The sequence below is a fragment of the Tursiops truncatus genome, chromosome 2 (genome assembly GCF_011762595.2).
Source record: "Tursiops truncatus isolate mTurTru1 chromosome 2, mTurTru1.mat.Y, whole genome shotgun sequence".
Classification (NCBI taxonomy): domain Eukaryota; kingdom Metazoa; phylum Chordata; class Mammalia; order Artiodactyla; family Delphinidae; genus Tursiops; species Tursiops truncatus.
Window position 1 is genome coordinate 56,228,540 of NC_047035.1, and position 144,179 is coordinate 56,372,718.

Sequence of the window (144,179 nt, forward strand, 5' to 3'; positions counted from 1 at the left end):
ACCTATCTTTCATAAACTCTTCCAGAAAATAAAAGAGGAACACTTTGTAACTGATTTTATGAGGCCAATATTACCCTGATACCAATACCAGGTAAAGTCATGTTAAGATAACTAAGGACTAATACCCATCATGATAGAAGATGCAAAATCCTTAACAAGCCAAATTTAGCAACATATAAAAATGATTATATACCACAACCAATTGGGATTCATCCCAGGAAATCGAGGCTGGTTTAATATCCCAGTATATATGCATACTATTACCAGGTATATCTAGTATGACCTATCATATTATGTTTTGTTACGTTATGTTCTAATATATTAATAAAAAAAACTAGACCTGGACTTTAATCTCTGGGAATTTATATTTTATTAGAAAGAGAAAGACAAATGAAGAAAAGATCTTTTCAGATAGTGATAAGAACTTAGAAGTTAATATAACTGTTCTAGGGTTTGAAGGGAGAGAAGGTCTTAGATATTATGATCAGAGAAATCCTCTCTGATAATAGTTTTTCATTATCTCACACAATTCCTAGTATACATTATGTAGGCCATACATCTTTGCTAAATATTAGAATTCACAAATAACTTAAAATATTTTATACTCAAGTAATTTATAAGGAGATAAGTAGATACCCAATTAATGTAAATGAGACTATGAAATTTGAAAAGCAGTATTTCAATTAACAATAACTAATATAAACAACTTAATAGATTAAGAGTTCATCTCAAGACAGACAATGTTCTGAGTAAATTATAGGCATTATCCCTCTCATTCATTTCTCACAAACCTCTATTATCCTTTCCAGCAGATGCAGAAGCAGGACTTAGAGAAAGCACTTGACTAAGGTCCTACTCTCCAGAAGGGGTGTATGTGGGTGTGTAACCCAATTCCATCTCACTTTAACATCTGTACACTTTTCAATAAGTATTCTGTATTCTGATTAAAAACATGAATAAGGGGCTTCCCTGGTGGCACAGTGGTTGAGAGTCCGCCTGCCGATGCAGGGGACACGGGTTCGTGCCCCGGTCTGGGAAGATCCCACACGCTGCGGAGCAGCTAGGCCTGTGAGCCATGGCCACTGAGCCTGCGTGTCCAGAGCCTGTGCTCCGCAACGGGAGAGGCCACAGCAGTGAGAGCCCCGCGTACCAAAAAAAAAAAAACAAACAAAAACACATGAATAATAGAGCAAAAGAGAATAACATTTCTAAGGTGAAGGACAATACATACTGGATGATGCAACAAAAGCATGCCAAAATAACACAGTAAATTTAAAAACTTAAAGCTGTAATTTAGTAACTGTTTCTGGTATAGTTTAGTAAACAAACAAATGAAAAAAACAATTAATTTCAAAATATCAGAGTACGATTTGATTTCCAACACTGTTTATAAACTGTATAGCCTTCTTATCTTTTTGTCTCTGTAAATACAGCATGATAACTAATATTATAGAAAAAGCTTTAAGGCCCAAGTGTGAAATATATAATTTTTTATACTTTTTAAATGAATTGACAGGTGAACTTGATGGCACAAATGTCACTTGTGCTTAAGAATCAGAACCTATTACCATTCTCAAAGTGGATTTTACTGTATGCTGGACTTAATATTTTTTCACTTTGTGATTTCACAGAAAATAGCCTTGTGTCTTAAATATATATCTATATCTCTATATTTCTCTATATAGCCAAATCCCTATCTATCCATCTGTCTATCTATCTATCTACCTACCTACCTACCTATATATCTATATACAATTCTCAGAGTTGAAGAACAGTCATGAAGTATAAAATGTAAACAGATGATGCAGAGGAAAAGACAGAATTGTATGACAGAGCCTAATCGTGAAATCTAATTCTAAATTCAAAGTCTGATGACTTTATTAATTGGACTACAGTTTCCTCCAGTGCAAAATAAATACATACAAAACTAAATCTCTAAGTCATTACAGTAGAAAGTTTATTCAGTTATTTTTGAAAACTCCAATTATTTAAATAGTTTAATTTTAAAGATTCTACTGAAAATGTGGCTCTCTGCATTTTTGTGTGCTTACATGTCTGCATTTAATACGAAGTTTTTATTCTTGATATTCTAGATATTGTGGATTGTCTTTCTCAATTTCCATTTCTCCTTTCCTTCTTAGAGAAGTTGGAAAGCTACAACTTTATTTCTCATATTCTCTTGCAGCTTTGGGTCTGGATATAAGAAAAATCCACAAATTAGTAACATGTGCATAAGGTTTGGAAGATAAAAATGAAGGAGAGGCCAATATCCTGAATATGTTTGTCTTTTCTGGTGGCAAACAGGGTTGTATACATTTGAAGATTTCCATAGCCACCATTCAGGTCTCTTCATCCAGCTTCCAGTGTGTTAAGAGACAACTGTGGTATCCCTAAGTGGCAGCTTCTTGATACTGGGTTTTTCATTCCTTGAACTTCAATTTCAGGGGTGTATGCTTGATGTCATGGCTCGAGTTCTCAGTGGTAGTAAGAGAATTCTGTGGTAACTGGAAGTTATTTCTTATTGGTATCCAAGAACCTGCTCCTTCAGTGCTTATGATTTGTGACAGAACCTGTTTAAAACCACCTGTGTAGAATGGTTTCTGTTTCCTGTACTTGACTTGGCTGATACCATAAGTGGATGCAAAAACAGATGCTCAAGGATGAGAATCTGGTTTTTGTTTTGTTCTGTTTTGTTTTACCTGGCCTGCTTGTATATGAGTTGACCTGGCAGTTACAATTGGAGAATGACAGTTGTACAGTCCATGAAAAGCAGTGGCAGAAAAAGTGCTAAGGAAGACATGGCTTCAATAGAGTCACTTGAATAGAGTTATTGCTACAATAGAGTATTATGGTGAAGATGAGGAATGCAAGCACTGGAGGTGGGCGAGCTGCCTCTGACACTAGAAAGCTTTAAGAAAGACAATCGCACGCTCTTGGTTTTCAATTCACAATTTAAGGTAGATTTTTTTCTGTATTTAGCAGTGTCAGGGTAATAAAAACACAAATCAGATGCACAGTTTTATCCAGTTATGGAATTTATAAATTTGTTGGTCTCTTATGTAAAGGCTGGAACATTGATTGGGAAAGAATGGAGTTGGAGAATTGGAATGGGGTCATTTATGTGAATTTATCTGGCTATGAATTGTGTCTATCCCTAATCCCTGAGTCTCTCCTGGCTCATGGCTGTGCATGTTTTGGTGGAGATCTTTTAGTCATTCATCTGAGCTCATTGCTTTGGAATGGAATACCAATTATTCTCACTGCACCACTCCTACTAACTCATAGCCTCTAGCCAAATAAGGTGGTTCTGAAAGTATTTTGTCCCAGGGGATAAATAAAAGTAGGATCAAGATAAATATACTAGATGCCAAATATTACATTATTTCACCATTTATACTGGCAAAAACCTGATAAATTTAGGTGGAGCTGCATTCTAAGTGTGCCAGAAAGGAAAGGAAATAATACATTAGATTAGGGTAACTTAATCAATATTGCTATACTTACATAAGATTCTAACTGTAATGTGCCGTTGTGAGCAGCCAGGAGTAGCAGTTCAAGCAGTTTGTTTAGTTGTTTGACTAAATCCAGTCTTACAGGTAGCTCACACTAAATGAATATGAGACACCAGACATTTATTGGCATAATTTACAGGTGTAACTGGTCACTGGCTCCAAAACAATGTTAACTTCTGTAGATCTGTAATACCACTGGGTTCTACCAGAGGTAAGGCCTATAGTCAGGTGATAGAGCTTTGGACTGAGTCATTTTCAGAGTGGATTCTGTTGTTAGGAGAAGCTAAGGATTTGCCCTGAAACCTGCCCCTCCATATCAAAAGAGAATAACAGAGGCAGTGCTGGGTTCCTGGGGGAACTGCAGAGATTCAGGGTGATTATTCTTAGCACAATTCCACTTAACATGTCTGTTTGGCCTTTGCAGATGAAACATGGCAGGAATGGGAGATAACCACATAAAATCTGATGATGACTCCAATTGTTCCAGGTGTAGTCTCTTTATAGGAGCAATTAACTTTGCCCCGGCACCTATCAAACTACCAAAAGATTTTGCTTTCTACCAATAAGTAGAAAACAGCAGCAATTGGCTGTCAACTTGCAATGATAGCACTAAAACTCTATTATCTCTTTTCTCTTTATAATTCTCTCTCATAATTTAGTTTGAGGAATCTAGGTTAACCCAACATATCAAAAGACATTATGTTGGTCCACCACATTAATGTCTACATATTGACAGGATAGACATAGTTGATATCCTCTAACACTTGGCAAGAAAACTGCTTGTTAAAGGGAGATAAAACCTATCAAATTTCAGTTTTCCAGCAGTTATGATTGTTGGTGTTTCCTGGCCTGAATCAAATCAGAATTCTCCTTTAAAGTAAAAGGCAAGGATGATGTCCATTGTACTCCCTAGGACTAAGAAAGTGGTACATGGCTCATTGTCCTCTTTTGACTTGAGAGGTATATGACAAATTGAATGTGCTGTATTTTGCAAATTAAATTTTAAGGGTACAAGGTTTTGAATTTGGGGTCCAGCCCTTATGAAGGCTCTAAGAGCTGGCCTAAGTTATAGTGAATGCATCTTTGCCCCATATGTCCTGGCAGAACTAAGAACACTCAGAATTTCTATAGCATATGAGGAGGTGCATTCAGTCTACTGCAAGTTCTCAGAGAGAATTAGAGAGTGGACTCTTAGGGTTTGAATTAGACAGTGGACTCTTAGGATTTGGAGAAAATCCCCTTTGGGCTCTAGGGAAAATTAAACACCACTGGCCTACAAGTGAGCATGCACAAATGAATGGGCTTTATCTAATCCACCAAGTCATAAATGTGTGAGCAGTATTCCTGTACCATCAGGTGAAAATGTCATATAGGAGAATTGCCTCAAGTCTGTCTCAAAAGTACAAGTAAGTTGCCCAAGCTAGTGGATCATGCTCCCAGAGCACCTACTCCTGGTACACTGCCACTCACCCTCAACTCACCACCATGGTCTCATAGGGAGTTTGCTATGATATGTTAACTGTGGAAGGCGACATTTTAGTCTGCTTTACAGTTGGTTCTGCATGATAAGTTGTCACCAGCTGGAGGTGGAGCACTACAGAATTAAAATTTTGTTTATGAAAATAACTGAACTTAGAATAAGAGGAGAAACACTGGGCTGATTAGCACAGGTTTTACTGCTTTTACTCTCTATCCCAGCCACCATTAGCATTTTAGAATGTTAGAGTGACCTTCTGAAGAATGCAGAGTCCAAGTACCAACTGTGGCATTTTTATACGTCTTGTAATCCACTCATAAACCATTTTTATTCCTGTCCATAAGACATTGGACATCAAAAGTTTAAGAGTTTTCTTGGATGTTTGTTTTTTATAGCTTTCTTGTGGTATAATTTTTTTTAATTGGGGTATAGTTGTTTTACAATGTTATGTTAGTTTCTACTGTACAGCGAAGTGGAATTCTCTGTGCTATACAGCAGGTTTTCATTAGTTATCTATTTTATACATATCAGTGTATATATGTCAATTCCAATCTCCCAATTCATCTCACACCCCCTTTTCACCCCTTGGTGGCCATACATTTGTTCTCTACATCTATGTCTCTATTTCTGCCTTGCAAACGACAAATTCTTAGAAAGGTATAACCTTCCAAGACTGAACCAGGAAGAAATAGAAAATATGAACAGACCAATCACAAGTAATGAACTTGAAACTGTGATTAAACATCTTCCAATAAACAAAAGTCCAGGACCAGATGGCTTCACAAGTGAATTCTATCAAACATTTAGAGAAGAGCTAACACCCATCCTTCTCAAACTCTTCCAAAACATTGTAGAGGGAGGAACACTCCCAAACTCATTCTATGAGGCCACCATCACCCTGATACCCAAATGAGACAAACATACTACAAAAAAAGAATATTATAGACCAATATCACTGATGAATATAGATGCAAAAATCCTCAACAAAATACTAGCAAACAGAATCCAACAACACATTAAAAGGATCATATACCATGATCAAGTGGGATTTATCCCAGGGATGCAAGGATTCTTCAATATATGCAAATCAATCAATGTGATACACCATATTAACAAATTGAAGAAGAAAAACCATATGATCTTCTCAATAGATGCAGAAAAAGCTTTTGACAAAATTCAACACCCATTTATGATAAAAACTCTCCAGAAAGTGAGCATAGAGGGAACCTACCTCAACATAATAAAGGCCATATACGACAAACCCACAGCCAACATCATTCTCAATGGTTAAAAACTGAAAGCATTTCCTCTAAGATCAGGAACAAGACAAGGATGTCCACTCTTGCCACTACTACTGTGGTATAACTGATGTACAAAGAATCGCACACATTTAATGTGTACAATTTGATGAATCTGGACATATGCAAATACCCATGATACCATCACCATAATCAAAGTAATGGTCATATCCAGCACTGTCCAAAGTTTCCTTATGTCTCTTTTGTGGGTGTGTGGTAAGGACTCTTAACATGAGATCTACCTTCTTAACAAATTTTGAAATGCTTAATAGCATATTGTTAACTAAAGTCACAGCCGATCTCTAGAATTTATTCATTTAGCATAATTGAAACTTTATACCTGTTGAACAACTACACCTCATTTCTCCCACCACTCAGCCCATGGCGACCACTACTGTATTCTCGTCTTCTGTAAGTTTGACTATTTTAGATATCTCATGTAAATAGAATCATGCTGTATTTGTCCTTCTGTGTCAGCTTATTTTATTTAGCATGGTGTCCTCCAAGTTAATCCACGTTGTGTCAAATGGCACAACAATATTTTATTGTATGTATTTAACACATTTCCTTTGTTCATCTCTCGATAAACACGAGTTGTTTTCATATCTTGGCTACTGTGGATAATACTGCAATGAATGCAGGAGTGCAGTTATCGCTTCAAAATCCTGATTTCAATTATTTTGGATATACACCCAGAAGTGGAATTGCTGTATCAGAGCATGTATATGGAAAGATACTTAACATAATTAATCATCAGGGAAATGCAAATAACACTACAATGAGATATCTCCTCATACCTGTTACGATGGTTATCGAAAAACAAAAGATCACAAGTGTTGAGGATGTAGAGAAACTGGAACCCTTGAACACTGTTGGCGGTAATGTAAAATGGAATTGTGTCTCCCCAAAATTCATTATGTTGAAGCCCCAATCCCCAAGTGATGGTATTCGGAAAGGGAGCTTTGGGAGATAATTAGACTTAGAAGAGGTCAAGAGGCTGGGGCCCTCACGATGGAGTTCATGCACTTATAATAAAAGACACCAGAGCCTACTTGCTCTCTTACTCTTTAATCTGAGTACACAGCAAGATGACAACCATCTCTAAGCCAGGAAGGAAGCTCTCATCCGATCATGTTGGCACCCCTGATCTCAAATTTCCAGCCTCTGGAACTGTGAGAAAATACATTTCTCTTTTTTAAGCTAAATATCTATGATATTGTGTTATGGCAGCCCAAGACAACACTACCCATTCTCTCTCTCTCTCTCTTTCTATATGTGTGTATATATATATAGACAAACACACATATATGGTCTTCATATGTATATGTATATGGTCTTCATATGTATATGGTCTTTTCATCTCTTATTTTTATATGTGTTGGTGTGCTGGTGGTAGTGAATATGAACATTTATTTCCTGGATTAAAGGATATCAAGGTTGTACTAGATTTTGACAGTTACAGAAAACAAATGAGCACCACGAACATTCTGCTGAAATTCACTGGCCTCCTTCAGTGAGAGTCTGTTTTTGCAGCAGCAAAGCATTCTTCATTCTGATTTTCTGATCCTTTTCCCATAGCTATGTGGTTGGAACACACAATTATATCAGTTGCCTCAGAAATAGTACATGTCTTAACGGGTCCATTTTCTGTTGCTTAGAGGGACATTCCTGAATTCCAACCTAAAACTTGCTTCTTCTGCCCTTCAAAATATTTCATTTGCTCAGGGAATTGAAAAAAAAAGTTTCCTGCTTACAAATTTTGATTTTATGCTTTGAACCATGACTGAAAAACTAAATGTGCTAATTTTGAAGAATCTGACAGAAAAAAAATATATATAAAAGCAAAGAAATTGAAATCACTCAACATTCTACTATCAAGGGATAGCAAGAGATAAGCAATCACTATTAATAATATTTTGTTTAAGTGTCCTGATGATGTGTACTTATGATATTTTCAACAAATATTAGACTCTACTTTAAATGCTGATAAGTACCACAGTGCTTAAAAAAGACATTTTCTAAGTAATCTCTCTTTGCTTTTAGGCAAGGAAGCCTATGGAAAATATGTCAGTTAAAAATTTTTCTAACATCTTTATTGGAGTATAATTGCTTTACAATGTTGTGTTAGTTTCTACTGTATAATAAAGTGAATCAGCTATATATATGCATGTATCCCCATATCCCCTCCCTCTTGCATCTCCCTTCCACCCTCCCTATCCCACCCCTCTAGGTGGTCACAAAGCACCTAGCGGATCTCCCCATGGGATGCAGCTGCTTCCCACTAGCTATCTATTTTACATTTTGTAGTGTATATATGTCAACGCAACTCTCTCACTTCGTCCCAGCTTACCCTTCCCACTCTCTGTGTCCTCAAGTCCATTTTCTACATCTGTGTCTTTATCCCTGTCCTGCCCCTAGGTTCTTCAGAACCATTTTTTTCTTTTAGATTCCATATATATGTGTTGGCATACAGTATTTGTTTTTCTCTTTCTGACTTACTTCACTCTGTATGACAGACCCTAGGTCCATCTACTGCACTACAAATAACTCAGTTTCGTTTCTTTTTATGGCTGAGTAATATTCCATTGTATATATGTGCCACATCTTTTATTTTTTACATCTTTATTGGATTATATTTGCTTTACAATGGTGTGTTAGTTTCTGCTTTATAACAAAGTGAATCAGCGATACATATACATATATCCCCATATCTCCTCCCTCATGCGTCTCCCTCCTACCCTCCCTATTCTATCTCTCTAGGTGGTCACAAAGCACTGAGCTGATCTCCCTGTGCTATGCCGCTGCTTCCCACTAGCTATCTATTTTACATTTGGTAGTGTATATATGTCAATGCTACTCTCTCACTTCGTTCCAGCTTACCCTTCCCCATCCCCATGTCCTCAAGTCCATTCTGTACTTCTGTGTCTTTATTCCTGTCCTGTCCCTAGGTTCTTCAGAACCATTTTTATCCTTTCGATTCCATATATGTGTTAGCATATGGTATTTGTGTTTTTCTCTTTCTGACTTACTTCACTCTGTATGACAGACTCTAGGTCCATCTACCTCACTACATATAACTCAATTTTGTTTCTTTTTATGGTTGAGTAATATTCCATTGTATATATGTGCCACATCTTCTTTATTTATCCATCTGTCGATGGACACTTAGGTTGCTTCCATGTCCTGGCTATTATAAATAGAGCTGCAGTGAACATTGTGGTACATGGCTCTTTTTGATTTATGGTTTTCTCAGGGTGTATGACCAGTAGTAGGATTGCTGGGTCATATGGTAGTTCTATTTTTAGTTTTTTAAGGAACTTCCATACTGTTCTCCATAGTGGCTGTATCAATTTACATTCCCACCAGCAGTGCAGGAGGGTTCCCCTTTCTCCACACCCTCACCAGCATTTATAGTTTGTAGGTTTTTTTTTTTTTTTTTTTGCGGTACACGGGCCTCTCACTGTTGTGGCCTCTCCCGTTGCGGAGCACAGGCCCCGGACGCGCAGGCTCAGTGGCCATGGCTCATGGGCCCAGCTGCTCCGCGGCCTGTGGGATCTTCCCAGACCGGGGCACGAACCCATGTGCCCTGCATCGACAGGCGAACTCTAAACCACTGCGTCACCAGGGAAGCCCTGTTTGTAGGTTTTTTGATGATGGCCATTCTGACTGGTGTGAGGTAATACCTCATTGTAGTTTTGATTTGCATATCTCTAATGATTAGTGATGTTGAGCATCCTTTCATGTGTTTGTTGGCAATCTGTTTATCTTCTTTGGAGAAATGTGTATTTAGATCTTCTGTCCATTTTTTAATTGGGTTGTTTGTTTTTTTTGGTATTAAGCTGCATGAGCTGCTTGTATATTTTGGAGATTAATCCTTTGTCAGTTGCTTTGTTTGCACATATTTTCTCCCATTCTGAGGGTTGTCTTTTTGTCTTGTTTATGGTTTCCTTTGCTGGACAAAAGCTTTTAACTTTCATTAGGTCCCATTTGTTTATTTTTGTTTTTATTTCCATTTCTCTAGGAGGTGAGTCCAAAAGGATTTTGCTGTGATTTATGTCGTAGAGTGTTCTTCTTACATTTTCCTCTAAGCGTTTAATAGTGTCTGACCTTACATTTAGGTCTTTAATCCATCTTGAGTTTATTTTTGTGTACGGTGTTAGGGAGTGTTCTAATTTCATTCTTTTACATATAGCTGTCCAGTTTTCCCAGCACCACTTATTGAAGAGGCTCTCTTTTCTCCATTGTATATTCTTGCCTCCTTTATCAAAGATAAGGTGACCATATGTGGGTGGGGTTATCTCTGGGCTTTCTATTCCATTGATTCTTTCCTGTTCCATCGATCTATATTTCTGTTTTTGTGCCAGCACCATACTAACATGTGATTATAAAAGTTTAAAACATGAAGAATTACCTTGACTTTTTTTCTATTTTTCCTATTATTCTGTTCTTATTGATCAACACATTTACCATTTTCCCCTAGATTCCCTTTTGCTTCATTCATAAATACAGCTATCTTCCTGTTCTCTCCTGTCATTAAAAGACACTTTACGTCTTTATTTCCATATTTTTTCCTCTTTCCTGAGCTGATGTAGATTGTTTCTTTTATCACATGTTTCATTCTCTATGGAGCCATAAGAAACTGAGCCAGCTAAAAATCTTCAATATGCAATATTCTTAAAATGATACATTTTGTCTCCTAAATAATTCAGTGTCAGTATTAGAATTTCTTCAGAGCATTTATAAAATAATGATAGCAAAGCTCCTGACATTTCAATATTTTCATGTGTCAAAACTAAAGAAACTCTAGATAGTGAGTAACAAAAGCTAGGGATTCTGACCTTCCCCTTTATCCACAGACCTTTTACTCAGCATTAGTGCTGAAAATATGTAACAACATTGCTAAATTTATTAGATAACCAAGTGACCTTAAATTAATTTATTTTCAAAAATTTAAAACTGTAAAATAGCTACCACCTTACCCAGGCCTCAAATATTGGTAAATATTGATTTAGGGTATGACAGTGATGAGATAACCAGACATTAAACATATTTTATTTAAAAAAACAAAAACTGAATTTCTACTTAAAAAGATTCATTTGGACTTGACCAAAGAAATAATTATAATCAAAATGTATTAAACATTCCTATTATAAATATATTTTAGTACTTAAGAAATTCCTGTATGTCTTAATATTAAGCATCAACATTTTCAGATTAATTTAGTTATCTGCTTAGTTAATATCTTTTGTAACTCTGTAACAATTTATCATCAAAATCTTAGTTCCTCTTAAAATTTATTTTATTAGATATATAAAATTTGATCACTTTGTCAAAAAGTTTAGGAAACAAACTTACTTAGATGTTAAATATATCAATGGTATAACGTAAAAACTCAAGTAAGATTCATCAAATGATTTTATGAGATTATGCCCTTAGCATGATATATTTCTAAATAGCAATTATAACTGTATAATAAAATGAGAATGATCATGATACAATGTATAACTATTTTCTTTAATAAATCTATTTCTCATCAGGAGATTAACAATTTATGGAAAGGTCCCCAAAATGAATTAACTAATGTGCGACATCATAACACTTCCAGGATTAAATATTTTTTGTGCTGTTTAATACTTTTTGTGTTTTGAAACTGAAAGATAGTTCAACAAATGGCTAGAACAATAGTATTACAGATTCCTGATGACTTATAGATCCTCTTGCAGTATTGTTCTGAAAATGGCAACTGTCTCCTTGGATTTGGGCTCAATGTCGTCCTGTGCCTAGTTTGGCTTTACACTAGGATCTCTCCCAGTGTCTGCTTATTTATATTGACAGATTAATCTCCCTGGGATAATAAGAGTCTCGTTATCTGTAAATACATATGATTTTCCCATCTTGTGCTCATTCACATCAATACAGAATAATTCCAAAAGCTGTTTTATTCCCAAGGGTAGAGAAAACAACAAAAGGGCTACTTGCTTATATAAAAAGAGAATCAGTTTCACCTTAATATATATATTGACAGTGTAATTCCAGCAAGGGGGACTTTTTCAGACTGAAATATATTCCTTAGTAATGCAATTGTATTTTAATAACTAGTATAAATATTACCAGTTTTGAGCCCCTTAGATATTAGGGCTATTTGATGTGGTAAATATTTAAAATATTCTTCTTGTGCAGCTATACGCTTTTTATGTCCTAGAACTAAGTTATATAAAATATGTGAGGAAATTCTGAAGACAAGCCAGAGGCAGAGCTGATTATGAAGGAAGATGAAAAATAAATAAAATAAAAATTGGTCTCTCACTAAAACTTACACAAAGATAAAAAGGGGGGCGGGAGTGGAAGAGAAATGAAAAGAAAATAAAAGGGAAAAAAACGAAAAAGGAAACCTGACTGTTTCAGATCGAGGGAAGAAAAATCTCATTTTTTTTTCTGACAATATTTAAATCTGATTACATGCAAATAAAGCTATGCAAAATTAAAAAGCAACCAGAATGTTTATATTAAGCCAGTAACTAAAATATAAAATGTTGATCCTGAAATTTAAAGAAAATTGAAATAAGAACTGAGGATAAAATATTAGCAATTTTCTAAATCTAGAACTGAGGTTTGAGTCTTGTAATTCTTTTTTCATCTCTTTATTTCTGATGTTCATCATATTTTTTGGTTCCCATTTACAGTTATTTTCTACCTCATTTCAAACAAACATTTTATTCCTGCTTTATCCTTTAAAATTATAGCCTGTGATCATCCCTCATCTCCCACCACTACTGAATGTACTGACTTCCTTATTATGAGTTTCAAATGCATCTGATACACTTTACACATAAAGAAGGTAAACATTAAGTTTTATGGGTCATGATTCATTTAGATGTAAAAGTTTGAGCCATATTTTCAACTAAGATGTAAAGCTAACTCTGCAAAACTACTTTTGACTTGAGCAAGTGGCTTAAGTAGACTATAATCGTGTCATTGAAATTTGATTGATCCATTATAAAACACTTAATAACATTAACCACATCTTTAATATATGCCTTTCTCTATTTGTGTTAAAAAAATAAAGTGCCCTTTACAAACAAAACTCAATGTTTTTGAAGAGGATGGGTTAAACTGTTTGGTCCTAATGTAAGAGAATTAAAACAGAAATGTGTAAATCTGTGCAGGGACGCAAAAGTCACCTTAATTACCTTGTCATGACTGAAAGTAAAAATTAAATTATTTAAAGAGTTTGAGGCGCTATTGGAGCCCAAGTGACAGAGTTGATAATGATTTTGTTTGTACCAGGGCTGACAAACATTTTAGCCTGTGAAAAATTGCTATTATACACATAAGAAATTTATGTTCTTCCCTTTAATATTCCCCAACTTAAATATATATACATACATACTGTATATTTTGTATATAATATATATCTAGCTATATTTTTCTTTGCATTAGAAAAATAGCATTAAAATCATCTTACTGCTGTGTTAAATGATCTTTGCTATTTTTAAAAATTTGCTTAAAATTATTTGTTCAAGTTGCTTTGACATTTAATTGAATTTTCAAAATTGAAAACTTTAGTTGTGAAAGTATTACTGTTTAATACTTGTTTCTTTAAGAGCTATTAACTTTGTTCAACTTTTAGGACATACTAAAATTACTTAACGTATTTGAGGTTTAGTTTCCTTTGGTGTATAAAAAAACAAACAAACAAACAAGAAAACCTTACATCCATGGGCTATTGTTGGAATTATGTTTAAGAAAGGTAGGATTATTTTTACAATGGCTGGCACAAGGTCATTTGCCTACATCTATGAAACAAAAGCTGTGTCCTTATAATGTAAGAAATTAGCCTATAGATACACTTTTAAAAGTAAGCCAATATATGGTAAAAAAGGAGAACAATTGCATTATTTGCAATAACTAATACTGGAAACAACTTAATTATACTTTAATACGTGTTAAATTATAGTTCTATTCGTTATACATATAAATGATAGAATAACTTTCTAATTCCATGCCTTTAATTTATGGGTAAAGTACGGTTAATTTATGGTACAGTCATAAAACAGAATACCATGCATCATTAGTGAAGAAAAAAGCTCTATATATACTGATATAGGAATATCTCTATCACATAAGCAACAATAGTGAAGAGTAGAACCATGGCCACCATCATACGTAGTTTCCCAACTTGTAAACTACACAAATTCAGGGAACTCCAGGTAAGGTGAATTGCTCCCCATGGAGTTCTGATCTGTGTAAATAAAATGTTCTTTTTATTAACATACTGGATTACTTTTCTATTGCTACTGTCAGAAATTACAAAAAATTACCAAAAAAAATGTGGCTTAAAACAACAAATTTATTTCCTTATATTTCTGGAGGTTAGAATTTCAAATGGTTTCACTGGGCTACAATAAAGGTGTCAGCAGTGCTATATTATTCTTCCTAGACGTTCTAAGAGATAATCTTGTCTTTTCCAGCTTTTAAAAGCCACTTGTATTTTTTGGTTTGTGGCCTTACTTCTCAATATTCAAAGCCAGCAACAGTAGATCAAATCTTTATTATGCTGTCACTCTGGTTCTCCCTCTTCTGCCTTGCTCTTCCACTTGTAAGGACTCTGTGATTATACTGAGACCACCCAAATAATCAAGAAAATTTCACCATCTTAGAATTCATCCATTTCTATAGGTTGCCCATTTTATTAGCATATAATTGTTCGTAGTGATCTCCTATGATTCTTTATATTTCTGTGGTGTCAGTTGTGACATCTGTTATTTCTGCTGTTATCTATTTGGATCCTCTCTTCTTCTTGATAAGTATGGATAAAGATTTACCAATATTGCTTATATTTTCAAAGAACCACCTCTTTGTATTGATCGTTTTAAAATTGATTTTCTTATCAAGATTAAATCAGGAAGAAATACAAAATATAAACAAACCAATTACCAGTAATGAAATTAAATCAGTAATAAAAAAAACTCCCTACATAAAAAAGTCCAAGACCAGATGATTTCACAAATGAATTCTACCAAACATTTAAAGAAGGATTAGTGTCAATCCTTCTCAAAATAGTCCAAAAAATTAAAGAGAAGGAAATGCTTCTGAACTCATTCTACAAGGCCAGCATCACCCTGATACCAAACCAGACAAAGATACCAAAAATAAATAAATAAAGTAAAATTAAATTAAATTAAAAGAGAGAAAATTACAGACTAATATCACTGATGAAAATGCAAAAATCCTCAACAAAATATTAGCAAACTTAATTCAACAATACATTAAAAGGATCATACAGCATGATCATGTGGGATTTATCCCAGGGATGCAAGGATGGTTCAGCCCCACAAATTAGTCAATATGATACAGCACATTAAAAATTTGAAGAATAAAATTATGACTATTCCAATAGATGCAGAAAGAGCTTTTGACAAAATTCAACATCCATTATGATTAAAACTCTCCACAAAGTGGATATAGAGGGGAATATACTGCAACATAATAAAGGTCATATATGACAAACCTACAGCAAACATCACACTCAATGGTGAAATGCTAAAAGTATTTCCTCTAAGATCCGGAATGGGACAAGAATGCCCACTCTCAACAATTTTATTCATCATAGTATTGGGAGTTCTATCCACAGCAATGAGACAAAAAAAAGAGAAAAAGTATCCAAGTTACTTTTTCTAAGGAAAAAGTAAAATTGCCACTGTTTGCAGAAGACATGAATATATACATATATATATATATATATATATATATATATATATATACCTTAAAGACACCATCAAAAATTATTAAAATTGATCAATAAATTTAGTAAAGTTGCAGGATACAAAATTAATATTCAGAAATCTGTTACAGTTCTATACACTAATAATGAATTGTCAGAAAGAGAAATTAAGAAAACCCCATTAACAATTGCATCAAAATAAAAAAACCAAAATACCTAGGAATAGATCTAACTAAGGAGGTGAAAGACCTGTACTAAGAATGCTATAAGACACTGATGAAAGAAATTGAAGATCACACAAACAAATGGAAAGATATACCATACTAATGGATTGGAAGAATTAATATTGTTAAAATGACCATACTCCCCAGGCAATCTACAGATTCAGTGCAATTCCTATCAAAATACCAATCTCATTTTTCACAAAAATTGAACAAATAATTCTAAAATTTGTATGAAAACACAAAAGACCCCATATAAACAAACTGTAGAGAAAACAAACCTGGAGATATCACATGCCCCAATGTCAAACTATACTACGAAGTCACAGTAGTCAAAATAGTATGGTACTGGCATAAAAAACAAACACGTAGACCAATGGAACAGAATAGAGAGCCCAGAAATAAATTGACACTTATATGGTCAATAAATCTACAACAAAGGAGGCCAGAATATATAATAGGGAAAAGGTAGTTTCTTTAATAACTGGTGTTGGAAAAACTGGACAGCTGCAAGCAAAAGAATCAAACTGAACTGCTTTCTCACACCATATGCAAAAATAAACCCAAAATCGATTAAATACTTAAATGTAAGTCATAAAATCGTAAACTTCCTAGAAGAAAACATAAGCAGTATGCTCTTTGACCAATATATTTTTGGATATGTCTCCTCAGGAAAGGGAAACAAAAGAAAAAATAAACAAATGGAAACTACATCAAACTAAAAACCTTTTGTACAAGGAAGGAAACTATTAACAAAATGAAAACCCCACCTACTAATGGGAGAAGATACTTGCAAACTATATACCTGATGAGGGTTAATATTTAAAATATACGAAGAACACATATAATGCAACGTCAAAATAAAAACTGATTAAAAATGTGTAGAGACAGTAACTGAATAGATATTTTTTTTCCAAAGAAGACATACAGATGGCCAACAGGCACATGAAAATACATTAAACATTACTAATCATCAGGGAAATGCAAATTAAAACCATAAAGAAATGTCACATCACATTTGTCAGAATGGTTATTATCAAAAAGAAAAAAAATAACAACTGTTGATGAGTATGTGGACAAAAGGGAACCCTTGTACACTGTTGGTAAAATGTAAATTGGTGCAGCCACTATGGAAAACAGTATGAAGTTTTATCCAAAAATTAAAAATAAAATTGCCATAAGATCCAGCAATTTCACTTCTGGTATTTTTCCAAGGAAAACAATAACACTAATTCAAAAAGATACACATACTCCTATGTTCACTGCAGCATTATTTACAACGGGCAAGATATGGAAGCAACCTAAGTGCCCATGGACAGAGGAATGGATAAAGAAAGTGTTACACACACACACACACACACACACACACACACACACACACAGTAGAATATTACTCAGCCATAAAAAAGAATGAAATCTTGCCTTTTGCTACAACACTGATGGATCTCGTGGGTATTATTCTAAGTGAAATAAGTCAAACAGAGAAAGACAAATATCTTATGATTTCACTTATAGGTGGCACATCTGAAAAAACAAAGGAACAAACAAAACAAAAAAGCAAGGAGTAAGAGATACAAAGAAAAAACAGGTGATTGACAGAGGGGAGCTAGGATTAGTGAAATAGGTAAAGGAAATTAAGAGGTACAAACTACAAAGTAAATAAGTGAGGGGGATAAAATGAACAGTGTGGTGTATATAGTCAATAGTAATGTAATATTTTTGTTTGGTGACAGATGGTAACTAATTTCATTGTGATAATCATTTTGTAATGTATAGAAATATTGAATCACAATGTTGTGCACCAAAAACCTACTAACCGACTTAGTGTTACAAGTCAATTATACTTCACAAAACAAACATATTTATAGAAAAAGAGATTACATTTGTGGTTATCAGAGGTGGCGGTGAGGGGATGGGGAATTTGATGAAGGTGGTCAAAAGGAACACATTTCCAGTTATAAATAACTACTAGAGATGTAAGGTACAACATGATGAATATAATTAACACTGCTGTATGTTATATACGAAAATTATTGAGACAAATCCTGAGTTCTCATTACAAGGAAAAAATATTCTTTCATTTTCTTTTATTTTGTATTTATATGAGACAATGAATGTTCACTAAACATTGTGGTAATCATTTAATGATGTATGTAAGTCAAATCATTATGCTGTACACCTTAAACTTATACAGAATGGTATGTCAATTATATCTCAAAAAAACTGGAAAAAAATAATTTCATCATCTCAAGGTCAGCTGATTAGCATTCTTAATTGGATCTGCAACCTAATTGCTCTTTTTTCATGTTAAAGTAACATATTCACAGGTTCTGGAAATTAGGGCACGGTGTTTTGGGGGTCCATTATTTTGTCTACTACAGGTCTTGTTAGCACTGAATTATTAATAAGATAGTATTATTGGTGGATGCTTTAGTGGAAAGAATTCGTTTTTATAACTTTATCTTTCCATGGTGTTTGAACACTTTTATCACTTTACATGCATTTTTTATTAAAGCAGATTTAAAATGTAGTATTTCTTTGCTTTGACTGATTTCAAATGTTCAACTAGGTATAAGAAAATCTTTTTATTTATGTATATTAGCTCCCCACCTCCAAGTAGAAAATGAGTGATGAGACATAGTTGCTGATTGAGGTTTTCTTTTGGGCTTTCCCTGATTGAGTGAGCAATATATTTAGAAATCCAGCTAACATTGGCAAACCTAATGAGGTATTGGCATAGAAAATGGGACAACAATATCAACTATATGTTAGTATACGCCCATTCTAAGTGTCCTTGGAAAAATATGAAATGACGTTATAAAAACACATTAAAGTAGATGCTAAGTTCAGGATAGGAATATTTTTTTTAACAATATAGACGATGAGAAATGAATTGCAGGCAAACATGAATATTTTTATAAGAAAGCAAAGTTTGAATGAATTGTGCAGAATTTTTATCAGGAAATGATATATAAAAAGCTATTTGAAGCTCAATCAATTTACTTTGATAATAATTAATACTCCCTTTAACTTAAGGGACATACATTACACTACATAAACCAATTTAAAACTCTGGTTGATTTTTTTGTAATTTTGTGTGAATTCTTGTTACCTGAGTAATAAGCTATGTGCATGCTTGTTTTATAGTAATGTTGGCGGGAAATACAAACATCTATTAGGCTAAGTGAATTGGTATGAAGATTAAGTTAGCTATGAGTATGCCACAGTGCTGGATAAGAACTAGTCTGATACTTGTTTACATATTGATAGTCCACCTGTACTAAGATGCACCCTCTTCTTTTCTTGCCAGTTCTTTGAAATAGCACAGATGCTATATATTTAATGTTGTGTTCTAAACTTTCATGTAATATTATAACCCATTCAACTTTTCATACTTATATATTATCTGTTATATATATATAATATATAATGATTATATGTAATCTTTTCCCTGTATAAAAATATTTTATGAACTTTTAAATTGAAAAATAACATATATATGCAAAAGTGCACATAACATACTACAAATTATGAAGATATTCTCCTGACATTGTTTTCTTCTCACATTTAAATGTACATCTGGAATTGTCTTTGTATAAGATGTGAATTATGGGTCAAGATTCTTTTGTTTTTATAAACCTACAGATATTTAATTGGCCCAGGTCATTTTGTCTAAATCATTTTGTCATATATGTGTGTGTGTATATATATATATGTAAGTCAGTTTCTTGACTCTGTATTTTGTACCATTAGTCTTATTTGTTTATCCAAGTAATATCAGACTGTCTTACCATGGATGTACAATTAGTACTAATAGTACATAGTAAAAATCCACCGACTTCTTCAGTAACATCTCAGATGTCCTTGGACCTTTGTATTTCCATATAAAGTTTAGACTCAGTTTAAATGCACATACACACACAAAATATACTGGGACTTTGGGTGAAACTGAATCTATGCATTTACTTGGAGAATTTTCATAATAGTGAACCTTTCAATCCATTAGTATGGCATAACTCTCCTATTATTTAGGAGAGTATTATGACTCTCAAAATACTCTCAAAATGTATTATGACTTTTTAAAATGTAGCTTTCTTTGTGTATCTGGAATCACTTTTCTATTGCCTGAAATAATCCCTTTATAATTTTCTTTAGTAATGATCTGCTAGAGCTAAGTTCTTTTAGCTTTTTTTTTCTAATTTTTAAAATTTCAACTTCATTTGTAAAATGTATGTTTTGCTACATAAAGAAATATATGTTAGTTATTTTCTTTCTTTAGAAAAGTCATTCCAAATTTTCTGTCAACACTTGCTGCTTTTGAGAAGTCAATTTCAAACTCATTGCTGCTCCTTCAAAGGTAAACTTGTCTTTTCTTTTGGCTATTTTAAAGATTCTACCTTGTCTTTAGTTTGCAGTCATTTTCATATTTTGTATTTATATGTGGTTTCATTTGTTTCTGTCCTATTTCTGGAACTTCATTTAAACAGATATTGCTTTTTTTTTTTTTTTTAACTGTATTTCTTGAATTATTCTTGAATTCCTTTCAGTACTTGTCACCATATTCTTTCTGCATGTTTCACTTTGCACATTTTTTGAGCTGTATTCTAGTAACTGATTATCTCTTCAGCAATTTCTAACAAGCCATTAATGAGATTAAGTATAAGCACAGATACAATACTAATATGTATTCTACAAGTTCCACTTCTCTGTTATTTTTCCATTGTCATTTAATTTCTTGAACATATTTAAAATTATTTTAAGTTTTCTATATGGCAATATCTGCATCTGCATTTTTGTGGGTCTACATATATTCTGTCTTTTATTGTTTTTGGACAATTATTTTCTTTTTAATAACTAGTTATTTTTATACTTGCTTTATTTTTATAAAGTGACAGAATATCAAATTTTATTGAAAATAATGAAGGCTCTGGGTGATATTATGTTCCTCCAGAAACAATTCTGCTAGAGGCAAAACTGAGTGAAAGGAAGTCTTCTTTCCTTGTGAGGTCTGGTTCTTTCCTGTCCTCCCTTACTTCTAGGGTATAGCAGAAGAGTCCTGGCTATTTATCAGGTCCTTCCTTTTCGGAGTCCAGCATTGTTGACTTGTGTTCTCACCTAATAATCTTAAATTAGGCAAACCTAATCTAAATTTATCAGTCCTGCTTCTAAAATCAATCAAAGAAAAACTAAAAGGGTTTCAATACTTTACATGTAAAAAAACTATGTCTATATTGCTATTGATTCAATAGTGGAATTCATATTAATCTCTCATCTTCTACCCACATTACTCATTCAACTCATTGACATGGGTCTCGGTTTTCCGCCTTCCTTCGATCAAATCTAAAATGAGCCCCATTGCATTTTGGACATTTTATGATGATAAAATAAATAAATGAATAATATATTAGCTGGTCATTTTACTCCCCTAAACAGTCTTAGACCATTTACTAATAAGTGTAGTCTCATAAAATATTAAAAACTCTAAGTTATTTAGAATCCCTCTCCTCCAGTTTGAACTTGGTCCAGGCTACACACCTTTTTGTTGTTTTATTTTTCTGTTTTCTTGGACTAGCACTTTCACTGTTCAATAGCCTGCTCCTAGTTCCTTTAATGCTGAAGTGAGAAAAGAGAAACATATAAAATAGGAAGTGTCTTTCTCAACTAGCACAGGTATAAAGTGTATTTGGTTCTTTCATTCTTTGAAAATATCTAACAATGACTCTCTCTTTTGGTATGCTCAGTGAGTCTTTCATAATTTCCTCCTAATGCTGAGATTCTCTAAACTGTCTGACTCTTGCTGACCACTTATAAATCTTACATTTCCCATGGTTTCCCAAAGCTTATTGCCATAGTCTTTGTGAACTTCTAGTAACTTTCCAGTAGACTCCTGGTTAACTCTGTCTCTTGAATCAACTTTTGTCCCATTATCTACTCTTTAGTACATATTTCTGACCAACCGTCTATTCGTATGCAGTCTCCTAACATTCCAGGCTGTTCTGTTATTATAGGTTAATTTAGCTAGATGTTCTCTCCCTTTTAAATTTTTTTTCCTCAGGTGTAAGCCAGATTCCCGTTCATCGTGTTCCTCAAATTTTAGGAGGAAATTATTATACACCCCAGTGATCTCCTTCTAGGCTAGAAGTCATGGGGAATCAACTCTGCTCCTCTTCTATGTGGATTGGGTTTTTCAGGAAAATATCTTCAAAAAAAGCATGCATCCTCATATAATATTGGTTAAGTGATGGACCACAGGCCAAAACAAATTCTTGGACTTCTTCTTAGCATAGATAATGTAGACTCTCAGTTTGGAATGTGGTAACACTTAGAATTTATGTAAAAAAGGGGCAAAGTTCTCCATTTTAAAAAAGAGTTATGTGGGGCTTCCCTGGTGGCACAGTGGTTGAGAGTCCGCCTGCCGATGCAGGGGAAACGGGTTCGTGCCCCGGTCCGGGAAGATCCCACATGCTGCGGGGCGGCTAGGCCCGTGAGCCATGGCTGCTGAGCCTGCGCGTCCGGAGCCTGTGCTCCGCAACGGGAGAGGCCAGAGCAGTGAGAGGCCCGCGAACCGCAAAAAAAAAAAAAAAAAAGAGTTATGTGTATGTTGGACATTATCTTCCACCCACATGCCTTTTGTAATTTATTTATTTATACTGAAGTATAATTGATTACAATAGTATATTAGTTTCAGGTGTATAGCATAGTGATTCAGCATTTTTACCTTTTATACTCCATTAAAAGTTATTACAAGATAATGGCTATAATTACCTGTGCTATACAGTATATCATTGTTGTTTACCTATTCTATACATAGCAGTGTTATCCCTTAATCCCATATACCTAATTTGACCCTCTCTCCTTCCCTCTCCCCACTGGTAAACACCAGTTTGCTCTTTTATATCTGTGAGTCTGTTTCTGTTTTGCTATACACATTCATTTGTTATTAATTTTTAGATTCCATATATAAGTGATGTCACACAATATTGTCTTTCTTGTCTGACTTATTTCACTATGTATTATATTCTCTAGTTCCAGCCATGTTGCTGAAAATGGCAGAATTTCATTCTTTTTTATGGCTGAGAAATATTATTTTATATATTTTATAATGTATATATATATATATATATATATACATATACATACATACACCCACACAACGCATCTCTTTATCCATTCATCTATCGATGGACACTTGAGTTGCTTCTATACCTTGGCTATTGTAAATAGTGCTGCTATAAACATTGGGGTGGGTGTATCTTTTCTAAATAGTGTTTTCATTTTTTCCAGATATATACCTGGAAGTGAAAATTCTGGGTCATATGATAGTTCTATTTCTAGTTTTTTGAGGACCCTCCATACTGTTTTCCACAATGGCTGGACCAATTTACATTCCTACCAACAGTGTACGAGGGTTCTCTTTTATTCACATCCTCACCAACATTTGTTATTTTTGTTGTTTTTGATGATAGACAGCCATTCTGACAGATGTGAGGTGAAATCTCATTGTGGTTTTGATTTGCATTTCCCTGATGATGAGTGATTTTGAGCATCTTTTCCTGTGTCAGTTGGCCTTCCGTTTGTCCACTTTGGAAAAATGTCTACTCAGATCTTCTGGCCATTTCTAAATCAGGTTTTTTTGTTTTGGATGTTGAGTTGTCGAGTTTTATGAATTGTTTATATAATTTAGATATTATCTCCTTGTTGGTCATATCATTTGTAAATATTTTCTCCCATTCTATAGATTGCCTTTTCATTTTGTTGATGATTTCCTACATTGTGCAAAAACTTCTAACTTTAATTAGGTCCCATTTTCTTCTTTTTTCTATTTTGCCTTGGAGGACAGATCCCAAAATATATTGCTAGGATTTATGTCAAAGGCTGTTTTGTCTATATTCTCTTCTAGGTGTTCTATATTTCATGGCTTAAATTTAGTTCTCTAACCAATTTTGAGTTTATTTTTGTATATGGTGTGAGGAAATGTTCTAATCTCATTGTTTTACATATGGTTGTCCAGTTTTCCCAGCACCACTTATGGAAGACTGCCTTTTCTCCATTGTAAATGTATATTTTTTAAATTCTTCCATAGTTACATGTTTTATTAATCACATCTGAGAAAAGTCATTGATTTTCATTTTGTACAGCATTATCCTGTAAGGACAAGATACAGTGACAACATCCAAGCTTTTTGCATATCAGAGCTGAAACTGAAAGTATCTCTACAGTTGAATTTTCACTTCTTTTTTTTTTCTTTTACATCTATATTGGAGTATAATTGCTTTACAGTGGTGTACTAGTTTATGTTCATAACAAAGTGAATCAGTTATACATATACATATGTTCCCGTATCTCCTCCCTCTTGCGTCTCCCTCCCTCCCACCCTCCCTATCCCACCCCTCCAGGCGGTCACAAAGCACCGAGCTGATCTCCCTGTGCTATGCAGCTGCTTCCCACTAGCTATCTATTTTACGTTTGGTAGTGTATATATGTCCATGCCACTCTCTCACTTTGTCACAGCTTACCCTTCCCCCTCCCCATATCCTCAAGTCCATTCTCTAGTAGGTCTGTGTCTTTATTCCTGTTTTACCCCTAAGTTCTTCATGACATTTTATTTTTTCTTAAATTCCATATATATGTGTTAGCACATGGTATTTGTCTTTCTCTTTCTGACTTACTTCACTCTGTATGACAGACTCTAGGTTCATCCACCTCATGACAAATAGCTCAATTTTGTTTCTTTTTATGGCTGAGTAATATTCCATTGTATATATATGCAACATCTTCTTTATCCATTCATCCGATGATGGACACTTAGGTTGTTTCTATCTCCTGGCTTGTTTCTATCTCCTGGCTATTGTAAATAGAGCTGCAATGAACATTTTGATACATGACTTTTTGAATTATGGTTTTCTCAGGGTATATGCCCAGTAGTGGGATTGCTGGGTCTTATGATAGTTCTATTTGTAGTTTTTTAAGGAACCTCCATACTGTTCTCCATACTGGCTGTAACAATTCACATTCCCTCCAGCAGTGCCAGAGTGTTCCCTTTTCTCCACACCCTGTCCAGCATTTATCGTTTCTAGCTTTTTTTTTTTTTTTGAGGTATGTGGGCCTCTCACTGTTGTGGCCTCTCCTGTTGTGGAGCACAGGCTCCGGACGCACAGACTCAGCGGCCATGGCGCACAGACCCAGCCTATCCGTGGCATGTGGGATCTTCCTGGACCAGGGCACGAACCTGTGTCCCCTGCATCAGCAGGCGGACTCTCAACCACTGCGCCACCAGGGAAGCCCTGTTTCTAGCTTTTTTGATGATGGACATTCTGACTGGTGTGAGATGATATCTCATTGTAGTTTTGATTTGCATTTCTCTAATGATTAATGATGTTGAACATTCTTTCATGTGTTTGTTGGCAGTCTGTATATCTTCTTTGGAGAAATGTCTATTTAGATCTTCTGCCCATTTTTGGAATGGGTTGTTTGTTTTTCTGTTATTGAGCTACATGAGCTGCTTGCAAATTTTGGAAATTAATCCTTTGTCAGTTGCTTCATTTGCAAATATTTTCTCCCATTCTCAGGGTTGTCTTCTGGTCTTGTTTATGGTTTCCTTTGATGTGCAAAAGCTTTCAAGTTTCATTAGGTAACATTTGTTTATTTTTGTTTTTATTTCCATTTCTCTGGGAGGTGGGTCAAAAAGGATCTTGCTGTGATTTATGTCATAGGGTGTTCTGCCTATGTTTTCCTCTAAGAGTTTGACAGTGTCTGGCCTTACATTTAGGTCTTTAATCCATTTTGAGTTTATTTTTGTGTATGGTGTTAGGGAGTGATCTAATCTCATACTTTTACATGTACCTGTCCAGTTTTCCCAGCACCACTTATTGAAGAGGCTGTCCTTTCTGCACTGTACATTCCTGCCTCCTTTATCAAAGATAAGGTGACCATATGTGCGTGGGTTTATCTCTGGGCTTTCTATCCTGTTCCATCGATCTATATTTCTGTTTTTGTGCCAGTACCATAATGTCTTGACTACTGTAGCTTTGTAGTATAGTCTGAAGTCAGGGAGCCTGATTCCTCCAGCTCCGTTTTTTGTTCTCAAGATTGCTTTGGCTATTTGGGGTCTTTTGTGTTTCCATACAAATTGTGAAATTTTTTGTTCTAGTTCTGTGAAAAATGCCATTGGTGGCATTGGTGGCATTCTTTTCATATTTTAGTTTTTAATTCAGGTGGGATTTTATTTTGTGTATTATGTGAGGTGAGTACCTAATTCTTTTATTTTCAATATGTAAGCCTAGTGATTCTTACTTTTTTAAGCTTTTGCTTTTTGTATTGCTTTGGATAGCAGAGCTTTACATTCTGATTTACAATGTCATTTTAGAATAGAATACAATAAATATCCTTATCACCATGCATCTATTTCTGGGTTCTCTGTTTTGATAATAAATCTACTCTTACCACCGAGCAAATACGAAATGTTTTGTTTGCTATGCTTTTCCGTAAGTGTTGCTATGGCAATTTCTCCTCCTCCTTCCCCTCTTCCTTCTTCCTCTGCTTTTTCTCCTCCTTTTACTCCTTCTCCTTTTTCTAAACTAGAACTCTGTCCCTTGAATGTCCATCACTTATTTCACTCATTCCCTCCACCCCTCTCCCCTCTGGCAACTGCATATTTGTTTTCTGTATCTACGACTCCTTGCTGTTTAATGTTTGCTCATTTGCTTGGTTTTTAGATACTACCTCTAAGTGAAATCATACATTATTTGTCTTTCTCTGTCTCAGCCTAATACCCTCTGAGTTGATCCATGTTGTAACAAATGAAAAGATTTCATTCTTTTTTATGACTAATATTTCATTGTATATATGTGTATATACATATATATATATAAATATATATATGTATGTATGCCACATCTTTTTTATCCATTCATCTACTGATGAGCAGTTAGGTTGCTTCCATATCTTGGCTATTGTAAAAAATGCTGCAGTGAACACAGGACATATATATCTTTTCAAATTAGTATTTTTGTTTGCTTAGGAAAAATACCCAGAAGTAGAATTGCTGGATCATATGGTAATTCTACATTTAACTTTTTGAGGAACCTCCATACTGTTTTCCACAGTGGCTACACCAATATACATTTACACTAACATTGAACAAGGAAGATTCCTTTTTCTCCACACTCTTGTCATCACTTATTTGTTGTCTTTTTGACAACCATTCTGACAGGTGTGAGATGATATCTCATTGTGGTTTTGAGTTGCATTTTCCCGATGATCAGTTATGTTGAGCATCTTTTCATGTGTCTGTTGGCTATCTGTATGTCTTCTTTGGAAAGATGTCTGTTGAGCTGCCCTGTCCATCTTTTTTTTTTTTTTTTAATCTTGTTGTTTGCTTTATTGATGTTGAGTTGTAGGAGTTCTTTGTATATTTTAGATATTAAATCCTTATCAGACATATAATTTGTAAATATCTTCTACCTTCCAGTAGGCTGCATTTTTGTTTTGTTGATAGTTCCTTTGCTGTGTAAACCCTTTTTAGTTTGGTGTTGTCCCATTTGTTTATTTTTGCATTTCTCTTGCCTGAGGAGACATATCCAAAAAAGCATTGTTAAGATCAATGTTGAAGAGCATACTGTCTATGTTTTCTTCTAGGAGGTATGGTTTCAGATCTGAAATTTAAGTGTTTAATCTATTTTAATTTATTTTTGTATATGGCATAGAAATTAGTCCATTTTGCTTCTGTTGCATGTAGCTGTCCAATTTTCACAACACCATTTATTGAAGAGGCTGTCTTTTCCCCATTGTATACTCTTGCCTCCCATGTTGTAGATAAGTTGACCATAAAAGTGTGGGTTCATTTCTAGGCTTTCTGTTCTGTTTCATTGATCTACGTGCCTTCTTTTGTGATAGCACCATGCTGTTTTGATTATTGTAGCTTTGTAGCTTTGTAGTATAGTTTGAAATCATGGAGTGTGATACCTCCAGGTTTTTTCTTCTCTTTATTCTTCTTTGTAAAATACTGCCTTAGCTGATCTTGAATTTTTACTTTTTTTTTTTTTTTTTGTGGTACGCGGGCCTCTCACTGTTGTGGCCTCTCCCATTGTGGAGCACAGGCTCCGGACGCGCAGGCTCAGTGGCCATGGCTCATGGGCCCAGCTGCTCTGTGGCATGTGGGACCTTCCCAGACCGGGGCACAAACCCGTGTCCCCTGCATCGGCAGGCGGACTCTCAAAAACTGCGCCACCAGGGAAGCCCGAATTTTTACATTTTTATATGACACTTGAAATTTTCCAAATTACATTAAAAAATGTATGTTCTGATTATTATTATTTAAAAGTGCATATATGGAAAATTCACTCCTTTATGATATTAAGTTTTAATGTCAACTAACATGGTATGTTAGTTCCAATTATATAAATCTTCTTTTATGTAATGTATTTTTCCAAAATGATATTATGAAAGGTTTCTAAAATTTATCCCTAAGTGCTTTAGAATGTTTATCATTGAGTATTTTATTTTCTAATGGTGGGAAGTAACAGTAAGCAGTGTCCACCATATATTTTCTTCTTTTACCAGTGGGGAAAATATAAGTTACACAAAGTAAATGTAGTAATATATGGCTTAGAAGGGAGAAATGAGGTCAAGGCTAATGTCCTACCTTTTAGTTGTCATTATGATGGCTAGAAAAGTTATGGAGATATGAACCTTTTCTGCAGCAACTTTTAATTGCATATTTTCCATATTTATTGGTATCAAGAGGCAATTGGGGTCAGATGGTTCATATTCCATGTTCCATTCTCCACTTTTGTGAGTGTTTCTAGACCTCTTATGAAAATGTCAGGAAGACTCAATCAATCTGTTCATGGGTATCAAAAAGCAGTCACAGTAGCAGCAATAGCTGTAGCAGTAGTATGCTTTTTTCTCATTAGTTCCAGTACAGACTTCAGATGTGAGAGTATCAGTGAAAATTTAGAGGGAAATTCTTAGAGACCTGGCCTAGAAACCACTCCTCCAACCCATTAAACATTTCTGTAAGCATTGATTTTCCAAGTTGAATAAACTTAATTTTGTTAAAACACCCAGAGTATTTTCTTTTACACTAAATAATAATGAATTCAGCATTTGGTATTAGAAGTATTTTCATAATATTCCACTGTTGGGAATGAGTTAAATTGCCTAAATTGTTGAATTGGAAGGCAATGATTATCAGGTGGCCTAAGGAAGATGCGACCCTAGTAATCTCTGTCACACTATGATAATATAGTCACTTAATGAGTACCTAAATTCACCTGGAATGCAGTACCCATTCAAGGGAAGACTCCAGTAATGTTGATGGTTGCTCTGATTGACTATTATGAAGGGAAGGAGGAAATCAAGGTATGTTAGGGTAGACTAGTTAGTTCTATGTATTTATTATTATATAAAGGCATTAAAGAAATCTACCAATTGTTGAAAAGGACAAAATAGGTTTCAAAAGGCAGAGTAAAATGTTATTTTGTTTAGGTTGTGAACTCAATCAAGATGACTTTTTTCATATATTTTTCACTTGAGTTGAGACAGGAAAGGTGAAAAGAAATTAACTGAGTTTTTTTGAAATGAAGAGTACTATAGACATCAGGATTAAATTAAATATAATTAAAGTACATTATATAAAATCCTGGTAGGTGTTCAATAAATACTCATTAAATTTCCCCCTTCCTTTTTCTACACTAACTTACTTTATACACATTTATCCAGCATGAATTTACTTCTGAGATCCGAAAAAGAGTAGATATATGTATACGTATAAGTAAATCACTTAGCTGTACACCTGCAACTAATACAACATTGTAAATCAACTATATTCCAATATGAAATAAAAATGAAAAAAAATTAGAAGTACTTTTGAGAAATACAGGAAATATTCCCTACATTTTTTTCTATTTTTCTGAAAATTTGTGGTATTTTGGATATATTTAAAGATAAAGGGAGGAACAAAATTATTCCATGGTTTACAAAAATGAGGAAGGAGGATGATATGGTAACTTTGTCTTCAACTGTATAGATATAATCTATAAGATTCTGTTCAATGAAATTTGTCTGGAATATATGATGGTCTTATTGTCATCATTTTCTCAGAGGTTGGAGAAGCAAAATATAATTGAGTAATTGCCTAGATGCACTTTTTATCAAGAAGAATTTGCCTACTGAAATGATGATGAAAGCAAAAGCCTTATGAAAAGTTACATTATGTCAGAGTTTGCAATAACTATAGAAAAATTTTATATAAAAAGAAAATTAATTTTTCTATATTTCAGAAGAAATATAGGCATTATCTCATGGCTCTAAAGTTGATGACTTCAGAGAGATTCAGTGTCTTCAAATCAAAACTCAGCCTGTCAATTTGTCTAAGGCAATGAGTATGTTTCCCTTGTGTCAATCCCAGTTCTCAATATTTGTTTGAAATGAAAAAAATAATTTCATTAATTAGTATCCTAATTAGAGTGTGAAAAAACATATAAAGAGGTCAATGTAACTTCTGAAGTCTTTAAAAAACATTCACAGAATATAAAAGTAAAGACATGTCACTGATCATTGTTTCAAACATAACAAGCTATATGAATGCATTTAAAAAGTTTATAACCATGAACATGATACCCATTAAGACTTAAAACAATGAGATTAATCTTACAATGATAGCAAAAAGGGATTATGAAGTAAAGAACAAAGTTAGACAAAACTCAGTGCCAGTGATAATGTTCTTAACATTATAAATTACATGGAAAAATTATTGAATAAATCAAGGCAATAATAAAACATCACCAACTGAATTAACACAACATTTTCAAATAAAATTCACATTTTACTGAGATCAATATGGATTAGATTCCAAAACGGCCAAGGTAAACTGCTCATATTGCAGCTAAGATGTAATGAGAGTGAAAGGATGAGTTTTCATGGGCTTTTTTGAGATATCCAAGAACAAAAGAAAACACAACATGTTTTTACAAAATGAAAAATAGGACAATTTTGAATTTTTCTATGGAAATTTTAAGTCAATTATAGCCACAGAAAAACTAACCATGCAGATGCTGGTGGAAGGCAACAGAAAATTTCCATTTTTATTAGTTATATAATTTCAACTCCACCTGAGGTGTCAAATAATGAATTATGTCTCAGAATACAGAGAATATTTTCAGAAAAGCAAACCTTCAAAAAAGAGGAACTTGAAAGATGTGACCAACTCTGAAAAGGTCACCAAGAGAGAAACAACATGAATCTTACCAACAAAGAATATTCTAAGAAAAGAAGATTTTGTTTCCTTTTAAAGCAAATATTCTAAGAAGGATTTATACTTGGGCTATCAGAACTCAGATAGTGAAGTCAGCAATTATTTATCTACCTATGAGCAGAGGTCATTGCAAAAAAATAGAAGCAAAAATATCTTCAGACTTCTGAGGGATATATTTAACATATTTGGTTTACATCTATAAGGAACGATGTTGGAAATCTAACTGTGCAGGTAAAGAAGAAGTACCGTATAGCATTAAAAAAAAAAAAAAAGCCAATGGAGAATAAAGAAACTACTTAAATAATCTCAAGGCAAGTGCAAGGAATATTTGATTTCATATCAAGGATACATGTTGTGCTAAAAAAATAAGAATAATAATTCCTAAGCTATTTCAACATAAGTGCATGTGAACCCAGCATATTCTGTTTTCTTCCTTTTTATCATAAGCATTTAATCCCATAAAAATATATTCTAGATGGCTAGAATATCAAGGTCATATGGAAGTGTCAGGAAATGCAGAGGGCACAATACTGTATTTCAAAGCTCATTCTTCAAGTTTAACATTTTCTTTTAAGTTATATAAACTGCACCTAGTTTATAGTCTCAAATCAAAGTTGGAAATAACATTATTATTGAAATTAACTGAATTAAAAAAATTTATTCTATTGACATTAACTTAATTTTTAGTTTTCCACATCTTTATCAATTTGTTAAATGCTTAAATAATATTTTCTTTATATGCATGTGTTCAGAGAGCTGACTTCATAAAAACACATGGAAAATAAATAAGATTTTGAACTTAGTATTATGTTAATTTATAGTCAGGTAGATAGGTAACTGACATGTTGTAAATAAAATAGAATTTGATCATATTTTTAATGTTCAATGGTACTACTAATAATACAATATATAATACAGATTATATTCAAGGATCTGTATAGTCATATGAAATTTGTCCAATATATCAGACACATTATTTTATTTTATTTTACTTTTAACTTTTTATTGTATATTGGAGTATAGTCAATTATCAATGTTGTGATAGTTTCAGGTGCACAGCAAAGGGACTCAGCCATACATACACATGTATCCACTGACACTATTTTAAAACAAAATTTATAAACAGTGATGTGTACATTTTGGGGGTATTCTACCTTGGAAAGATAGTGAAACTTATTTGCTATGTATTTTGGCATTTTTAGTTAGTATTGATTGAATGTTTCCATAAGTATTTCAAAACTATATTTGAATGTGTAAATAGTATATTGAGTTACCCTAATTTTAGAAAATAATATAGCAAAAAAAGGAAAAGGAAGGTAACTCTTAAAATGACTTACTTTATTCAAGATTATAAATGTCTTATTCTGACACCACTTAAGTAATATATAACATGGATATTGCTATAAACTACAAAGTGAATAATATTTTGTTGTTCTGTAGTTAAAATGGAAGCCATCGTGTTCCTTCTAATGACAGTATTACATAAAATGTTAAGATGTAGCTCTGAAAAATATGTCAAAATGCATACAAGCTACCTTTTAAAGGAAAACTTGAAAATTTTACTTCTAATTTCAAATCTTAGTACAAAAACTTTGATGTCAATAAACTCCTTATAGGCAACATTTATTGAATATCCATATTAAAAACAAAACATGTGTCATTACAATTCTTTAAGTAGCATAAGTAGTGTCATTGCATATATTTGAATAAATTGCTTTTACCAGTTGATTTACATAAAGAGATCCATATTGTTACTTTCCATTTTTTACAATGTTATATTCTTGATAATTCACAATAGCTCTGTCTGACTTTCTCCAACCTAATTTTGACTAAAATACTAAGAAGATATCAAATAGGGAAACTTGCCACACCTCCAGAGTCTAGGAGTAATGCTATATTAGTTAGAATATGCATGTAATTTATATTCAGCTGTAACAGGTACATAGAATAAGAGAAATAAAATTTTAAAAAGATATTTCACACTCACATAGAAGTCCAGGGCAGATACGGCAGCTAGGCTGTGTCTTTCTTTGATCCACATTACTTCTAGCTTCCTCCTCCCACACTGAAGGTATTGCCTTTATCCTCCTGATACAAGATGCATCTCAGCCCATCACATCTAAACGTGTAAATAATCACATTAATTTTAAATGTCCTAAACCTAATTAAAAGGGAGAGACTATCAGGAAAGATAAAAAAGCAAAATCCAACTCTTTGATGTCTATCTGAAACCTCATTTTAATATAAAAGCACAAAGACGTTAACATTTAAAATATATGATCATCTCTATTGATGCAGGAAAAGCATTGTACAAATTCCAACAGCCATTCCCTACAAGCTTTACTAAACTAAGGATAGCAGACAAATTCCTCAATACGATGAAGGGCAACTTCAGAAAAGCTCACTAGATCCTGACTGGTATGGCTTCTATTAAAAGTCATGCTGAACATTTACTCTCAAAAGTCATAATATTTAACTATTGCAGCATAAATTTTTAGAATTAGGTGAATCATAGTATAAAATCAAATGATATCTGATGCTTCTTTAAATCACTTCAAATTCCTTGCCTTCTGAGAAAAAAAATCTCATATTTCTGGGTAAACATATTTGATTTTTTAAAATTCCTTTACATCTCAAATATTTTCACAAAAGGTATATGTTAGAGCATAAATGATTTTTTAAGTGTTACTTAAAACTAGGAGGTATGTTTTTCCCTTTGCTTAAATACAAAAAAAGAGAAGATGCATCTAAGTTTTCGCAACTACAGGTATGATCTTACATTGCAAAATGTACGATTTCTCTCAACTATAGTCAGCAGGAAACTATAAACCTGACATCTATTTGACTGCCTCTGTGTCATTTGCCTGAATTCTCCATAAGAATAGTTTAGTAATAAGAATCAAAGGAAGTATAAGAAAATAAGCCAGGGGCTCTAGAATTTGGTAGTAACATTTTCATGGTCCTGTTAAACTCAAAGTAATATGTTATATTTATTTAAGGATTATAGTCTTCCACACTGGGAAGATATTCCTAACTAAAGTTAACTGGACTAGTATATGAATAGATTGTATTTATTCTGTTACTTGGGTATATTTTTGGCTCTTTATACTCAATAAAATATAAGTATACAAATACAAAGTTGGAAATAAACAAAATGGCTGAATGCTGTATGGGAAATATTTAGGCTGGCCCACAGAATTAGCTTAAAGGTGCTTCAAATTAATGACGTTTTTAAGGAACTTTGAAAGTATAAAATGCTTTGCTTTAGGGTTTATTTGTGATTATCTAAATTTCATTTGGGGAAAGAAAACGTGTTGAAGCTTCTTATACCAGTCTGCATATGGCAGTTTTCCTGTACAGATGGTTTCCTTGGTAAGAGAAGAGCCGAGGTCATTTTAATGTTTAGCATTCTTATGGCAAGTGTATTTTGGCTCATTATGTGTCATGAATCAAAAATAATGTTTTGCTGGTCAAGATGATCCTGACAGAATTTTTTTTAAATAAACTGATCTCTCCAAGTGATATAAAATAGTTGTGCTAAACATACTTAGATTGTTGCTCTTCCTCTGATTCCTGAAAGCAAAAAAGTCAAGGAGAGAAACTATTCCTTTGACCCACATTTTCAGGAAAGAAGTTTGAACATTATGAAAAATGAGTAAACTTAGAAATACAGAGATAATGAAGTTTGAGCAAAATGGACAATTTTTGCAAATGTCTGTATCCAAATCTGCTCTATTAACTTGATATTCTGAGTCCTAACATTGTTACTACAGTTCTACTAGGATTGGAGAGATAAAGCCATGTGCACTCATAGTTCAGGAGAAAAGTTAAACCTAAGTAGCTTAAGCCTTCCATTCCAAGGGTGTACATGCTGAGAGTCTTCTTTCCTCAGGGCAGAATGAGGAGAATTGTTGTCCTGGGTCTTCCCAGGATCAGAACGCCCTTACTTCTTTCCCACATGTCTTCTGTTAAATGATGCTTAATCTATTTATCCACAGGAGGATTGAAAAAATCTGCCTAAAAAGTTAATGAAGTTAACACAAACAAATCATTCTGAATGCCTAAGGATTTCTATGCCTCAATATAATCTGATAACTGAGAATACATTCATGAGATTAAAGTTCATTTTAGGCTGTGCTTGAGAGTACATCTCTTAGATTTAACTGTATTCTTTAAATATTCTCTGAGCTGTGCTGCAGTCTCCTCCGGAAAAAAGTAACACCTTAAATGCCCCCAGAGGATTTAACAAAAACTATACTACAGCTCTTTAATGACAATTCTATGATAACTCAATCCTTAAAAAATATTTGTTGAGTTTCCACCGTAAGAAATATGCATCTTTGTTTCTGAGAATTCAGAGATAATCATGATATTTTGTTCTCATTTTATATATGCAGTTTCAATTTGCTCAATGTTACATATCTACCAATTGTGGAACTGAGAATTAAGTATAGGTGTATCTGATTTCAGAATGCCATGTGCCTTTATACTTTAACTTCCCAATATAATCCCCAAGTAGAAAAGCTTAAAGTCATGTGGGGTTTGGGAGAAACAGTGTAAGGGAGAAGACATTTATGCAAAACAGAACAAAATGAAACTAAAAGGTGAAAACACAATTAGACAAATTATACAAAAATTTATAAGTTCTCTGGTTTACTGGGAAGATTTAAAGTAAAAAAGGTGTTACTTTTTTCCAGAGGACACTATATCACAGCTCAGAGAATATTTAAAGAATACAGTTAAATCTGAGAGATGCACTCTCAAGCACAGCCTAAAATTGCACTTTAATCTCATGAATTTATTGTTATCAGATTAAATTGAGGCACAGAAATCCTTAGGTATTTAGAATGATTTATTTGTGTTAACTATAACAGAAATTCCTTGAAATCTCTTTATATATTTTTAAAATGTGATATGGCTGTGTCAAAGAATGCTTTCCTTCTTATAGTAGATAATGTTCCTGTTTTATAAGTAATGAACTCAGACAAGGATCAGGGGAAAACCTGCTGATTGTGGTCATATTTTTTATAATTGTGGTCATATTTTTTAAAATTGTGACGAATGGATAGGGATGCAGGTCAAATTACACCAGAGTGCTATTGTGAAAAATAAAATACAAATAAAATGATGTCTGTTAAAGTTATATAGAATTTGGACAGAATTATGCCAATTTCAGGATTTTAATACTTTTTAAACACATTTATACTTCTATACAAAGTCTGCTAATACAACAGGATTTATATGATCATATCTTGAAGAATTAGAAAGCTATAGCCTGGAAAAGCGGTTGATTTTGAAATAATGATAGAGAGAAAAATAGAATAAAAACTTCAGAAAAAGAGTCACAAATGAAAGGATACTTATTTTTGACAAATTTGGCACTGCATAACACTGGAGAATTTTATCCTTTTCAATAAAATGTGCTGGGTCTAGTAGGTGTCCAAATGGGCAAAGTATACCATTATCCTACCTCACCCCTTACATAACATTAAACTCTAGGTGGACTTCCAATCTAAATGTGTAAATAAAACAGAATTTTTCTTGACTTTGAGTTAAAGAATCATTTTTAAAATCAGTACCCCGCCAAAAAAGAGAACCCAGAAAGTGCCCTAATCATTAAGAAAACGTCTGTGAATTTAGGCTACATTAAAGCTAGAGAATTTTGTTAATTAAAGTAAAAAACGTCTTTAGCAGTGAAAAGGCAAAACATCTTTAGCAGTGTGAAAAGGCAACTCAGGACACTAGTATAAGTAACAATATAGTAGCAAGTTCTTATATCCAGAATATATTGATAATGAAAACTCTGCTAAGCTTCAGCAATATGTAACTCCCTAAGGAATCTTAGGCCTGCTGGCTCTTAAGCAACTCATACCAGACTTGTTTGAAACCAGATTTCCCAGCATCTGTGATGTGAAAATTGAACATGTCCAATCAGTCACAAAGAATTTACCGTTCACCTTGTGAGCTGAGGCTTGCATTTAGAATCTTGTCTCATTTCGAATGCATGTTCTTTTTGCTATAGCCCTTTCACACTTCTACTCGGAAAAGGTCCCTGAACTTGCATATGGTGGCACTGTGCAAGTTCTACCTTACCAGATAAAAATAAATTCCACTTAATTTTAGAATCTTACTGGGGCAACTTTTTTGCTTACCTATTAACAATATAAATTAATCCAAAATAAATACAAAAGAAGTCAACTCAAAATGAACAAAAGAAAGCACATGCAATTGGCTGGTAAAAACTGAAAATGTGGTTCACCTTCCATAATGATACAGGAAACACATATTAAAACAGTATAGGGATGCAAATTTTTACCTCTACCATCTTAGGTTTTTTTTCCTGAGCCTGATAATTAAATTGACAAAAGACAGGTCAACAGGAGAAAAAGCACAGAAATTTATTTAATGCAAGTTTTATGTGACACAGGAGCCTCTGTAAGGAATGAAGACCTAAAGAAGCGGCAAAACCAAATGCTTTTATACCAGGTTGAATAAAAAGAGGCAGTTGGGACTTCCCTGGTGGCGCAGTGGTTGAGAGTCCGCCTGCCGATGCAGGGGACACGGGTTCGTGCCCCGGTCCGGGAAGATCCCACATGCCGCAGAGCGGCTGGGCCCGTGAGCCATGGCCAGCCGCTGAGCCTGCGTGTCCGGAGCCTGTGCTCCGCAACGGGAGAGGCCACAGCAGTGAGAGGCCCGCGTACCGAAAAAAAAAAAGAAGAGGCAGTTGTAGAAAAGTAATCTATTTGAGGAGGCTGAAGGCAAGTAAAAATTATTTTATCAAGGTTTATTTATAAAGAATTCTCTACATCTTAACTTGCCAGTGGTGTTAAGAATGTTACTTTCCTTCTGGTATAGGGTGGATTGCCCTTCAGATAGAAATTTCATCTCCTAGTTTAAAAAAAAAAGGAAAGTCAGAGTGTTCTTCTTGCATCTGATGTTTTTCAAGTGCCTTTAACTCAAAATAGTCAATATGCCAGAGTGGCATATTTTGGGATAACATGTTCTGAACTCCTTCAACAACAATGTGAGGTAACTACACATCCACTGGCATAAATCTAATGAGAGAGAATAAACTTACTGATGTTTGAAAGGATGCACGAAAATAGTAATCCTTGTGTATTGCTGTGGGATGGGGAAGGTAAAACTGGTACTTTGCAAAACTGATGACATCTACTAGAGTTAAATACATGCATGCCCTACCAACAAACAACTCTCTTCTAGATATATAACCAGCAGAAACAAGTATATACTTGGACAAAGGAGAAGGAAAAGTGTATTCACCACAATATAATCTGCAGTACTTTACATTGAAAGTAATTCGACAAGAAAATGGACAAATATACTGTGGCACATTAATAAAAATGTAATACTGTACAGAAGTAAAAATGAATGATGAATGGATACACAAAACAATGTCGTGATAAAGAATATCACCAACAAAATGTTAAAAAAAATGACAAATCAGGACACAAAAATACGTACTGATTCCATTCATTTAAAGTTAAAGATAAAATAAAAACCATAAAATCTTTGGAGATAAAGGTGAGAATAGTGGTAAACTTTGGGGATGTGTAACAACTAGGAAGGTTGGGGGAGACTTCCGTTGTGATGGTAACGTTCGATTTCTTTTTTTCAGTAGTAACTGTGTAGTTGTCTTGACCCTGTAAGAATTCATCAGCATGTAAGCTTATGATGTGCACATGATTCTGTATGTAAACAATATTCAATTTAAAAATTCTTAAAAAAGCAAAAAAGAAGGAAAACTCTAGGAAACAGGCAGATAGATTTTTACATGCCCTTCCTTGAACTACTCCTTGTCTAGAATAATATACTGATAAAGAATACGCTAGTTCTGCTTGGAGGGTGACTTTAAAATGTAAATTCTGAAATCTTGTGGATGAAATGAACTTCTAAGCAGCTGTGCTGAAGACAAACGATTATCCAACTTTCAGAGGAAGCCTGACTGATAGGAATCTATAGATTCTCTTAATAGCAGTATTAATAGCTAACATGTTGAGTACCAGACATAGTTCTAATAGATTTACATATATTTTCTCATTTAAAATGAGAAATGATGCACCCATTGCTTACTGCCAGTGAGCTTTGGTAGAGCTTCCACATTTTTCAGATATTACAAAATGTCAAGGTGTTTGCAGTGGCAGGGTGAATTTCTCCTAGTCATTACAAACTGGAGAAAATTGCTTCTTGTAGCTGGAGGGATCTGGGAGTAGAGAAATTCCACCTCCTCTCCACTCTCAGCAATTCAGCAGAATTGTAATTGTTTGCCAAGGTTTTGGCCCCTGACTGTGGGCCATTCTTTTTTACTTCTGTACGATATTATTTTATTAATATGCCACAGAAATGCAGGACTCTCAGAGGGTTTCCATCTTCCTTTTTACCCAAAGAAACCAATGTTCTGCTATATGCAAGTACTGAGGGAATTGACCACCTTGAATATGAAAGAAAAGTTACAATTATTTTAAGGTAGATTCAGCAACTTAAAAACACCCTCTCTTATTTATATTAAAAATTTAGATGAGTCAAAAGGAAATCTGACAAGAGTGACAACTTTTCTGGCGATATCATGAGTGGAATAGAAAAACTTTCTGAACTATACAGTATCATAAAAACAATCTTCATAAATGAAAATGACAGCAGATCAACAAGAAAGAGTATGATCAACACTTAAGTCTAGAAGACCAAGTGGAATATTTTACAAGAAAATTGATGGTAAATATGAGTGACAGTGTAAGAGACTTGGAAGACAAAGGTGCCCTATGTTAAATAAATAAAATATTCTTCCACTTGTTAAAAGGGTAAGGGAGACTTTAAGCAGGACTATCGAGGCAGGTGTCAAGACTATCACATTAGAGGAGAGAGATCAAATGCAACTCTAAACACAGCAAGGAAAAGTGGGTATTTACTGTTAAAATAGAATGAGGGAGTCAGGGGATGGGAACTTACTAAGAAGAGACATCAAGGGTAGGGAGATTCTTGCCAAACCAACTTAACAGGTTTCTTGCTGAAGGCAGGCCAGGCTGATCAGATATCAAGGATGGGGAGATTCTCACTAACATGACTTAGAAGGATTCTTGCTACAACTTGGAATGTAAGCCTAGCAAGGAAGTGGGCTAAAGTGTAGACCTAGCTCAGAAGAAGGCTCAAGGGAGCTTCACTCAAATTGGGTCAAAGAGTCTTTGTCACCTATAATATGAAAAAATGTACCACTGCAGAATGAAGGGGGAAAAAAAAAACAGAAAAAGAAACCAAAATTAGTAAATGAAAATAAATAATAGAATTAAATATCACAAAATGAAGATAAACCTGTTTTTTCAAAGTGAATATTTTAATTAATCACCAGTAAGATTTTTTAAAATCTTATTTTAAAAATTTTAGCCCTTTTAGCCCATTAAAATGGTATTTTACTTTATAAGAATTATTTCAAGGTTTTATGTTGAGTATGTTTTGTTGTTACTATTATTTTAAAAGTTAATGTATGTATATAGATACCACTTTTTACACTAGATTTCCATGATAATACCCAGAAGCAAACTTGTTGATTATTCTTGGTTATCTTTCCAAAAAATATTTTTTTCCAGATTTATTGAGATATAATGACATATAACACTGGGTAAGTTTAAGGTGTACCACATGTTGATTTGATACATTTATATACTGCAAAATGACTACCACCATAGCCTTGGCTAACACCTCTGTCTTGTCACATAATTACCATTTCTTTTTTGTGGTGAAAACATTATTTAATCAATCTTAGCAACTTTCAAGTATATAATACAGTATTATTAACTATAATCACAACGCTGTACATTAGATCCCCAGAGCTTATGCATATTCTTAACTGGAAGTTTATACTCTTTGACCAACGTCTCACCATTCCCCAGCCTCTGGTAACTACTATTCTACTCTCTGTTTCTACAGGTTCAGCTTTTTAAAATTTCACATTTAAGTGGTATCATACAGTATTTGTCTTTCTCTGCCTTATTTCGCTTAGCATAATGCCCTCAATATCCACCCATGCTGCCACAAATGGTAGGATTTCCATCTTTCTCATGACTGAACATCTCTGTGTGTGTGCGGGTGTGTGTGTGTTAACATTTTATATGTTCATTCATTCATTGACAGACACTTAGGTTGTTTCCACATCTTGGCTATTGTGAATAATGGTGCAATATACATGGTAGTGCAGACATTCTTAATTTTTTGAGGAACCTCCATACTGGCTGTACCAATTTACATTACCTCCAACAATGCACAAGGGTTCCCTTTTCTCCACATCCTTGCCAACACTAGTTATCTCTTGTATTTTTTATAATAACCATTTTAAGAAGTGTGAGGTGCTATCTCACTATGGTTTTGATCTGCACTTCCCTGATAATTAATGATGTTGAGTATCTTTTCATGTACTTATTGATCATTTGCAAGTATTCTTTGGAAAAACATCTATTCGTTTCCTCTGCACATTTTTAATTGGATTTTTTTGTTTTTGTGTTAATGTTGTAAGAGTCATTTATATATTTTGGATATTAACTGGTAAGATTTTTTATATGAAACACTTGGAATTGGAGAAAATATTTGCAAACCATCTATCTGATAAGTAGTTAATACCCCAAATATATAAGAATCTCCTACAAGTCAGTATCAAGGAAAACAAGTAACCCAATTTAAAAATGGGCAACGTACTTGAATAGACATTTCTCCAAAGAATACATGGTTTTATGCTACTGAATTTTAATGGGCAATGTTCTTTCCTATTGGCAAACCACTATGATAAATTATACTCTTGTTCTTTGACCTACAGAATTTTGTGGATCACATATGGAAAAGAAGTTGACACTGTTGTAAGAAACCATGGGTATACATACCAGATTATCTAAGATTCAACAATTTTTCAGTGGTGTTTATTTCAAGGAAAACTGCTTATAAGCAATGATATTAAACATATTTTTAAAAAGTCTTTAAGGCTGGTATTGTCTAACTACTGAAAATGCAAGAGTCAGACTGCTAGAGGTTAAACTTTGATTAAGTCCTTTACTAGCTATGTGATTTAGGTTTTTGTTTGTTTATGTGTGGCTTAGTTTTTTCATCTAAAAAAAGAGATGATATAAAAGACATGATATTTGTATGTTTCTCTTTGTGTGAGTTAGGTAAAATGTTTATTGCCTCTAAAATATTCAATGTTTGCCACATAGCACTGCTGCAACAGTTCCCTACATTTGCCCCAGAGTTCCACACCAACTATGCACTCTGGTCTCCCACCTGCCACTTTCTTCAAAGCTGTGAAAATCTCCTCTGGTCAACACTGGTACACTCCAAAAGTGTGGGAGATTTGATAACTCCAGAAGGAACCATTAACATATAGAGCATATAGGGTGGTAGATAAATTCTCCAGGTTTCTTGCTCTCTCGTGTAACAATTCTAAGATGCATTCCACAGTTAACCAAATGGTCCACAGAAAGAATAAGCCTACCCTTTCCGTAGTTATTACCACATTAACAAACTTTTTTAAAAAATTTTATCCTTTCTCTGTTTCACTTTCACTCCCTCAAATCTGTTCCCAGGGGTTACCTTCCAAGAAAGCTAGCTGCTCCCACAACCTGGATTTAGATAAGTTTTACATTTCCTCCCATTCTGTGAAAATATGTTCACAATTGATTACACTGAGATCTGATGTTTTTTAAAGCTGTAAGTTAGGAAACAGCTGACAAACAAAACAAGTTAATACACATAGAATAATTAATTCTAAATACATGATGCAACTCAGAATCTAGCCTTTCATTTTATTTCAATATTTAATATTGATGAGGCCCAGAGAGGCCATGGGACTGGTCTAAATTATACACCTAGTTCAACTTTAAGGGGTCTGTTTCATTACAATTAGCAACCCAATTTGACAGTGAACTTCCGAAAAAGGAAGAGAGGGGAGAATCCATAGACATTAATTCAAAGCAACAAACACCCAGATACAATTCCATAAAGAGAACTAAGACTTGATATGTCATCATGGCTATCTATTTCTTTTTATATTCTGAGAAAACAATAACTCCTTAGCCACAAAATTCCATACTTCATAAAATTTTAAATTTCACTTTAAAAATTTTAGATTTGGAAACCATGAAAAATACTTCCTTTTCTAAATGCTACAGAATAGCTGTAGATACATAATGATCCTAATTATAATAACTAGAGTAAGTCAGAAGAGACTCACATATTTGCATTCTGTTGGCTAATATTTCCAGTAGACAAGACAAATTATCTGCTGATTCAGAATAGACGCAAAGTAATGCTTTTCAGAGGTTGCTTAATGGCAGAAACTATACACTTATAGTCTTATGATCTCTGAGATATATATTATTTGCCTTACGTATGAGGAAGCAGATGCTAGGGAAGGAGACATGCCATAGGTCCCAAGGTCAAAATTTACATCCCAAGTCTTTCTGATCTTAGGGAACGTGTTATTCTAAACATGAATTCTGCTATCTCCCAGAAAGAGTCATTTTTATGACATATAACTGATTAAGTTTGGGCTAGTGTTATTTTAACTATCTGCTTTATAATGAGCTATACTGGATACGAATCAAGACGTTTATCTATCTATCTACATACTTTATTTTTTAACAGTATTTTTTAGGTTCACAACAAAATTGAGTAGAAGGTAAGAGATTTCTGATATACTTCATGACCCGCGCATGTACAGAATTTCTCACTATCAGTGTCCCCCACTAGAGTGGTAGATTTGTTATAATTGATAAACCTACACTGATACATCATTATAATGTAAAGTCCACAGATAACATTGTGGTTCCACTTTGTTATTGTGCATTCTATGGGTTTGAAAAAAATTATAATGACATGTATCATACAGTATAGCTTCACTGCCCTTAAAATTTTCTCTGCTCTGACTATTCATCCCTCACTCTCTCTAACCCCTGGAAACCACTAATCTTATTTATTGTCTCCATAGTTTTGCCCTTTCCAGAATGTCATACATTGGAATAATGCAGTATGCAGCATTTTCAGGTTGGCTTTTTTTTCTCTTAGTAATATGCATTTAAGTTTTCTCCATATACTTTCTGGGCTTGATAACACATTTCTTTTTAGCACTGAATAATATCCCATTGCAAGGATGTACCACAGTTTACTTATCTATTTACCTACTGAAGGACATCTTAGTTGCCTCCAAGCTTATGTAATCATGAGTAAAGTTGTTATTAACATCATGAGCAGCTTATTTTGTGGACCTAAGCTTTCAACTCCTTTGGAAAGTACCAAGGAATACATTGCCGGATCATATGATAAGAGTATATATAGTTTTCTAAGAAGCTGCCAAACTGTCTTCTAAAGTGTCTGTACCATTTTACATTCCCTTAGTAATGAATCAGAGTTCCTGTTGCTACCCACCTCACAAGTATTGGGTGTTGTCAGTGTATCAGATTTTGGCCATTTTAATACACTCGTAGTGGCATTTCATTGTTGTTTTAATTTACATTACCCTAATCACACACGATGTGAAGCATCTTTTCACATACTTATTAGCCAAATATAAATCTTCTTTGGGAAGGTATATGTTAAAGCCTTTTGCCTATTTTTTAAAAATCAGGTTTTGTTGTTGCTGTTGAGTTTTAAGAATTCTTTGTACATTTGGGGTAACTGTCTTTTCTCAGATATGTCTTTTGCAAATATTTACTCCCAGCCTGTCGCTTGTCTTTTCCTTCTCTTTACAGTGAGTTTCTCTGAGCAGAAGTTTTTAATTTTAATAAAGCCCAGCTTTTTGATTCATTTTTCATAGATCATGCCTTTGATATTGTATCTAAAAGTTGTTACCAACCCCAAAATTACTTAGATTTTCTTCTATGTTATCCTCTAGAATTTTTACATTTTTGCAGTTTACATTTAGGTCCTTGATCCATTTTAGTTATTTCATTTTTCCAAGCTCTAGCTCTTTAATTTTTTCAAATTTTCTTTCACCAATACTTTTTTTAACTTTATTGGAGTAATTGCTTTACAATGCTGTGTTAATTTCTGCTATATAACAAAGTGAATCAGCTATACGTATACATATGTCCCTATATCTCCTCCCTCCCACCCTCCCTATCCCACTCCTCTAGGTGGACACAAAGCACCGAGCTGATCTTCCTGTGCTATGTGGCTGCTTCCCACTAACTATCTATTTTGTATTTGGTAGTGTATATATGTCCATGCCACTCTCTCACTTCGTCACAGTTTACCCTTCCCCCTCCCCATGTCCTCAAGTCCATTCTCTACATCTGTGTCTTTATTCCTGTCCTATCCCTAGGTTCTTCAGAATCATTTTTTTTTTTTTTAGATTCCATATATATGTGTTAGCATACAGTATTTGTTTTTCTCTTTCTGACTTACTTCACTCTGTATGATAGTCTCTAGGTTAGTTAATTTTTTGAAGGACGTAAAGTCTGTGTCTAGATTTATTTTCCCACATAGATGTCCAGTTGTTCCAGAATGATTTGTTTAAAAGGTTATGTTTTCTTCAGTGTATTCCCTTTGTACCTTTGTCAAATATCAGTTGATTATATCTATGTGAGTGTAATGCAGAGCTTTCTATTATGTTCCATTGTTCCATGCATCCATCTATCCTTTTGACAAAACACACTGTCTTGATTACTGTAGCTTTATTATAAGTCATGAAGTTGGATAATGTCCATCCTCTGACTTTGTTGTTTTCCTAATCTGTGTTGGCTATTTTGGGTCTTTTCCTTCTGAACATTAATTTTAAAATTTGAATCTGATCTGTAGATTTTTTTGATTGGTATGGCATTGAATCTATAGATCAAAGTGCAGAGAATTGACACATTACAATATTGAATCTTACCCCTGGAACATGAAATATCCCTCCATTTATTTAGTTGCTTGATTTGTTTTATCAGAGTTTTGTAGCTTTCTTCATATAGATCTTGTATATATTTTATTAGATTTTCACCCAATTATTTCATTTTTAGTTTGCTCATGTAAATGGTTTTGTGTTTTTAATTTCAAATTAGTATACTAATAATAGCTGTTTCAAATTCCTAGTCTGACAATACCAACGTTTCTGTCAGACTGACTGCGGTTTTAATACTTGCTCTGTCTCTTAAAACTGTGATTTTTTTTTTGTGCGTACCATTTTTGCCTTATAATTTTTTCTTGATAAATGGACATGAAATACCAGGAAAAAGGAACTACTATAAATATGCCTTGAATAACGTAGTGGTAAGTTGTTGGGAGAGACGAAGTGTTCTAAGTTTCTCCATTTATTTAAAAACTTTTTCTTCCTAGTTTTATGGAGATATAGTTGACATACAGCACTATTGTATAAGCTTAAGGTGTACAATATAATTATGTGACATATATAGATCACGAAATGATTATTACAATAAGTTTAGTGAACACCCATCATTTCAAAAGATACAAAATTAAAGAAATTAAAAAAATATTTTTCCCTGTGATGAGAACTCTTAGAATTTACTCTCTTAACAAATTTCATATATAACGTACAGTGGTATTAATTATATTAAGCATGTTGCACATTACATCCCTAGTACTTATTTATCTTATAACTGGAAGTTTGTACCTTTTGACCACCTTCATCTAATTCCCCCTGCCCCTGTCTCTGGTACCACAAATCTGATCTCTTTTTCTATGAGTTTCTTTGCGGCGTATTACTGGCCTACAACACTATGTTAGTTCCTGTTACACAACACACTGATTTGATATTTCTATACACTTCACAATGTTCACTGCGATAAGTCAAGTTACGATATGCACATTTATTTTTTACAGAATATAATGTTGGAAAACTTGACTGAAAGTAGCAAGTTTCTGTTTATTTGGTTTGTTTTACTTTATGCAGAGATATATAAAAATAGGACTTTGACTAGGTCAAATACATATTTCTGAATTTCTAAAAATGGAGATTTTTATCAGCAAAGTTTTCCTATTTAACTCATAATAATGTTACCTTGAACTTTGTATTCTTAACTCATAATCTACACTTTTTGTATCTATATTTAATTCATGATCATTTTATATGCACCTTGTTTCTAGGGATAGTTTTGTATTTCTGGCTGAGATTTTAAAATAAAGTGATTTTACACACTGCATACAATTCAGACAAAAACCAGGGAAATCTCAGATGTCACCATAGTTCTAATTTATTTTCATGTTTCTTTTTTGAGAATGCATTTCTCTGAGAATATCTTGATAATTTTTCACATCATGTTCGATTTCCTTTTTGAGCTTAAAGATAAACAATGATTTACTAGGAGTATGTGTTTCAGGCCTAAGAAGATGAATGTACTGAGACATGTTGACACAAAAGATGAATTCTCCTCTGCTAGCATTTCTGTCCACTCTCTAATCTTGCTTTATAATTAATTAGCTGTCAGATCTGCTAAACTTCCATGAAGAGATTACACAGATGTCATGGCAAATTGTTCCTGAAATTAAGAGCTGAACTGGGAATGTTCTTCTTCCTGATCTTACAATTCTCTTTATTGATTTTACTGTCATTTTCACCTGTTCAGCACAGAAAGAAATGGAAATGGTGTTTTATTTGTTTCTAAGAAGGAACTGTCATGTAATAATTGAAGAAATAGTTTAGTGTTTATCTCAAAAATTATATATATATGTGTATGTATATATCTTTGGGTAACTACTCAGCACTGAAGTGCTGAAGTTACAACATGAATGTAAGTCAATAAATTTTGCAGTTTAGATGATATTTAATATTTAAAATGGATTTGTAAAATAAAATCATTGCAAAGTCAATTGGAATAAAGTATTGAAACAATATTTGTCAGCTCCCTGTCACTCCATATTATTTAAATATATATTTACCTCATTTATTATTTGTTAACAATTTATTGATTTTATTTGTATAGAAAACAATTAAAACATTAACATTCCTTATGCAAGTTCCAAAGCACATTTTGGAGTTATCTGAGAAATAAAATGTTCTCATTGCACTGGCATATTTTAAAATAATAAGAAATCATTAAGTTTTTGATAAACCAACATTAAATGAAAAATATGTAATATATTTGAACATATATTGGTGTCTATAAATATCTGCCATATTTTTAATATCTCACTGTAATTACACATTCTTAATTTTCCCAATGAACACTAAATGTTTAGAATGTTCTGGTGGCATTAAAAGTTTCAAGTAAGTATCATTTTTTATAGCATATAATTCCATTGTGATAATTACACTACACAGGTGTGATAATGACACAATATTTAAGTATTCAATATCTACAGGGGCATTCCAATGTAAAGGGAGGTGTTAACGCCTTCTTACTTAAATAATTGTACATTTAAAAATTATTCCTTTAAAATATTTCCTGAAACTGAGTTGCTGGCATAAACCTTGGGTAATATAAAACCCTTCATTCAGGGAAATGCATAAAGTTACCTAAAGAAGCGTATAAGTGCAGCTACGTGTCCTCCAGCTCCCAATTGACGGGCGCCTCACCGATTCTGACCCGTGCCTGCCTCTCTTCCGGGGACGGAGCGTCCAGTTTCCGGTTCTCGCGAGCTTACGTTGCGGCTCGCGGTAGCGGATATGGGTAGCGTAGCGCTGATGCTGGGCCGGAAGCACCGAGTAGGGGCGAGTGTAGGCCGGCAAGTGAACGCGCGCGAGCGAGGCTTTGCTACCTTCCGCCCGCCAGGAGGATGTGTGCAGAAGGGGGCCCGCAGGGGCGCCCTGTCACCATACCGCCACAGAAGGCCAAGCAGGCTGTGCACGGCTGCCATTCCTCCTGAGAGCCCTGTGGCAAGTGGAGTCCCAGGGACAGTCACTGGCCAGGCGGACCTGTTGGAACGTCTGCAGTACGGCCACCCAGCACCGTACCCGGCTTGAGTTCACCCTCTTTATTGACAGTGTCTACTGCCATCTTTCACTGCTCTCCTTCCATACCAGTGTTTCCTTCAACCTACAGAATAAGCTCCTCAAAACCAGGTAGGAGGATACGTTTCTTAGCTTACTCGCCAGCACTAAGATATATTTTAAAATATTTATTTACTTAAACAAATGGCATAGTTTAAATCAGTTAGTTGAATGTAAATGTGAAGTCTGGGGCTTCCCTGGTGGCGCAGTGGTTGAGAGTCGGCTTGCCGATGCAGGGAACACGGATTCGTGCCCCGGTCCGGGAGGATCCCACATGCCGCGGAGCGGCTGGGCCCGTGAGCCATGGCTGCTGGGCCTGCGCGTCCGGAGCCTGTGCTCCGCGGCGGAAGAGGCCGCAACGGTAAGAGGCCCGCGTATCGCAAAAAAAAAAAAAAAAAGGTGAAGTCTGAAGTGTTATTCTGTTGGTGTATTCATGTCAGTGGTAGAGAGAACCTTTTAACTCTTGGCAGTTTGGGGCTTGTTGTTGTTTAAATAATTTCTAGGATAAGCGATAACTAAGAAAAATGGAGGGTGTTTAAAAATAAAATCTGTGGGAAGATACCAGAAAACCGTCAAAGCAGAGAGGATATGATGGGTCGAGATCCTGGAGTAAAGAGGAGTTCTTTGGACTAAGCACAACTTATGATGTGACTTTTCTCCTTGTGCCATTTGCCAACTTGAAAACAGGGCCTTATAAGTCTGAATAGGATTTTCAGTCATCATCTGGGGCTTGGAGAATAAAAGTTGGAGTTCAGGATCTGCTGGAAAAGGGCACAGCATAGAATTAATAGTAAACCATACAGTAGCATAACTCTCACAAATATTGAACTTAAGCTTTAAATCAATTCAATCATTGATGGAATAAGTTTATCTGACCCTGCATACCTGATGGTCAAAAGAAAATATCACTTCTATTGGAAAGCATATAACGTCATTCAGTCTTTAACAGGACACATGTTTAAACAAAATGTTCAGCAACAGATAAAAATAACCAGGTACACAAAAGACTAAAGTATAAAAAGATACAAGAGAAACAGACCCATATAAGACCAGATATTTGAGTTTATTTAGGTAGACTTTAAAACACATGTGTTTTATCTGTTCAAAAGAGCAATTAGAGAATTTCAGCTGAGAACTGGAAACTATAAAATAAATAGACATAAAAAAGAAAAAAATATGATAGTAGAAGAACTCACTAGAGAGATTTAATAATATATTAGACAAAGGTGAAAAGAGCCTTAATGAGCTGAATGAAAGATCACAAAAATATCCAAACTAGAACAGTGAGAAAACTTATAGAAAATTGCAAAAAGGGACTTGGAGGATAGTTTTAATACTGAGACCCTAGAAGAACAGGAGAAAATAAGTGGTCAGAAACAAGGTTTTAAGTGATTATGGCTGGAGAAATTTTTTAAAAAGATAGGATACTTAGCCACATATTCAAAAACATTGCTAACTCAAAGCAGAATAAATACAGAGAAAACCATGTGTAGACACATAATAGTAAAATAGCTATAATTTAAATTTTAAAATCTTAAAAGTAACTAGGGCAAAAAGAAAACCTTTTATGTATTGATATTTGTAGAAATATTAAATATTCATATTATTTGTATTAAAATTTTAGTACTCATATTGTGCCAAAATCATTTATACATATTCAGACACACATTGCTTCTGTGTGTCATACTGATTGCTATGAGATAACTGTCGAAGACGTTGCTAATGCCCCACCTCTATTCCCAGCAACCTGACAACTAGAAGCAACTGCATTTCTTTCACTGAGCTCTTTTTTTTTTTTTTTAACATCTTTATTGGGGTATAATTGCTTTACAATGGTGTGTTAGTTTCTGCTTTATAACAAAGTGAATCAGTTATACATATACATATGTTCCCATATCTCTTCCCTCTTGCGTCTCCCTCCCTCCCACCCTCCCTATCCCACCCCTCCAGGCTGTCACAAAGCACCGAGCCAATATCCCTGTGCCATGCGGCTGCTTCCCACTAGCTATCTATCTTACTACGTTTGTTAGTGTGTATATGTCCATGACTCTCTCTCGCCCCGTCATGCTCACCCTTCCCCCTCCCCATAACCTCAAGTCCGTTCTCTAGGAGGTCTGCGTCTTTATTCCTGCCTTACCCCTAGGTTCTTCATGACATTTTTTTTTCTTAAATTCCATATATATGTGTTAGCATACGGTATTTGTCTTTTTCTTTCTGACTTACTTCACTGTGTATGACAGACTCTAGGTCTATCCACCTCATTACAAATAGCTCAATTTCGTTTCTTTTTATGGCTGAGTAATATTCCATTGTATATATGTGCCACATCTTCTTTATCCATTCATCCGATGACGGGCACTTAGGTTGTTTCCATCTCCGGGCTATTGTAAATAGAGCTGCAATGAACATTTTGGTACATGACTCTTTTTGAATTTCGGTTTTCTCAGGGTATATGCCCAGTAGTGGGATTGCTGGGTCATATGGTAGTTCTATTTGTAGTTTTTTAAGGAACCTCCATACTGTTCTCCATAGTGGCTGAACCAATTCACATTCCCACCAGCAGTGCAAGAGTGTTCCCTTTTCTCCACACCCTCTCCAGCATTTATTGTTTCTAGATTTTTTGATGATGGCCATTCTGTCTGGTGTGAGATGATATCTCATTGTAGTTTTGATTTGCATTTCTCTAATGATTAATGATGTTGAGCATTCTTTCATGTGTTTGTTGGCAGTCTTTATATCTTCTTTGGAGAAATGTCTATTTAGGTCTTCTGCCCATTTTTGGATTGGGTTGTTTGTTTTTTTGTTATTGAGCTGCATGAGCTGCTTGTAAATTTTGGAGATTAATCCTTTGTCGGTTGCTTCATTTGCAAATATTTTCTCCCATTCTGAGGATTGTCTTTTGGTCTTGTTTGTGGTTTCCTTTGCTGTGCAAAAGCTTTGAAATTTCATTAGGTCCCATTTGTTTATTTTTGTTTTTATTTCCATTACTCTAGGAGGTGGGTCAGAAAGAATCTTGCTGTGATTTATGTCATAGAGTGTTCTGCCTATGTTTTCCTCTAAGAGTTTGATAGTTTCTGGCCTTATATTTAGGTCTTTAATCCATTTTGAGCTTATTTTTGTGTATGGTGTTAGGGAGTGATCTAATCTCATACTTTTACATGTACCTGTCCAGTTTTCCCAGCACCACTTATTGAAGAGGCTGTCCTTTCTCCACTGTACATTCCTGCCACCTTTATCAAAGATAAGGTGTCCATATGTGCATGGGTTTATCTCTGGGCTTTCTATCCTGTTCCATTGATCTATCTTTCTGTTTTTGTGCCAGTACCATACCGTCTTGATAACTGTAGCTTTGTAGTATAGTCTGAAGTCAGGGAGCCTGATTCATCCAGCTCCGTTTTTTGTTCTCAAGATTGCTTTGGCTATTCGGGGTCTTTTGTGTTTCCATACAAATTGCGAAATTTTTTGTTCTAGTTCTGTGAAAAATGCCAGTGGTAGTTTGATAGGGATTGCATTGAATCTATAGATTGCTTTGGGTAGTAGAGTCATTTTCACAATGTTGATTCTTCCAATCCAAGAACATGGTATATGTCTCCATCTATTTGTATCATCTTTAATTTCTTTCATCAGTGTCTTATAATTTTCTGCATACAGGTCTTTTGTCTCCTTAGGTAGGTTTATTCCTAGATATTTTATTCTTTTTGTTGCAATGGTAAATGGGAGTGTTTTCTTGATTTCACTTTCAGATTTTTCATCATTAGTATATAGGAATGCCAGAGATTTCTGTGCATTAATTTTGTATCCTGCCACTTTACCAAATTCATTGATTAGCTCTAGTAGTTTTCTGGTAGCATCTTTAGGATTCTCTATGTATAGGATCATGTCATCTGCAACAGTGACAGCTTTACTTCTTCTTTTCCGATTTGGATTCCTTTTATTTCCTTCTCTTCTCTGATTGCTGTGGCTAAAACTTCCAAAACTATGTTGAATAAGAGTGGTGAGAGTGGGCACCCTTGTCTTGTTCCTGATCTTAGTGGGAATGTTTTCAGTTTTTCACCATTGAGGATGATGTTTGCTGTGGGCTTGTCATATATGGCCTTTATTACGTTGAGGAAAGTTCCCTCTATGCCTACTTTCTGCAGGGTTTTTATCATAAATGGGTGTTGAATTTTGTCAAAAGCTTTCTCTGCATCTATTGAGATGATCATATGGTTTTTCTCCTTCAGTTTGTTAATTTGGTTTATCACATTGATAGATTTGCGTATATTGAAGAATCCTTGCATTCCTGGAATAAACCCCACTTGATCATGGTGTATGATCCTTTTAATGTGCTGTTGGATTCTGTTTGCTAGTATTTTGTTGAGGATTTTTGCATCTATGTTCATCAGTGATATTGGTCTGTAGTTTTCTTTCTTTGTGACATCCTTGCCTGGTTTTGGTATCAAGGTGATGGTGGCCTCGTAGAAGGAGTTTGGGAGTGTTCCTCCCTCGGCTATATTTTGGAAGAGTTTGAGAAGGATAGGTGTTAGCTCTTCTCTAAATGTTTGATAGAATTCGCCTGTGAAGCCATCTGGTCCTGGGCTTTTCTTTGTTGGAAGATTTTTAATCACAGTTTCAATTTCAGTGCTTGTGATTGGTCTGTTCATATTTTCTATTTCTTCCTGATTCAGTCTTGGCAGGTTGTGCATTTCTAAGAATTTGTCCATTTCTTCCAGATTGTCCATTTTATTGGCATAGAGTTGCTTGTAGTAATCTCTCATGATCTCTTTTATTTCTGCAGTGTCAGTTGTTATCTCTCCTTTTTCATTTCTAATTCTATTGATTTGAGCCTTCTCCCTTTTTTTCTTGATGAGTCTGGCTAGTGGTTTATCTATTTTGTTTATCTTCTCAAAGAACCAGCTTTTAGTTTTATTGATCTTTGCTATTGTTTCCTTCATTTCTTTTTCATTTATTTCTGATCTGATTTTTATGATTTCTTTCCTTCTGCTAACTTTGGGGTTTTTTTGTTCTTCTTTCTCTAATTGCTTGAGGTGCAAGGTTAGGTTGTTTATTCTAGATGTTTCCTGCTTCTTAAGGTGGGCTTGTATTGCTATAAACTTCCCCATTAGAACTGCTTTTGCTGCATCCCACAGGTTTTGGGTCGTTGTGTCTCCATTGTCATTTGTTTCTAGGTATTTTTTGATTTCCTCTTTGATTTCTTCAGTGATCACTTCATTATTAAGTAGTGTATTGTTTAGCCTCCATGTGTTTGTATTTTTTACAGATCTTTTCCTGTAATTGATATCTAGTCTCATGGCGTTGTGGTCAGAAAAGATACTTGATACAATTTCAATTTTCTTAAATTTACCAAGGCTTGATTTGTGACCCAAGATATGATCTATCCTGGAGAATGTTCCATGAGCACTTGAGAAAAATGTGTATTCTGTTGTTTTTGGATGGAGTGTCCTATAAATATCAATTAACTCCATCTTGTTTAATGTATCATTTAAAGCTTGTGTGTCCTTATTTATTTTCATTTTGGATGATCTGTCCATGGGTGAAAGTGGGGTGTTTAAGTCCCCTACTATGAATGTGTTACTGTCGATTTCCCCTTTTATGGCTGTTAGTATTTGCCTTATGTATTGAGGTGCTCCTATGTTGGGTGCATAAATATTTACAATTGTTATATCTTCTTCTTGGATCGATCCCTTGATCATTATGTAGTGTCCTTCTTTGTCTCTTTTAATAGTCCTTATTTTAAAGTCTATTTTGTCTGATATGAGAATTGCTACTCCAGCTTTCTTTTGGTTTCCATTTGCATGGAATATCTTTTTCCATCCCCTTACTTTCAGTCTGTATGTGTCTCTAGGTCTGAAGTGGGTCTCTTGTAGACAGCATATATAAGGGTCTTGTTTTTGTATCCATTCAGCTAATCTGTGTCTTTTGGTGGGAGCATTTAGTCCATTTACATTTAAGGTAATTATCGATATGTATGTTCCTATTCCCATTTTCTAAATTGTTTTGGGTTCGTTATTATAGGTCTTTTCCTTCTCTTGTGTTTCTTGCCTAGAGAAGATCCTTTAGCATTTGTTGTAAAGCTGGTTTGGTGGTACTGAACTCTCTCAGCTTTTGCTTGTCTGTAAAGGTTTCAATTTCTCCATCAAATCTGAATGAGATCCTTGCTGGGTAGAGTAGTCTTGGCTGCAGGTTTTTCTCCTTCATCACTTTCAGTATGTCCTGCCACTCCCTTCTAGCTTGTAGGGTTTCTGCTGAGAGATCAGCTGTTAACCTTATGGGGATTCCCTTATGTGTTATTTGTTGTTTTTCCCTTGCTGCTTTTAATATGCTTTCTTTGTATTTAATTTTTGACAGTTTGATTAATATGTGTCTTGGCATATTTCTCCTTGTATTTATCCTGTATGGGACTCTCTGTGCTTCCTGGACTTGATTAACTATTTCCTTTCCCATATTAGGGAAGTTTTCAACTATAATCTCTTCAAATATCTTTTCAGTCCCTTTCTTTTTCTCTTCTTCTTCTGGAACCCCTATAATTCGAATATTGGTGCGTTTAATGTTGTCCCAGAGATCTCTGAGACTGTCCTCAGTTCTTTTCATTCTTTTTTCTTTATTCTGGTCTGCAGTAGTTATTTCCACTATTTTATCTTCCAGGTCACTTATCCGTTCTTCTGCCTCAGTTATTCTGCTATTGATCCCATCTAGAGTATTTTTCATTTCATTTACTGTGTTGTTCATCGTTGCTTGTTTCATCTTTAGTTCTTCTAGGTCCTTGTTAACTGATTCTTGCATTTTGTCCATTCTATTGTCCATTCTATCACCAAGATTTCGGATCAACCTTACTATCATTATTCTGAATTCTTTTTCAGGTAGACTGCCTATTTCCTCTTCATTTGTTAGGTCTGGTGCATTTTTATCTTGTTCCTTTATCTGCTGTGTGTTTTTCTGTTTTCTCATTTTGCTTATCTTACTGTGTTTGGGGTCTCCTTTTTGCAGGCTGCAGGTTCGTAGTTCCTCCTGTTTTTGATGTCTGTCTCCAGTGGCTAAGGTTGGTTCAGTGGGTTGTGTAGGCTTCCTGGTGGAGGGCACTACTGCCTGTGTTCTGGTGGATGAGGCTGGATCTTGTCTCTCTAGTGGGTAGGTTCACGTCTGATGGTGTGTTTTGGGGTGTCTGTGGCCTTATTATGATTTTAGGCAGCCTCTCTGCTAATGGGTGGGGTTGTGTTCCTGTTTTGCTAGTTGTTTGGCACAGGTTGTCCAGCACTGTGGCTTGCTGGTCGTTGAGTGAAGCTGGGTGCTTGTGTTAAGATGGAGGTCTCTGGGAGATTTTCGCCGTTTGATATTATGTGGAGCTGGGAGGTCTCTTGTGGACCAGTGTCCTGAAGTTGGCTCTCCTACCTCAGAGGCAGAGCCCTGACTCCTGGCTGGAGCACCAAGAGCCTTTCATCCACACGGCTCAGAATGAAAGGGAGAAAAAGTAGAGGGAATTAGTAGAAGTATGAGGAAAGAAAGAAGGAAAGGAGGGAAGGAAGGAAGGAAGGAAGAAAGAAAGAAGGAAAGAAGGCAAGAAGGAACAAAAGGAGGGAGGAAGGGAGGGAGGAAGGAAGGAAGGAGGGAAAGAAGGAAAAACAGAAAGAAAGAAGATACAGTAAAAATAAAGTATAATAAAGTTATTGAATTAAAAACTTCTTATTTAGAAAAAAAAAAAGGGACGGATAGAACCTTAGGACAAATGTTGGAAGCAAAGCTGTACAGACAAAATCTTTCACAGAAGCGTACACATACACCCTCACTAAAAGAGGTAAAGGGGGAAAAATCATAAATCTTGCTGTCAGAGACCACCTCCTCAATTTGGGATGATTCGTTGTCTAAAGGAGGGAAGGAAGGAAGGAAAGAAAGAAAGAAAGAGAGAAAGGACGAAAGTAAAGTATAATAACGTTCTTAAAATTAAAACTGATTATTAAGAAAAAAATTTTAAGAAAAAACCATGGACGGATAGAACCCTAGGACAAATGGTGGAAGCAATACTATACAGATCTCACACAGAAGCATACACATACACCTTCACACAAAGAGGAATAGGGAAAAAAATCATAGATCTTGCTCCCAAAGTCCACCTCCTTAATTTGGGATGATTGGCTGTCTATTCATGTATTCCACAGATGCAGGGTACATCAAGTTGATTGTGGAGCTTTAATCCGCTGCTTCTGAGGCTGCTGGAGAGATTTCCCTTTCTCTTCTTTGTTCTCACAGCTCACAGGGGCTCAGCTTTGGATTTGGCCCTGCCTCTGCGTGTAGGTCGCTGGAGGGCGTCTGTTTTTTGCTCAGACAGGACGGGGTTAAAGGAGCCGCTGATTCGGGGGTTCTGGCGTACTGAGGCCGGCGGGGAGGGAGGGGCACGGAATGCGGGGCGGGCCTGCGGCGGCAAAGTCCTTCGTGACCCTGCACCAGCCACAGGCCCGCCGTGCGCTCTCCCGGGGAAGTCGTCCCCGGATCCCGGGAACCCGGCAGTGGCAGGCTGCTCAGGCTCCGCGGAAGAGGGGCGTGGAGAGCGACCTGCGCTCGCACACAGGCCCCTTGGTGGCGGCAGCAGCAGCCCCAACGTCTCCCGCCCGCCTCTGGGGTCCGCGCCTCCAGCCGCGGCTCGCGCCCGTCTCTGGGGTCCGCACCCTCAGCCGCGGCTCGCGCCCGTCTCTGGGGTCCGCGCCCTCAGCCGCGGCTCGCGCCCGTCTCTGGGGTCCGCGCCCTCAGCCGCGGCTCGCGCCCGTCTCTGGATTCCGCGCTTTCAGCCGCGGCTCGCGCCCGTCTCTGGGGTTTGCGCTTTTAGCCGCGGCTCGCGCCCGTCTCTGGAGTTCCTTTAAGTAGCGTTCTTAAACCCCTCTCCTCACGCACCAGGAAACAAAGAGGGAAGAAAAAGTCTCTTGCCTCTTCGGCAGGTGCAGACTTTTCCCCGGACTCCCTCCCGGCTAGCTGTGGTGCACTAACCCCTTCAGGCTATGTTCAAGCCGCCAACCCCAGTCCTCTCCCTGCGCTCCATCCGAAACCGAAACCCGAGCCTCAGAGCCTCAGCTCGCAGCCCCGCCCGCCCCGGCGTGGGAGCAGACAAGCCTCTCGGGCTGGTGAGTGCCGGTCGGCACCGATCCTCTGTGCGGGAATCTCCCCGCTTTGCCCTCCGCACCCGTTGCTGTGCACTCCTCCGCGGCTTCGAAGCTCCCCCCTCCGCCTCCCGCAGTCTCCGCCCGCGAAGGGGCTTCCTAGTGTGTGGAAACTTTTCCTCCTTCACAGCTCCCTCCCACTGGTGCAGGTGCCGTCCCTATCCTTTTGTCTCTGTTTATTCTTTTTTTCTTTTGCCCTACCCAGGTACGTGGGGAGTTTCTTGCCTTTTGGGAGGTCTGAGGTCTTCTGCCAGCGTTCAGTAGGTGTTCTGTAGGAGTTGTTCCACGTGTAGATGTATTTCTGGTGTATCTGTGGGGAGGAAGGTGATCTCCGCGTCTTACTCTTCCGCCATCTTCCTGCTCTCCCCCACTGAGCTCTTTAGATTGTATGTGCCTGGGATTTAATTTGTTTTAGGGACAGTCCACAATCGAGGACTGATCCAAAACACCAACTCCCTTGCCCCTTGGAGAAAGTTTTTAAAAAGATAGGTGAGTGCTCTAGTCTATAGTGACTCCTAGAGTTTTTCCTGCAGTTATAAGTTCAGACACCCAGAGTGGTACCTGACTTGATTCCACACCCTTTGTTGCCTGTGTCTCCTGACTTTCAGTATTCGCCTTTCCTTTATGTAAGTAATAAACTACTCACTCAAAACCAGGTGAGTGTGTACTTCTAGTATACTAAGTAAAGTAAGACAAGGATGATTTTTCTTTAATAATAAGGCAATCTGAAGGACATACCTGTAGCATTTTTGCTATTCTGATGTCAAATTACTAGTCTAGTGATAAATAAATGATGCCTTATTAAAAGTTTAACAGTGGTTGGACTTTCAGTTTGAACTGATTCTAATTTCAGTTCTAATTTATCACAGTGATAATGATACCTATAAATGTGATATCTTTACTTTTGGCTTATAGAGTAAAAACAGCTATGTAGAAGTTATTCTCATTAATAATTTAATAAACAATACATTATCACTATATATGTATATACTGAGATATATAGAGATATATACATACATACACATAGATACATGTATATATATATTTTAAAATGAACTAGTGCCATGCAACCAGTGTTTCTCTATTAGCGTTGTAATTATTCTCAATAATTTAAATTTATGCTTTACATTATTTTTTTAAACATTTTATTGGAGTATAATTGGTTTACAATGGTGTGTTAGTTTCTGCTTTATAACAAAGTGAATCAGCTATATGTGTACATATATCCCCATATCCCTCCCTCTTGAACCGCCCTCCCACCCTCCCTATCCCACACCTCTAAGAGGTCACAAAGCACCCAGCTGATCTCCCTGTGCTATGCGGCTGCTTCCCACTAGCTCTGCTTTACATTTTTAAACACGATTTTTTCAGTATGCTTTTAATGACTACACAATCCTCAAAGTAAAGCAATTGCTTTTTTCTACTACTTTTACCCAAATATTTTGTCAGCTATTTATGTACACATAAAGAAATATTGTCTCAGTAGTTGTTTAATACCTTATTACATTGGACAAAAAGTCTAGAGATATATGAAATTGATATGATTATAGACACCCTTTTCTCATTCCAAATGAGATATTAAATATTATACAGTATTTTATCATTTAATGGATTTTTATTAATGTGTATTTTTATAGAGTTTTAAAAATAAGTGATGAAATTAAGTCACTGAAATGCCTCTTTGGCATAATTGCTTTTAAAAATGGTATGAAACTACTATGAAATATTCATATTTCATAAAATGGTTATGTAAAGGAAATATGTTGTACAGGAGTGGTGTACAGAGTCTAGTAGTATAATACAGAATAAAAAGCAAATTTAGAGCTTTGTTCTGATAATCTAAACAATCAATTCTCCAGAAAATTTAGTGAGAAAATTGTATTTATAATGAAACAATATAAAGTGCGCTGACAATCTAATATAAGTTATAGTGCATCAACATATTTTCATTTTTATTAAACAGAAGAAATGAAACTCAGTTTGGGAATTTTGAGTTCTGTACCTAGGTTATATTTACTAAACAGAACTTTGTTTTTTCCCCTCAAGAAAATTTGATCCACAGTAAAGTCTTTTATAAGCAAAGGTTTGATTAAGGTACATAGATAGATTAATTCTTTCTGGGATAGAGAGAAAAAGACTGATCAACCTGTCTTTGCTTCAGTTTCAGTAACGTGCACCATTGAAATACCACTTCAGTTAATTTATAATAAAATCAAATAACAGGGGAAAAATGAAACCATAAAAGTGTCATCATTTGATTATTTGTTTCAAGTCATCAAACATTTAGCTCTGTGTGGAGTATTTTATTTTTTCTATACATTGTGAGCATGAAGTTTTTATTTTTTCTCCCCTTTTTTTCACAATCTTAAAATCCCTTAAAATCAATTGTTTATTTCATTCGTTTCTTTTAAGTAAATTAATTTTTAAAATTTGTATTGCTCCTACAACTTAAACTTAATTTAAAATTAAATTTATTGGGCTTCCCTGGTGACGCAGTGGTTGAGAGTCCGCCTGCCGATGCAGGGGACACGGGTTCGTGCCCCGGTCTGGGAAGATCCCACATGCCAGAGAGCGGCTGGGCCCGTGAGCCATGGCCGCTGAGCCTGCGCGTCCGGAGCCTGTGCTCGGCAACGGGAGAGGCCACAGCAGTGAGAGGCCCGCGTACCACAAAAAAAAAAAAAAAAAAAAATTCTTTCCTTAAAAATAAAACTATTATCTAGCACAAATAATCTATGAATCCACTGTTAGGTGACAATGATGTACTTAAAAGTTCTCAAAGGTAAACCAGTTAAAATTGCAGTTTCAAGATATGACTTCCAAAGTTACCAGCTAAATTTTATATCAGGAAAAGAAGGATATTTGTAGTGTGATAATTTTTAAAATAATTTTGAATCCTCTGCTAAAGATAACATTTAATTTTGTATAGTCTCTCTAATTATATATTTAAGGATAATAAATGAAGAATGATAAAATAATATATGATGAGTCATCAAGCATTCAAAATATGCTTTATCCAAAAAGTAATAAAAAATGACAAATATATTTCAGAGGTATATCTTTGTTAGTCTTTAGGAGTATGTTGGGTATCATATAAAAAAATATTAAATGTCTTTTATATGTATTAATGGCAGATGGAGGCTATAAATTCTAATAGAAAACTATTATCTTTTTAAATTATGGGAATATGACTTCTTTAAAGTGAAAATAACCAGAAAAATTGTCAACTGACCAATAAAATAAAAAACAAAGCAAAGTTTTGAATAATATTGTCAAAATATGCCTAAGATTCCAGCTAAAGTTTATTGAAATTCTAGATTTTTTAACAGCTTTATTGAGGTATAATTGACATATAAATATTGTATATATTTAAGGTGTACAGTTTAATATTTTGATACGTGTACATTGTGAAATGATCATATAATCAAGAAAATAATATATCTGTCACATTCATGCAGTTCTTCTTTTCTTTTTCTTCTTTATTTTGTGGTGAGAAGACTTAATTTAAGATCTACCCTTTAAGCAGATTTGAAGTATACAATATAGTGTTGTTAGCTATAGGTACCACAATATACATTAAATATTAAGAATTTATACATCTTGCATATCCGAAACTTTGTACACTTTGACTAACATCAGCCCATATCCACCTCTCCCCAGGCCCTGGAAACCACCATTCTGTTCTGTGATTCTATGAATTTGACTATTTTAGATTCCACATATAAGCAAGATCTTGCAATATTTGTCTTTCTGCATCAGACTTGTTACACTAAGTATAATGTTCTCCAAGTTCATTCACGTTGTTGCAAATGGCATCATTTCCTTCCTTTTTAGGCTAAATAATATCTCATATTATTACAATAAGTTTATATAATATGTAATAAAATATTATACAATATATAACAAATAATATAAACATAATATACATATATAAACATACATACATACATATATAAACATAATATAGCACATTTATATAATATGATAAATTTATTATATAAGTAATATTCCATATAGACCACATTTTCTTTATCCATTCATTCATTGATGGATATTTGGATTGTTTCCTTATCTTAGCTATTGTGAATAATGCTGCAGTGACCATAGGAGTGCAGATATCTCTTGAAGACCCTGATTTCAATTCCTTTGGATAAATACCCAGAAGTGAGATTGCTGGATCATATGGTACTTCTTTTTCAATTTTTTAGGAAACTCCATACTGTTTTTATAGTGATTAAACAGGTTACATCCTCACTGACAGTGCACGAGGTTTCCAATTTCTCCACATCCTTGTTAACACATATTTTAAAATTTTATCTTTTTAAATAATAGTCATCCTAACAGATATAAGGTGATATCTCATTGTGGTTTTGATTTTTGTTTCTCTGATGATTATTGATGTAGAGCATCTTTTCATGTACCTGTTGGCCATCTTATATCTTCTTTGGAAAAATGTCTGTTCATATCTTCTGCCCATTTTTAAATTTACTTTTTGCTATTGAGTTGTATATATATATTTTCGATATTGGCCCATTTTCAGATATTTGATTTGCATACATATTCTCCTGTCTTATAGGTTGCCTTTACAATTTGTTGATTGTTTCCTTTGCTGTGCAGAAGCTTTCTAGTTTGATGTAGTCCCACTTGACTATTTTTGTTTTTGTTGCCTGTGTGCTTGGTGTCATGACCATGAAATCATTGCCAAGGACAATCTCATGAAGTTTTTCCCCTAGGTTCTCTTCTAAGAGTTTTCAGGTTTTTTGGTGTTAAAGAATATTATTAAATACTGGACAGTCTGGGAAACTACTGAATGTTGAAATAATAAAACCAATGAATAACATTCTGTGTTTCTTATTACTTGATTTTTATTTCATTTAGTAGTAATTTCTCAGGAAACTTCATTATATTGTGTTTAGTTCAATAATCACTAAGGCTTCATGTCATTATAACAATCCCTCATCAATTAGAACATTAAAGTTGAAATAGCCTGAATTCTCCTCTGTACTTACAAGGATGGTAAAAACAGCAATAACACATCTTTCTGTTGTTAGAGTGGCAAAGCAACTCTTTTGGAGTGTTAAGAATGTTAGAACTTTTTCAAGGATCCTATGGACATCTCATCCCTCAGTTATTTTTCTTCTTGACTACCTTCTTGTTTGCCCAGATTGGTATTAGTTTCTGAGGCAGCTGATTATTTTTGATAAATGCTCTGAGGATAGGTTTTTGGTAAATGGTCTGAGGATAGGTCTTTTGCATCAGAGGTAACTCTCCTGAGGCAGATCAAATAATGATAAGCCCAGTGAATGGGGTCTTCCAGGGAACTTCAATACAAGTCAGGGAGTGAGTGACAGTACTCTGGAGATGGAGTTTTTGGGAAGCTGCAAACCATCATCCACCCTCCAGTGTGTGCTGAGCTTTTGGCGTATAGGCTACTATATACCTGAAAACAGGGAGGATAAGAGATAACTAAGCTCATTGTTTAACTGAAAATCAGCAGATTTTTGTAGTTATATCATCCTTGGATTGTTCCAATCCTTTGGTAAATTTCCAGAGTTTTGAATAGGTCAACTTGACAAATTTTCCCGGTGTTTTTGCTTTTGTGAAGGAGCAGATTTTCAGTTTTTACTCTCCCATTCCAAAAATGCTTCTCTGTGATTATATTAGGATATAGTTAAGCTGTTAAGGAGAGGTGAAACTAATGAATTCATTTTAATGTCTCACATCTTAAATTTGCAGTTGTTGTTTGGGCAGAAAGAAAAGTATTAAGGGTTAATTTACCCATTTATTTTTTCTTTTACATAAAACAAAGTATAGACATACATTTCTGAGATTCTGGTTAAATAGGTGTTGATGAATTTGAATAGCAAATGAGAAATCTCATCATGTTAGTATCATAATTGATTCAAGTTTATTTTGTGGGTGAAGAGAAGTTTTAAAAGTTACAGTGTTCTTTACTTATGGAATGAAAAAGAACCCAAGCATCTACTTATTTATTCATTTCAGCTGGAAATTCTGTGACAGTTTTATTAGATTCTAAAACTCCTGAAGGAAAACATAGATATATAATGAATACATAAATATTCAAACAATCCCTTGTAAACACATGAAATATTAGTGTAATTTAAATATCCAAAGCGCACACATTCTATATATAGTACAATAATAACAAAGAGATCATTACAATTAGATGCCATTTTTTCCTAAAAAAATACTACTAACATTTATCCATGTATGATGTATTTTAATTTTCTTGGTTATAACCTGGATTCAGTATGAACGTAAGTAGGGAGAATCTGGAAAATCAAATCATCAATAAATTAATAAGTACTTGAAAGAACATTAATAGTACTGACAGTCTAGATTATTATGAAATAAAAGTCTGTGAGAGCAGTTTATAATTTGGAAGCTATTTTTTTCCCTAGCACCAGAATCCTTCAATAATCAACTAGCCTACAGAAAGTTGATTTGGTTTGCCATGCCACATCAGATATGGATATGGCTTTATGTTCCCCTTACTCCCAAATGCCTTTTCCCTACCTGCATACACTTTTTAAGAAACTTCAGAGCTTTCCAAGTTACTGAATCTCATGGATAATTTTCTCCACGACAGTATAATCCAATCTTGAAAATACATTACAAATGCTATAAACATATACAAAGTACAATATGTGATATATGTTTAATTGTTTATTATCAGCCCTTTTTCACGATTCTGTTTAGCAATAGCTACATGCTTAAAAATCCACTAGTGTTCCTTTTCCAGTCGAGCATTCATTTTGAAACTAAAATTCATCAGCAGTCTAGGATTCTTTCTTTTCCTGAATGGAAAGGTCTTCAGCAAGTCAAGAGAAATATGTAACATAGTGTGAATTAACATTACTCTATGTTAAAATCTATATTATGTTTTAAAATATTTATTTTAAATGTTTAAAAATATTTTACATATTATTAGATTGATCATTAGTATAGCTTCAAATTTATATTTCTATTTGGTTTAACATATTTAAATCATATACACAGAAACATACAGACCTATACAGTTGAACTACTATTTTATATCCATATATATAAAAATTTTCCTTGCTATTCTTACATCATAGCAAGTATTTAGCATTTCCTTTTTATGTATTCTTTAAAAATTAGTATAAAGTAATATATTAAAAAAATCTTTGTGGCTTTTGAAACAATATATTTGGTTAGTGGGTTCCCCCATGTTTATACTAGCATTTAGGGCATGAACTGAATGGCTACTTGATCAAGACACAGAAGATTTAAAAGGTCACTGATGTATAATGGTGAGAATCACCTCATATAGCTTTTTATCTCAGAGATATTTTCTTCATGAAATAACTTGTAAATTGACAAAGCAAAAAAAAATTCAAGGCAAATATTTTCCTGCATTAAATATTGAAAAAAACAAAGCAATATAAGACAAACATTATAATGAAGAAGTGAAAATATATGATGTCTTTGTTTTAGGTCACATACTCTAGAAAATAAGTAGACTTACTTTCTACTTGGAGTATGTTTTCTGATTTACACATAAAACTTCAATCATATCACTCGATCATGAAATCATTTTACATACAGTATTTACATACATAATTTAAAGTAAAATATTGTGTTATGTGCTTGCAATACATAAATTTGTGTTCCACAATGCCTTGTCAAAACTTCAGAAATACAAAAAGCTCTGAAAATTATGTATTTTTTTCCATAGTTCATTTGGTAACTAAATCTAATCTCACTTGAGATTAGACCACTTATAATCTTTACTTACCCACTTAGGGTGCACATTCATAAACTTTGCTGCAGAAAAATTAGTTGGTTTATTTAGTGGTAGCTCTCTGAGTTCCTGATATATCCATGATTTATATATATCTGAATCACTGTGCTGTACACCTGAAACTAACACAACATTGTAAATGAACTGTACTTCAATAAATATATATATATACCAAAAAGCGGTATGCAGGAGTTCAGATTTCTTCATATCCTTGGCAGCAGTTGTTTTCTTTCGTCTTTTTAATAGACACTCTAACAAGTGTGACGTGATAGAGATAGCTCATTGAATCTTATAGTGCATCATAAGTATAATACGGACTCTTTATGCTATTGTGAGACACTGATGCTCCTGCTTGTATCAGCAGTTAATTTTTATTATTGATATAGCTTGTAGACATGATGATTTCTCAACTGCCTCCTCCACTGCCATTAAATCAGAGCACTTTAAAACCTATGGAAATTAGAAAGTACTTCTATAGGTATCTCAGAAAAGCAGCAGGTGTCTGTTGTGCTGAATGTCATTCAACATTTCTACAAGTGCCTAGAAGTTCTGAAATAACCTTTTCTTACTTTTTTTACGTCTTTAAGATTTGGCTTTTACTAACCTGGAAAATTCAAGATGTTGTTTATTTCATTATAAATAAGAATTTGAGCAAGATAATTTGAAATTATACAAATGAAACCCCATCACAGTTTTAAGTTACAGTAAAAGAATTTATAAGCTTATCCACTTGCCAAAATTCACTGTGGTATTGCTTAACTCTTTGAAGTATTCTTGGGTTTTCTCTATTGTTTTCCTCCTCAGAACTATGTAATTCTAATTAGGATTCTTTAAAAGGGGGGGGGGGAGTTATCTCCATTGCCTCATTTGCATTTTAGAGTGAGTAAAGGGGACATCCCATTAGAATTACAAGTATTTAAAACTTCATGAACAAATCCGAATACATTATCATCACTAGTAAATCATAAGGACAGCTTTAGGTTACCGAATGTTTTCAGATTGTTATACTTTAAGTTGTACTTTCAGTAACATCACTGGAGCCCAGCCTAATACTAACTCACCTTTACTTCAGGATTTTACTTTTTAAAAAAAATACTTTATTTTTTTAGAGGAGTTCTAGGTTTGAAACAAAATTGAGAGGGAGGTACAAACTTTATCCATATATCCCCCCTACTGTTTCCACTTTTTGGGGAATTATGACTAATGCTTCTATAAACATTCTAGAACAAATCTTCAGTTGTGAACATATATTTTCATTTCTTTTGGGTAAATATCTAAGATTAGAATTACTGGGTCAATGGTGGCTTCATGTTTAACTCCATAAGAAACTGCAAGACTGCATTTCAAACTTTTTATATTTTTTTATATTTATGCAAGCAATGAATGAAAACTGCACCATGTTCTACACCATTGCTTTATATTATTAGCTTTAAAATTTTAGCCATTTAGCAGTAGTATTTCAATGTGGTTTAATTTTTATTACTCTGATGATTAACAAGGTTGAGCAATTTTCGTTTGTACATCTTCTTTTGTGAAGTATCTAATTAACACCTTTGCCCATGTTTTATAAGGTTGTTTGTCTTGTTATTGTAACATATTTAAAAATACATTCTGAATGAAATTCTTTATCAGATATTAGTTTAGCAAGTATTGTTTTTTTCTTGTATTTTTATTTTCTGATGAGTATGTTTTAAACAGCTAACTTTTAAAATTTTGATGAAGTCTAGCTTAATGTATATATATATATACATATAACTTTCTGTTTATGTTATATAATTGGTATATACTATTTAAGAAACCTTTGACAAACTCAAGGTCACAAAGACTTCTCTCAGGTTTTCTTCTAAAAGTTTTATAAGTTTAATGTTCACATTTAGGTCTATGATTTATTTTGATTAAATTTTGATTATTTTTTTGAATTTTGTTGTTAGGCAAGGGTAGAACTTAAGTTTTCTTATAGATGTATATTCAATTTTTCAGCACCACTAGTTGACAATATTTTCTTTTTCTCTTTGCATTCCCATTATATCTTTCTTGGAAACCAAATGTTTGAGGACCTATTTCTTCACTCTCTCTTTTTTTTCTCCATTAATTTATGTCTGCTTTTATACCAATATTTCATTATTTGCTGGTTGCTTTTTAATGAGCTTTGAAATCAGGTAGTGTGAGTCATCCAACTTTGTTCTTTATTTTCATAGCTTTTTGATATTCTTGGTCTTCTGTGTTTTCACATAAATTTTTCAATTAGCTCGCCAATTTATAAAAAAACAATTTTTTTGGTCTAGATTTTTACTACGTTATATAATGCTGTTTTTTTCTCCTTTATAACTGCAGTTACATAGGGTCTGTATTCATCCTTCCATTAACATACTCTCCTGTCTCTATCTAAATACTCTCTCTATGATATTTTATTCTACAAAGCCTTTATTCATATGTCTGCAGTTTATATCTCCTGCCTGTACTATTTCTAAAAACTAGATTCATGTATCCAGTTGTCTAAGTCACATGTTATATGCCATATGTCAAAATTTCAACTTAGTTGTCTCATAGGAATCCTATCTTCAACATGTTCAAATTGAATACTATTTCTCTGTGCTTCAGTCTATTACATTTCTTGTCCATCTCATCAGAATTAATGGCACTTCTATCTGTCCATCCAGATGTTCCTGCCAAATAAATATCTTTCTTTTTCTTTTTTTTTTTTTTGCGGTATGCGGGCCTCTCAGTGTTGTGGCCTCTCCCGTTGCGGAGCACAGGCTCCGGACGCGCAGGCTGAGCGGCCATGGCTCACAGGCCCAGCCGCTCCGCGGCATGTGGGATCTTCCCGGACCTGGGCACGAACCCGTGTCCCCTGCATCGGCAGGCGGACTCTCAACCACGGCGCCACCAGGGAAGCCCTAAGTATCTTTCTTGATTCTCTCCTTTGACTGATGCTGCTTATTGTCTTGTTCAGCACTTATTCTGAATTCATTCCTGGTCAGCAGAGGCTAAAAAGCTGTTACAGCTATGTCTCTAGATATGTTTTGTCAGGCTTTGAAACCACTTGTTTAGACAATGTGCCTATATAACTCTTCTGTGAAGACACTGCAGTACACTCATGTGAATGGGAATTAAAGATCTGATAAATTGGATCAGCTTATCCATGGTTTCTTGGTACTGATCATGCATTGTGCTCTAGAATTTCTCTAATTTCCTGATGTTGGCCATATTTCTTACATATCCCTCTCTCCTCAGTCATATTCTCTCATATCTAGCTGAATATTTTAAAATGCTGTGAAGGAAAAGAGCAAGATAAGTTAAGTGTTTCTGTAGAATTTTGTTCACTGTTTATATAAGTATTTTTTCAGGAAATAATAAAGCCAGTAAACATGTTATACTAGATTGACAGTTTAGAGATAGGGCATCAGAATATTTAGACAACTTTTTTCATTATGAAAATGAGAAAAAAGAAAGTATTTAAACTGAAAGGAGGCATGGGTAAAGAGAATTTTTTAGGGTGCTTATTTAATTGACTACATACTACATATCAATAAATATTGATCATATTTAAGTACAGATAAAATAGAGTTAAGAAATAAGAGAAAGTTATAAAAGGGAACTTTCCAAGTTTCTAGAAACTAAACCAGAATTGTTCTCTTTTATACTCATAATTATCCAAGAATGCTAATTATGAAAGAGAACCAACCCTGACATAATGGATATCTAACTGGGACAATCAAGCCAGGAAAAGCCTGGAAGAAAATCTTCAGATAACTCTGTGATATCATAACAAAAACTTACATGCACACAAATATCTTGTGTCTATAATCATCATTCCTTGCCTTGAGAAACTACAGGATTTACCTATGCATCAATACTTCTGTTTTTAATAAAGGTAAATATGTGTTATTAAGAACTTGGGTTTGAAGGCCTTTCTCTACCATGCATTAATTTAGACAATTCTTAGTTTGTTCATCCATAAAATAGTAATTATACAATTACCTCCCTCATATGTTTAGTCTAATGATTAAATAAATACTTAGAATAGTTGCTGTTACATAGTCATTACTTAATAAGTGCACATTTTTAGGTAATATTATTGATATTTTTCTACCTTCTGCTAAAAAGTCTGTGAGATAAATGTTCTTTTTCTTAGTATACAAATGAAGTATTTGAAAGTCAAAACTGTCAAGTGACAGAGTTAGAATTTTAAAACCATATGTGTTTGTTTTTGAAAACTATTCTTTGGGCACTAATTATAATCTAGTAGGTCAGAATAAGATTGTTATCAACAAACTAAAGCAAAGCAAGGATAGTATATATTTTAAGATAGGGAATTACGTATGTGTGATGTATATGTGTGTCTGAAAGTGTGGTTAAACCAAGGTAGGTGATTCTACTAATCCATGAATAAAGAACTATACACAGACGTTTTATACTTAAATATAACTCCAATTTGGGATATTCGTTTTGCATTTGTTTTTGTTTAATGTCATTTGTTTCCTTGTAATAATCTGTCTTTTCTGCTAATTCTCCTAATGGGAAAACAACAAAATGAATGAATGTTTCAAAATTTTATTTACTAAAATTTGATATTGAGAATCTTTACTACAAGAAGTAATGTTTTAGTACTGTATATCGTGAAGACCTAAAAAATTAGTCATGGTAAAATATCATCATGTCTTATCTCTACAGTACTACTTTTAATTCATTTCAAAAGAGATCTTCACTTTCTCTTCACATCAGAATACAAGTAAATTACTGTATGACAAGAAATTGCTATTTCCTTTTATAATCTTGGGTGCAGTGAATATGCCAAGGTGAATGGAAGTGCCATTTGGAAAGTGTTTATGAATGCATTATTAACTCATTCATATGTGAAATTTCAAAGCTCTTTATCATAAATACAAAATGTGAAATATTTTCCTAAAATGAATGATAAAATGCTTTTTATCTAGACAGTGCTACTTGAAGATTATAATTTGAGATAATGCCTCTGCAGTTTTTATTTCACAGTTTATTGGATGCTTGCCTTGAGTCAGTACAGTTTAGAAAGATACATTTTCAGCAGTTAAATTGTACCATACTGTTTTATGACAATTTAGCATGGATTTGGAAATATTCTTATCCATTATCTTTATAATCATAATTGTATTCTTGTAAAAATTAAACTTTATGTGACATTTCATCCAATACAACCAAAATCAATATAGACCTTATAAACACATAAAACCTGCTAATTTAATGTATAAAGACTAATAAATATTTATTTTTCTATTTTCTATTACTCCAATATGCAATTACAAGAGCAAGAAAAGTCTGGCAGAAAATCTCCAATGTGCAATTATAAGAGCATTTTGTAGAATATGTTGGGATGAGCACTGCATTCGTGGGATATTTTTACATTTTGATTTAAAAATTTAGATCTATAGTCTAATAATTTTCTACATACAAATTCTTTACCACCAAATTTGTTCATTAAGATATTTTTACAACTTACTTAATTTCATCTTATGTAACTTCTTCCATTCTATGATATGGCCATTCAGTCCGACCTCTTTTTTGTATCTGGGAGTTTGTTCATGCTATTTTCTCTATCCATAACCCTATTCTAAAAAATTTTCAAGTGATTATCTCTCCTTCATCTTCTGCTAATCAGTTTACGTGTCATTTTCTCAGGAAGGACTTCTCTATCACTGAAGTATACTGTGAAGCCCCTCCGCACATAGTAGTAGTATTTTTACATCTGTACTTATATTTCACTGTCCTTAGCATATTTTTAGTTTATATTAATTTAAAATGGAGAGAAAAGGAATCTTTTTTAAAAATTGGTGGATCGAACAGAAAATACTTCAGGAAAACAGTATGATTTTCAGAAAATATAAACTGCAAAACACAACTGTAGGCTTCTATCAAGAGCATTATGTTCAAGTTAAGGACATGGAAAATTTTTAAAGTAAAGAAAAATAAATATATAAACACTAAACAAAACAAAGATACTGTAACTATACTAATAGTAGTCAAAGTACATTACAAGCACAAATGTGTCACTAAAGGACAGAGGAATATTTTGTAATTTAGAAAAAGAAACCGAACAGGAACATATCACATTTCAAAAGTTATATGCAAAATAATATAGATTTTAAATATTTAAAGCACAGGTAGAAAGAAATATATTAGATATATACATACATAAAAATATATATTTTATTATATGCCATACACATATGTATTCAAAATTCATGGGAGATATTCACATACCACACATTTAACATTTATTGTATCATAGCTAATATAACAAAGAAAAAAATGCTATAGTAGGTATGTAAGCACAAGCAGCAAATTGACAGTATTTTTTTTTTAATATCTTTACTGGAGTATAATCACTTTACAATGTTGTGTTAGTTTCAGCTGTATAACAAAGTGAATCAGCCATATGTGTACATATATCCCCATATCCCTCCCTCTTGAACCTCCCTCCCACCCTCCCTATCCCACCTCTCTAGGTGGTCACAAAGCACCAAGCTGAGCAGCTTAGGCTTTGCAGCTGCTTCCCACTAGCTATCTATTTTATATTTGGTAGTGTATATGTGTCAGCGCTACTCTCTCACTTCATACCAGCTTCCCCTTCCCCTGCCCCGTGTCCTCAAGTCCATTCTCTACATCTGCATGTTTATTCCTATCCTGACCCTAGGTTCATCGAAACATTTTTTTTTTTAGATTCCATATATATGTTAGCATATGGTATTTGTTTTCCTCTTTCTGACTGACTTCACTCTGTATGACAGACTCTATGTCCATCCACCTCACTACAAACACCTCAATTTCATTTCTTTTTATGGCTGAGTAATATTCCATTGTTTATATGTGCCACATCTTCTTTATCCATTCATCTGTCGATGGACACTTAGGTTGCTTCCATGTCCTGGCTATTGTAAATAATGCTGCAGTGAACATTGTAGTACATGACTCTTTGAATTATGGTTTTTTCAGGGTATATGCCCAGTAGTGGAATTCCTGGGTCATGTGGTAGTTCTATATTTAGCTTTTTTAAGGAACCTCCATATTGTTCTCCATAGTGGCTGTATCACTTGACATTCCCACCAACAATGCAGGAGGGTTCCCTTTTCTCCACACGTCTCAGCATTTATTGTTTGTAGATTTTTTGATGATGGCCATTCTGACTAGTGTGAGGTGATACCTCATTGTAGTTTTGATTTGCATTTCTCTAATGATTAGTGATGTTAAGCATCCTTTCATGTGTTTATTGGCAATCTGTATATCTTCTTTGGAGAAATGTCTGTTTAGGTCTTCTGCCCATTTTTGGATTGGGTTGTTTGTTTTTATGATATTGAGCTGCATGAGCTGCTTGTATATTTTGTAGATTAATATTTTGTAAGATGCTTCATTTGCAAATATTTTCTTTCATTCTGAGGGTGGTCTTTTTGTCTTGTTTGTGGTTTTATTGCTGTGCAAAAGCTTTTACGTTTCATTAGGTCTCATTTGTTTATTTTTATTTAAATTTACATCACTCTAGGAGGTGGGTCAAACAGGATTTTGCTGTAATTTATGTCATAGAATGTGCTGCCTCTGTTTTCCTCTAAGAGTTTTATAGTGTCTGACCTTACATTTAGGTCTTTAATCCATTATGAGTTTATTTTTTTTATTTTTTATTTTTTTCAGTACTCGGGCCTCTCACTGTTGTGGCCTCTCCTGTTGCGGAGCACAGGCTCCGGACGCGCAGGCTCAGCGGCCATGGCTCATTGGCCTAGCTGCTCCGCGGCACGTGGGATCTTCCCGGACCAAGGCATGAACCCGCGTCCCCTGCATCAGCAGGCGGACTCTCAACCACTGCGCCTTAGGGAAGCCCTATGAGTTTATTTTTGTGTACGGTGTTAAAGAGTGTTCTATTTCATTCTTTACCATGTGGCTGTCCAGTTTTCCCAGCACCAGTTATTGAAGAGACTGTCTTTTCTCCATTGTATATTCTTGCTTTCTTTGACAAAGATAAGGTGACCATATGTGCATGTGTTTATCTCTGGGCTTTCTATCCTGTTCTGTTGATCTGTATTTCTGATTTTGTGCCAGTACCACACTTTCTTGATTACTGTAGCTTTGTAGTATAGTCTGAAGTCAGGGAGCCTGATTCCTCCAGCTCCGTTTTTCCTTCTCAAGATTGCTTTGGCTATTCGGGGTCTTTTGTGTTTCCATACAAACTGTAAAATTTTTTGTTCTAGTTCTGAGAAAAATGCCCTTGTTAGTTTGATAAGGATTGCATTGAATCTGTAGATTGCTTTTGGTAGTATAGTCATCTTCACAATGTTGATTCTTCCAATCCAAGAGCATGGTATATCTCTCCATCTTTTTGTATCATCTTTAATTTTTCTTCAGTGTCTTATAGATTTCTGCATACAGGTCTTTTGTCTCCTTAGGCAGGTTTATTCCTAGGTATTTTATTCTTTTTGTTGCAGTGGTAAATGAGAATGTTTCCTTAATTTCTCTTTCAGATTTTTCATTGTTAATGTATAGGAATGCAAGAGATTTCTGTGCATTAATTTTGTATCCTGCTACTTTACTAAATTCATTGGTTAGCTCTAGCAGTTTTCTGGTAGCATCTTTAGGATTCTCTTTGTGTAGTATCATGTAATCTGCAGACAGTGACAAGTTTACTTCTTTTATTCCAATTTGGATTGCTTTTCTCTTTCTTTCTCTGATTGCTGTGGATAAAACTTCCAAAACTATGTTGCATAAGAGTACTGAGAGTAGGCACCCTTGTCTTGCTCCCAATCTTACAGAAAGTGGTTTCAGTTTTTCACCATTGAGTATGTCGTTGGCTGTGGGTTTCTTATATATGGCCTTTATAAGATTGAGGTAGGTTCCCTCTGTGCCCACTTTCTGGAGAGTATTTATCATAAATAGGCTTTGAATTTTCTCAGAAGCGTTTTCTGCATCTATTGAGATGATCATATGGTTTTTGTCCTTCAATTTGTTAATAGGGTGTATCACATTGATTGTTTTGCATATAATGAAGAATCCCTGCATTTCTGGGATAAACTCCACTTGATCATGGTGTATGATCCTTTTAGTGCTGTTGAATTCTGTTTGGTAGTATTTTGTTGAAGATCTTTGCATCTATGTTTAGGAGTAATATCGGCCTGGAGTTTTCTTTTTTTGTGACATCTTTGTCTGGTTTTGGTATCAGGGTGTTGATGGCCTCGTAGAATGAGTTTTGGAGTATTTCTCCCTCTGCTGTATTTTGGAAGATTTTGAGAAGAATAGATGTTAGCTCTTCTCTACATGTTTGATAGAATTTGCCTGTGAAGCCATCTGGTTCTGGGCTTTTGTTTGTTGCAAGATTTTTAGTTAGTTTCAATTTCAATGCTTGTGATTGTCTGTTCATATTTTCTATTTCTTCATGGTTCAGTCTTAGAAGGTTGTAGTTTACTCAGAAATTTTCCATTTCTTCCAGGTTATTCATTTTATTGGCATATAGTTGCTTGTAATAGTCCCTCATGATCCCTTATATTTCTGCAGCGTCAGTTGTTTCTTCTCCTTTTTCATTCCTAATTCTGTTGATTTGAATCTTCTCATTTTTGTTCTTAATGAGTCTTGATAATGGTTTATCAATTTTGTTTATCTTCTCAAAAAAACAGCTTTTAGTTTTATTGATCTTTGCTATTGTTTCTTTTCTTTTTCATTTATTTCTGACCTGATCGTTATGATTTCTTTCCTTCTGCTAACTTTGGGGTTTTTTCTCTAATTGCTTTACGTGTAAGTTTAGGTTGTTTATTTGAGATTTTTCTTGTTTCTTGAGGTAAGATTGTATTGCTATAAATTTCCCTCTCAGAACTGCTTTTGCTGCATCCCATAGGTTTTGGGTCGTCTTGTTTTCATTGTCATTTGTTTCTAGGTATTTTTTGATTTCCTCTTTGATTTCTTCAGTGATCTCTTGGTTAGTTAGTACTGTATTATTTAGCCCCCATGGGTTTGTATTTTTTACACTTTTTTTCTTGTAATTGATATCCAGTCTCATAGTGTTATGGTTGGGAAGGATACTTATGATTTCAGTTTTCTTAAATTTATCAAGGCTTGATTTGTGACCTAAGATATGATGTGTCCTGGAGAATGTTCCATGAACACTTGAGAAGAAAGTGTATCCTGTTGTTTTTGGATGGAATGTCCTATAAATATCAATTAAGTCCATGTGGTCTAATGTGTCATTTAAAGCTTGTGTTTCCTCATTTACTTTCATTTTGGATGATCTGTCCATTGGTGAAAGTGGGGTGTTAAAGTCCTCTACTATGATTGTGTTACTGTCAATTTCCCCTTTTATGGCTGTTTGCATTTGCCTTATGTATTGAGGTGCTCCTTTGTTGGGTATAAATATTTACAATTGTTATATCTTCTTCTTGGATTGAGCCCTTGATCATTAATGTAGTGTCCTTCTTTGTCTCTTGTAATAGTGTTTATTTTAAAGTGTGTTTTGTCCGATATGAGTATTGCTACTCCAGCTTTCTTTTGATTTCCGTTGGCATGGAATATCTTTTTCCTTCCCCCCACCTTCAGTCTGTGTGATCTGAAGTGGGTCTGAAGGTCTGAAGTGGGTCTCTTGTTGACAGTATATATATGGGTCTTGTATTTGTATCCATTCAGTCAGTCTGTTTCCTTTGACTGGAGCATTTAATCCATTTACATTTAAGGCAATTATCGATATGTGTGTTCCTATTACCATTTACTAAATTGTTTTGGTTTTGTTATTGTAGGTCTTTTCCTTCTCTTGTGTTTCCTGCTTAGAGAAGTTCCTTTAGCATTTGTTGTAAATCTGGTTTGGTGGTACTGAATTCTCTTAGCTTTTTCTTGTCTGTAAAGGGTTTAATTACTGCATGGAATGTGAATGAGATCCCTGCTGGGTAGAGTAATCTTGGTTGTATGTTTTTCCCTGTCAGCACTTTAAATATGTCCTGCCACTCCATTATGGCTTACAGAGTTACTGCTGAAAGATCAGCTGTTAACCTTATGGGGAATCCGTTGTATGTTATTTATTGCTTTTCCCTTTCTGCTTTTAATAATTTTTCTTATTTAATAATTTAAATAATATTTAATTTAATAATTTTTCTTATTATTTTCTTATTTTATTTATTCAAAAATAAATTTAATTTTTGATAGTTAGGTTAATATGTGTCCTGGCGTATTTCTCCTTGGGTTTATCCTGTATAGGACTGTCTGCACTTCCTGTACTTGATTAACTATTTCCTTTCCCATATTAGGGATGTTTTCGATTATAACCTCTTCAAATATTTTCTCAGTCCCTTTCTTTTTCTCTTATTTTTCTGGGACCCCTATAACTTGAATGCTGGTGCATATAATGTTGTACCAGAGCTCTCTGAGACTGTCCTCAATTCTCTTCATTCTTTTTTCTTTATTCTGCTCTGCAGCAGTTATTTCCACTGTTCTATCTTCCAGATTACTTATCTGTCCTTCTGCCTCAGTTATTCTGCTATTGATTCCTTCTGGAGTATTTTTAATTTCATTTATTGTGGTGTTCATCATTGTTTGTTTGCTCTTTAGTTCTTCTAGGTCCATGTTAAACATTTCTTGTATTGTCTCCATTGTATTTCCAAGATTCTCAATCATCTTTACTATCATTACTCTGAATTCTTTTTCTGGTAGACTGCCTATTTCCTCTTCATTTGTTTGGTCTGGTGATATTTTACCTTGCTCCTTCATCTCCTGCATATTTCCGTCTTCTGATTTTGTTTAACTTACTGTGTTTGGGGTCTCCTTTTCTCAGGCTGCAGGTTTGTAGTTCCTTTTATTTCTGGTGTCTGCCCTCAGTGGGTGAGGTTGCTTTAGTGGCTTGTGAAGGCTTCCTGGTGGGGGGGACTGGTGCCTGTGTTCTGGTGGTTGGGGCTCGCTCTTATCCCTTTGGTGGGCAGGGCCGTGTCTGGTGGTTTTTTTTTTGGGGTGTCTGTGAGCTTAGTATGACTTTAGGCAGCCTCTCTGCTTATGGGTGGGGTTGTGTTCCTGTTTTGCTAGTTGTTTGGCATGGGGCATCCAGCACTGGAGCTTGCTGGCTGTTGGGTTGAGGTGGATCTTAGCATTGAGATGGAAATCTCTGGGAGAGCTCTCTCTGATTAATATTACATGGGGCTGTGAAGTCTCCGGTGGTCCAACATCCTGGATTTGGCTCTCGCAACTCAGAGGCTCAGGCCCAGTACCCAGCTGGAGCACCAAGACCCTGTCAACTGCACAGCTCAGAAGAAAAGGAAGAAAAAAAAAACAGAACCCCAAAACAGATGGTAAAAACAAAACTAAACAGACAAAACCACACAAACATACACACACACACTCACACACACAAAAAAACAAAAAAATGAACAGACAGAACCCCTAGACAAATGGTAAAAGCAAAACTAAACGGAAAAAATCACACAAAGAAACATACCCACACACACTCACTTTAAAAAGAGGGAAAAAAATGGGAGAGAGCAACCACTAAACAAACCCACAAATAAAAACAATCACTAAAAAATAAACTAAGATATAAACATAAAGCCAAAAGCAAATCAAACTGAGAAATCAAACCCCAAGTCCACAGTTACCCCCAAAGTCCACCACCTCAATTTTGGGAACACTTGTTTTCTATTCAGGTATTCCAGACATGCAGGTTTTACTAAGCCGACTCTGGGGATTTAGTCCACTGCTCCTGAGGCTGCACAGAGAAATTTCCCTTTCTCTTCTTTGTTCGCACAGCTCCTGCAGTTCATCATTGGTTTTGACCCTGCCTCTGTGTGTAGGCCGCCCTCAGGTGTCTCTTCTCAGCCCAGACAGGAGGGGGTTAAAGCAGCAGCTGATTAGGGGTCTCTTGCTCACTGAGCCTGGGGACAGGTAGGGGTACGGTAGTCACAATTGGAATGCGCATCGTGCCTGTGGCGGCAGAGGCTGGTGTGATGTTGCAACAGCCTGAGGCATGCCATGTGTTCTCCCGGGGAAGTCTTCCCTGGATCATGGGACCCTGGCAGTGGTGTGCTGCACAGGCTCCCTGGAGGGTGTGGGTAGTGACCTGCACGTGCACACAGGATCCTTGGTGGCAGCGGAGGCAGCATTAGTGTTCTGTGCCTGCCTGTGGGGTCCACGATCGTAGCAGTGTCTCACGCCCTTCTCTGGAACTCACTTAGGTGGTGCACAGTCCTCTGTGGGCACACGGAGGAGGAAGCCCCTCTCCTCGTGCACCCCAAAACAATGGTCTCTTTCCTCTCCAGCAGGTCCAGACTTTTTACCGTACCCCCTCCCGGCTAGCTGTGGTGCACTAGCCCCCTTCAGACTGTCTTCATACAACCAACCCCAGTCCTCTTCCTGGGGTCTGACCTCTGAAGCCCGAGCCTCAGCTCCCAGCCCCTACCCACCCCAGCAGGTGAGCAGACAAGTGTCTCAGGCTGGTGAGTGCAGGTTGGCACCGATCCTCTGTGTGGGGATTTCTCCGCTTTGCACTCTGCACCCCTGTTGCTGCACTCTCCACTGTGGCTCCAAAGCTCCCCCCACCCCGTCCCTGCCAGTGAAGGGGCTTTCTAGTGTGTGGAAACTTTTCCTCCTTCACAGCTCCCTCCCAGGGGTGGAGGTCCTGTCCCTATTCTTTTCTTCTTTTTTCTTTTGCTCTACCCACATATGTGGGGATTTTCTTGCCTTTTTGGAAGTCTGTGGTCTTCTGTCAGCATTCAGTAGGTCTTCTGTAGGAGTTGCTCCACATGTAGATGTATTTTTGTTGTATTTGTGGGGAGGAGGGCGATCTCCACGTCTTACTCCTCCACCATCTTGAAGGTCTCTGACCTAGTTTTAATGAAGTAAACCTGCACCCAACCAAGGCAACACACATTATTTTCAAGTGCAAGTGGAAGAGTTATCAAAATTGAACAAAGTATTATAAATCAAATATTAATAAATTTTAAAGACTACATATCAATTTTTTTCTGTTCATAATGTTAAGGTAGTAGTCTATATCATAAAGTAAACTAGAAAATTCTCAACTATTTATAAAACAATTACTCCTAATTAATCGACGTCTCAAAAAGAAATCATAATGAAAACTATAAAATATGTTTACAAATATATGGACACGTTATATAAAATATTAAATTTTTAAGGTACAGGCAAAATAATGTTTAGAAGACATTTCATAGTTTTTAATGCACATATTAGAGAATAAGTGAAATGTATTAATGAATGATAGATTGATAGCATCATTATAATTGAGTAACATCACCCAAGGGAAAGAGAAGGAAGGAAACAATAAAGAGCAGAAATGAATTTAATAGAAAACAGGTGATTGATATTGAAAATAAACAGTTAAAAGTGGGTTCTCTGAAGATATGAATAAACTATGACTCCTTGCAAGACTGAACAGGAGTGGGAGAAAATTGAATGAGATAAAGCCACTACAGATCCAACAGAGAATTTTTTAAAGAGGAAATAAGGAATTCCACTTGAGTACATAAACGAGTGGGTGGAAATTACTTAACCTACCCCATTAAATGACTGGGAAACTTGCAAAATGTAAAAATAACTGTTTTCTGACACTGAAAAAAAGTACGGGATCATCAACATTGAAAAAAGAAAAGCAAATGAGATGCACTGTACAATTGCCTCCAGAATTCTCCTTGGAGTTACTTTATGAAATATGATACAGGAAAGGGAATCCAAAGAAGAACAGAGTGGTGTTGCTGAGTTAAGATGAAGTTAGAAAAGCCTTGCAAATTAAACCCAGCATAAATAGAAGTATCAAAATCAGTGTCCCCACATTGATCTATAGGTCCAATACAATTTCAGCTAAAATCCAACAGGCTATTTTTTTTTAGAAATAGGTAAGATGATCCTAAACTGTATGTGAAAAGAGAAAATATATATATATTTATTTATCCAAAAACATTTTTGAAGAAAAGATACTAAGCTATAGCAGTTATGCTAACTTATTTCAAAGCATACTATGAATCTATGCTTGATATAAGTAAATGGAACAGGATAGTCCAAAAATAGACCTACCCATATATGGTTCATATTTTTACTTAAGTTGCCCATGTTATACAATATGGAAAAGATAGCTTTGAAAAAAAATCTATATGTTTGGTTTAATATGAGATTAATTCTGGTCTCTTAAGATGAGTTAGGCAGTGTTTCCTTTTATTTTCTGGAAGAGGTTGTGTATAATTGTTATTTCTTCCTCATATCAAATTATATACCTAAAGTTAAAGACTGAATGTATGCACCATTTTAGAAATAGGAAAAAATGTTTGCAGTTATTATCCTGCAAAGATTTCTAAGTAGGGTACATAAAGCGTGAATCATGAAAGAAATTGGGGAAACAATGATAAATTCGACTCCATCAAAATGAAAAAGTCTACTCTTCCCCATTCTCTGTTAAGAAAATAAAGACGTAAATGACAAATAGAAATTACTTGCAGTATATATATATATATACACACACACACACACACACACACACACACACACACACACACACACAACACAGGATATGTACCCAAAGTATATAAATAACTCCTATAACTCTAAGAAAAAAATAACCCAATCTATATTGCCAAAATATTTGAACAGATACTTCAGGGGGGAAAGAAGATAAAATTAATAATCAATAATTACAAGAACAGATGCCAAACATCATTAGTCATCAGATAAACCCACAATAAGTTATTACTACATACACCCTAGACTTGCTAAAATAAAAATAATATCAAATGTTAGGAGGTTGTGCAACTGAACTCTCATAACTTGCTAGTGGAAATGTAAAATTGTGTAATTACTTGGGGAAGTCATTTTGCAGTTTTAATAAAATGAAGCCTAAAATTACTATATGACTGGAACTGAATTCCTATGTATTTTCACAAGATAAATGAAGTAAACATCTACATAAATTCCTTTGCATGAATGTTTGTAACAGTTTTATATACAGCCCCAATCTGGAAACAATCCACATGACCATCACCTTGTGAATGGAGAAACACATTGTGATGTCCATTCAAAGGGATATCATAAACTACTGTTATAAATGCGTGTGACATTGAAGTGTTGCAAAATTGTTTATAACAGGGACACAATAAAGCTTAGCTATGATAATTAGACCAGATTCTCTAAACACTGAAGCCTTGGTGATAGTACTAAGCTAGCTCAAAGGCTGCTTTTTCTCTTTCTTACTACAGGCAATGAAATCATGCCAGAAAGACACGCCCACAAAAAGAGATCAAACATTTTAAAATCAGTTAAAAGTCATTAAGAAAATGATACAAGATAGAAAAAGAGCAAAAACATGTGAGATTTAGACAAAACTTAGAAGTGAGGTTACAGAATTTAGGAAAGAATGATAAATAAAATGAAAATCATATCAGCAATCAAAGACTAGAGTGGACTTACTGGAAAAGGAAAGTGAAACAGGATTATTTTAAAAATAAAGATGAAATGAAGAAAGAAATAATAAAACCTCAAGCAAGTGATAAATACTGAAAGTAGCTAAGGCAGATAAAATTTATGATTAAAATTTATGATCTCCTGAAGCTGAAAACCAAAAGAAAACTGAACAAACACTAAAAACTGTAATTTCAGAAAATACTTCTAAATTAAAAAATAAAATTTGAAATATGTATAAAAAGATGACAATTCAGTTTTGAGGTACTATGCAATAAACATTATAGAACAGTTTCTGAAATTTAGAGAGCAAATAAAGAACTCTTTGCATATCTAGGACGAAAGATCAAGTGACTTATAAAAGATAGAAATTGGATCACAATCAGCATTTTTAAGAATATTACTCTATGCTAGATGAAAATGGGGGTCAAGAATGTACTTGAAAGTCAAGTTAATTTTTAAGAAAAAATGTCAGAAAAAAGTTACCAACATGCAAATACTTAGGGAGTTATGTTTACATGAGATTACCCTGAAAAATCTGCCAAAATGAGCTTTAAATGGGAAAAACTATTAAAGGCACAGCAACATAAGAACTAGTAGTGATCAATAAATATCTAGATTTTGTAAAACAAGGAACAAATGAAGTCAAAATAAAGAGTATATAATGCAATGTCTATTGGGTATGGAATTTTACATAGAGTAGAATTTTAAACAACATGAGCTATACTGATCCAGCAGTCCCACTCCTGAGATATGTCCAGAAAAGACAAAAATTCTAATTCCAGTAGATACATGCACCCCAATGTTCATAGCAGCACTGTTTACAATTGCCAAGACATGGAAGCAACCTAAATGTCCATTGACAAACAAATGGATAAAAAAGACGGAATATTACTCAGCCATAAAAAAGAATGAAATAATGCCATTTGCAGCAACATGGTTGGACCTAGAGATTATCATACTAAGTAATGTAAGTCAGAAGGAAAGACAAATATATCACTTATATGTGAAATCTTAAAATATACAAATTAACTTACTTACAAAACAGAAATAGACTCACAGACATAGAAAACAAACTTATGATTACCAAAGAAGAAAGGGGGGGGATAAATTGGGAATTTGGGATTAACATGTACACACTAATTTATATGTAATAGATAACCAACAAGGACCTACTCTATAGTACAGGAGACTATCTTCAAAATCTTGTAATAACCTGTAATGGAAAAAAATCTGAATCACTTTTCTGTACACCTGAAACATTGTAAATCAACTATACTTAAAAACATGGGATATGCAAAAATATCTCTTTTAATAATATAATTAGCAGTTGTACTATTAGCACTGGTATATCAGGACATCTGTAAGTGTAATGTGGTCAAAGCAAAATGAGTAATTTTAAGGTATTCTATCATCCTCTCATTTTTTGAAAATCTGAGTTTGAAATGAAAGAGAAACCTATTTAATAAAATGTAAGTAAAAGCTCTACAGTTCTGAATTTTAATTAGAAGTATCAGTATGGAATATTAAATACTTTGATATGTCAGATAGCAAGAAAAATATCAAAGACTTCTAGGGTCATGATAAAACGTTAAGAAATAACCTTGAAGGCCTTCCCTCTGGCCAAAGATGGGATAATAGGCAATAGGCATAGTGCTTACAGTGGCTTGAAACCCACCAAATATATTTAAATTCATAAGTTAATAATTGTATTTTCTCTCTCTCTCTCTCTTACACACACACACACACACGCACATGCACACACACACACTAATATCAAATCCTTATAAGCATGATAGGGAAAAAATAATTACCTTAAAATCTGATAAATAAAGGGAAAGAATCAGGCATTGATCCTACCTTTTCCATTTGAATTGGGAATCTGAAAAGGTAAGATAAAACATATCCTATGTTTTTATATTCTATTTTTGCAATACATACTTTTGCATTCCAGTTAATAAATGAAAAAGAAATGAAGAACAAACTAGAAAATCTCCATTTTGCAGCCATCAGTGAACTGATGTATCTAGACATTGAGAATCAAAAACTGCTCACATGACAATGAAGAGAAAACCAGAAATATTTGCTTCATTTTGAAAGAATGAGATAGCTCCTATGTGATTGGTCAGCAAAATAATGCCTCTGTAGATCACAGGAACCCCTGAAGATGTTACTTTACATGACAGAGGGGATTAACAGATATGATTACTATTAGAAACTTTGGAATGAACAGATTATCCTGGATAATCCAAGTGGAGTCTATCGAATATGAATTCTTAAAAGCAGAGAACCTGGGCTTCCCTGGTGGCGCAGTGGTTGAGAGTCCGCCTGCCGATGCAGGCGACAGGGGTTCGTGCCCCGGTCCGGGAAGATCCCACATGCCGCAGAGCAGCTAGGCCCATGAGCCATGGCCGCTGAGCCTGTGCGTCCGGAGCCTGTGCTCCACAATGGGAGAGGTCACAACAGTAAGAGGCCCACATACCACAAAAAAAAAAAAAAAAAAAAAAAAAAAAAAAGCAGAGAACCTTCCCTGAGGGAGATGAAACTAAGGGAAAACTGTCAGAGAGGGTCAACACTGCTGAGTTTGAAGGTGGAAGAATGGGGCTATGAGGTGAGGAATGAGTGCAGACTCTAGAAGGTGGGAAAGGCTTGGAAATGGATTTGCTACCCCCAGAATAGAAATTAGCACTGCTGGAAATTTGCTTTTAGCCCCATGAGACCCAAATATAACATCTGCCCCCCATAACTAAAATTTGTAATGTTTAAGCCACTAAGATTGTGGTGATGTGTTCCAAAATGAATAGAAACTAATGCAACCTGTAGTTCTGCCAATTAGATTGAAACTACATTTAACCAAGCCTTTGTATCTAGCTGCCCATATTCAAGATGGAGGAACACGTATATCTGGTACATGAAGAGGCAATCTGCAAAACTCAGGCTATAAAAAGTTCTGTAGGCCCAATGAATCACGTTTTAACAATAGATAAACTGTAAGAAGGAAAAGGATTTTCTGTAAGAAAGAAAAGCAAAATCTGTGGATTAAAAATATTTAAAAGAATGATCAAAAATGGGCATGATTAAACTGTGGAGGTTAATAGTGTAAACTTGAGTGCTAATATTAAGAAATGCAAAGAAGGGATTACTATAAAAGGCAAGAGAGTGGTTAATTACAGGTGAAAAGAGGAGGTGAGGTTAGAACATGACACGTGGAGGGACATCAGAAATGGCTGGCGAAGTTCTCTTTCTTTTTCTGGATGGTGGTTACAAGCATGTGTGCCTAATAATCATTCACTAAATTTACATTCATTTTTATGTGGTTTTATTTTACAGCTTAAAACAAAATGATTGACTTAATTTTCAGTAGTTCATTTTTATAGTACATATTTTCTGTGCTTTACAACAATCTAATATGTTTTGCAGTAAATAGGTCTTCAATAGAAACTTGTTGAATAATATGTTATCCTTAAACTTTAATATTTCTATGGTATTTTTAATAATTCATTTGCTTTCATCATCTTTCAAATTTTTTATGATCAAACACATTAATACTTATACAGTGACACAGATGAACATTCACATTAGCTGGGATGTGGAAAAACCGTACATAGCTTTAGGGCCCCCAGTTCAAAGTCACCACAAAAGAAGTTCAAGTCAGTTTGGTTTGCTTCCAAATGAGTTCCACAACAAGCTTGCAGTTTTCAGAGTTGTCTGGATTTCAGACTGTATAGTAGGGATTGTGTGGCTATGAACTATTAAAGAGCTCTAGGTTAGGATTTCTCTAACTTATTTCACTTAGCATAGTGCCCTTATGGTCCCTCATGTTGAAAGTGGCGATATTTTCTTTTTGGCTGAATAACATTCCAGGGTGTGCCTGTGTGTGTGTGTATCACATTTTATTTATTCATCTGTCGATGAACACATAAGTTGTTTGCATGTCTTGGCTACTACACATAATGAAGCAATGAACTTGGGGCTACAGATATCTTTTGGAGAGTGTGACTTTGTTTCCTTCTGATATATACCCAGAAGTGGAATTGCTGCATATATGGTGGTTCTATTTTAGTTTTCTGAAGAAAAAAAAATTTCCATAGTAGCTGTTTTCCATAGTGGCTGCACCAATTTACATTCCCACCAGCACTGCACAAGGGTTCCCTTTTCTCCACATTCTTGCCAACACTTGTTTTATTTTTAGGATAATAACCATTCTAACAGGTGTCAGGTGATAGTTCATTGTAGTTTTGATTTGCATTTTCCTGATGATTAGTGATGTTGAGCACCTCTTCATGTAAGCCAATTTTGTATCTTCTTTGGAAAAGTTTCTACTCAATTTCTCAGTCCATTTTTTGATCAGAATATTTGCTTTCTGTTTTGCTATTGATTTCTATGAGTGCTTTATATATTTCGGATATTGACCTCTTATCAGATATATGATTTGAAAGTATTTTATCCCATTCTGTTTGTTGATGTTTAATTTTGTTTGTCGTTTCCTTTGGCTATGCAAAAGCTTTTTAGTTTGACGTGGTCTCACTTGTTTATTTTTTCTTTTGCTGTTTTTGCTTTTGGTGTCAAATCCAAAAAATCATCACCAACACCAAGATCAAGGCGCTTACTGCCTATATTTTCTACTAGCAGTTTTATGGTTTCAGGTCTTACGTTCCATTGATCTATGTTTGTTTTTATGCCAGTACCATACTGTTTTTTATTACTATAGCTTTGTAATATATTTGAAATACATTTATTTGGATATTCAGTGTCTTTTGTGGTTCCATACACATTTTAGGATTTTTTCCTTCTATTTCTGTGAAAAAAAATTGGGATTTTGATAGGAATTGCACCAAATTTATCGATCAATTTGGATAGTATAGATGTTTTAACAATATTAATTCTTCCATTCTATGAGCATGGAGTGTCTTTCCATTCATTTGTGTCCTCTTCAATTTGTTTCATCAACATCTTATCATTTTACAATGTACAGATTTTTTACGTCCTTGGTTAAATTTATTCCTAGGTATTTTATTTTTTGATGCAATTATAAATGGAATTGTTTTCTTAATTTATCTTTCTGATGGTTTGTTATTGCTGTATAGCATCATCTTTTTAGCTTGTAATTACAGATTTCATTTTCTTGTGCTGAATGTCTTATTGGCAATTTCCCTCTTTCCTCACTTAAATTTCTGCATGTTTCAAACACAGAAAATTTATCAGCTTATGGTTTTCTCCTACCCTAGCTTTGATTCTGAGTGTGCCAATTTAGCTAGCACAGTAATTCATTTTGAAGTATTCATATGTTTTGTTTTCATTTACTGGTGACAGGTTTTTTTTTTTTTTTTTGGTCAAAATTACTTGCTTTCCATTCTTTAGACATTTATTGTGGCTAGGAAATAATATTTGACTCTATGTATAAAGAAAACAGACACATTTTAACAAAATTTCCCCCAATTAACAAAATTTCATTAATAGAAAAAAGTGGACTCTGATTTTTCCTTAAAATATTTTATTAAAAATTTAATAGTTCAATTACAAAAATAATACAATATTTTAAGTAATATATTTCTGCATTAGGCTATTCTTGTCCTATATGTTTAAGGGTTGGAACTGATTGGCAGATGCAGGGAATCCTAAACCTGAGAATAATGGTTAAAAAAATTCTTGGGCTAATAACGTATTTTGTGTTATAATGGCACCTTACAGTTGATAATGATTAATTATTTTTATCTCTGGTGCTTCCTAATGGTTAAATAGCATGCAAAGAAACCTACATTACCAGAGGTGATATGTGAATAACATGCCTTCTAACTGCAAAGCCTCCCTTGCACTATGCATTGTGAGAGACAGAAAAAAAAAAAAAAAAAGAAGAGAAAAAGAAACTTGTTTATCTGTTTGAAATATTTTTCTTTTCCATTATCTTATTGCAGTATCATTAGTTTTGGGGAAGATAAATATTTGAAAGAAAATTAATGTCAATAAATAGAGAAAATTAGAAAAATTTTAAGTAGCAGATACCTCTATTATAACAACAGTTGTATTAATGACCAATGTACATGTTCTCTAGAAATTTCTAAAAGTTTATATAGAAGTAATTTTTCATAAGAATTATGTTAATAATTATGTTTACAGAAAATGGTAAAGGATATTAAAAAAAAAGCAACACTTGAGAAGTACACAAGCATACATCCTACTAGTTGTGACGTATTACTTCTGACTATGCTGCTGCTTCTATTTTCTCCTTCAACATCCTTGCAAGGATTCATTTGAAGTCTTGAAATTCATAGAATGAAATTTTCCAGACCACTGATCCAAAATATGATAAAAAGATAGCAGTATGCATGAAAATGTGGTTAGACCATTAAAAACTCATCTATGATATTGTATATTAATGTCCTGAAATCTGAGGTTTGTTTAATGTTCGGCATTTAAAATATTTCCAAAGATCATTAGTCTCCCCAGTTTAGGAGGTAATGGGTTTGGGTATTGCCTTACATTTGTAAAACATGGAAGTAAAATGAAAAATACTCATTTGTGGTCCTATAATCATTTAGTCTCTGCAAGCAGTCTAAAAACTTCCTTCAGGTAAATATGATTAATGTTTCCTAGATGATGTGCAACAACATGTGTGCATGGACAGTTTGTTTCCAGAGTTTCTAATTGTAATTATAACTAATTTGAAGTTTTCAGTTAGTTGATAAAAATAGAATATATTAAATTTTAAACACTAGTTTTTAGAACAAAGTTTTTAGCTTTTATTTCACATTTCAAATTTGATTTAAGTACAGCATATTTGTATTGCAGTTTTAATAAACTGAAATAGGGTAGTAAATAAATGAAAAGGATAAATTGTATACTTGTGAATTATGGCTATATTCTTGGATTTGTGTTAACATTGTAAGCCATACCTTCAAATATAGTCACTAAATACCAATCAGTTCTGTGTACTTTCCTTCATTTTGCCCCCTGCACACAGTCTCCTTTTCTTTTCCTCTATGCCACAGAATCTACCTGAGCTTCATGGCTTTTGCAGTAACTCTTTCCAATAACTGAAGAGTTATTTCCCCCAAATATTGACTTTGTGAGAACAGGCTTATCATTCAGTGCAATGCCATAGCCTCAGAAAAATTACTCCCTGTAATTATAGTCTGTTTTACCTCCTTCATTTAACTTATCACTACCTGAAATATTATTTATTATTTTGCTTGCATGTTTACTATATTCTTCTAGTATAAAGCATGTGAGCCAAATACCTTACCAACTGGAAACCATGTAGCTCTTGTAATTACCATTATATTATAGATATTATAGATATTGAGAGAAAGAAATGGAATAACTATAAACTTTATTTGGCATGCAGTCTCTACTATTAAAATTATTCACTATCTCTTCATTCTTCCACAACAAAATAATACCTCTGAACTACTTATCTCTAATTATATCCTCATATCAAGTATGCTACAATTTAAAATTTTGGTTGTATTTTTATCATGTTTAAATTTAGATATAATTATTATTCTCTTATTAAAATTTTTTCAGTACCTAGTATATGTGCCAGGATTATTAAAAACACTTGCAAAGCATTGAGTATCCTTGTTTGAGAAGTATGGGAGTCATGGCATTGTGAACAAACACATAAAGAAATATAATCATGACAAACTTTGTCATGATTGTGAACAATATTTATATATTGATAACAATTGGTAACATTTATTGATATTCATATTTAGGAATCAAAAGTAGGCATGAGGCAAATAAAGTTGTGATTTTAAAGACAAATGTGACTTTATCAAGCTTTACAATATAAAAGGGAAAATAATGCTAAAATACTTATTTCTAATATAATTTTTAAAGTTTACAATTAGAATTTAGATTAAAATATGTAATAAACTTTTAAATATTAAAATTAATAAAAGAAAATTTCATCTCTTTTTTCAGACATATACTGTATTATAGAATGAAAAATAAATCTTAAAACTTATCTCTAATGTGTAACTACTAGTGCTTCTTGGTTATAAGCTTGTTAATTTTTTACATATATATGAATAAACATAAAAATATTATTCTCTATACTTACTTTTTCCTAATTTCCTATATTCCTACTAATACTTTGTGGAAAATATGGGCTATTGGTACACATTCTGAATATTTAGAGTTCTAGAAATAGGGGGAAAGAAAACCTTTTTATATCTCAGATTATAATTTAATTGTTTTCTCTGGAACAATCTAAGATCTTTAAAATTTTTCTGTGTTCATTGTGTATGCACATATTGTATGTAAATTTTCCTCTTAAAATTCAGGTATCTTAGATTGAATATCTGTTTTATATTGCTCAACTTTTTTCTTATCAATTTTACTTTCATTTTTCTATCAACATTATAATGATACCATTTATTTGATGTCTATACCACTTCTGTAGTTTCCTATAAATTATTTGCACGTGGTGGTGTTGATTTAGTGCTGGTCCAGCATTTTTTGAGATTGTTGGAATGGTGACTAAATATCAATCATTTATGAGATATCAATCATCTGGTATCAATAATTCAGAAATTGGAAAACTGCTCAGATTTTGGCAAACAGTATTTGTTTCATTTTTTTTCCTTGATTTTTTTGGACCTATTTTTAGTATTTCTGAGTTGTTTTGGGTAATCAAATAATGAATTTCACTGAGACATTTTACTATCATCAAACCTGCTGATGTGCTTAAGAAGAAATTTATTATAAAATTAATTATATCTGTATGTCATTGTTCTAACCACTTAAAATCAAATTGCTTACAATTTCCCTAGTCATCCTTTTTATCATAGAGCTTAGCACATAATAAGAATTTGGTAATTTTTTTAGTGAGTGCATACATAAAAGATTTACATATATAGCATTTCATCATTTTCAGTTTTATTACTATGATATGCAGTATTTAGTACTGTTAGAAAATATAACCAAATTTGCTAGATGGGGATGGTTAATTGTACAAAGTAATAAGATTAAAGATATTTGTCATTCAGTTTATGTAATATAAGCAAACAAGTCTAAATAAACATATTACCTATTTCAGTTAATACTCTATTAAGATTAAATGTAGAAAATAAGTAATTTTATTTTCATAATAATGTCATTATGATATTAATATTGATACGATAGAAATTAGTATAGAGAGACATAATGGCTTTCATGTTTTGAAGGTTCTGGTTGTATAAGGTTACAGATTTGTATGCCAGAGCTGTAGAATGCATTTTAAAAATCCAGAACCTTAATCTTTAAAAGTACTTTATACACGTAGTGCACAATATTTTCCTGAGTTAAGACCTGAAAATTTCATCTAAAAATCCAGTAACCTAGCTAAAATTTATTTTTCTATTTAAATATAAATGATACATAATAATAAATTTCAGAAATACATTGGTAGAAAAGTGTCTATTCAGGTCTTTTGCCCATTTTAAAATCAGATCATTCATTTTTTTTTTTTTTTTTTTTTTTTTTTTTTTTGGTACGCGGGCCTCTCACTGCCGTGGCCTCTCCCGCCGTGGAGCGCAGGCTCCGGACGCGCAGGCCCAGCGGCCATGGCTCACGGACCCAGCCGCTCCATGGCATGTGGGATCTTCCCGGACCGGGGCACGAACCCGCGTCCCCTGCATCGGCAGGCGGACTCTCAACCACTGCGCCACCAGGGAAGCCCCAGATCATTCATTTTTTGCTCTCTAGTTTTATGAGTTTCTTATATATTTTGGTTAAAAAAAAACCCTTATCAGTTATATGTTTTGCAAATATTTTCTCCTAGTTCAGTGCTTGTCTTACCATTTTTTGTTTCCTTTGTTTTGTACAACATTTTTAGTCTAAGTCCAGCTTGTTTTTGGTTTCGTTGCCTGAGCTTTTGGTATCATATCCAAAAATAATCTTTGACCTTAATAGACATTTTTCCAAAGCAGACATACAAATGACCAAAAGGTATATGCAAAGATGCTCAACATTATTAATCATCAGGGAAATGCATATCAAAACCAAAATGATATATTACCTCACATCTGTCACGATGGCTATTTTTTTGTGGTATGCGGGCCTCTCACTGTTGTGGCCTCTCCCGTTGCGGAGCACAGGCTCCGGACGCGCAGGCTCAGCAGCCATGGCTCACGGGCCCAGCCGCTCTGCGCCATGTGGGATCCGCCCGGACCGGGGCACGAACCCATGTCCCCTGCATCGGCAGGTGGACTCTCAACCACTGCACCACCAGGGAAGCCCAAGTATATATTTTTTATTAAAAAAAGAAACACATTGGTGGAGTTAGATATTTCTGTTTTCTCTAAGTATTTTTGATAGACTTTTTGAATGAGAATAAATCATGGTAGATGTCATAAAAGCACACACACATTTGAATAAACAAATTGTACTCTATTCCTTTTGAAGGATACTCTAAATTATGGGTACACACATATTCTCATCTCATAGCAGGTCTTGCCTCAACAGGATGCAAATGTGTTATTTGACAGGTAATGTTAAAACAAAATTGCTTCTCCAGAATGCCATATTGATTGATTATTCAGTATTTTTAACTTTTAAGGAATGAGTGATGAAGAAATTGACTCTAATTTTGACTCCAGACAGTGGCAGATCTCAGGTGCCTTATGTGAATATTTACATCTGTTGATAAACTTAATGTCAATCACATTAATACAGGAAATAAGTAGATCTTTGTTTCTTATGAGTTGGTCAATTCTGTTGACATATATTACAGAGGGCAGTACAACAGTTTTAATTAATTGGATTTTTTGAAATATCAGTTATAAGTGTTGCATCAAAACAACATTGACTTGCACTGTGCAAATAGTTATTCATTGTGTTAGTCAAACAAGAAAGACTAGAGTATGATCTGAGTTTCCATTCTTAAGCTTGGGAATGGTTTTGATCTTATCTCTGCTTCTGATGTGTAAGAAAAGCAAATTCAGCTCTTTTCTCTTGTGATCTCTCAATTCCTGAGGTAATTTCCTCTTGTTGCATGGAGTTGCTTCTCTCTGGAACTTATCAATATTTAAAATTATGAGGTCCAGGCCCACAGTAATGCAACCCAGTTTCAGATGAAACAAAACAACAAAAAGTTTAACAATGTGAATATCTGTATTACTTGCCTATGATCCTTACATGAGATAAAATTTACTAGTTTACTCATAATTTATGTTCTTTCTTATGGTTTCTTTTCCCCATATCTCAATACTCACTTAAAATCCCATCTCCCAAACCTACTACTGGACTACTGTGCTGCTTTTATTCCAGTCTGACATGTAGTAATCGGTGTCTTGGGTCACATAGCCAATATTTTCAGCCTATTCACACAAATAGGATAAAGAAGGTTATATTTTCTCTAGAGAAGTAGAAATTGCTATTTCTACTATTGAGTTGATCTCTTTAACCTCTCCATCTTTTCATCCACTAATGTTCTTAGAAAGGAATATATCATTTCCAGATCTGCTACGTTTACCACAGGGGGGAAAAAAGTGGAACATTATTTGAGCTGTAAGAGGGGGTTTGGACATGCAAATTGTACTAGGACCCAAATCTCATTATAATTCTATACTTTCATCCAAGCTATTATAGATTTTTAAAGAATATTCTTGAGACGACTCCTCTGTCCTACCCGTTTCTATGCAAATTTGGTATAACACAAAAGCACAGCGTAGTTGGAGAGCAAGTGAGGGGAGAGATTTGGCAAGATATTAAATGGTTGAGAGTTGTGGTAAAAGAAAGGGGAAATAGAGAAAAACTAGAAGATAAAATCTGTGTGTGATAGTCATGATTATCAGTTGTATAAACTGCAAAAGTTGATTTCTCACTCATTTAGAGGCCAGTGAGTTAAGTAATATGGGATGCTTTCATCTTGTTTCACCAAAATCTCAAATTGAAGTCTGCTTGGATACCATAACTGGAAAACAAGTAAAGAGTTGCATAATTAAAATTTAGTTTTATCTAGAAGTAACATGTGTTGTCTTTCTTAAAAGCCTATTAGTGAAACTAGTCAAATGGCTTTTCCGAAATGAAATGAGTCTGGGAAACAGAGTCTGCCAAGTGCCACAGAAGTAGGGTTGCGGGAAAAAAATACAGGATGCTCAGTTAAATTTGAATTGTACACACAAAAACTAACTTTTTAGAATAAAAATGGTACATACTTATACAAAAATATATCTTCTGTTTGTTTGAAGTTCAAATTTAACAGGTTGCTAAATTTGGCTGCCCTATCTGAAGTCAAAAAGCACTGAATATTGACAGATACCATTAATGTCTATCATAGTCCATTTTTTCATAACAAACTGTTTGGTTCACTCTCTGTCTCACACATTGAACACACTCACTTAGTCCCCACGGCAGACAACCCAAATCCTATCCAGTCACAGTTCAAAGTCCTGGGTAGTGGAAGAGGTGCCGCTGTCTCTCCATCAGGTACATTTCCTTCAGACATACACCCTAAAAAGACAAGCTATCTGTCCTACACGCACCCAGTATGCAATGGTGGAACATGGATACACCAACTGCAAGGAACATTCTCAGGTAGAAAAGAGAAAAATGGGTGACATGGTAATTACCAGTTCTGACATCACTAGACAGACAATATAAGACTGCCTATCTTGGGATGAGGATATTCATTAATTATTAGCTGACACTGCTCTCTGAAAAGAGTTGCAGTGTGCACTATGCACTGTTTTGTTGTTGTTGTTCATTTTCATTCTCAGTCCTTCAGTATTTCCTCTTTCACCATATTTGAAATAAATGGTGAGTCTACCCTTTTGAGGGCTTCATAATGTTAATAGCAATATTCATAAATATTCAAGTATTGAGGTGAGGGTTATTTTAAAGCTCAACATTTTATTTGTATTTGTATGCTATATATATACAACCTATGTACAAACTATGTACAATGTGTGTGTATTGTTTTATTTGTACAATAGTATCAACTTTTTTTTTTTTTTGCTGTACGCGGGCCTCTCACTGTTGTGGCCTCTCCCGTTGCGGAGCACAGTCTGCAGACGCGCAGGCTCAGCGGCCATGGCTCACGGGCCCAGCCGCCCCGCGGCACGTGGGATCTTCCCGGACCGGGGCACGAACCCGTGTCCCCTGCATCGGCAGGCAGACTCTCAACCACTGCGCCACCAGGGAAGCCCAATAGTATCAACTTTTAACAAGCAGTTTTTTCAGGCATTTGCTGCCACTACATACAGTTCTCATACTTTTTTTTTTTTTTTTCTTACATGATTCAGGACTGTCTCTAATAACTTAATGATGGCCACATTTAGTATGAGTGGCAAAGTGACTCCCAAAGACTCAAATTAATACAAAGTAATGATCAAAGTAATACTTTTTGCTAAAGAGAGCCAAAAGTAAACAAAACACACTAACATTCTGACTTTTCCCAATCAGTTCCCCCACAGCTAAACACTTAGTAGGTACCTGGTATGCCTTCTAATTTCTTGCAGATGAAAGTTCTGGCTTTTTTGATTTTTGTTTTTGTCTTCAGTTTTTTTTCCTTCAATTTTATAATATATTGTAGAGGAAATTGCTTTGGAAATAGAATTACTATATGCCATTTTGTAAGATAAGTGGTTTCATATTCAGATATTACCTAGGAATATATATAAGATCTAATATATAGAAGTACAAAAATGACAGAAGACCAAAACTTCCTGATTGGTGATATATTTTGATATTTTTCTTGATGAATTGAGAAATTAACTAGTATTTTAATAATTGTTCAGAAGTTGAAAACACCAAAATTTGCTTCATATAGTGACAAATCCTACATATAGTGACATTTTCAGGAGAAAACTTATCTAAAAAAACAAAGGAATCATGGGACACTCCTGTTTTTAAGTAGGTAGCATTAACAGAATATTTTTATTTTATAATTGACTAATTGCCCACCTGAGGAGAATGAAAGTCTTTTAGATTTGACTCATTAAGATTATCATGCTTGTCTGATGGAACTTATATTGCAGCGCTTAAATGCAGTTCTTGTGGGAAGAGCAAGTTTCACTGAATAATTTACTGATAACTATTATGCTCCTATTAAATGTATTCCCTCTGCGATTTAATTGTTCTTATTTGAATGTATTTTCTCAGTTGTATACAGAATGACATTATTGTGGATGGCAGTGGAAGAGACATGTTAAATATGAGCAAGTCAATAAAAATGAAATGAGAAACATTTGGAGAAATTCAGATGAATATTTACTAGAGTACATATATATTGTGTGTGTGTTTTTAACATCTTAAAAGTACTGCAAGAAACCACAGAACAAGAGTTTTACAAGTGATGAAAGTACTTGTAAAGGGTTATCTTTATAGCTGCTTTCAAATTATGCAAATTATATAATTCATAATGTAGAAAAGCCTGAAAGATGCTTGTCTCATTAGTTTTTTTGAAATGGAACCTTCTCCTTCCAAAATGTGTCTCTATTCAATTAAAACTTCAATTAGGGGCTTCCCTGGTGGCGCAATGGTTGAGAATCTGCCTGCTAATGCAGGGGACACCCGTTCGAGCCCTGGTCTGGGAGGATCCCACATGCCGCGGAGCAACTAGGCCCGTGAGCCACAACTACTGAGCCTGCGCATCTGGAGCCTATGCTCCGCAACAAGAGAGGCTGCGATAGAGGCCCGCGCACCGCGATGAAGAGTGGCCCCCACTTGCCACAACTAGAGATAGCCCTCGCACAGAAACAAAGACCCAACACAGCAAAAATAAATTAATTAATTAATAAACTCCTACCCCCAACATCTTCTTTAAAAAACAAAACAAAGAAAAAAAACCTTCAGTTAGTATTGTCAGGACTTGGAAATTTTATCTGGCTATCATTGAACCCTAATCTGGAAAATGGCAATTACCAAAATGTCCCATGTTTCCATACAAGTTTCTGGTTTAAAGTATTCTTAGAGAAATATTTTCTAGTTAATATTTAATTTTCAGGATTAGAACTGCTGAAATCATTTAAAATTACTTGGAAAACAGATTGCTATAAATTGCTAAAATCAGGCTATCCCTTTATTGCTCATATTGAGTTGGGGCTTTAACAAGATTGATTCTGAGATAAGATTATGAAAAGAAGATCTTTATATTCTTGACAATTTTGTCAAGTTTTGTGCGATTGTAAAGACTTATTGTGTATTACTTTCCATATCTGAGTCTATTCTTGAATTTTCCATTCAGTACCATTGGTTTCTCTCCACTATTATGTCAACAGCTCCACATTGTGTAAATTATGGTGGATTTCTGACATCTGAAAAAGCTAGCATCCCCTCATTCTTTTTTGAGAACTACTTGTTAAATGTTACATGTATATTTTCTGCCTTGCTTGCTTGTTTACAAAAATAGCTTTGTATTTTTTATTGGAATCAGGATCACATATAGATTAATATAGTAAAGATATCTGAGAATTGAATTTTTATCTGAATATTTGTATCTTCATTTCTTCAAGGCTTTGCTAAGAGTATGTTAATCTTTACATACGTGTTAATGTTTTAAAAATCATTTATATCCATTTATTATTTTTGTTTTTTTAAGTGTAATCTTTAGTTTTATATTTTTTTCTGAAGAGAAAAACAATTGATTTTTACAAATTCTCTCTAGCTTCATTAGTATTTTTTTAATTTTTGTAATATTTCTAGTGTTCTTGTAGATTTTTCAACTGTAAAACTCTATCATCAGTAAGTACTATCTCTAGATAACAAAACATTTAAACCACCTCTTAAACTTTTATGCACTGTGCCAGTTTCCTATTGCTGCTTTAATAAATTTTCACAATTTTTGTGGCTTAAATAAGTAAAACAAATTTATTATCTTACAGTTTTGGAGGTCAGACATCTGAAATGTTCACCTTGGACTAAAATAAGATGTTGATAGATGTGAATTCCTTTCTGGAGGCTGTAGGAAAGAATCCATCTTCTTGTCTTTTCCAGCTCCTAGAGGCTGCCCAAATTCCTTGGCCTATTGTCTCCTTCCATTCTGAAAGCCAGCAGTGGCCAGTGAAGTGCTTCTCATGCTGCACCATTCTAATACTCTTTTCTCTCCAACTTTCACATTTAAAGGACCCGCATGATTGCAGTGGGCTCACCCAGATATTCCAGAATAATCTCCTTATTCTAAGGTCAATGGAATAGCAACCTTCTTTCCATTTTCAAATTTAATACTCCTTCCCAGGTAATATAACATAGTCACAATTTCCAAAGATTAGGACATGGACATCTTTGCGGGGGAGGGCATTATTTGTCTACCACAAACAAGTATTATTTTATCTGGTCTATTTATGCTTATAGGTAGATCCAATCAATGTTAAAAAATATGGTGTGAGGGCTTCCCTAGTGGCGCAGTGGTTGAGAGTCCGCCTGCCGATGCAGGGCACACGGGTTCGGGCCCCGGTCCGGGAAGATCCCACATGCCGCGGAGCGGCTGGGCCCGTGAGCCATGCCCGCTGATCCTGCGAGTCCGGAGCCTGTGCTCCGCAACGGGAGAGGCCATAACAGTGAGAGGCCCGCGTACCGCAAAAAAAAAAAAAAAAAAAAAAAAAATGGTGTGAAAGGACACTCTCTATTATATTTTTTTCATATATGTGCATATTAAAATGTAAGAACATAGCCTATAATTCTAATTTTATTATGAGTCCTATTACAAGTCTGTGTTGAATTTTAACAAATATAACTTCAGTATCTATGCATCTAATCCTTTGATTTTTTTCTTTGAATCTCTTAATCTGAAAGTTATATTGCTAGGTTTCCTAATGTAGAGCTATATTTTGTTCATGCAAGAAACCCGTTTGATTTTGTAATACTATTTCAAAGATCCGATTTATATTTTGTTAATTTTATTTGAGATTTTTTGCATCAGTATTTACAGGTGAGACTGACCAATTGTTTCTCTTTTAAAACCATCTTTGTCAGTTTTGATAACAAAACTTACTTTTTACTTACTTTTTAAATAGAACATACAGGTAAACCTTGCATATCTATTTTTTATATTAGTATAGGTATTCCTACTAGTGTGATGTTTTAGACTTGGATTAATTTAGAATTCTCTGCAGAAATGATTCTGTGATTGCGGTCTAATACATTGGTGACTACTATTTTTAAACCAAAGCTCTAAAATCTGAATTTTATGAATATGTAATTCATTTATTCATTAATTCATTTATTGGTGTATTTATTTATGCAAGTATCACTTCAAGGATCATTTCTTTAGCATCCATCCTTTCCCTTTAGAATTATTTTTAAATTAATTTTTATTAATTTCTTACAGTTTTATTGAATGACAGTTTCATACCTGTGTCTAATCAAACAAAGTTTTCTTGGATTTCATATAATTAAGGTTTATCTAACTCAAAATGTATCCCAGTGATTCCATGTCCTGGTCTTTTAAATAGAAGGAAATTCAGTCTGAAAAGTGGCAAAGACTATCATTTACTGTTTTTAGAAATTACCATTTAAAAAAACTATAAATTCCATCAGCTCCAGGATATTTTTATCTCCATCTCTTTCTACAATTTTTAGAATGTTTCATAATGCAATACTCATTTGCTTGCCATCTCCCTCCTCTGGCCACTCATTATACCACTGACTTAGAGGTATCTAATTAGCAGTATGATTTAATAACCATAATACACTGTAATATAGAAAGATATATTAATTCAATATTAATAACAGAAGTTACTACTTTAGAAATTATTCATTGAAAACATTTTCTCCAAATATAGAAAGGATTATTAGAAATCCTCTAATAGTTTCTTGATTGGCCCTGTATTCTTTTGCCTCAGTCCATTGTGTTTTCGGTTAATTTAGTGTTGCCCCGTGGTCTCAATCCCTCAATTTTTTGTTGTTAAATTTTACACCTAACTCTGTTATTTCAATACAAATTTGACAGGTGGGGAATTTTTTGACACTTAACTTTCTATTTTAAGTGGGAATCCCTTATCTCCTTATAGTACTCTTAACACTTAGAATTCAGTAATATGCTGATTCTCCTCCTACCTCTCTGATTATTTCAGTTTCTATTATTTCTAGCATTCTGTTCTTCCTTAGAATCTTTCTTAAAATTTTCATATTATCCAAACTTAGATCTTTTACATCATTCTTATACTACACATCCCCTCTTTAGATATTTTTCTCTACCAGTGACTTTAATACTACATATTTGCTCTTGACTTTTACATCTTTATACGCATATACATACTAAACTCTCTTACAAACTTCAGATACTTATATGCAACTACCTGATAGACATTTACCAATATTTCAAAAACCACTGTGTGTGTGTGTGTGTGTGTGTGTGTGTGTGTGTGTGTGTGTGTATATATATATAAAATCATTTATACCATTTATATATATATATTTCATATAATTAAACCATTTAAATATAGTAGCTCTTTGGACCATATGGAAAAGAGTGTATGTGTATGACCATTTTGTATGTAAAACAGGATTTATGTTTAGAAGTTCTATTACATATTTGAAGCATTTCTACATGTATAATAAATGCATAAAATCACTGAAGTCTTTTTTAAAAAATTAATGATTTGCTTTTACAGTGTCATTTACTAGCATAATGCATTATATTTTATCTAATATATATCTTATCATTTACAATGATTAAATATGTCAAATCTCCATTTTTAAAATGGATATTTTCATATTTATTCTCATATTTTTTAGAAAGTTTTAGAAGAATTGGTGTGTTCCCAAATAACCTTGGTCAAGCTTAGACAAATTTCTTTCTACAAATAGGTTTTTTGTGAATTGTTGGTATGTACTTTTTTAATGCAACTTAAAATTCATTGAATTTAGAATTCACTTAATAATGGTTTTGTTCACTGTGACTTCATAACCATAATGCCCATTAATATGGAAAGATACATAAATTCAATATTAAGGACACAAATTGTCACTTTAGAAGTTAACTGTTCAAAACAAATCTCTCCCAATGATGCCAAAAAGTATATCTAATCTACTTCAATTAAAAGGTAATATCTCAGTAAATATGACTAGGCTTATGGTACAAACAATGTGGGTTGCAGCTTCTGAAACAGGCAAATGAAAAAGAAGACAATTCAGAGTACTTGCCTGGAAAATGAATGGTTCTGTCAGAAAAAAATATACTGAAGTACAAAAATGAAAGTGGGCATCAAGAGAAAATGCAAATGGATAAACAAAGAACTCTCTTTAAGGCAACAGATATATTCAGAATTTTAGTTATGATGAATTTTAGTAGCAAATATATTTAGATATGTTTATCATCATTATTTAATAAAATATGAGTATCTGTCATATGCAGTAGAGACTGTAGAATGCCATATACTATCATAAGCATGTTTAATTTAAAGTAAGCTACAAGATGGATGGGTTTCTATTTTTTTTTTATAACAAGGTTCAAGCAAAGGATAGCTTCGTAATTACTCATCTGAATATCAGTCTTGAGGAAGTGACTCACCTATAAAATTTTAATGTAATTTTCTCCTGTCTTAATATGATTATTTCTTATTCCATCATACTTAGGATATATTATGGTGACTATACATTTTTTCAGTACAGCTAAATACAGCAAAAAAGAAAAAAAAAACTAAACAGAATAACAAAAATCTAATCTCTTCTCAGTTTTCATATAGATAAGAACTTCCACATTGTTAATATATGTTCATTTTATGCTGATGTTTTTTAAAACTATCAACTGAATTCTGTAAAGTTGGCTTTTTGGAACATTGTGCAAAACACCCCCTGCATACTTACTATATGAAGGAAAAAGTATACCATAGAATTTGTGAGATGAAGAAAAAGGAAATATATATGACTGTATTCGAGCAGGCAAGTCTTATAGAAGATTTAGAAATATACCATAATTGAGAACGATGATATTGGATTAACACAGTTTTAGAATAATAAATTTTAAGTAAATATTTGCTAGACAATATTGGGTGATTAGCATTGTGTATTTCTGACGGAGGGAATATATTCATATTCGGAAAACAGATTAATATATTAAAGGGTTTCTTTATAAAATTTGAAAAGTCTAAAATTTTCTCTTACAAGGAAATTACTTTACTTTCCATTTGTAACTTTTCTTAACACCAGCATCATTACTTATTATCATTAATTTTATCACAGTGGAAGGAATGGCTAATATTTTTAATGAAACCAAATTTAATATTTCAGTTAGTTTTGACAGGTCTAAAATTCTTATCAAGGTGAAGATACTTCAATTCTATATCAGAGTTGAGTTACAATGTATATTTAATAATCAGGAATTTTTTTCAGGATAATTAGGATTTTGGACCTGCAATGAAAAGAGAGTGGGGTATTAAGAATAAGGGTCAAAGAAAAACTTCATTGGTAAAAAAGTGTAGCTATAACCAGATATCATTAGGAAAATTAAGAAGTGCTTTATTATGAGAAGGATAAAGGCCTGAGACCATCCTCAAATTAGATCTCTCAAGAATAATCTAAGGACATACCTCTTATATAAAATATTGAGAAAAGCTAGAGAATGGAAATCCCATACCTCTCCCTATCATCCCAGAAGTATAGCATTAAGGAAAACCAAAGGCGCTTTATCAAATAATCAGTATCTACTTTAATGATTTTTTTTAAACAATAAAATAACATTATATCTTGTTAGTTGTAATTTGAGTAAAACGTATTTTTTCATAGAAGGAAACTATGTTTTACTTTCTAAATTTAACTTTCATATTTTAAAGTAAACTATATCACACTGACATTAATTATTGAAATGAATTTATCACAATACAGACAATAAATTATAGTTTAATTATTTACATACTGTTAGATTGGTCTGAGCAATTTTAGGTATACAACTTGATGAGATCAACAAATGTATGCAGTCATGTAACTGCTCCCACAATAATGATGTAGGTATTTATAACATTTCCATCAGTGCTCAAATTTCTCTTATAACCCTGGCAATCAATGTCCTTCCCTGAGCCCTGATTCCTGCGAAACACTAATCTCTTTTCTGCCTTTAATCTGTGAAACCTGTCTTCCCCATGCTCTGTGGACAATGATATCTGTGCTCAGTTGATTTTAATTATTATTTTAATTTTTTAAAAATTTTGACTTTATATAGGTCATTGCTATGTCTACAAAACTTAGGTGTCAGTCACTGATTGGTCGAAGGTTGTGATTAAACACCTTGAGCCAAGTAAAATTTCTACATTTTACCAATGGATCCGTGTATAGATCAGGTTTTACATTCAAATTTTAAGCAATTTTCAGTTCTACCATGAATTTTATATTTTGCTGAATCTTCTCCAGTCTTCTCTGTGCATGCTTCCAACTCATTCAGAAATGTGTGGAAAACTTTGGCCATTTTGTGTCTTCCCTGTTCCTAAGGGCAACCAGTCGGCTGTGGGTTTGTGGAGAGCTTGGGTCCTTTCCTTTGGTTTCCCCCATGTGTGTAGCTTCTTCAGCAGTCAAGTTAACAACATATGATAGTTATCAGCCTTTCTCAATGGCTCTTTCATTTCCAGGATCCGCTTGTTATATTTCTTGCTAGTTCTGCCACTGCCTTACTGGGACCATAATCTCTGGTTAAGGGAGCTGCAGGCTTCCCCTGTTTGCTGCTTTTGCAGGAGTATGGCAGTGACTTTTTAGATACAACGCTAAAGGCAGAATTAACGAAAGAAATAATTGATAAGCTGGACTTCATTAAAATTTAAAATTTCTGCTCCACAAAAGGCAGTATAAAAAGACTATCATAATCCCCATAAATGTATGTGTCGATGCAAAATAATCAGTATGTATAGTGGCAGTTCTAAAGTACTGAGGTCTTTTAGTGGATTCATTTTTACTGGATTATTTATCTATTTATTGACATATCTATAAAGGTCTTTTTTACAGATAATTAAATTTAGGAATCCTAGTATTCAGTACAGCTACATAAGTTTTAGCAATTATATAGCAAAAAGAACCAGAACAAAAATAAAACAGAATATTTACTTCACACCAGAAAATTATCTCCTGCCCCTTTTCAGTTGATCGCTGTCCCCAGTTTAGGTAAACATCTCACTTCTAACACCATTAATTAGTTTTGTAGAAACATAGAAATGTTTCATGCAGAAACATTTTTTTGGGGGGGGGAATCTGGTTTCTATCATTTATTACCTGTTTATAGTTTCCATTTATCTGCTGAAATTGTCCATCTATTCACACATATTTTTCTTCCAGTTTTACTGAGATATAATTGACATATAGCACTGTGTAAATTTAAGGTGTACAGCCTAATGATATGACTTACATACATCATGAAATGGTTACCACAGTAATGTTAGTGAACATCATTCAGACATGTTTTTAATATTTTCCCTTAGATCATTTAGTATATTTCCCTAATTATGTTAAATTCTTTGTATAATAGTTTGGCCACTTATGAGTTTATTTCTATTAACTATTTTTTTACCCTCTTGGATATAGTTAACACTTTGCTGCTTCTTTGAATTTCTCATTACTCTTTATTATATGAGATATCATAGTCCAAAGAACAATGGAGAATTCATTAAATTTAATTTAATTTTCTCAGAAAACAGCATACACCTGTCTATGATGTTGATATGGGAAGAAAGCATGATGAGCCAATCAGATCTGTAGTGAAATCTGGGTTTTGTTGCAGCTTTATTTATATTTAGTTCAACACTGGCATTAAAAATTTTGAGGACGGGATCATTGCTTCCCTTTAAGCTGGATCTGTGGCTTTGCAGTGGTGAGATTCCACAGAACTCTTTGTATTTTATATCCAAGCTACTGTATACTGTACAACCAGTTTGTTCTCGGGATTAGAATCTCTCTCTCTGGTATACAGGATGACATCTAGACTTTAGAGTTCTTGAAGAATTCTCTTTACACAGAGACACACCTTGAACCTGCTGGTGCTTTGGTGATTTCTCTTTGTCTTGCTGTCTTCCTCCTTCACCCCACTTGTATTTGTCCATGGCAATTTGCTTTATGAAACCCTAATGTACCTTGGAGGAATGTCTCTCATTTCTCCTCTCTCATTTTCATCCTTCAGATGAGATGAAGACTCCAGGTGCCTCAGGGACAATTTTCGTCAGCTTTCCTAACAGCCTCAATCCTTTACATGTCCACAGCCTTGTATTCAGTAGAAGCACTGTGCACCTTATAGGGAGATTCTCTCTTAGCTAGATCTCCTGCACAGTTTCCAGCCTACAGAGGTTACACCATATGCTCTGAAAAGGCCAATGGAAAAGAGTTGGCAGGTGCTGGCTCATTGTGTAATTATGGCTCCTTGGTATTCCAAGTCATCCCTCCAGCACTCTCACAGTGGTTAAAAGTTGGGGTGATTTCTCCTTACCACTATTTATGTTGTATTCGCTCCCCTTCCTGCTGACCTTCCAGGCTTGAAAATAGCCATAGGTTGGTTATGTAACGGAAACATACGATATTGTTCAAAACTTAATTCATTAGTTTTTTTTTTTTTTTGGAGTCCTTATCACCATGTTTATTTTTAGATACTGAAGTTTTCTAATTTATCTGACTTGTTGTCATTGGTGAATGAAGTGATGGTCATCAGTGAAGTTCTGCATTCTAATTGAAAATGGAAAGCCATGAAATCTGCTCTTAATTATTCTTTACATTAAACTTAATTTTGAAGTAGAGTAAGAAAGGTCACTCCTGAGTTACAGAGGATGGAAAAAAAAATTCACTGCCATCTGTTTAATGATACTAGTAGCCATGATCACTTCACTCTCTCATGTATATCGAGTAATAAAATAAAATTATGCTGGGTAATGCACAGATGATCTCTCTTTAGATGATTTCAATTGAATAATGTGCAAAACCAATTTTCCTCATAATAAGCATATAAAATGTCCATTAAATTATTGCCATATAGCAAGGGACTGCCTAAGGGACTAGATCAAAAGAAAACCTACACACAGATATTTAAGAAAGAAAACAAAAATTCCCACCACATATATACAGTATTTAGCCGATTCTATTTATAGATATTCAGAAAGCTAAAATATTTTGAAGGACTTCTTTGCTGTTTAACAATAATTAATTAAATATTATATTTTTTAAAGAATGTTGAACATTTCTTCATTGGTATTAGGTTTGCCATTTAGGCTTTTTGTTGTGATTAGCCAGACAGTGCTGTGGATAGGACAGAAGCAGTATTCCTAGAGGAAAATGGAATATACTTTTCAGTATACTCTGAAAGAAAACAGGAAGAACACATAAATCCTTTCTTTTTGTCTGGAAGGAAAACACTTATGTAATTGTTTGAACTGTGAGCTGAATTAACTGAGTTTTTGTTTGTTATATTTTACATAGAATATCATTTTTACTAAAATGAAAATGTGTGCTGATTCACATTTGGATTTTGGCAGATACTTTCTAGAAAATGACTGATGTGGATCATTTTCAGGAAAACAATTGGCACTATTTGTTGCCAGTAATAAAATTTGAGTGTTAAAGTAAAAATTAAAATTTTGGAAAACATACATGGCACTGTGTGCTTGTAAGTTTGCCAATTCTTAAACTATTTTAAAATGAGATTGTCAGTGATTTTTTAAAATGTGATTATATCAAATAATAAAATGTCAATGTATGAAAGCTCTGTACAACTCAGTGAACAAATATTTTCCAAATGACCAATGCATGCTGTTGGATAATAATACATCAGTTAAAGATCTATTCAAAGTGCAAGATAGACCAATAGGCTATATTTAATCAGTATAGTTCCATATTCTATACCTCAATAACCTTTAATAAATGACCGCTTGTCAAATTTTGTGTATTATCTCAGTATAGTCACAATCACCAGGAAAAGCAACTAACATATTCTATGCTTTTTCAACTACGTAGTTATTTTTCCCCACCTTTATTGAGGTATGATTGACAAATAAAAGTCGTGTGCAGTCTGATGTTTTGATATACATCTACATTCTGAAATTGCCAATATCAAAGATATACTTAGTCTTTGATCAGAAATCTCACTCATGGAAATCTGTTTCAAAGTTACACTGACAAAAATACAAATATGCAAGTCTGTTTATTATGCCATTAATTATTTTATAATGAAATTTTAATGTTAATGTAAATATAACATATTACAAGATAAAGCAAATGAGAAAATATTTATTGTAGCTGGGATCTTAGATTTTGGTATGGGGGAAAGGAGAAAGATATATAAATTTAAGAATAAAAATCTTGTAGTCTTAAGTTTGGATTGGAAGTGTCTTTGTAAACTCATGAAAATTGATTTTGTAGAAAATTAGGTTTTTGCTTTTCTTTTAATAACCACCAAACCAACCTTGTCTTGGGGGCACATCTGTCTCAAAGGCTGATATCTCTAAATACCATTGCCTATTTGTGAATTAGTTGATTTTTAAGGCTGGAACTACAAACATTCAAGATGAGCCTGTAATAGTTTGTAATTATCAAAAGCAAGTTGCTATTAAAGACTGTTAAGCATTTATCAAGTTGACTCAAGAAACAACTTGAAGTGGTTCCCTGGCCAAAGATGGGGAATTTTAACATTGATAAGTTAATTGCAATGGGCTGAGCACTTTAAATATGTAAAATCCATTATCCAAATGGAAAATTTATTTAAAAAAATAAACAGCTCATTTTCATCTCTGAATTATCCTAAGAAACCAAATTTATATTTTCAAAAGTAGCTATAAAGGAAAATAATCAGGACTCTATCCTAAAATTTATATAGGAATTTTTATCAAATTGTTAATAAGGGAAAGTGTCTGTTAAGGAAGTACCTGGCTAATAAAGAATAGCAGAGTTATAACATTACCATTTTTTTCCACTAAGAATGAAATGATAAATCTAGACCATGGTCATCAGTGATTGCATTTCAAAATATGGAATACTCAGGCATTCTGTGCATGCTGACAGAAGCACAGAAAACTGAAATGAAATATCTTGACACTGAGTCAGAATAAGTCTCTAGATCTGTTGAAAAGATTATTCTTTCTCCATTGAATTGTCTTTGCTCCTTTGCCAAAGATCAATGGACTTTATTTGTGTGGGTCTATTTGTGGACTCTATTCCGTTCCATCAGTCTATATCAGCAGTCCACAACCCCCGGGCTGCAGACTGGTACCAGTCCGCGGCATGTTAGGAACCGGGCCGCACAACAGGAGGTGAGCAGCGGGCGAGCGGGCGAGCGAGCGAGCGAGCGAGCGAGCAAAGCTTCATCTGCCACTCCCCATCGCTTTCCATTGCTCGCATTACTGTCTGAACCATCCCCCTGCCCCCTGTCCGTGGAAAAACTGTCTTCCATGAAACTGGTCCCTGGTGCCAAAAAGGTTGGGAACCACTGATCTAGATGGTCCTCTTTCACTATCATGCTGTGTTGATTTCTGTAACTGTATAGTAAGTCTTGAAATCAGGCAATGTGAATTCTCTAAATTTTTTTCTCCTTCACTATTGTGTTGACTATTCTAGGTCTTTTACTTTTTCAGAGAATTTTTAGAATTAGGTTTTCAGTATTTATTAATAATTTGGGGGTGATTTTTAATAGGATTTCACAGATTTTATAGAACATGTTTGGGAGAATTGCCATCTTAACAGTATTGAATCTTCGAATTCATGAACATGGAATATCTCTTTTATTTAGATCTTCTTTGTTGTCTTCAGAGATTTTGTAATATTCTGCAAATAGAGATTGCTATATATATTGTTAGGTTTGTACCTAAGTATTTAATTTTGGGGGGCGCTATTGTATTTAGTTTTCAGTGTTCATGTTGTTATTTCTAACATATAGAATGCTGTTGATTTGTGTTTATTTTTTGTCCTGTAACCTTCCTAAACCAACTTGTTAGTTGTAGGGTTTTTTTTTTTTTTGGTTTCTTTAGGATTTTATACATAGACAAACATGTCTTTGTATAAAATAAAACTGTAAAGACGGTTTTATTTTTCCATTTGAATATGTATGCCTTCTATTTCCCTTCCATGCTTCATTTTACTGGCTAGAACTACCTCCACTTTGTTGAATAAATGGTTAGAGCACACATCCTTGTCATGTTCCTAATAGGAGAAAGACATTCAGTCTTTTATCATTAAATATAATGTTAGCTATAGCATTTTTATAGATGCTTTTTTAAAAATTAAAATTGAGGAAGTTTCCTCTATTCCTGTTTATTTGTTTTTTTCTGAGTTTTTTTTTTTTTTTTTTGCGGTACGCGGGCCTCTCACTGTTGTGGCCTCTCCCGCTGCGGAGCACAGGCTCCGGACGTGCAGGCTCAGCGACTATGGCTCACGGGCCCAGCTGCTCCGCGGCATGTGGGATCTTCCCGGACCGGGGCACGAACCCGTGTCCCTGCATCGGCAGGCGGACTCTCAACCACTGCGCCACCAGGGAAGCCCTTCTGAGAGGTTTTTATCCTGAATGGGTCTTTCTGTTTGATGGCATTTTAAATGACATAAAATATGTTTTGTTATTTTATGATAAAATAACATGATATTTTTATTTTACTTTAAATATAATGCTTACATTTTAAAGTCACATGATAGAATAATGTAAATGTATGCTTTCTTGGACTTGTTTCAAGTTAATTTAGGGTTGGGGAGATGGTCAAGCAGATGATTGACCATAGTTAAAAACTTTTTAATTTGGGTGATGGGCCTACTGTGGGTCATTATGCCTGCCTCTCTACTTTTTAACATATTTGATTTCTTAACATAAAGTTTCATTATCCAAATTCTCATATCAATACCTTATAGCTAGTTTATAATTTATTGCTTAGGATTGTATCAGGTCACTTGATGCTAAATGATATTTGTTGTTTATTTGTTTGAAATGCAAGGCCATTTATGAAATAATTTTCCACTTTACTCCTTTTTGTGAAATTCTTTTCTAAATGTATTCAACACAGTTATGGGGGGAAAAGCCATATGGCATCTTTCATGTGTTTTTATTTTTTTTAAAGGCCATTCTATTTCTTCTCATCTGCTGTCACTGTCTTTGAACAGAATAAACATGATAGATTCATGGTTGGAGAACACAGGAAAAACAACTTGTCGGTCATTCTCAAAATTCTTGTATCAATACACAGAAGTGGCTGAATGGGTTATGAAGATTCTTTTGTTAATATTATTAAATATTATTTGCTAATTTTTGTATTTTAAATATATGTTTAATATTTTAATTAGAAATATTCAAATTATTCTTATATGATTTGAAATTTTTATCTAAATTATATTACAATACATTTAATTTATTGTTTCTCTTTTTCAAAATACCTCAAACCTGTAGACTGATTAAAGGAATAAAAACTGAGCAGAGAATGAGTAAAGGAAATTGGGGTATAGTCCTAACTCAGCCAACCAAAATTTGTGTTTCAACAAAATGACTTAAACCAACACTTTTCTCCATTTCTTTACTCCAGTCTACCCACACATCCCAGGGTAGTTGTAATAAATAAATATATAATAATGGCAAACAGGACAATAGAAATTACTCTAAATGAGAAGAAGTCTTGACATAAGGATATAAAATAAAAAGAGGATGATTGAAAACAATTAGAATATAGGACTAGGTTAGTAAGAAATGCTTGCCAATTTGCCAATATTTTTGGACATTGAAGCTGTTCGATTTACCTGCTTAAACGTAACTTACATGATTTCATTTCAAAATAACCATAAACAATTGAAAGGGTCAAAGTCAGAAGGCCATTATGGTGGTAAACAGACATAAATTATAAAACAATGAATAAATTACCTATCTTTCAGGTAAAAAAGTGAAATTAAATTTCTACAAATGGATCAGGCACTGAAATTAAGTGTCAGGTTTCTTTTTCTTCCTCTTCAGATAATTATTGCATGCGTCTAATAGCTACCATTTGTTTTGTGGAATACATATATATAAACAGGTAATAAAATGGAAAGCATACTGGTGACTTTTATTTAACAGGCTTGCCAATATTCCTTGGAAGGAATAAATTTTTAAAATCAGTTTAGTTTTAACTCTGTGGTAAATAATCTTGAGAACCAAATGTTTCATCAGTATTGCAGGTTTCACCCAAATATATAAAATAACAATAATTATTATAATGTAATTTACATAATTATTTTGGGCACATATATAGGAAACTTATTGTGACTTTACCGAGGGAATGTGACTAAACATATATATATTTAATTTCATAAATTTATATAACATTAATATTATAGATTAAAAAAATAAGTATTCGTTGTGATCTCCATTTTTATTACCATACTAATTACAAAAGACTGTAAGATCTATGTGGGAAATATATATATATATATTTTATAGCATAAAATATGTATAATGTAAAAATATAAAATATATTTATAATATAAATATATATAATTAATATTTTTACATGTAACAAATTTATATATATTAATTGATATACATAATTATATAATTGATCAGAATATCCTGAAGCTTAATACAATGCCAAATATATAGTAAGTGATTAAATATAATTCAGATAGAATAATATATTGCTATAAATACTACTTTTAAGTTATTTGAAGCCCCAGAAATCATTTTTGAAACAAGGAGGTATGTGTATGTTTGTGTGTGTATGTGAGAGAAAGAGTGTGTATTTCTGTATGTCTTGTGTGTATGACATCGTCTCTCTACTATACTTACGTAAAAGTTTACTAACTACTCTCACTTTTGATCTGACAATGTAGAAACCAAGTGACTTTCAAAATGTTAAGCATATAATATTACTCTTGTCCTTCACAGCTTTGGTGTCAATTATAATGGCCAGCACATTCTTTCATGAATTGACACTCTTTTATCTGTTGGCAGGAGTGCAAAATGGATCAGCTCCTTTGGAAATCAGTTTGCCAGTTTCTTAGAAAGCTAAACATACAACTACCATTTGACACAGAAATTCTATGCTTCTTAGTTTTCTCCCCATGGGAAATGAAAATGTATTTTTATACAAAGAGAATGATACAATTGTTTGTATCATCTTTATTCCTTAATCATTAAAAACTGGGAAAAACACAGATATCCTTTAACCAGTTAATGGATAAACAATGGTAGTACATCTGTGCAATAGAATATTAATCTGCAATATCAGAAGAACAAACTGTTGATGCACACAACATGGAAGAACCTTAGAAACAGTCTGCTTAAAAGAACCCAGACCTCAAACACGTTGTGTTGTATAATTTCATTTCTGTGACATTTTGGGAAAGGCAAAACTATAGGAATGAAATAAAAGATCAGCGATTGTTAGGATTTGAGAAGTAGGGGCAGGGATTGACTACAAAGGGTCAGTACAAAAAGTTTTGTTGTGAAACAAATGTTCCATACAGTTCTGCAACTGTAGAGAATGCAGATAGTCATGGTTGCATGGCTCTATGCATTTGTCCAATCTCATAGATCTTTATACCACAAAGAGTAAATTTTAATTGATGTAAATTAAAGAAAAACAATATGTGAAAGTACCCAAGGTTCACTGAAGATTGTGACAAATGAATATAAGTATATTACAAATAAATCACTAACTTTAAGGGTCTTAGGAAGAGACAAGCTGAAGTAACTTTGGAAGACAATGCTCTTACAGGATAGTGAAGGCGACGGTCAAGATAAACTATCCACACATTGTGCTTTAAGTGGTAAAACTGTTTTTCAGAATGTATGGGTTAGCAATTCTAAAACTAATTTATATGTGTAATAATGTTGAACAAATGCATGTACATGTTATTGTAGAGACTAAGACCCACATTTCTGTCTGTAACAGAAGGAAATGGCTAGAACAAATCATGTGGTGCAGGACTGGTGTTGGAAGTATTATTATAAACTCAAGTTTTATCAATGTAAACTCATGTTTGTATGAGTTTATATTGTTACCAATATAAACTCTATTAGCCCTGTCTGTTGAGAAGGGCTAAAAGATGTGACACCACAGTAGCAATTTGTACACCTAGTGCCAGATCTTGGTTTCTTTTTTTTTCACATCTTCAATTTTAATAGACATTGCCAAATGAGCACTCAAAAAAGCTGTTTCAATAGTCACTACTCAAAAGTGAACAGAGCCACCTAATTGCTCAGATCCTTATCAAAACCTGATAGTCTTAAACTTTTTCATTTTTGCCAGACTGATGAGAGGGAAGAAACGTTAGCTCACTGATTTAATTCACAGTCTAAAGAGCCTACAAGGGGGGTGGAGGGACAAACCAAAAATAACGCCTTGCAAATAATGAATGCAACAAACTATTTTGGAGACTGGTAAGGCACAATTAAGAGTGATGCCGCTTACTGGGTGCCTGTTTTGTGCCAGGAACGAAGCTTGACAATTTACAGGAGTTACCTCTGGCTCTTGCAGCACCAGGGCACTGGTGTGCCCCCTTTACAGATGCAGAGATAAACGTTCAGAACAGTGAAGTAACTTACCAAGTTCATATCACAAGCCGGGAGCTGGGATTTAGAGAGTTACTCAAACATCACCACATTCCAGTTTTCAAATCTTTCCATCACTCCAAAACGTTCTCTCATGCCCACTTGCTACAGATTCCTGCTCCCATGCCCAGCCCCAGGCAACTACTGTTCTGCCTTCTGTCTCCATAGATTTCTCTTTTCTGAATATTTCATACAATATGTAATCTTTTGTATGTGGCTTCTTTTGCTTAGTGTAATGTTTTTTGAGCTTCATCCGTGCTGTAGCATATTATCAATAGTTCATTCCCTTCTATTGCTAGTAGTATTCCACTGGATGGATTCACCAGTTGATGGACATTTGGATTGTTCCCAGCCTTTGGCAACCATGAATAACACTGCTATGAACATTCACATACGTGTCTCTGTGTTGACATATGTTTTCATTTCTTTTTTTTTTAACATCTTTATTGGAGTATAATTGCTTTACAATGGTGTGTTAGTTTCTGCTTTATAACAAAGTGAATCAGTTATACATATGTTCCCATATCTCTTCCCTCTTGCGTCTCCATCCCTCCCACCCTCCCTATCCAACCCCTCCAGGTGGCCACAAACCACCAAGCTGATCTCCCTGTGCTATGCTGCTGCTTCCTACTAACTATCTATTTTACGTTTGGTAGTGTATATATGTCCGTGCCACTCTCTCACTTTGTCACAGCTTAAACTTACCCCTTCCCATATACGCAAGTCCATTCTCTAGTAGGTCTGTGTCTTTATTCCCGTCTTACCCCTAGGCTCTTCATGACTTTTTTTTTTCTTAAATTCCGTATATATGTGTTAGCATACGGTATTTGTTTTTCTCTTTCTGACTGACTTCACTCTGTATGACAGACTCTAGGTCCATCCACCTCACTACAAATAACTCAATTTCGTTTCTTTTTATGGCTGAGTAATATTCCATTGTATATATGTGCCACATCTTCTTTATCCATTCATCTGCTGATGGATACTTAGGCTGCTTCCATGTCCTGGCTATTGTAAATACAGCTGCAATGAACATTGTGGTACATGACTCTTTTTGAATTATGGTTTTCTCAGGGTATAGGCCCAGTAGTGGGACTGCTGAGTCGTATGGTAGTTCTATTTGTAGTTTTTTAAGGAACCTCCATACTGTTCTCCATAGTGGCTGTATCAAGTTACTTTCCCACCAACAGTGCAGAGTGTTCCCTTTTCTCCACACCCTCTCCAGCATTTATTGTTTCTAGATTTTTTGATGATGGCCATTCTGACCGGTGTGAGATGATATCACATTGTACTTTTGATTTGCATTTCTCTAATGATTAATGATGTTGAGCATTCTTTCATGTGTTTGTTGGCAATCTGTATATCTTCTTTGGAGAAATGTCTATTTAGGTCTTCTGCCCATTTTTGGATTGGGTTGGTTCCTTTTATGTTATTGAGCTGCATGAACTGCTTGTAAATTTTGGAGATTAATCCTTTGTCAGTTGCTTCATTTGCAAATATTTTCTCCCATTCTGAGGGTTGTCTTTTGATCTTGTTTATGGTTTCCTTTGCTGTGCAAAAGCTTTTAAGTTTCATTAGGTGCCATTTGTTTATTTTTGTGTTTATTTCCATTTCTCTAGGAGGTGGGTCAAAAAAGATCTTGCTTTAATTTATGTCATAGAGTGTTCTGCCTATGTTTTCCTCCAAGAATTTGATAGTTTCTGTCCTTACATTTAGGTCTTCAATCCGTTTTGAGTTTATTTTTGTGTATGGTGTTAGGGAGTGTTCTAATTTCATACTTTTACATGTAGCTGTCCAGGTTTCCCAGCACCACTTATTGAAGAGGCTGTCTTTTCTCCACTGTATATTCTTGCCTCCTTTATCAAAGATAAGGTGACCATATGTGCGTGGGTTTATCTCTGAGCTTTCTATCCTGTTCCATTGATCTATATTTCTGTTTTTGTGCCAGTACCATACTGTCTTGACTACTGTAGCTTTGTAGTATAGTCTGAAGTCAGGGAGCCTGATTCCTCCAGCTCCATTTTTCATTCTCAAGATTGCTTGGGCTATTCAGGGTCTCTTGTGTTTCCATACAAATTGTGAAATTTTTTGTTCTAGTTCTGTGAAAAATGCTAGTGGTAGTTTGATAGGGATTGCATTGAATCTGTAGATTGCTTTGGGTAGTAGAGTCATTTTCACAATGTTGATTCTTCGTATCCAAGAACATGGTATATCTTTCCATCTATTTGTATCATCTTTAATTTCTTTCATCTGTGTCTTATAATTTTCTGCATAAAGGTCTTTTGTCTCCTTAGGTAGGTTTATTCCTAGATATTTTATTCTTTTTGTTGCAGTGGTAAATGGGAGTGTTTTCTTAATTTCACTTTCAGATTTTTCATCATTAGTGTATAGGAATGCCAGAGATTTTTGTGCATTAATTTTGTATCCTGCTACTTTACCAGTTTCATTGATTAGCTCTAGTAGTTTTCTGGTAGCATCTTTAGGATTCTCTATGTATAGTATCATGTCACCTGCAAACAGTGACAGCTTTACTTCTTATTTTCCGATTTGGATTCCTTTTATTTCTTTTTCTTCTATGATTGCTGTGGCTAAAACTTCCAAAACTATGTTGAATGATAGTGGTAAGAGTGGGCCACCTTGTCTTGTTCCTGCTCTTAGTGGAAATGGTTTCAGTTTTTCACGATTGAGGACAATATTGGCTGTGGGTTTGTCATATATGGCCTTTATTAAGTTGAGGAAAGTTCCCTCTAAGCCTACCTTCTGCAGGGTTTTTATCATAAATGGGTGTTGAATTTTGTCAAAAGCTTTTTCTGCATCTATTGAGATGATCATATGGTTTTTCTCCTTCAATTTGTTAATATGATGTATCATGTTGATTGATGAGATGCAGCAAAAGCAGTTCTAAGAGGGAAGTTTATAGCAATACAATCCTACCTTAAGGAATAGGAAACATCTCGTAAACAACCTAACCTTGCACCTAAAGCAATTAGAGAAAGAAGAACAACAAAAAAAAAAACCCAAAGTTAGCAGAAGGAAAGAAATCATAAAGATCAGGTCAGAAATAAATGAAAGAGAAATGAAGGAAATGATAGCAAAGATCAATAAAACTGAAAGCTGGTTCTTTGAGAAGATAAACAAAATTGGTAAACCATTAGCCAGACTCATCAAGGTAAAAAGGGAGAAGACTCAAATCAATAGAATTAGAAATGAAAAAGGAGAAGTAACAACTGACACTGCAGACATACCAAGGATCATGAGAGATTACTACAAGCAACTCTATGCCAATAGAAGGGACAACCTGGAAGAAACTGACAAATTCTTAGAAATGCACAACTACCGGGACTGAACCAGGAAGAAATAGAAAATATGAATAGACCAATCACAAGCACTGAAATTGAAACTGTGATTAAAAATCTTCCAACAAACAAAAGCCCAGGACCAGATGGCTTCACAGGTGAATTTTATCAAACACTTAGAGAAGAGCTAACACCTATCCTTCTCAAACTCTTCGAAAATATAGCAGAAGGAGGAACACTCCCAAACTCATTCTACAAGGCCACCGTCACCCTGATACCAAAACCAGACAAACATGTCACAAAGAAAGAGAACTACAGGCCAATATCACTGATGAACATAGATGCAAAAGTCCTCAACAAAATACTAGCAAACAGAATCCAACAGCACATTAAAAGGATCATACACCACGATCAAGTGGAGTTTATTCCAGGAATGCAAGGATTCTTCAATATACGCAGATCTTGGTTTCTTAATATCATTCTCCAATAAAAGAAACTTTGTGGTTCCCTGAGAAAGTGGTTGATTCTAAGGATGGTGTAGGGATAATAGAAGATGATCCTACATCATCTTATATTGCCAGAAAGCAAGGAAATGTTCAAAACAAGACAGAACAGAAAAGGATGAGGGCATGTCAAAAGAGCACACAGGAGCCTATCTGAAGGTCAGAGTGGCCGAAGCTAAGACAATTTGAGCAGCAAAATAAATAACAGTTGAATTGGATTATAGCTTACTTAATTAAATATCCTTAAGTCCTTCCTGATATACTCTGAGGGAGAAAGGACAGCATTCTTATTGAAGGATAATTCTAATTAATAAATGTAAAAGAAATGAGTAAAATAGAAAGCTCCCTTTTCAGAACATTATAATAATAATCACTACTGGCAAGATCCACTGGTGGTTGATGAAATCATTTGGTACACAGTTAAGGAGAAACAGGATCTTTGTATATACTCAAAGTATCTTCTCCAAAACAAATATTTATTGATTAAAAATGGAAAATAGGGGCTTTCCTGGTGGCGCAGTGGTTGAGAGTCCGCCTGCCGATGCAGGGGACACGGGTTCGTGCCCCGGTTTGGGAGGATCCCACATGCCGCGGAGCGGCTGGGCCCGTGAGCCATGGCCGCTGGGCCTGCGCGTCCGGAGCCTGTGCTCCACAGCGGAAGAGGCCACAACAGTGAGAGGCCCGCGTACCGCAAAAAAAAAAAAAAAAAAAAAAAAGGAAAATAGAATATATACAATGTAGAAATTGGAAAGTTTAGCATCACCAATAATAAGACATATTGATATCATGTCCCCTTGATGTCGTGCACAGAGAAGGGCAGATTGCCTTGTGGTATTCTTCCCAGTAATGTATACCCTCAGAGTAATCATGAGAAAACATCAGAGAAACACAGACTGATGGACATCCTACAAAATATCTGACCAGTATTCCTCACAAATCTTAAGATCATAAAAGCAAGGATTCCATGCACAAACTAATCTATGGTGACAATGATCAAAATAGATATTAAGTCTGAAGGGGAAAATTGACTTGTAGGGATTAGAAGGGAGACTTCTAGGGTTCTGGAAAGGATAGCTAGCTGATACGTATAGATAGATCTGAATTATAGTTCAATGTTTCATATTTAAAAATTAATCAAATTCTTTTCTTAAGATTTGTGGATTTTAACAATATGTAAGTTATACCACAATAATTTTTAATGTAATGAAAGAAAAATAAAAAATCTTTTGTACGATCCAGGGGACCTGTGACCAATCTGTCTTCTAATTTTTACTTAACTCCATCCTACTGATTTGGAGAGCCTTAGTTTTCAGGAGGAAGTGTTACCTACATATCCTTCATAATCTACCACTGCCTGGCCTGTTTAGATTTATTTTCTACTCCTCGTCTCTTATGATATAATTTGCATTTTAAAATGTTTAAAAAATAGTTTACCAAATACATTTAAAAGGTTTTTCTGTACCTTACCATTCAATTATTCATTTGACAAAAATTTACTGAATATTTGTTTCTACAATCCAATTACTGTTCTAGGCACTTGGGATATAGTTTAACTAGACGCACAGTCTTCTTGTAACTTTACATTCTGGCGATGGGAGAAAAACAGATAATAGCTGTGCTGGAAATTAAATAGAGCAATATGGTAGTTATTAAATAGATTATTAGGGTAGATGCTGGGAAGAGGTCTCTTTAAAAAAGTAACATTTATTTTGAATTCCAAATGATGAGAGAAAGGCAGCTGACACCACATGGAAGAGCACTGCAGGCTATAAGAATGGCGACTGTAAACTTTGGAACAATCTTAGCAAGGGAGAGGATTCTAAAGACAAGTGTCTAGAGCACAAAAGGAGCAAGAGAAAGTTGTGTGATAAGAAGTTAGCAGTGCTATAGCACATAGCATTTTGTAAGATAAGGAAATAAGACATTTTTGTTTATGTTTTGTCTGTTTATTTTTATTAATTGTAAGTGTAATTCGGAATAAACTGAGTAATTTTAAGCAGGGAGGGACCACAATCTACTTTATATGTTTAAATGCTTTCTCTAGCTACTGTTTGGAAAGATTATTTCAAGGTAGACAGAAAAGAAGTTAAGAAACTTGATAGAAAGCTTTGGCAGTATGCTAAGCACTATGTGATAACTGTGTGGCCTAGAGGAGAAGAGGTGGAGATGACAAGTATAAATTTTCCAGCTTTATTTTTAGAGGTAGAGATGACAGAGCATATTAATGAATTAGATACGGAGGTATGAGATACAGGGGCATTAAATATACCTAATTGCATGGTTTGAGAAACTCTGTGGATGACATTGCGATCTATTAAGATGTCTTTTTATGTGATGCTTCCTAATTATACTTCTGATAAAGTCTTGTTATTCATCAGACTGGACAATATCCTCCCGAATTTAAATTGATGCTTATCTAACCAATGCTACCTCTCATACCTGACATATACCTTATATACCTATAAATGCATTTATTTCACTGTTTTGTGCATTTTTAAATGACTGTTTTTATTATGAGGATGAAATCATGTTGAGGAAAGGGCAGATTAAAAAAAAAATCTGTGTTTCTATATCTTCCAGTCTTTGCAAGATTTCATGACACATAGTACAGCTATACTGTATAATATACTAGCCACTAGCCACATATAGATAATTCAATTTAAATTTCAATTAATTAAAATTAAGTTCCTTAGTTACACAAGCCAGTTTTAAGTGCTCAATTGCCATGTGTGGCTAGTGGCTATTATATCTTTGACAGAACATGTATAGAAAAGTTTCAATTAAATAGTGAGGTTAATTGAGTGTCAGTAAATAGATGGTAAATTGAAATTAAGTAGAATTGTCAAGTTGTGGCACAGCACTGTTCTCTAAGAAATCTGTAATTACCTTACCTCTATAATCATAAATTACCTTATACAGTGTGTTTGGTTTTATTGGTCAACCATGTCTCATTTGTTTATTATAAATGCTGCCATTTGTAACAGTGTGAAAAATTTATAAAATAGTATTCATAGAAAATACATAATATAAATGTGGATATATGTATGTGTATATTTAGTGAATTTTCTCTGTGAACTATATAGACATCCAATTGAATTTCACATATATGTATAGATAATTAAAGAAAATGGCAAATCTGTCAATTTGGAATGTAGAAAGGCCCACATATTTCCATTTGTCACACTTTACCAAGTCTGAAAAATTTAGTCTTTAATTAGGAATAGTTTACTTATATTTAATGGAATTATTGAAATAGCTGACTTTACATCTGCTATCGTACTGTTTGTTTTCTATATGAACCACTTTTATGTTGTTCTTATCTATGTTTTGTCAATATTATTTTGTGAGCCCATTTTTCTTCCATAAACTTGTTAATTAAAAAGTCTTTCTGTTCTTTTAGTAGGTACTTTAGTGATCACAACATGTAACCTTACCTTATTTCAGTCCACCACAAAGTATTGCTCTTATTACTTCCCTAATAACCATAGAAACTTATAATACTTATAACTTCATTTATTCATCTCTCATCTTTTACAGTATTATTTTCATGCATTTAGTTATATTTTAAACCCTATGATCCCTTATTATTGTTTTATACAGTTAATGTTTGCCCAACATTCATTATATTTACCTTTTGGGTGCTCTTTATTCCATCCCACATGTCATTTTGCTCTCCTGTTCTAGCAGAAGGAAGAGTAAATCCCGCTACACTTCTTGAAGGAAGAAAGCATCATCTGGAGTCTCATTTCTTTAATAGACATGCTAAAAGGCAAAACCACATGTTCAAGAGTATACAGAAAAAAGAAACACAGATCATAAAAGCTAATACATTGTAATCCAGATAATAGAGGTTATTAACAAGGCCTTAAAAGTAGGTCTTAATAATATATTATAGAAAATGGAGGATAAAATTAACAAAATAGATGAGAATATGGAACACATCACCAGATAATTGAAATATATAAAATAATCATATTAAAAGTTTAGAATGTAGAATGCAATATCTAAAATTAATACCTCTTTAGATAAACACAGCAGAACTGAAAATGCTAGAGGTGTGATTAGAGAATTCAAAAACAGGTTGATAGCCAATACCTAAAATGAAGTGCAGAAAATGTAGGAATTTAAAATACAGAAAAGAATGCTAGAAACCTTTGGGATAAAGTCAAAATATCTGCCATGCTTGTAATTGGAGTGCCAAAGAGAGAAGAGATTGAGTGCCAACAGTTCCTCTCAATGCAGATAAAGACTACACAGTTTCAAGCCTGCTTATCAGTCCAGGTAAGGTTGAAGCTACCTTGGCTTCACTCTTTGTCCTCCAGGATTGGCCACTAAAACACTCATCTATTTTTTTTTTTTCTCACAAGAGTGCTGTTAAAAGTCTGTTTTCTAGAAAACTTTTTGATTAAATATCTGGTGTCCAGATTCCTCCACCTCCTGAGGGAAAAGCAAGCATATGCTTCAGACACCCACAGTCCCTGTCTACATTTTATTTGTCATCCAGCAACAGCTCCCTGTGGCATAGTCTGAACTTTCACCCTCTTGATTGTGTAATGTTTTAGCTTTCTATTGAGGCCATAGCAAATTACCACAAATTTTGTAGCTTAAAACAACACAAATTTTTTGTCTTACAATTCTGTAGGATAGAAATCAGACACAGGTCTCACTGGGATAAAATCAAGGAGCTGGCAGGGCTGTGTTCCTTTCTAGAAGCAATAGGGGAGAATCTGTTTCCTAGACTTTTCTAGCTGCTAGGGGCTGCTTTTATTTCTTTTTTTTTTTTTTTTTTGCGGTATGCGGACCCCTCACTGTTCTGGCCTCTCCCATTGCGGAGCACAGGCTCCGGACGCGCAGGCTCAGCGGCCATGGCTCACGGGCCCAGCTGCTCCACGGCATGGTGGGATCTTTCCAGACCGGGGCATGAACCTGCGTCCCCTGCATCGGCAGATGTACTCTCAACCACTGCGCCACCAGGGAAGCCCTGCTTTTATTTCTTAACTTATTGCATGCTTAGTTCATCTTCAGAAGCAGTGTCATAGCATCTCTGTGACCCTTCTTCCAACTTTACTTCCCCTTTGACCATATTCAGGAAAGTTTCTCTGCTTTTAAAGACTTAACAGTTTTGGGCCCACCTGGATAATTCAGGATAATCTGTCTATTTTAGTGTTAGCTGATTACCAGTCCCAAATGCATCTGCAACCTTATTTCCCCTTCACACATTACAAGGGCTATTATTTTACCTTGCTTGAGTTTGGGCACATATGGTAGAAATAGGTCTTATAGGCAGCCATTTGACATAAAAGCTAGAAAACTCAATTGTCCCTCTGTGTCCTAAAATTGTTTCCCAATTGTGGATCCCTGAATGGTTTTTTGAAAGGGAAAATAAAGGCTGGCTGGCCACAACATTTCTCTAACAATATTTACTAAGACATGCCCAGAATTGCCACACGTCCCCGGGTTAAGTCTGTAAAAGTTAGTTCACCTCACTGGGGTCTCCCCTCTTTGGTGTCTTACCTCCTCAAGGTCTCCACCTTTTGAGTTCTCTATCTTCAGCCAGTTGATCTCTATGTTTTAAATATATTTTTTCTAGTGGTTTTGATAGGAGTGCTAGTGCTCTGCTAGCTAATAATCCCTCGTAGAAGTTGAAGTCTTCCTTTATCATTTTATTTTTCAACCTAAAAATATGTAACACAATCTTTTAAATTTGCAGTTGAAAAACAAGCAAAGAAAACAACAAAAAGTCCAACAATGGCCTGTCTGCTACTGTGGAGTTTAGGTGATAAAACTAGTACACTCTTGATGTTTAGATTGTAACTTTTCACATTAGACGACTCTGACAAAAATAAAATAATTCAGTCTTTGCTTATATAAAGTGCTCAGAAAATTAAAGAGCACTTTATAAGTTACTACCTAAAAATTCCACAAGTTCAGGACATTCATCACTGGTCAAATAATTTTTCCTGTAACAGATGCCTTAAAATATTTTCTTTCTATTTTAAGTATTCCATAAGTGAACAATACTACCTGGAAATTAGATTAGCAATATAACTATATTATCAGATTATATATTATTTATAGCTCAGGTAATAAAACACTGTAGAATTTTTTTTTTAATCTGAAAGCCCTTAAGAATTTAAATTTTTGTGTAATATGTATAATAATGAGTACAACATTGGCTTAATATTCTATTTTCTTGAAATGTCAGTAGCTAAAGGATAAGAGTCATGAAGAGTTTAGATCAATAATTTAACTTTTCACAGAAGCACAAACAATCCTGAAGTGCCCAGATGATGATCCTCAGCTCAACTTTATCCTCACAATTCAAGCCTTTGACATCCCTTTAGGAATTCTCTAATCATTTCTATAAACCCTTCATATGATCAAGTTATTTAAAAGTACTATTATATCCTTAATGTGAATTTATATTCCGTTGCTTGAAGTTGGGCCAGTGTGGTAGAAATGGGCCTTTTAGGCAGCCATTTGAGATAAACACCAGAAAATTCAGTTGTCCCTCTTTGTGTCCTGAATTATTGCTCAATTGTAGGTCCCTGAATGCTGGTTTTTTTTTTTAGAAATAAAACAGGTTCTTTACTGGATCTTAAAACATAGAGGTATATAAAATAAAAGATGAAATGTCCACTGTTTCTTGGAAGTAACCATTTCTAAACAGTGTATGTGTTTAGTAACATATGAACAAGTGTTCATATATCTTTATATTGATATTTATTTTTTTAAAAAACTGTTGTCATACTATTATATATATATTATTTTCCAATTTGCTTTTGTTCCCACTTACTAGTGTATTTGGGATATTTTCCTAAGAGCACATATTCGCTTCATTTTTGTTTTTTTTCTGAGTCAACTTCTACTTTTTAATTTTTTTAACATCCTTATTAGAGTATAATTGCTTTACAATGTTGTGTTAGTTTCTGCTGTATGACAAAGTGAATCAGCTATACGTATACATATATCCCCATATCCCCTCCCTCTTGCATCACTCTTCCACCCTCCCTATCCTACCCCTTAGGGTGGTCACAAAGCACAGAGCTGATCTCCCTATGCTATATGGTTGCTTCCCACTAGATATCTATTTTACATTTGGTAGTGTATATATGTCAATGCCACTCTTTCACATCGTCCCAGCTTACCCTTCCCCCTCCTAGTGTCCTCAAGTCTATTATCTATGTCTGCATCTTTATTCCTATCCTGCCCCTAGGCTCTTCAGAACCATTTTTTATTTTAGATTCCATATATGTGCGTTAGCATACGGTATTTGTTGTTCTCTTTCTGACTTACTTCACTCTGTAAGACAGACTCTAGGTCCATCCACCTCACTACAAATAACTCAATTTCGTTTCTTTTTATGGCTGGGTGATATTCCATTGTATGTATATGCCACATCTTCTTTATCCATTCATCTGTCGATGGACACTTAGGTAGCTTCCATGTCCTGGCTGTTGCAAACAGTGCTGCAGTGAACATTGTGGTACATGACTCCTTTTGAATTATGGTGTTCCCAGGGTATATGCCCAGTAGTGGGATTGCTGGGTTGTATGGTAGTTCTATTTTTAGTTTGTTAAGGAACCTCCATACTGTTCTCCATAGTGGTGTATAAATTTACGTTCCCACCGACAGTGCAAGAGGGTTCGGTTTTCTCCACACACTCTCCAGCATTTATTGTTTGTAGATTTTGTTAGTTAGTTTGTTTTTAACACATATTTTAAATTTAATTTTTTAACATCATTATTGGAGTATAATTGCTTTACAATGGTGTGTTAGTTTCTGATTTATAAGTGAATCAGCTTTACATATACATATATCGCCATATCTCCTCCCTCTTGCATCTCCCTCGCACCCTCCCTATCCCACCCCCCTAGGTGGACATCAAGCACTGAGCTGATCTCCCTGTGCTATGTGGCTGCTTCCCACTAGCTATCTGTTTTACATTTGGTAGTGTATATATGTCCATGCCACTCTCACACTTCATCCCAGCTTGCCTTTCCCACTCCCCATGTCCTCAAGTCCATTATCTGTGTCTGCGTCTTTATTCCTGTCCTACCCCTAGGTTCTTCAGAACCATTTTTATTTTTTAGATTCCATATATATGTGTTAGCATGCGGTATTTGTTTTTCTCTTTCTGATGTACTTCACTCTGTATGACAGATTCCAGGTCCATCCACCTCACTACAAATAACTCAATTTCATTTCTTTTTATGGCGGAGTAATATTCCACTGTATATATGTGCCACATCTTCTTTTTCCATTCATCTCTCGATGAACATTTAGTTTGTTTCCATGTCCTGGTTATTGTAAATAGAGCTGCAATGAACATTGTGGTACATGACTCTTTTTGAATTATGGTTTTCTCAGGGTATATGTCCGGTAGTGGGACTGCTGGTTTGTATGGTAGCTCTATTTTTAGTTTTTTAAGGAACCTCCATACTGTTCTCCATAGTGGCTGTATCAATTTACATTTCCACCAACAGTGCAAGAGTGTTCCCTTTTCTCCACACCCTCTCCAGCATTTATTGTTTGTAGACATTTTGATAATGGTCATTCTGACTGGTGTGAGGTGATACCTCATTGTAGTTTTGATTTGCATTTCTCTAATGATTAGTGATGTTGAGCATTCTTTCATGTGTTTGTTGGCTATCTGTATATCTTCTTTGGAGAAATGTCTGTTTAGGTCTTCTCCCCATTTTTGGATTGGGTTCTTTGTTTTTTTATATTGATCTGCATGAGCAGCTTATATATTTTGAAGATTAATCCTTTGTCAGTTGCTTTGTTTGCAAATATTTTTTCCCATTCTGAGAGTTGTCCTTTCACTTGTTTATGCTTTCCTTTGCTGTGCAAAACTTTTAACTTTCATTAGATCTCATTTGTTTATTTTTGTTTTTAATTCCATTTCTCTAGGAGGTGGGTCAAAAAGGAAGTTACTGTGATTTATGTCACAGAGTGTTGTGCCTATGTTTTCCTCTAAGAGTTTTATAGTATCTGGCCTTACATTTAGGTCTTTAATCCATTTTGAGTTTATTTTTTTGTATGGTGTTAGGGAGTATTCTAATTTCTTTCTTTTACATAACTGTCCAGTTTTCCCAGCACCACTTATTGAAGAGTCGGTCTTTTTGCCATTTTATATTCTTTCCTCCTTTATCAAAAAAAAGGTGAACATATGTGCATGGGTTTATTTCTGGACTTTCTATCCTGTTCCATTTATCTACATTTATGTTTTTGTGCCAGTAGCATACTGTCTTGATTACTGTAGCTTTGTAGTATAGTCTGAAGTCCAGGAGCATGATTCCTCCAGCTCCATTTTTCTTTCTAAGATTGCTTTGGCAATTCGGGGTCTTTTGTGTTTCCATACAAATTGTGAAATTGTTTGTTCTAGTTCTATGACAAATGCCATTGGTATTTGATAGGGATTGCATTGAATCTGTAGATTGCTTTGGGTAGTATAGTCATCTTCACATTGTTGATTCTTCCAATCCAAGAACATGGTATATCTCTCCATCTGTTTGTATCATCTTTAATTTCGTTCATCAGTGTCTTATAGTTTTCTGCATACAGGTCTTTTGTCTCCTTAGGTAAATGTATTCCTAGGTATTTTATTCTTTTTGTTGCAGTGGTAAATGGGAGTGTTTCCTTAATTTCTCTTTCAGATTTTTCATCGTTAGTGTATAGGAATGCAAGAGATTTCTGTGCATTAATTTTGTATCCTGCTACTTTACCAAATTCACTGATTAGCTCTAGTAGTTAGAAGACTTTAGCATCTTTAGGATTCTCTATGTATAGTATCATGTCATGTACAAACAGTGACAGTTTTACTTCTTCGTTTCTGATTTGGATTCCTTTTATTTCTTTTTCTTCTCTGATTGCTGTGGCTAAAACTTCCAAAACTCTATTGAATAATATTGGTGAGAGTGGGCAACCTTGTCTTATTCCTGATCTTAGAGGAAATGGTTTCAGTTTTTCACCATTGAGAACGATGTTGGCTGTGGGTTTTGTCATATATGGCCTTTATTGTGTTGAAATGAGTTCCCTCTGTGCCTACTTTCCAGAGGGTTTTATCCATAAATGGGTATTGTATTTTGTCGAAAGCTTTTTCTCCATCTATTGAGATTATCATATGGTTTTTATCCTTCAAATTGTTAATACAGTATATCACTTTGATTGATTTGCATATGTTGAAGAATCCTTGCATTCCTGGGATAAACGCCACTTGATCAAGGTGTGTGATCCTTTTAATGTGCTTTTGATTCTGTTTGCTAGTGTTTTGCTGAAGATTTTTACATTTATGTTCATCAGTGATATTGGCCTGTAGTTTTCTCTTTTTGTGACATCTTTGTCTGGTTTTGGTATCTGGGTGACGGTGGCCTCATAGAGTGACTTTGGGAGTTTTCCTGCCTCTGCTATATTTTGGAAAAGTTTGAGAAGGATAGGTATTAGCTCTTCTGTAAATATTTCATAGAAGTCGCCTGTGAAGCCATCTGGTCCTGGGCTTTTGTTTGTTGTAAGATTTTTAATCACAGTCTCAATTTCAGTGTTTGTGATTCGTCAGTTTATATTTTCTATTTCTTCCTGGTTCAGTCTCAAAAGGTTGTGCTTTTCTAAGAATTTGTTCATTTCTTGCAGGTTGTCCATTTTATTGGCATATAGTTGCTTGTAGTAATCTCTCATTATCCTTTGTATTTCTGCAGTGTCAGTTGTTACTTCTTTTTGATTTCTAATTCTGTTGATTTGAGTCTTTTCCCTTTGTTTCTTGTTGAGTCAACCTAATGTGTTATTTATTTTGTTTATCTTCTCAAAGAACAAGCTTTTAATTTTATTGATCTTTGCTATTGTTTCCTTCATTTATTTTTATTTATTTCTGATCTGATTTTTATGATTTCTTTACTTCGCTAACTTTGGGGTTTTTGTGTTCTCCTTTCTCTAATTGCTTTAGGTGTAAGGTTAGGTTGTTTATTTGTTATTTTTCTTATTTCTCGAGGTAGGATTGTATCGCTATAAACTTCCGTCTTTCAACTGCTTTTGCTGCATCCCATAGGCTTTGTGTCGTCCTGTTTTCATTGTCACTGTTTCTCGGTATTTTTTTATTTCCTCTTTGACTATTCAGTGATCTCTTGGTTATTTAGTACTGTATAGTTAAGCCTCCATGTATTTGCATTTTTTACATTTTTTTCCTGTAATTGATATCTATTCTCATAGTGTTGTGGTTGGAAAAGATACTTGATATGATTTCAATTTTGTTAAATTCACCAACGCTTGAATTGTGACCTAAGATATGATCTATCCTGGAAAATGTTCCATGAGTACTTGAGAAGAAAGTGTATTCTGTTGTTTTTGGATGGCATGTCCTATACATATCAATTAATTCTATCATGTTTAATGTGTCATTTAAAGCTTGTTTTTCCTTATTTATTTTCTTTTTGGATGATCTGTCCTTTGGTGAAAGTGTGGTGTTAAAATCCCCTACTATGATTATGTTACTGTCTATTTCCCATTTTATGGATGCTAGCATTTCCCTCATGTATTTAGCAGCTCCTGTGTTGGGTGCATAAACGTTTACAATTGTTATATATTCTTCTTGGATTGATCCCTTGATCATTAAGTGTAGTGTTCTTTGTCTCTTGTAATAGCCTTTATTTTAAAGTGTATTTTGTCTGCTTTGAGAATTGCTACTCCAGCTTTCTTTTGTTTTCCATTTGCATGGAATATCTTTTTCCATCCCTCCACTTTCAGTGTGTGTGTCCCTAGGTCTGAAGTGCGTCTGGTTTAAACAGTATATATACAGGTCTTCTTTTCGTATCCATTCAGCCAGTCTGTTTCCTTTGGTTGGGGCATTTAATCCTTTTACATTTAAAGTAATTATTGATATGAATGTTCCTATTCCCATTTTCTTAATTGTTTTGGGTTTTTATTGTTGGTCTTTTCTGTCTCTTGTGTTTCCTGCCTAGAGAATTTCCTTTAGCATTTGTTGTAAATCTGGTTTGGTGGTGCTGAATTTTCTTAGCTTTTGCTTGTCTGTAAAGTTTTTAATTGCTCTGTCAATACTGAATGAGATCCTTGCTGGCCAGTGTAATCTTCGTTGTAGGTTTTTCCTTGTCATCACTTTAAAATATGTCCTGCCACTCCCTTCTGGCTTGCAGAGTTTCTGCTGAAAGATCAGCTTTTAACCTTATGGGAATTCCCTTGTATATGATTTGCATTTCCCTTGCTGTTTTTAATATTTTTTCTTTGTATTTAATTTTTGATAGTTTGATTAATATGTATCTTGGGGTGTTTCTCCTTGGATTTATCCTGTATGGGACTCGCTGTGCTTCCTGGACTTGATTGAGCATTTCCTTTCCCATATTAGGGAAGTTTTCAACTATAATCTCTTCAAATATTTTCTCAGCCCCTTAGCCCCTTTCTTTTTCTCTTCTTCTTCTGTGACACCTGTAATTCAAATGTTGGTGCATTTAATGTTGTCCCAGGTATCTCTGAGACTGTCCTCAATTCTTTTCATTCTTTTTCTTTATTCTACGCTGCAGTAGTTATTTCCACTATTTTATCTTCCAGGTCACTTATCTGTTCTTCTGCCTCAGTTATTGTGCTGTTGATTCCTTCTAGAGAATTTTGAATTCATTTATTATGTTGTTCATCATTGTTTGTTTGCCTTTAGTTCTTCTAGGTCCTTGTTAAACATTTCTTGTATTTTCTCCATTCTAATTCCAAGATTTTGGATCATCTTTACTATCATTGCTCTGAATTCTTTTTCAGGTAGACTGCCTATTTCCCCTTCATTTGTTTGGTCTGGTGGGTTTTTACTTTTCTCCTTTCTCTGTTGCATGTTTCTCTGTCTTCTCATTTTGCTTAACTTACTGTGTTTGGGGTCTCCTTTTCCCAGGCTGCAGGTTTGTAGTTCCTCTTATTTTTGGTGTCTGCCCCCAGTGGTAAGGTTATTTCAGTGAGTTGTGTAGGCTTCCTCATGGAAGGGACTGGTACCCTTCCCTCGTGGAAGGGACTGGTACCTGTGTTCTGCTGGATGAGGGTGGATCTTTCTGGTGGGCAGGACCACGTCCGTTGGTGTGTTTTGGGGTGTCTGTGACCTTATTATGATTTTAGGCAGCCTCTCTGCTAATGGGTGGGGTTGTGTTCCTGTCTTGCTAGTTGTTTGGCATAGGGTGCCCAGCACTGGAGCTTGCTGCTTGTTGAGTGGAACTGGGTCTTAGCATTGAGACAAGGATCTCTGAGAGAGCTCTCGCCGATTGATATTACATGAGGCTGATATTGATATTACGAGGTCTCCGGTGGTCCAGTGTCCTGAACTCCGCTCTCCCACCTCAGTGGTTCAAGCCTGACACCTGGCTGGAGCACCAAAACTCTGTCAGCCACACAGCTCACAAGAAAAGTGAGAAAATAAAGAAAGAAAAATAATAATAATAAAATTGTTATGAAAATAAAAAAATATTTAAAAAATAAAAAAAATTTAAAAAATAATAAAAAAAAAGAGGAGAGCCACCAAAGCAATAAACAAGTCCACCAATGATAACAAGCGCTAAAAACTATACTAAGATAAACATAAAAATCAGAAACTAGTCTGTCGCCTACAGCAAACCCAAAGTCTACAGTTGCTCCCAAAGTCCACTGCCTCAATTTTGGGATGATTCGTTGTCTATTCAGGTAATTCCACAGATGCAAGGTACATCAAGTTGATATCGGGATTTAATTCGCTGCTTCCGAGGCTGCACAGGGAAATTTCCCTTTCTCTTCTTTGTTCTCACAGCTCTTGGGTTTCAGCTTTGGATGTGGCCCCGCCTCTGCATGTAGGTCACCCTCTGGTGTCTGTTCTTCACCCAGATAGGAGGGGGTTAAAGAAGCGGCTGATTAGGGGGCTCTGGCTCACTCGGTGGGGGTGGGGGGAGGGAGGGTATGGAATGCGGGGTGAGCCTATGACATCAGAGGCTGGCATGACGTGCAACAACCTGAGGAATGCCATGTGTTCTCCTGGAGAAGTTGTCCCTGGATCACGGGACCCTGGCAGTGGCGGGCTGCACAGGCTCCCGGGAGGGGAGGTGTGGATAGTGACCTGTACTTGCACATAGGTTTCTTTGTGGCTGCAGCAACAGCCTTAGCGTTTCATACCTGTCTCCGGTGTCCGTGCTGATAGCCGCAGCTCACGCAGGTTTCTGGAGCTCAGTTAGGCAGTTCTCTGAATCCCCTCTCCTCGCACACCCCAAAACAATGGTCTCTTGCCTCTTAAGCAGTTCCAGACTTTTTCCTGGACTCCCTCCCGACTAGCTTTGGCGCACTAGCCCCCTCAGGCTGTGTTCATGCATTCAACCCCAGTGCTCTCCCTGGGATCTGACCATCGACGCCCGAGCCTCAGCTCCCAGCCCCCACCTGCTCTGGCAGGTGAGCAGACAAGCCTCTCAGGCTGGTGAGTGCTGGTTGACACTGATCCAACGTGCAGGAATCTCTCTGCTTCGCCCTCTGCACCCCTACTGCTGCGCTCTCCTCCGTGGCTCCGAAGCTTCCCCTCTGCCACGCCCCCTCGCCCCCCCACAACACCCCCCCCCCCCCGCCCGTCTCCACCAGTGAAGGGGCTTCCTAGTGTGTAGAAGCTTTTCCTCCTTCACAGCTCCCTCCCAGAGGTGCAGGTCCCATCCCTGTTCTTTTGGCTCTGTTTTTTCTTTTTTCTTTTGCCCTACCCAGGTACGTGGGTGTTTTCTTGCCTTTTGGGAAGTCTGAGATCTTCTGCCAGCATTCAGTAGGTGTTTTGTAGGAATTGTTCCACATGTAGGTGTATTTTTGATATATTTGTGTGGAGGAAGGTGATCTCCACGTCTTACTCCTCTGCCATTTTGAAGGTCCTCCTCTCCAGAATGCTTTTTTTTTTTTTTTTTAAAGCTGTACGCGGGCCTCTCACTGTTGTGGCCTCTCCCGTTGCGGAGCACAGGCTCCAGTCGCGCAGGCTCAGTGGCCATGGCTCACGGGCCCAGCCGCTCCGTGGCATGTGGGATCTTCCCAGACCGGGGCATGAACCCGCGTCCCCTGCATCTGCAGGCGGACTCTCAACCCCTGAGCCACCAGGGAAGCCCCCAGAATGCTTTTTTGAAAGAGGTAATGAAGGGTGGCTGGACACAACATTTCTTTCACTATATTTACTAATTCTTTTCAAATGTACTACCTTGGAGATGCACAATCTTCAGTCTTAATCTGTCCCTTTGTGAAAAGAATGCCGATAAAAATCTCATTTGCTGAAAACAAAACAAAGACAGTGTTGCTGATTCCTTCCGATATTGTATTCTGAAGGTTTAAAAATTGAAATTGTTCCCGATAAAGCAATAGAGAATAATGCATAAGAACAAAGAGGCTGGAAGCCAGATAGCATATAATGCAATCCCTGCACTCCATCTATTGAGTGTGTGACTTTGGCACATTTCTTAACTGCCCAGTTCTTAGTTTCTCCATTTGTGAACAAGGTAACAATAGTAACTTATTTCATTGGTTTATTGCAAGAATTAAATAATTTAAGATTTTAAATCCCTTATTACTTAACACATAGTAAGTGCTCAAGAAGTGATAGTTGTTTTCTGATGTATGATGCATGCTTGAAAAGCTGCTGACAGCACATCAGCAGTGCTTCTCCACCTTAGTAAAGGCACTGGGTAGCACCACCTAATTGAAGACGACTTCTTTGATGACAGACACCAAATATTTAATATCACACATATACATACACACATATTTACACTTTAATGTTGTATAACCTTTATGCTAAATATATATGTATACAGTGTTTAAGCCATAGTCCTCCTCCTCCTCATCATCATCTTTATCCTTGCTGACAAATATTGAATGCTTGCCATGCTTACCATTTGCCAGGCACTATGCTAAGTGTTTTGCATTAATATCTGTTTTTACCCTTAGAACAACTGTTTGAGATGGGAGCTATTATTATGATTATATTAATGAGGCATAGAGAACTCAAGTAACTTAATTGTCATATATCTAGAAATAACAAGGCAAGGATTCAAACTGAGTCCGTACCTGACCCTAAAGCCTGTTCTCATAACCACTTCACTGCCTAGGCAATGGAAAGGTCAGTTTATACAGAAAAACAGTTGGATTAATTAAGTGGAAAAAGTTAACTTAATTGTTAAAAGTCTTACAAGAAATTGTATTCTTCTGCTGCTAATGAAAAAAGTACTAAATTATAATTTCCAAAGAGCAAGGATGTTTTTTCCACTTCTCTTTGACTAACTTGGACAAAATGTATTTGATAACTACTCCCTAGTCTTACTTTGGCAAGCTAATTTTGGCTTTTTACACTTGCATTTATCCATATTTTTGGAACTTTTGACAAAGTTTGGATTTTTTATACCATTTACTCTGCAGAAATCAGTTTCCAGGGTAAAATAAATTGCTATTCCCTCTCACATTCTCTTCAGCTTTTCACAGGTACTGTCTTTTTCAACTTGTTTTTCAACTCTGAGCAGCACTTGACATATATTGAAAAATCAATTTTTTTTCTTTTAAGCAAAGAGACTTGCTGGCAGTAGCATTAAAACCTGTAAATCAAAAAAAAAAAAAAAGAAAAAAAGAAAAAAAAACCCCTGCAAATCACCAAAGAATTCTGAAATTTTACACTCTAAAGAGACAGACTTTATTTACCTAGTTAATAAGATATGATACTTCATGGCTTCTCCAGAAAGAAGATTGGTTGGGCTGGACTACATTTTATTGATACTGACACAGATAAAATAAATAAATAGAAAACAATGAAGAATATCATATTCTATCTTCCAAGTTAGTATTTACAGAAGGAATGATAATCAAGTATTTTCTCCACAAAATAACTTTTATTAAAATTCATTTTAATAGTTTTAGAAAACCTTACATTAACATTCTATACTAGAAGAAATGATACAGTGTGATAAAATGACACAGTGATATACATCTCTTAAAGAGTAAAGGAGAAACTGATTTGAGATTTATTTATTCATTTATTTATTCACTTACTAATTTATTGTCTAATATTTAAAGTAACCTTGGGAAATGATCTAATCATCCTGGGCTCCATTTCTTTTTCTGTTAACATAGACTGCCCTAGAATATGTTCTATACATTCCTGGCTCTTCTGATTCCTTTCCTTCTGTGCATGAAACATAAATGCCATAGCATTGTGGTTAATTAAGTGTTATATGGGCAAGAAGCCCTTTGCTTATCATGTAATCAGGTAAGGTGAAAAACTGAATACACAGCAGACCTTTTTAAATATGTTACTACAATCCTAATATAGCACTTACGGGAAGGAACCTTTAGAATATGGAATTAAAATCAACATTTGTGAGTGAAGCAAGCAAAAATCAAGGAATTACAGACAGCATTAAGCATCTGTCTAAGAAGCTCATTCTAAGAAAAAGCTGGAGAATCTGTGGTTGGTGAAGATTTTGCAATAATTCAAGACAGTGTACTCAGGTGCAGGTTTAGGAATGAACTACAATTAAAGACCTGGATGAAGAGTTTAAGATGGATGGATTTTCAGACCTGGATTCAAAACTTAGCATGTTCACCTTCCCACTTCATGGAAGGTTAAATTTGTCCAGTAGAGTTTCCTCTGTAGGTGATTTTTTTGTCTATTTTTATTCAAATGTGGACATCAGTTTGTCACAAGTCCCATCACTCACTGGAGCCATGTGTCTTGCCTGGAACACTTAACACTTTCAGTTAACCATATTTTGTGATCCATGCAGGGTCACTGCCTCACCTCCTCTTAATCTTCTAGTTACTAGTATGAATGAAGTTAAGAACACTAGAAAAATAATTAAGTAAACATATTAAGATTCATATTTAGTCCACTTTAACATAATTCTGAAAGAGGATATTAGATTGGAAAATATACTCTCTGTTCATATGTTTATGCAATTTTTTCTTTTTTTTTTTTTTTTGCGGTATGTGGGCCTCTCACTGCTGTGGCCTCTCCCGTTGCGGAGCACAGGCTCTGGACGCGCAGGCCCAGCGGCCATGGCTCACAGGCCCAGCTGCTCTGCGGCATGTGGGATCTTCCCGGACCGGGGCACGAACCCGTGTCCCCTGCATCGGCAGGCGGACTCTCAACCACTGCGCCACCAGGGAAGCCCTGTTTATGCAATTTTAATACATCAAAAGTTTTTTAAGATGTTATAGGAGGAATACATTATTTCAAAAAGATTCAGACTACTCAAAAATTAGTACCTTGCTTGAAGTCTTGCATGATGTTGAGGGAATTGTAAGACCCTCTGAAATAGAAAGTACATTATTTATTACGGAATCTTTAATGAGATGGCAAAATGTAGGTGCTCAAAACATAAAAGAAAACTTACGTAATTAGTAATCTCATCAAATCATTACCTAATTTATCTATTTCTAATATGTAACCACATTCCAAAATATTATTTCAGGGGCCTATAAAATTCATAGAATAGAATTAAACATACTGGTAAATTAGAGGGAACTACTACAACCTGGAGAGTCATATCAAGATGGATATAGTTGATTTGACCAAGAGTAGAGCTGTGTTCTTAAGCACAGCAGCTGGCCAGGTAGCAAATGGCAACAGACATAGGATCTTTGAAATGAGTTAGCATTCTCTGGGGATTACCTGAGAAAATGAACAAAGAGAACCTAGTATACTTGACTTCCTAGAGCCAGTCGGTATTCTGTAATAACCTAAATGGGAGAAGAATTTGAAAAAGAATAGATACATGTATATTTAAAACGTAATCACTTTGATGTACACCTGAAACTAACACAAACACTATTAATCAACTATACTCCAATATAAATAAAATTTTCTTAAAAAACTTAAATAAATGGAAGTGTCGCATTGCTAGATGGAGAAATTGGAAGCCAATATGTTATGAAGGCATGCCTATTTGAAAATGATTTTATTATAATAGGAGATAACATGTCAATATCTTCTTGTGTAGCTCATTATTTATAAGTCTGTGGTACGTTATATAAAGAATAATAGAACAATCTTATAGAAGGTGATAGTAGTATTAAGTGACTAATTGCAGTTGCAAAGTTCCAGACATTGCTCTTAATCCTTTGCATATATTATCTCATTGAATTCTTGCATATATTATCTCATTGAATTCTCACATATATTTCATCAAGTAGGTACTCATTATACAGAGGGTAAACTGACACAGAGAAAAATAGGTGCAAGGTCACAGATTCAGACAGTGGCGGTGCCGGTACCTACTAAAGCTTTATCTACTAAAGGCAATCTTTCCTAAAGCTATTTCACTCCCTGGTGTATACCAAACGGTAATGAGTGCTTATGTTCACCAGAAGATTTTAATAGTAAAACTTGTAAAACTCATAACTATATATGATACATTAAAACAAAATGCCACAAGCAATGAAAAAGAGCAAACTGTTTCTGTGTATAATAACATGGATTTGTTAAAGGTAGATGGTGAGTTTAAGAATTGTTCTAATGAAATCATCTATATTTTTCTAAGTGCTTTAATTTTTTTCTGACAGTGATAGTAAATATTATTTAAATTACTTTAAATTGACAGATTATTAATATCTTGTTATTTGTCATTAAATCTTCCCATCAATTAATTCTCCATTTTTTCAATTCTTCTATGTCCTCAGATCCTCAAAAATGTATTTGAAAGTCCTAATTGTGAGTAATTTATGTGTGTGTGTGTGTGTGTGTATATATATATATATATATATATATATATATATATATATATATATATATATCTCGTCTCTAATTAATTCCAAGAAATATTTCTGGGTCAAATGAGATCTGTTTAGTCTTTTTATAAATTTTGCCATGTTACTTTCATGGATGTTGTACCATGAAATAGTAACAATATACTGTGATTATCATAGCAATATACAGGGAACCTAATTTCCAACTTAATATGCTACCAAACAGTTAGAACTTAGTTGCTCTAGCTGGCTGAAAATATATTTCAGTTTTTTAAAAATATTCATTTCTCTTTCATAAGTGACATTATTATCATATCATATTTAAGAGCCATCTTTGCCTCTTAGTAAATTTACTGTTTAAAACCATTTTCAACTTGTTATTCACCCGTTGACCTTTTTTTATTGATTTCAAATTCTTTATCATTTAGTGAAATTATCCTTTTTAGTGTATGTTGCAAATGTTTTTCCAGTTTGCTTTTGTCTCTTACTTCAAGTATTGTGGTGTGACTTTTTTTCCCCATATGCGATTATTTTTAAAATATATTAAAATTTTCAATCTTAGAATTTCTGTAATTTTTTTAAATTTTTGTCTAGTGAGAAAAGCCTTTCACATTCTGAGATTAATAATTTTACTATGGTTTCTTCCATATTTTTAATTATTTGTCTTCTCCTCTCCTCTTTCTTTTCCTGTCTTCTTCTACAGTTCTCCTCCCCTTCTCCTTCTTTTCTTTAACATTGCTTTTACCTAATTAGAATTTATCTTAATTTGGGGTTGAGATATGTATTCACAATATCCTTTTTGTTAAATTAATACCCAAAAGGACTTACCCCATTTTTGTAAATGTTTCTTCATTTCCCATTGATCATAAGCATCAACTTTATCATATATTAATGGCTTTTTTCATCTGGAGATACTTAAAGTCTTTATTCTTTAGCTTATTAATCTGTCTATTCATGTAACAGTATCACATGATTTAATTATTATAGCACTATAATATATTTTTTTGTCTGCTATGACTAGCATTGCTTTATTATTCTTAATTCTCAGAATTTTCCCAGATAGTTTTACTTGGTTTTATTTTTCCCACAAAATTTAGAATCATCTTTTCTAGTCAAAAACTCTTCTGTAGGTTTCATTGAGAGTACATTAAATGTATTAACTGATATAGGGAGAATTGTTATTTTAGTTGTTTTGAATCTTTCTGTCTATAAACCTGATTTATGTACATCTTTGTTCTGTTCTTATTTTAGGAGATATATAAAAATCTATAATAGACATATAATTTTATTTATTGATTTATTCTTTATATGTATTTTATCCTTTTTTGTTTTATTATTATAAATAAAATTTTTATTTTATTTTCTAATTCGTGGTTGTTTCTACATGAGAAGCTTGTTGATTCCTGAGTTGTATTATTTTTTAATCAGCCAGCTTCCTCTAGTCTCTTAATCTTTTTTTTTGAATTGTTTTAGTTAATACTCTTTGATTTTCCAATTATCAAAAAAATTACAGGTAAGTAATAAACATTAAAACTCTTCCTTTCCAATTGTTATGTCTCTCATTGCATTGTCTTGACAGACGATACTGTCTAGGACTTCCAGGGCATTGTTGAATAATAATAATAATGGCTGCAAAACATATCTAGGTTCTAAATTCAATGGTACTGCTTCTAGTATTCTAATTAAGCATGGCATTAGCATTTTTGTTGTTGCTGTTGTTAAATATGTTTTCTATTTTTAAAAAAGCATTCTTCTGTTATTATTTTACTTAGCTTTTTCTTTCTCATCAATAACCTAATGAGGGATAATAAAAAACGTCTCTCCAGAATATATAGAAATAGAGCACATATGGTTCTTTCTTCTCTTTAGAATATTTGTCATGTCCCATTTTCTGACTCCTTAGTATCTTTTGATACTCTCATTTGGGGGAATTCTCAGTCTTTATGATAGCCATCCCCTACCATATTAGAATCCACAAGACTTAGTTACTTAGTGAGGACCAATTGTAGGTCTAGGTCAAACAGAACCAAGAATTCATCAATACACCTACTTCCAAAGACTTTTCAGAGGTCAGCAACTTGAATATTCAGAATCTTTGTATATTTTGTTGGCAGAAGTACCTAAGTTTCAGTATCAACAGTGGTAGAAGAAAAGAAGTCATCTTATCAAGGCAATTTCATAGCATTGTTTTGGGTATTATACATGGTAGCTAAATTCAAGCTTTCTACTTCAGCTTTCCAGTGATTAAACAAGCTACTCAATATCCTTTTCTGTTTAATTGGCTACCACAAATGATATATGTTTATTAAAGTTAATTACTCTGGATCTATTTAATTTGGTGGCAGGTATGAATAGAAAGTAACTCACTCTCATGGTACTTTTGGAGGTCTGGAACTGGCCTTCTGACCTACTTCGGAATTCTGTCACTTATAAACGTATTAAGTTATGTGCCTCACAGCAACCCATGGCATGCATCAGCAAGTAACTAAATTACCATCTATGGATAACTGGAATAAAGTCCAAGTGAAGCTGTTTCCATAGAAAAATATAAAGACACGAGGAATCCAAGGAATGTGTGTGCTGAGCTTTCCTTTATTTATACTGGATCTTAAAGAGAATGTTTAGCCATTGTTAAGTACAGAAATCATTATATCATGTTAAACTTAGGTTACTAATAAAGTATATGAAAGAGTATAAACATGAAAAGAGAAATGGCTGCACAGGGCCGTAACTAGATTGCTGGAGTACTCCAAAGCCCCACCAACCACACCTCCCTTGTCAGCAGAAGCAGCCTTACCTCCCCAGGGTCTCATGAGACTGTTTTTGCCTTGTTGAAGACTCTAAAACAATCCCTGGAGCAATCAAACCTTCTCACGCACAACTCCACTAACTCTTAATTTTATCATTTTATCCAGATCTGTAATGAGACAGAATCTAGCATTCCCCAGGGGGCTGGTTATAGTTAACCTGGGAGAAAAAAAGTAAAAGCATTGGAAAGCTTTGTTAATTTATATTGGATGAAATCCATGCATGATATTTGTGTGTATGGATTCTAAGAGCATTTGACCAAAGAGAAAGAAACATAATTTTAGTAAAGCTGATTTTTTAAAGAGTACATTGATTGAGAACTTTATATTCCACCTGGAAACAGGAATGGTTCTAGCTGTTTGTTTACTGTTCTTTGAACTCAAAGTTATCTCTCACTAAATGAGGATGAGATGCTAGAAATTCCTCAGTCTACTGTAGTGGAAGAAATAGAAAAATTGATATTTATCAGTGTCAAAATAGATTTAAGATGTGCAATCTACTCCTAACTAGTTCCTAACTAATGTCCCCAGAGGTGGTTCATCAAAGCATTAAGAACTGTATTTTTATGAGAATGATAATATTGTTGAAATGTATTGTGGTGGTATTTCTGTGAAAGTCAGAGATGTTGTTAGTAGATTCTACTTTTTAAAATAGATTCCCTGATCTTTGGGATGAAGTAACCACAGGGTAATAGATGCCAAAAAACTTCATATAAATGCAAAAACTATTAAGCGATTATGGAGTTCCTGGTACTGAAAGAGGCAAGACATTAAAGTCCAATTGGATTATAAGAGTAAAGAGTTGTACAAAAATAAACAAAATAAAACAAACAATATAAATCTAGATCTGGCAACCAGAGGTTTATTCTGAATCAATATAATAGTAACTTGAAGTATCTTAACCAGTTCTCAAAAATGTGTCATTTCACAATCTCAGGTCCTCTTTAATGTAGTTGAATCTAAGTAACAAAGAGAAAGGGTCCTACACTAGCATAATAAGTGTATATTATAATTCTTCATTTTTGCCTTTCCCAAAGCGACCTGTCAGTTGTGTACCATTGTAATTGTTAGGGATTTCAGGGATTGTTGGACATATGTCCAAGTGAATGCAAATTCTTGGGACACAGAATAACATTGTGTTCCACAGATAAAGATAGAGGGTTAGCACGGTCTAGTGATAGAGTTTTACTCATGGTTGATATATAGTTGGTCCACAGAGTCTCAAACATGTTCTTTGATTACTTTTTCAATGCTTGAATACAGAATTTTAATAAATTCACTTGGTAATTGGTATATTGTCCATATTAGCTTACTGATTTCTGGAGCAAGGGCTATTATGCTATGAAGGAGCTTATGCTCTATAGGTTAGTTTATCCCTCCAAGATCCCTGTTTAGTTTACTATGGAACTATACAGAATACGGATAGAGCTTGGGAAACACCTTGGATTATAATACATTAATTGAGTGGTAGTCCTAGTTGAAGCTTCCATCTGGATGTATTCTATATTGTAGTAAGTTAACACAGCCAGTATTATTTACTTTATTGCTCTGGAAGTTACCTTGTTACCTTGTTTTTTCCTACTAAAATAAGCTAAAATTCCTTTGGTGGACTTATATTCCTAAAACTTCTATAAATTAGGGGACATTTTTCTTAGAAAAAATTATATATGTATATATTAATATAGAGTTGATAAGGCATCTCTCGGGGATATGTGAAGAGCTATATAATTGAGGAGTCCTGAAATTAAGCTTCATTAGCTTCATGAAAAATCTGTCTCTGAGCTCATCATCACTATTTTGCTTCAGGACTCCATGAACTCTCCTGCTCTCTTACACAGTGTAGTCTGAAGGAGCCTTCCTGTAACAGGGAAGAGCCAAATCTGACTACATGTTGGACCTGTTGCTTTTACTTTAACCTTTTTTTTCTGCTGCTTTTGTTCACTAAAAGGATACTGTCTATACATAATGGCCTGTCTCGGGGAACCCTGCCCCTCTGCCTGAATGTTAAACCAAAGTGCCTTTGTTCAGGGAAACATCCAGACCCTGTCCACCTGTGGATGGCTGCAAGAAAGAAGAAATGAACACATCTCCTCCCTGAGGCTGGCCATTCCAGGGGACATTTGCAAATCTTATGGCCTTCTTACTTTACTTCATCTCCTCCCCCCTCTCTGTTCTATAAAAGAAACTGGCATCCAAACCCCGATAAGATGGTTATTTTGAGACATTATTCTGACATCTTCTCGGTCTCCTGGCTTTCCAAATAGTCATATTCCTTGCCTCAACACCTCGTCTCCGATTTATTGGCGTGTAGTGCGGCAAGCAGAGCAAGCTTGGACTCCGTAACATTCCTAATCTCCATATTCTGTAAAACATAATGGAGGCCCAGTAAGTGATGATCTGATGACATTTTGTGGGTAGATCCTTGGGGAAATGAAGTTGGTGTTTTGATGAGAGACCTGTGTGCTCAAGTTAGAAGGTAATTCCCAGGGAAATGCTCTATTTGAGCTTGTCATCTCAATCAAATTCTGGAATTCTGTGGCTTAGGACATAGTAGATAACCCCTCTAAAGGATATTTGCAATACAATTATGAATGCAGAGTCACTATGCATGGTAGGTATAAGTAAAGATAACAGCAAACGTTTCTCCTCTTCTCTTCTCTCCCAGTGTATATGGGCCTTAATTTTGCCTTCGTCTAATTATTAGAAACCTGAGAAAAGTAGAATTTCAGCTGTTTCACCAGGCAACATTGTTTAGGACACAAAAAAAGAAATGCTGACTACTAAACCACATCTAGACTACGGGACTATTAAAAAACAAACTAGTAAAAATCTGGGTGAAGCCATAGCTTTGGGTTTTCCTCAGCTTGGCGATTGAGTCTGTTCCTCTTTTGGTAAATTGGAAGCTAAGCTTACGAAACTGTTGGAAGAGAGATTGATTCCTATATGGAGCTCTCAGAATTTCTAAGTCATTGTGAATCCCCCACACCATTCCATGGTCTCATTCCCGCACATTGAGCTGTCAGTTTTTAAGGCTAACAAATAGCTCCTGGGAATTTGCAAGGACTGTCAGAGAAGCACTGCTCTCGGTGCTGGCATGCTGGGTTTCCTGTTCTGTGTTTTTCTATCATCTGAGAAATCTAGTGCTGGATATGGCCTCTTTTAATCTTCTGAGTCTGAAATTTCCAATTGAACCTAAAATTGTCAAGATTGGCTATTGCAATTGACATTTCAGGAATTTGAGGGTAACATATCACATCTGGGAATACTGTTCACAACACTGTATTAAACAACCAGCAAGACTGCCAGGTTTGAATGCAGTCTAGAGGGCAGAGGCTCTTCGCTGAATAGAGACTATAGTGTGTCTATAACTTGCTACTTTATCCTTTTGTTTCAGCTGATCAAATGTTGATATGTGTGTGGAAAAGGAAGGGGCTGAATGAAAATGTGCCAAACGCTAATAAGAGGGGTACCTAGGAGACCTTTAGGGTACTGGAGTGATGACCTCTTTGGTAAGTAACTTTCCTCATTTTGAAACATATATATGTTTGCTCTTGGATTAAGTGACTAGTTAATCATGGTTTGCAAGGTTATTATGGTGGTTGAGCTACCAGTTATAAATTGTGTGTTATATAATCCACTGACATCTACTCTTACTTTCATAAATCCCTTCCTTTTGTTTCCCTTACCCTTATTCTGTTGTTCTTTTCTAGTATCTTATATTTGATGTTTAATATAACTATATTACTTGATTTATTACTATTAATACACAAGGCC